A 144179-nucleotide genomic window follows, 5' to 3' on the forward strand; every position below is an offset into this window, starting at 1 on the left:
TCAAACTCTTAAACACCTTCTTCAGCTCAATCTATCTTCGGAAACTACTGCAGAATTAGAAAAAGACATCACTGCAGAGGAAATTAAAGAAGCTTTCTTTAACCAAGGGAATGATAAGGCACCTGGTCCTGATGGATTTACTCATTTATTCTTCAAATTCACCTGGTCATTGGTTGGGGAGGATGTCATTAAAGTTGTTAAATTCTTTTTCAACAATTCCTTTATCCTGCCATCTTTTAACTCTACAATTATTTCATTGGTTCTTAAAATCACTAATCCTAGCAAGGTAAAGGATTATAGACCTATCTCTTGCTGCTCTATCATCTATAAAGCTATTACCAAGATTCTTGTTAAAAGGCTGACCTACCTACTGCCTGAAATCATAACTCTTAATCAATCAGCCTTTGTAAAGGGTAGAAATATAATTGACAATACTCTACTTGCACAAGAACTTGTTAAAGGTTATGGAAGGAAAAATATTTCACCAAGATGTGCTATCAAGATTGATCTTCAGAAAGCTTTTGACTATATTCATTGGGGCTTCATCTCTTCAATTCTCAAGGCCATTAATCTTCCTCCTAAGTTTACTGCTTGGATTGAAACTTGCTTCACTGAAGCCAGATATTCCATCTCTCTTAATGGTTCTTTAGTTGGTTATTTCAAAGGAGAAAGGGGTCTAAGGCAAGGTGATCCTTTATCACCTATCCTGTTTGTTCTAGTTATGAATATCCTTTCAAAAATCCTCAACACTGCTGCTGCCAGAGGTATTTTCGGGTATCATCCAAAATGCAAAAAATTGGTCTCACTCATTTAATATTTGCAGATGATCTTCTTATTTTCTGTAAAGGAAATTTGGAATATGTTATTGGAGTTACCTCTATTCTAAATAAATTTTATGAAATGTCAGGGTTTCAGCTTAATGTAGCCAAATCTGATCTTTTTGTTGATGGTATTTCCCCAAGGAAACTTGAATCTCTCTTTATCTCTTTTGGCTTCAAATATAGTATTCTTCTAGTGAGATACCTTGGGGTTCCTCTTATCACCGGAAAACTAACAGCTAAGGATTGCTCTCCCTTAATTGACAAGATCAGATAAAAAATTCATCAATGGGCTGGGAAGCATCTCAGCTATGCAGGGAGATTATAACTTGTTAAAATTGTCCTCCAAAGTTTTGCTAATTTCTGGTGTAGACAATTTCTTCTCCCTCAAGCTGTATTAATAGGATTAACCAGCTTTGTTCTCGTTTTTTTATGGAAAGGTACTGAAACTGTAGCCACTGGTGCAAGAGTAAGCTGTAGTAACATCTGTTGTCCTAAATCAGAAGGTGGGTTGGGATTAAAAGATTTAAAAACCTGGAATAAGGTGTGCATGATTCAGCTCATTCGTAATCTTATTGCTGGTGAAGGATCTCTATGGATTGCCTGGATTTATAACTATGTGATTAAAACCAAAGACTTTTCCCAGCTGTCAAATAATGTTTCTTATAGCTACTGATTCAATAGGCTTTTGAAATTGAAAACTGAGGCTATCCCAATTCTTAATACAGGAGTATCTAATTCAAAAGGCATTTGGGAAGAGTTACGAACCAAGCATGCAAAGGTTTTTTGGCACAAACTTGTCTGGTTTCCCCTCCATATTCCCAAATTCAGCATCATCACTTGGCTTGCAGTCTTGGATCGGCTTCCTACTAGAGAAAGACTTATTCGTATGGGAATTACCATTGTTGGCTCTTGCATTTTTTGCAATGATGCCCTTGAAACGAGAAATCACTTGTTTGCAGATTGTGCTATGGTTGCTGCTCTTTGGAATAGAATTCTAAATCTTTCTCTCTTGGACAAATCACTTATGCCATGGGATTTCAAACTTGCTTGGGCTTCTTCGACTTGAAAAGGAAAATCTCTCCTTACCATCATCATGAAGATTGCTTGGAGTTCTTTCATTTACTATGTTTGGGAAGAAAGAAATAGACGTTTATTCCAAGGAAGAGTTAGAACCATTGATGATTTGCTTAACTCTATTAAGGAAATTGTTAGTACTCAACTTAGAAATAGAAATATAAATAGACTTGATTTTGTTAATACGCAACTTAGTACCAATTGGGGTATAGGTTAATCATTCTTTTTTTTAAGTAGTTGTCTTTGATCCTTGATTGGGATGTTTTGTACTGTTTTCTTCTTTGGATAATAAAATCTTACTTATCCAAAATAATAATAATAATAATTAAGCCATTGATCAAAAAACTTTGGTCCCATTTTTTATTACCATCCCTCGAAAGTAAATAATAAGGGAGAAAAATGAGTTTCGGTCGAGAATGGGATCTGCATATTTCCATTATTTGTGAGTTATGTCTAATAATAAACATGTATTTAAGTACAAAAGTGTAATTGAAGATTAATAATTTAACCACCATGATTCAGCTCATGTTCTTCTCCAAGGTTCATCCAACAGTTGTAGACATTCATGTGGATTCGAATAAAAATAATCTTCTTCTTTCGGTCTATCTGGCATCACGACCCGTTTCTTTGGGTTTCCCATCCTATTCGAATGAACTTCCTTCACGGTATCGGAGAACTCGTCCAAGCTTAACAATCCATCATGGTACTGATCTATTAACTTGACTAGAAGTTTTCGGTCTAGTAAGATAGTTTTCTTGAACCCCAAGAATCTGGAACGTGTTGAACAGGCAATTGCAGATAAAAATCGGATCGAATTTGAACATGCCTTTGCTATGATATGAGATGAGAAAAGAATGGTAAAGTATAAATATTAGGCTTGATATGTTACCTCCGATGGCCTTCGATCACTTTGGCCATGTTTCCGTCGTATGTCGGAACGAATATATCACTTTCTAAGGCGACTAGATAATCCAATGCTGCCATTTGGGATGAGTGGTTTTGGAAGAATTTCAAGTCCGATCGAAGTAGAGTCTCCTTTCTGACCTGTTGTGCAAGAGAATTCGATTGTTAGGGGATATATATGTGCATTGTAGCTGCAGAAACTACATTTTACTGACCAAATTAGGAAACTCTTTTGCCAACGGAGCCATCCGTCTCTCGCCACCGTAAATTTCTCCGGCAGCAATGTAAATTTGAACATTGCGGTCAATACCGAGTGCTTTTAACACTAGAGCTGTTTCTTCTGGTGTCAAAGGGCACAATCCTTCTTTCCTTTTCATTTCTGAATTTATTATCTTTTCCTTCCACCAGGGATAAGCATACCTAAAAGCACCGGACTCGTCGTAGTTAGATAAGGGATGATAAAATTTATAGTCACGGAGGCGACAAACAAGCTTACGGGTTACCTCATTCTCGTAATTTCTTCCTCTTCCTCGCTGTTGCAGCCATGAGTGCAGCCCAAAAAGGCCAACATGTCCATTTCATATCTGAGATGAAGCACAAGAAAAGGGCCCTTCTCCCTTAAAATCTTGACAAACTTTCTACCCAATTCTTCAATTTGGGAAGTAAATCTCAGCGCATTGAAATTTACACGGCAGCGCAGCTTCTGAATCTCGAGGGGTAGTCCGTTGTTTGCAAGCCGAGTATCGGTTTTATTCAACTGTACAACTTTGTGCTTTAGCACAAGAGGAAGAATCTGCTAGCAATAACTCCAGAAATTAGCTGCAATTCCAAGACACCAAAGCTTATTCCATCTTCAAGCAATAGGTAACTAACCTGACGAGCATAATAAGCGATACTAGACCAACTAATGGGTTGCGTAGAGAAGAACATTCCTTGATCAACCCGTTGCTGAACTCGAGGTGGTAGCTCCTTCAATATCCGGACCTCGTCTCTCAAGGAAGTAATGAAGTGATCAACATCGAAAATGTCCTTGAACTCACTGATATCATGAACACCGATTAGACGACCATCTTGAATTTCAGGGCACAATTCTTATACTTTTTACTTGTTCAAGAACAAAGATTGAATAAATAGCACGTACCTAGGATCATTCCAGAAAGAAGTGTAGACACCCGTTTTTGTCCGGGTCTTTTTTATTATTATTTATATATATTTATTATTTATTATTATTATTATTATTATTATGTTTATTAATTACATATTACAACATTTTGTGCAGGCCATCCACTTAAGCCCAACTACAATCAAAACCCAGACCCGGTCCAACAACCCAGTAGATGACCCGAACCGGCCCACTTGACAACCCAGCTAGGGTTTCATCTCAATGTTCCAGCCGCCTCATTTCTGGCCATTGGATCTGGACCCATCCAACGGTCCAGATCACGCAGAGCTTAGGGTTTGAAACCCTAAAATATCATCAGCTCAGCCGTTTGGCCTTCCAGCTCCAGCCGCCGCTTGACTCTTCAACTTCCCAGCCGAGCCTCACCCCCGACAGCCTCTGACGCCGGCCACCTACCGAACAGTGATAGATGACCATCAAACAGAGATTAGAATCATATCATTCAGTCAGACAATCCAAGAAAAATAATGAAAACTCCTAGAAGCATAGGAAATCATTTCCTATTAGATCTATCAGACACCAAACGCATGCAAAGATAAAAACAGAAGGCAATGGGGATTTGAGGGGGGGGATTTTTTTAGAGAACGGAGACAGAGAGGATTCGAAACCACAAAACAAAAAAAAGAAAAATATAGAGAGAGGTGTCTCACCGTGGTTCAAAGCCGTGGAATCCCGAGGGCCGCCATATGCTCGGTTTCTTTCGAAGGTAACATATTAGATTTAGCGGTTTAGGATTATTTTTAGGCTAAAAGGGTTTGAGTTTTGAAGTGGGGAGGAAGAGAGGAAGCTTTTGAGTGTTTTTCCCTCTCTTCGGCCGAGCGCCGCCGGGTCTCCACCGTGGTTGTTGCCGTCCAGGATTATCCCTTTCGTCCCCGATGAGGGAACTTGAGAGAGTCCTCTGGTTTTGGAGACATGAAACAAATGAGAAGGCTGATGAAAAATAAGCCTTGGATTTGGGTATGAATACCCAAGTCAAAACGCAGTCGTTTTGCCTCCCCAACCCCATCTGTGTTTTTGATTTATTGGAATAACTACACTTTTAATCCCTGTGGCTTTGTAAACTTACGCATGTTTCTTCAAGGTTTGGGGGGTAAATCATAGTTTAGGTCCCTCCTGGTTTGTAACATCTCGTTGTAGCCATTAATGAAATCTCATAATATTTATTTTGGGCATTTATATTTCCTTTTTATATTTTAGTCCTATTTATATTAGTATTTTGTATGTTTAAATATTTAGATTTTAGCTGTTAATCTTGTGTATTATTCATTTTGGTCATCATATTATGTTTCTATTTGTTTCATTTTTGATATAATATTTGCTCACATTTCGTTTTAATCACTATTTGTTCACTAATATGTTTAGGGTAAATAATTTGTTTTGAGCCCTGATTTGTGAATGAGCTCATCCTAGTCCCTATTTGGTTATTGATGTCTTTGATGATTTTTGATTTCGTAAGGTAGTTTTGTTAACTTTCTTTTTAGTCCCTAGTTGTTGGCATATTGCTTTTATTTTATTTTTATTTTAATTTGACCACTAATTTATGATACTTTCATTTTGGTCACTAGATTTATGGTTAATCACGATTTAGATACCTATCTTTACCATGTTGTTCATTATAGTCACCAGGAGGTTCATGTTATTTGTTTATTCTGATATTGACATTCTGTTTATTGTGTTTCAATTTGGTCACTATGTATACTATTTTGCTTATTATGAATTCAACTACTGATTTTATTCTTTTTCATTTTAGCCACTGATTGATCATGTTTTTTATTTATTTTTAATTCTGCTTGTATATTTCGATTTATGCATTTTAGTTACTTGTCTATAAAGTTTATTTATTTATGTTATTTGTATGTCATATTTTCATGTATATATTTTAACCTATGCTATAATATTTATGTACATATCATGTTTCAAATATATTAATTTATTTTATTTTATTTCATACGCATGTTGTATCATATACATTTATATACTTATTAATTTAATTTAATTTTTCCCTTTGTATATTCATGTATGAAAATATATTATTAATGTTTATTCCATTTTATTCAATGTGATTACATATGACTAATTTTTCAAGAACGCGAATTTGTAGAACGGGCGTGGAAAGTACTACTTGATCGAAGTGGTACAATCCAATACGACATTCGAACAAATACGAACTTAAAATAAATCCATTTTCTTTTACTAATTAATTTATTTTAATGATGTTATGTGTGTTTTTAATTTACTCTTTATTTCCTTTTATTCGAATGCAAATGTTAATTTATTTATATTCGATTCGCATATTTATCAATGAGAGAATATTTTTTTATTGACAAGAAATAGTCGAGTTAGTTTTTCCGATGGAGGATTACTAATTTTGATATTTCTTTTCGAGTTAAAGAATTTTCTGTAAATAATTTATTCGAAGTAAATTAATTAAATTTCAATAAATGGATCACATTTTAATTATCGATGCGATTTATAGTTTCCACCATCACGACGATATGTAAGCGACACAGTACCAATTTTTGGGCGTTGTGGGGTGTTAGTCCTTCCCTACACGTAATAGACTCCCGAACCTGTTTAAATAAATCTTTGGTAAACACAGACCAGTTTTTATCTTAAAAACGATTTTTTCTTAAAGTTGTTTTTAAAATACGTTTTTAGGTATTCGACCTATCTAACCCAAAGGTCGATGGCGACTCCCTTTCGATTTAATTCAAATTAATTCCAAATCACCAATTTTTCCAAATTAAAGTCATAATCGTTTTTTAAAATAATATTTAATTGTTTTTTTGAAAAATGGTTATGACAGCTTGGCGACTCCGCTGGGGACTTTTTTTGAGAGTCAGGCTGTATGTCGTTTACATATTGTCATCTTGGTGGAAATTATGATTTCTAGTTTTTAGTTAATTTATGATCCATTTATTGAAGTTTTAATTGCTTCATTTTTAATTATCATACTAACACTTTATCTTTTTGCTTTCAGGCTGTCCAAATTTTTGTCGAGTTTTTTTTTCTTTTCATTTTGAGTCAAAGGTAGGTATGTTACTCCTCACACACATCACTCGCATTGGCATAACATAAGCTCTAGACACGAGCTTCGATCCAAATTAGTTGGGGTGAATGCTTTACTCTCGTAAGAATTTATTCTTCGTATGAGTTTTAGCAAATAACCCATGGGATACATACCTTATACCTTCGTAGGGATTTATTCCTCGTATGGGTATAAGGCAGTGAATCCCCTCGAATTGAACTCGTCCCGTTTGAAACCTGTAATGGGTGAGGATCGAGGGTTTGGCAGCCCAAGGGGGCACCGACATCAAGGACAATTCGAGTTCTCTTTTCCTGTTAGAGCCAAAACCATGCATATAGTAAACCGTAGAACAATCACCCTAGGTATAAATATACCGAACCTCTTTCCGTCAGTAGGTACCCAAATTAGGTGTACACAAAGGAGGAGCGCTTCTGAACCTTTCATTTTGTTTTAAATTTTCCTGTTGAATAAAAGCATGCGAACTAGATACCATGCGGTTAGGACCAATTTCTTTAAAATAGATCATTGTGGGTAGAAAGCATGTCCGGGTAGGATTGCTATCTATTGAAAGCATGTTCGAGTAGATATCATGATAGGGTAGGTGTTATATTCATCTCTGAATAATATTTTTATTTGTATCAATTATTTTACATATACTAACTCGTTTTTATCTTTTGTTTTTGCACACTAACTTATTTATTTTGTTCGTGTCATTTTTCATCATTTGTGCATTGCATTGCATCATCATAATGCAAAAGTGTTGATCCGTAAGGGGATATTCGAGAGAAAATTTTCACAAGAAGAGGTGAAAATTTTCAATCAAGAAGTCGCATACACAGACATGCACCGAAGGCTAAAAAAGTTCAGAATACAAGAATGAGACTTGTTCGAAGATCGTGCAACATTCGAGATTAGAGAGATGATCCATTGAGCCAAAGAGTAATCCAACAGTAGATTCTCATCTACAATCATTTCATCGCTATCCATCAAGGAGCGACGCACTGACTTCAGCACTGTTGGGGGCATTAATGGTTTCAGATTACAGAACGCTTGAGGGGCATCATTTTCAAGGACGAAGATCCGAGACGAAGCATTGATCTACTTCAGACTCAACCATCTAAGCGAAGTCAAGTCTGTAAAGTGGACTGTCTTGTAATGTGAAAACTTTTATCTCTGGTGAAAATTGTTCTAAAATATTCATCGTTGGGATTAATATTTTTGCATCTGCATTTTCATCATTTCATTTTATTCAACATTCATTTAAGCATTGTTACGTGCATTAATCATACCTTGTGGGAAACTTTGAGGAAGCGCTTCTAACTGTACAACTGCATTCACACAGTATTGAAAATGGATGCAAAATTTGAGGAATTGAAGAAAGAGCTGAACGAGAGTTTGCAAAAGTTGCAAGCAGAGTGGGAGGTTAAAATGGAGCAGATGCAAAAGACCACCGTGGATCGTATCTTGCAAAACCAAAAAGACCTAGTTAACCAAATGGTAGCAAAGATGGCTGAGCTCAACCAAGAAAAAGGCAAAGAAAAGATTTCATTGACCCGTGAAACAGTTAAATGTGTGAAAGCACAGGCTAGTTCGCAACCAATTATCTCGCCCAACAGGATTCCTAGTCACCTAGCGACGAGAAGAGCCAAGAACGAGATCCCAGATAATTTGAAAAAGTGGTGCAGAGAGACATTCCATGGAATGAGAGGACAAAACTCTCACAACGGGATGGATGCAACAGAACTAGTACTAGTTCCTAACCTGGTGCTTCCGCCCAAATTCAAGATGCCCGAGTTTGAAAAGTATAGTGGAACCAGTTGCCTTAATTCACATCTCACGATGTTTATCCAAAGGATGACTGGATACACCAACAATGATCCGATGTTGATCCACTGTTTCCAAGATAGTTTGATTGGACCCGCTTCTAGGGGGTATAATCAACTGAGTCATACTCAAGTCCGCTCCTGGAGGGATTTGGCTAGTGCTTTTCTGGGCCAATACAAGCACATGATTGATATGGCCCCCGATAGAACAATGCTTCAGAATATGAAGATGAAGAATTATGAGAGTTTCCGACAATATACTCAACGATGGAGGGATGTCGCATCTCAAGTGCATTCACCAGTGACTGAAAGAGAGTTCATCACTCTATTCATCGATACATTGAAGTCTCCATATATCGACTACATGATAGGGGTTGCCACTAAGAGTTTTTCTGACATTGTCATGTGTGGAGAAATGATCGAAAGAGCAGTCAAGAATGGCCAGATAGGAGGCACTAGTCATTCCGACAATGAGGAAAGAGAGGATATTAACATTGAAGGATCTTATCTAGCTAATCTGGGGACCAAACCTCATAAGGCATTCTGTCGCATCGATCCAATCCCAATGACATATGAGGAATTGCTCCCAATGCTAGTTGAGAGGAACCTTGTGACTCCAGTTCAATCCAAACCAAGAAATACCCCATATCCTGAAGGCCATGATATTAACGCCATATGCAGCTATCATGTTGGGAGCTCGGGGCATACCACTGACAACTGCAAGACACTAAAGCACAAAATCCATAATATGTTTTATTCAGGGGTATCCTAATACTAAGCCAGAGAAGTCATTGCATCAACCACTTGCATACATAGAGATTGTTTTGTTTGAACTCGTTTTTGTTCTTTCTTCAATATTTGCTTAAATATTTTTAATCTTTGATGACTGAAATGATGATACATTCTAAGGTTAAATAATTGAACAAATTTTAATCTTTAGTTCTTTGAATATCGAATGAATTACATATTCTTTTAATTCTTCAAGAATTATAGATTTTTGACATATGGCAAGATTAGACCTATTTTATTCTGTCTAAACCCAAAATAAAATCTCTCAATTTTTACCCGAAATAATTCCTGGTCACTACCAAATAACCAATTTTTGACATTCTATCTCTTTGAGACCTTGAAATATTCTTTCCACCTTGAAACACTGTATTTTTTTTTTTTTTGAGACACAAAAGTCATACCCATACCTTTCTTTGAGCCAATAAAGTCACCATCGTCTTCTTAGACGTAAAACCAACATTTTTCTACCAATAAAACCTACAGACATTGAGTACAAGATGTTCACTTGAACATAAACCTTCCTACAAAGAAGACACAGTGTGGGGCATCTCGCATCAATTTTCTGAAAACGAGCATGAGCAATTGAGACATGTTGAGAGCAAGAAGCGAAGAAAAAAATAGAATTCATTCAAAATAATTCTATCATGCATTAATTACTGTTTTCATTTAAATAAAAATTAATCCTGAAAATCTATCCCCCTGGGGATACCTCTTCTGCAAGGACTTCTATGTATGAGATGATGAACGGCTTTCTTTCTTTATCCCTTCACAAAAGGAGAAAATATATCCCTTGTGTCCCCTTTGAGCCTGAATGATATTTTCTTTTGATTCAACCCTAACCAAGGATCACCCTCCACACTGGGGGGCAATGTGAAGGAAATCTGAGTGAAGAAAATTGATCCAAATGAGATACCGAAAGGTGAACCAAATACATAGTGCAAAGATCATATTAAAGCGAAGAAAAAAGAAGAGCAAAGAGCAAAGAGAAAAATCAAAGCAAAAATCAAAGAAAAAAAGAGAAAGTGGACAAAGAGCACATACAAAGAGTCTCTCGACTCAAATGGCACATCAAGTTTCAAACTATGAGATTGATCCAGAATTAGTTCACCAGAAGATCATAGAACATCAAGAGAAAGATATGCGAGTAGATTCAAATTGAGCAAAACAAGATCGAAGGCATCAGAGTTAATTGATCCTTGGTTCAAATACCCTTAAAACACATGTTTGGGCCTTTTATCCCTTTCTTTCATAACCCTGAACCATGACCTACATTACGTGCCTTACAAGTCCCTTCTAATCATACATGGATTTCTAAGCGGAAGAGACTATCCTCATATTTCATCTCGCCTATCAGGATTAATATTTTACTTATAAAGGTTTTCTAAAATCTTTAATGCATAATAGAGAAAAATAACTAAGGGGGGTTCAAGACGTAAAATTCTGAGTAACGTCTTGAAACCAAAGGAGGATTCGAGTTGAAAACCTGAAAGGGCGGCTCGAATATGAAGATTATTACATAGGAGACGATTGCTCAAATCCCTTGATGAGGCATCACACAACATGAATGAGAACATGAGAGTTGGGAGTCAGAGAACACTTCCAATAACTGAGTACAGAAGCTACTCCATCAGATCAGAGAACATCAAATAAATGAGAACACTATACTTTTGACCAAAAATAACCACTTGAGACTTTTTTATCCTTCCTTACTTAACCATCTCTCAAAGATAGCATTGATCTTGACACTTGTCAAATAGCTATAATTTATTGAAGGATTACAATTGTAATTAATTCTTTGATATCCAATGAACTCTTGTTCTATGATTTGTCAATTGTGAAACCTTAAAAGGGGCAATATTTTCAAAACTTTTGATTAAACATTTTTCAAAACTATGGATATTTTCAGACTTTTGAAAATAAAAGAAGAAGAAAAACATTTTCAAACAAGATAATCTCTCTGGAGGCGTATTTTGGAATTCAAAAAAATATCTATCTGAAGCTCAAGATCGAAGCTGGGGCAAGAGAAGCTAAATTTTAGGGCAAACTTTGATGGAATAAACAAATGGTCTCAGGTCAAGGTTTGTAAGAGTACACATTGGTGGAAATACAAACAAACTGAATCAATGATAGAGTGAAGACTGCTTTTGCAACTATTCTCCTTCCGGATCGAGAAAAACATACATATATACATACGTATATACACATACATACATAATACATAAAATTTGCATCAAACATTTATCATCATATATATTAAAGACATTTTTCTCCTCACTTGAGGACAAATTGGACAAAAAATCAAATAAATTTCATCTTGACATCCATCATAACATCCAATATAGTCAGTCAAAAATGCATCATTTTGATCTCTCAGGAAATCAAAGCTCGGAAATGACCAGATGTCTAACTTGCAGAAACAATGATTTGGGCTTACTGAAGTCAACAATCAAGACATTTCCTCAACGTGCATGAACAAACAGACTTTTTATCGCCTTTGAGGGTGTTTTTCTTGAAACAAAATTTTTGTCTCACTTGAGATATTTTTCCACAAATTTTGAGAATTTTAAAACAAATTGCGTCTCGCTTGAGACATTTTTCCTTTGAGATACAAATTTTGAATTTGATTCACTAAAAACAAAAGTAATCTCACCTTAGATTCTTGTTTCTTTCAAAACAAATTTCGTCTCGCTTGAGACCTTTTCCCTTTGAGATCAAAATTTCGAATTTGTTTCACATTAAACAAAGTTGATCTCACTTGAGATCGTTTTCTCAAAAACAAACTTTGTCTCGCTTGAGACAATTGCTCTAAAAACAAATTTTGTCTCATTTGAGACTATATCTTAAAGCAAATTTCGTCTCGCTTGAGACATCATTTTCTCTCATAATACAAATTTCAAGGTTGTTGTACTTCAAGCAAAATTAATATCACTTGAGATTTTCAAAGCTGATTTGTCTCGCACGAGACATTTCCCCTCTTAAATCCTGAAATTGTTTCATTTGAAACAAAATAAACACTTTTGAAAACACCTTTGAGATTATTTCCATATAAACAAAATCGACAATATTTGAATCTTTTAAAACGATTTTTTTTGTCTCTCTTGAGACAGTTTCTCTTGAAAAAAATCTTTGAGTTTGTTTCTCTTAAAAAAATCTTTGAGTTAGTTTCTCTTGAAAAAAATCTTTGAGTTTGTTTCTCTTGAAAAAATCTTTGAGTTTGTTCCTCTTAAAAAAAAAATCTTGGAGTTTGTTCCTTTTGAAAAAAAATCTTTGAGTTGTTTCGTTTGAAAAAAAATCTTTGTGTCCATTTATTTTGAAACAAAGTTTTGTCTCTCTTGAGACAATTTCGTGAAAAATCTTTGAGTCTGAAACAAAGTTTTGTCTCTCTTGAGACAATTTTGTGAAAAAAAAAATCTTAAGATAATTTCTTTTGAAACAAAAGTCTTTGAGTTTGTTTCTTTGGAAACAAAATTTTGTCTCTCTTAAAGACAATTTCTTTTGAAAAAATCTTTGAGTTTGTTTCCTTTGAAACAAAATTTTGTCTCTCGAGACAACTTCTTTTGAAAAAAAAAACAAAAAAAAAAAACCAAAAAAAACACCTTTGAGATCGTTTCTATTAAAACAAATTCTATCTCACATGAGACAGTTTCCTTTCAATGTCCTATTTGAGTCGTTTCCTTTGAAACGAATTTTGTCTCTTAAAACATTTTCTCTTAAAACAAGATCATCTTTGAGTTTGTTTCTCTGGAAACAAGGTTTTATCCCTTAAAACAGTTTCTTTTGAAGAAAAATCTGAGTCTGTTTCTTTGGAAACAAAATTTTGTCTCACTAAGATACAATTTTATGAAAACCAAAGTTTTGTCTCTTATGACAATGTTTTTTTTAAAAAAAAAAATCATTGAATCTCTTCCTTTGGAAACGAAATTTTGTTTCTCTCGAGACAATTTCTTTTGAGAAAAACCTTTGAGTTTATTTCTTTGGAAACAAAATTTATCATCTTTGAATCTGTTTCCCTTGAAACAAACAAACATCTTTGAGATCGTTTCCCTTGAAATGAATTTTGTCTCATTTGAGACGGTTTCCCATGAAAAACCAATCTTTGAGAATGTTTCCCTTAAAAACAAATTTTGTCTCGCTTGAGACAATTCCCTTTAAACGTAATCTTTTGAGTTGTTTCATTTGAAATGAATTTTGTCTCTTTCGAGACAGTTGCTTTTGAAACACATTATCTTTGAGCTTGTTTTTCTTGAAACAAATCTTTAATTTGGTTTCTCTTGAAACCATAACTCCTAAAGATGGCCATCCGTCCTCATCATGTAGGAACCGTGTCATCCCCAGACCAGATCTCCTCATCACGTAGGAGCCGTGTCAACCATAGATAACCAGCTGTCCTCATCACGTAGGAACCGTGTTATCACCTTTAGATGGCCAGAACTCTTCATCACGTATGAGCCGTGTCATTCCCAGACCAGATCTCCTTATCACGTAGGAGCCGTGTCACCCTTAGATAACCAGCCGTCCTCATCACGTAGGAACTGTGTTATCACCTTTAGATGGCCAAGAACTCTTCATCACGTAGGAGCCGTGTCATCAGCTGACCAGATCTCCTCATCACGTAGGAGCCGTGTCACCCTTAGATAACCAGCCGTCCTCATCACGTAGGAACTGTGTTATCACCTTTAGATGGCCAAGAACTCTTCATCATGTATGAGCAGTGTCATCCCTTGACCAGATTTCCTTATCATGTAGGAACCTTGTCGCCTTTAGACGACCCGAACTCTTCATCACGTATGAGCAGTGTCGTCCCCAACAACCAACATTATCCAATTTATAGGAAAAAGGGAGAGAACCTGACAAAAACGTGATGTCTTGTCGTCTTTGCCCTATTCTTGTTAACACCAGAATGTGCAAAGAGGGGCAGCTGTAGACACCCGTTTTTGTCCGGGTCTTTTTTATTATTATTTATATATATTTATTATTATTTATTATTATTATTATTATTATGTTTATTAATTACATATTACAACATTTTGTGCAGGCCATCCACTTAAGCCCAACTACAATCAAAACCCAGACCCGGTCCAACAACCCAGTAGATGACCGAACCGGCCCACTTGACAACCCAGCTAGGGTTTCATCTCAATGTTCCAGCCGCCTCATTTCTGGCCATTGGATCTGGACCCATCCAACGGTCCAGATCACGTAGAGCTTAGGGTTTGAAACCCTAAAATATCATCAGCTCAGCCGTTTGGCCTTCCAGCTCCAGCCGCCGCTTGACTCTTCAACTTCCCAGCCGAGCCTCACCCCCGACAGCCTCTGACGCCGGCCACCTACCGAACAGTGATAGATGACCATCAAACAGAGATTAGAATCATATCATTCAGTCAGACAATCCAAGAAAAATAATGAAATCTCCTAGAAGCATAGGAAATCATTTCCTATTAGATCTATCAGACACCAAACGCATGCAAAGATAAAAACAGAAGGCAATGGGGATTTGAGGGGGGGATTTTTTTTAGAGAACGGAGACAGAGAGGATTCGAAACCACAAAACAAAAAAAGAAAATAGAGAGAGGTGTCTCACCGTGGTTCAAAGCCGTGGAATCCCGAGGGCCGCCATATGCTCGGTTTCTTTCGAAGGTAACATATTAGATTTAGCGGTTTAGGATTATTTTTAGGCTAAAAGGGTTCGAGTTTTGAAGTGGGGAGGAAGAGAGGAAGCTTTTGAGTGTTTTTCCCTCTCTTCGGCCGAGCGCCGCCGGGTCTCCACCGTGGTTGTTGCCGTCCAGGATTATCCCTTTCGTCCCCGATGAGGGAACTTGAGAGAGTCCTCTGGTTTTGGAGACATGAAACAAATGAGAAGGCTGATGAAAAATAAGCCTTGGATTTGGTATGAATACCCAAGTCAAAACGCAGTCGTTTTGCCTCCCCAACCCCATCTGTGTTTTTGATTTATTGGAATAACTACACTTTTAATCCCTGTGGCTTTGTAAACTTACGCATGTTTCTTCAAGGTTTGGGGGGTAAATCATAGTTTAGGTCCCTCCTGGTTTGTAACATCTCGTTGTAGCCATTAATGAAATCTCATAATATTTTATTTTGGGCATTTATATTTTCCTTTTTATATTTTAGTCCTATTTATATTAGTATTTTGTATGTTTAAATATTTAGATTTTAGCTGTTAATCTTGTGTATTATTCATTTTGGTCATCATATTATGTTTCTATTTGTTTCATTTTTGATATAATATTTGCTCACATTTCGTTTTAATCACTATTTGTTCACTAATATGTTTAGGGTAAATAATTTGTTTTGAGCCCTAATTTGTGAATGAGCTCATCCTAGTCCCTATTTGGTTATTGATGTCTTTGATGATTTTTGATTTCGTAAGGTAGTTTTGTTAACTTTCTTTTTAGTCCCTAGTTGTTGGCATATTGCTTTTATTTTTATTTTATTTTAATTTGACCACTAATTTATGATACTTTCATTTTGGTCACTAGATTTATGGTTAATCACGATTTAGATACCTATCTTTACCATGTTGTTCATTATAGTCACCAGGAGGTTCATGTTATTTGTTTATTCTGATATTGACATTATGTTTTATTGTGTTTCAATTTGGTCACTATGTATACTATTTTGCTTATTATGAATTCAACTACTGATTTTATTCTTTTTCATTTTAGCCACTGATTGATCATGTTTTTTTATTTATTTTTAATTCTGCTTGTATATTTCGATTTATGCATTTTAGTTACTTGTCTATAAAGTTTATTTATTTTATGTTATTTGTATGTCATATTTTCATGTATATATTTTAACCTATTCTATAATATTTATGTACATATATCATGTTTCAAATATATTAATTTATTTTATTTTATTTCATACGCATGTTGTATCATATACATTTATATACTTATTAATTTAATTTAATTTTTCCCTTTGTATATTCATGTATGAAAATATATTATTAATGTTTATTCCATTTTATTCAATGTGATTACATATGACTAATTTTTCAAGAACGCGAATTTGTAGAACGGGCGTGGAAAGTACTACTTGATCGAAGTGGTACAATCCAATACGACATTCGAACAAATACGAACTTAAAATAAATCCATTTTCTTTTACTAATTAATTTATTTTAATGATGCTATGTGTGTGTTTTTAATTTACTCTTTATTTCCTTTTATTCGAATGCAAATGTTAATTTTATTTATATTCGATTCGCATATTTATCAATGAGAGAATATTTTTTTATTGACAAGAAATAGTCGAGTTAGTTTTTCCGATGGAGGATTACTAATTTTGATATTTCTTTTCGAGTTAAAGAATTTTCTGTAAATAATTTATTCGAAGTAAATTAATTAAATTTCAATAAATGGATCACATTTTAATTATCGATGCGATTTATAGTTTCCACCATCACGACGATATGTAAGCGACACAGTACCAATTTTTGGGCGTTGTGGGGTGTTAGTCCTTCCCTACACGTAATAGACTCCCGAACCTGTTTAAATAAATCTTTGGTAAACACAGACCAGTTTTTATCTTAAAAACGATTTTTTCTTAAAGTTGTTTTTAAAATACGTTTTTAGGTATTCGACCTATCTAACCCAAAGGCCGATGGCGACTCCCTTTCGATTTAATTCAAATTAATTCCAAATCACCAATTTTTCCAAATTAAAGTCATAATCGTTTTTTAAAATAATATTTAATTGTTTTTTTGAAAAATGGTTATGACAATAAGTTTTATCTAGTTCTGGGACAATAAGCGTGACATTTAGGTATCTGGCAATGACAACCATGTCGCAAATCTGCAAATTGAACCCGATAACGACATGAAATGGTTAGCATCTGAATTGATGCCGAGATTAAAAAAAGGAGTATCAACTTACTGCAGCTCGCATTTGATTAAGTCCTCCATTGCAGGAAACCATAAGATAACCATTGTTCTTATATAACCCTGCAAAAAAAAACAGTCATCAGATAAGAACAGTAATCATAGACAAGTTGATTGGGAAAAAGATAAAGCCACATAAAAGCAAAAGATTCACAGGTAAATCAACATATGAAAGGGGGGGGGGGGAGATTAAAAAAAGAAAAGTCCTTTTTAAGGACTCAAAAGGCAACTTTTGACGAGAATTGCCTGTGCACAAGAAAAGAAAATCTTACAGAGAAACACCAAATATATACCAATATGAAAATTGTTGAAATCAATGATGGCATACTCAAGAACTTACAAAATAAATGATATCAGATGGGGAAATGGGATTTCTGCATTTACATAGAAATGAACATTGAAACAAAGAAACCTTTGAGAACTTACTTTTTGGAGGAAGAATGAGTTTTGGTGGAATAGAAGACAATTCAGAACCAGGTTGAGTGAAACAAAAAGGCCAACCTTTCAACAATCTTAGACCAAACATTTCTCCCAATGTCATCAACTGAGCAAAGCAAGTCCATAACAAAATTGAAGTTAATGCCCTTAACATCCATAACTTCATTCTAGGCCTTGAAACCATTGAATTCTTCAACTTATGCACTCTCCCAAAAATCTTTATCTTTATTTCCCACTGTTTCTTGTAATCACACTTTCCAGTTGTTTCTTCTACTCTACACATTGTAAATTACCCCTTTTCACCTCAATCTCAAACTCAACAACAATACTTGAGTTCAAAGTTCTCCCCCACTTGATCCAAAATTTCAGGCCTTTAATCAAATAAAATGCAAAAAAAAAAAACCCTCCTTGAACCACTAAACATCCCTTGTAACTACATTACAAAATAAGACTAAGATTCTTTGGAACACCTACACTATTATTTCACCTAGAAACAACAGCTCCACCTAGCTTATCAAAAGCAAAACTTAAGAAAGGAAAAATAACCCAAAATTTAAACACTACACTTTGTTTAGCTAAAACCTTGTAAACTCTCCACATAACTTAAACAAGCAAGACCCAGAATTCATATGATTCGGTTTCAACTAAACCTCCAAAAGAAACAATTAGCTAAAAAAGGAAAACAATTAGCTACAAATATTAAACAACAATGTATTGTAAGATTTTCATTACTTTTATTTTCCTAATTTTATTTTATTTAGAAACTAATATGCTTTATCTGATTGCTCTGTTTTGTTTTATACTTTTTCTTATTGTTTTTAGTTTTTTTCCTTTTACAATTACTAAACAATCAGTCTATTTTATTTTTTTTATAGAAATTTTGTTATTACATTATATTCTTATAAACTTTTAAAATTAAAGTCAAAATCTTTTGATTGAATTGACGAGTTTGACTAATTTCAAACTTTAGAATTAAAACAATAAAGCATAGGTAGATTAATATTATATTTGACTTAAAAATGGCGCACGGTTGTGAAACTCTCTCGGCGCACATTAGCTGGACTAATGGGATATGATGATTTCACTGTTTTCCGGCGTCGTTTTCGTTTTCCCTTCAGTCATCTCTCCCTTATCTTCTGTCCTCCCTTTCTGTTTGTTTGTTGAATGGATTGGCGTAAACTGTTTCAATGTTCTTCAAATCACCAGCTTCAGTACTTTCCCCCTAACGAGAGAAATGTAATCTCGTTAGTTCACCCACTGCCTGAAGTATTCGAGGGCGGAATTTCTGAGTGGAAGTACTCTCTTGTGGGGCAATTTCTGGGATCCGCTCCAAATTTCTCTTCGATTCAAAGGATTATTGATGGCTTATGGAAGAATCCCCTGAAAGGTTCCAATATCCAGGTCAGTTACGCTGGTCCCAACCTCTACTTGTTTTCCTTTGAATCTGATACTGCTCGTGATTGGGTTATGGAGAACGGGCATTGTCACTTTTATAATAAACCTTTAACCTTGAGAAAATGGGAACCTAATATGCAAAAAATTCACTTTGATTTATACAGAATCCCGATTTGGGTTCACTTGTTCAACGTTCCTTTAGAACTGTTTTCTAATGAAGGATTGAGTTACATTGCTAGTGCAATAGGCTATCCTCTGTCTATGGACTCTATCATTGCTTCTAAGACTATATTGGAATATGCTAAGGTCTGTGTTGAAATATGTGTTTCTGAAGTTATTCCTAAATCGATTGATGTTGTGCTTAACAATGGACTGCATTCTACTGTTTCTGTCGAAATCCCTTGGCTTCCACCAATCTGTAAATCTTGCAACACTTTTGGCCATAACACTAAAAGTTGTAAGGTTAACCCTTCTCCCTCTCTTACTGGTCAAGTTTGGAGGAAAAAGGATCCCTTAGCCTCCACGTCGCAGGCCCCAGTTAACACATGTATTGATACCTCAAAGAACACTACAAATGATAGTTCTCAGGTATCATCTCCTAAGGATTCTGGAACTGGAATTGGAAATGTATCTCCTCAGGGTTCCGAAAATGATAGTGCTCAGGTTTCCTCTCTTAAGGACTCTGGAACTGGAACTGGAACTGGAACTGGAACTGAAACTCCTCATGGTTCTGAACCCTCTCATCCTGATAAAGCTAACCTTTCCGAGAGTGCTTATATCTTATCTCCAAATTGCCCTCTTCCAGAACCTGAACTAGAATCTGCTGATCTTAATCCTTCAGAGATAGCAATTTGTGAACAAAAGTCATCATCCCCTTTTAAAAGGGGTCGGGGTAGACCTCCTAAGTCTAAAACCAAAAATTCTTTAGCAGGTTCTTCGAATAGATTTGAGATCTTAAAATCTTTTGAAGAGGCTCAACCCGAGCTTGAGATTCAGGGGAAAAAACCAAGAGCTGCAACTTCAGGGGTTGCAGAACTGATCAAAGATATAAAAGCTAAAAAGAAATCACACCTTGAGAAAGCTAAAAGTGCTCCAGTAGGAAGTAAAAGGGGGGATTTTGTCTCATCTCCTCAATCTACATGATTATTTCATTTCAGAACGTAAGAGGATTAAACAATCCTCTTAAACAATGTAAGGTCCTTAGGAGAGCCTCTCTCAATAACATTGATATTCTGTGCTTATTGGAAACTCGTGTTAAAATGGACAATTCTGTTGTTATTCTTGCTTCCAGATTTGATAGTTGGAATTTCTTAGGCAACTATGATTATGTTGCTAATGGTAGAATTTGGTTACTTTGGAGGAAGGGCCTTGACTTATCTGTTTGTCACATTTCTGACCAAAGTATCACCGTTAAATGCTTCTTCAAGAACGTTCATTTTCTGCTTATTGGGATCTATGGCCACAATGATGACATTACTAGACGTAGCCTTTGGCAGGACCTTAGACTTATTGATTCCAGATTTCCTTACTTCCCTTGGATCTTGGGAGGTGACTATAATGTCACTATGCACCCTAATGAAACTTCTAACTTTGAGCTTCTGGTCCTTTTACTTCCTCTGACATGATCGACCTCCAAGAACTTTCCCAAGATCTTCAACTTCAAGATCATCCGTATTTTGGCCCTACTTTCTCTTGGAGCAACAAACAAAGAGAAAAATTTCTTGCTAAAAAACTCGACAGAGTGCTCATTAACTCCTAGTGGTTTGAATCTTTTTCAAACTCATTTGTGGAATTCCATGCCCCAGGACCTTCTGACCATTGTATGGCTATAGTCTCCCTCAACAAAGAAATCCAAATGAACAAACCTAAGCCTTTCAAATTCTTCAATTGTTGGACCCTTAACCAAAGATTTTTAGACACTGTTAGGCATTATTGGCACCAACCTTGTTTTGGAAATCTTATGAAGAGGCTTTTCCTCAAGCTTAAAAGGCTTAAAGTCTGCCTGAGAAATTTTAACAAGGATTTCTTTAGTGACATCTCTGCTTGAGTAAAAATTAAAAGGGAAGAGATTGAGAAACAACATATTATTTCTCTTAAAGGTATAGAGCCTATAGAAAAAGAACTCGATCTGCAATGGGAGCTTAATTCTCTTGAGGAAGCCGAGTCAATGTTTCTTCAATAAAAAGCTAAATCTCATTGGTTAAAAGAGGGGGACAAGTGTTCCAAATTCTTTTATTCTGTCATAGCTACTAAGAACAAACGTGATACTATAAGAGTCTCAGTGGATGACCAAGGCAGAAGGTTGGAATCTTTTGTTGAAATGTCCTCTGAAGCTATCAATTTCTTCACTAAACTATTGGGTTCCTCTGACCCAGAAGTTAAAGTTTATTTTGTTCCTCTTCTTAAAGGTCTGCTCCATCCTCTTCCTTCCCCTGACCATTTCGAGGGGCTCACTAAGGATGTCTCCACTGAGGAAATTAAAGAAGCTCTTTTCGATCAGGGCAATGATAAAGCTCCCGGTCCTGACGGTTATACTCCTCTATTCTTTAAGAAATCTTGGACTATTATTAAAGAAGATGTGATTGAAGCCATTAATTATTTCTTTCAAGAATCATACATCTTCCCTGGTTTCAATGCTACAACTATAGCTCTTTTTCCTAAAATCTCAAACCCTTGCAAAGTCTCGGATTTCCGCCCTATTTCCTGTTGTTCTGTTATATACAAGACCATTACTAAAATCATTGTGAAGAGGATTTCCCATTTAATGCCTATGCTTATTACTCCTAATCAAACTGCTTTTGTCAAAAAGAGGAGTATTGTTGATAACATTCTCCTAGCTCAAGAAATTGTGAAAGGCTATGGGAGAAAGAATATTTATCCTCAGTGTGCTCTTAAAATTGACCTTCAAAAAGATTTCGATTCTATTCACTGGGCCTTCATTCCTATCATCCTCAATGCCTTAGAGATGCCAAGTATACTCATTGAATGGACTTCTGCCTGCTACGCTAATGCCTCCTACTCCATTGCATTTAATGGAAGTTTGGTTGGTTATTTCAAAGGAGCTAAGGGTCTTAGACAGGGAGACCCTTTATCTCCTCTGTTGTTTGTTTTGGTCATGAATGTGTTATCCAATCTCCTTTTCAGCGTTGCTAATTACTGGTGTAGACAACTTGTTCTACCTCAATCCATTATCAACAAAATTGAGCAAGTGTGTTCTAAATATTTTTGGAAAGGATCGGATATTCCAGCTACTGGTGCTCGGGTTAGTTGGGACACGATCTACACTCCAAAGTCTGAAGGAGGTTTAGGCCTTAAAGACATTAAAACCTGGAATAGAGTGTGCTTGATCCACCTTATCAAAAAAATCCTTGTCGGGGATGGGTCGCATGGATTCAATGTTATATTATAAAGCATTCTAACTTTTGGTTCATGGAAGAATGTTCTTCTTGCAGCTGGAGTCTCAGGAAAATTTTGAAGCTTCGAAGTGTAGCTTATCCTCTTCTAATTTCAGGAGTTACTAGTTCTAAAAATATTTGGAGCAGGTTCGTATGAAAGGAAGTAGAGTTCATTGGCAGAAAATCACCTGGTTTTCCCTCCACATTCCAAAGCACAACCTCATCTCGTGGATGGTTATTATGGATCGTCTCCCCACCAAAGAAAGGCTGCTCAGGTTCGACTTAATCACTAATGATCGGTGCATCTTTTGCTCTGAAGGTAGTGAAACTAGAAACCATCTTTTTGCTGAATGCAAAGTTTCTTCTTTAATCTGGAAATCCATTCTTCTGCTATCAGGCATCAAAAAACATCCATTCTTTTGGTCCAGTCTTATGGTTTGGGCGACAGCGAAATGGAAGGGAAAATCTTTAATTACTGTCATTCTTAAACTATTGTGGTGTGCATTCATTTACACCATTTGGGAAGAAAGGAATCATAGGACTTTCAGAGGCATTAGCATATCAGAGGATGATATAGTTCAATCTATTAAGCAGACTATAGGTCTTTATCTAAGCAATAGAACTATCAATAGATTAGATAACACTAATTTATTTCTTTGTAATTAATGGGGTATAGTTTGATTTTTGTTGTATAGGTTCCCCTTATTTTGTTCCTTTCATTGGATTGTTTTGTGTAGCAGGTTTCTGCTTTCTTAAATAATAAAACTTACTTATCCAAAAAAAAAACATAGGTTGGAACTCACCATCTGAGTTGAGGAGTTTTAAGATGTGTACTAAACTCGGTGTAAAAGTAATAATCTTCCCAAATAATTTTGACTCGATCATAAATAGATAATAAAAAGAAACTTAGACTTATACTTTATATATGAAAAGAATATGTCGTTGAAGTCATAGTTTAAGGGACATACATAAAGTTTTATATTAGGGGACAAACTTCTAAAATTTTAAAACAAGATGAACATCAAAGAGGGGTTAAAGAGGTTAGTGCACACAGATGTTGATTTAAAATTTTAATCTAATTAGATTGAAAAATAAAAGAAAAAAATCAAATAGAAAAAATACAATAGCTACATTTTATTTGTTCACTAAAAGATTCCTTTTTCCTTCATTAAAAAATATAGTTTTTAATATATTTTTTGTTAACATCAATGATTAAAAAATAAACATCAATAGTGACTCAACTAAAGATTTATCATTTTCAGTGTTTTTTTTAAAATTATTTTATTAATGAGTAATACAATAGAATAATCATAAATCATTATTCAAAGTTTTAATTTAGTAGAAAAAGAAGGGTTGGCGGCCCAAACTCCTCTAAAGTAATGAGATAAAATCCACCAGAAACAGAGACAATAACACAAGATATGTATAGTCTTCTCGGTCCCAGGTACAATATACATAAATAATATTTATATTTTAATATTATACTTATTATTTGTGGTGGATTTTGAATAAATACAAATATTTATTTCTGGAGATTTAAAAAAATTTATGCATGTCCTTGTGAAAAACCATCCAAATTTGGGGGAAAATAATTCTAAATTAGAATATTCAATGTATAAAGCATTTTTCTTACTAGTGACCCGACCTCACCTCGCCCTGACGACCAAAACCCCTATGAAATCGTGACTGATCAATCGTCGATCGACGACGAATTGACTTTTTATACCCTGCAAACTTTAGGATGAAAATCGCAATCCCACGTGATTCCGACGACTAATCAGCGACAAATATGACAACATATAACTATGATGATGGCAGAGATTACGTCGACAGCGATGGTCATGGCCGAAAAGGGAGGCGGCGGCGGGTTAGTGCTAGGATTTTAGGATTTTAGGGATTTTGAGGCTTTTTTTTATAATTTAAAAGAAATTAGTTTTTTTAAAATATAATAATTTTTAATTTAAAAAAAATAAATTTCAAAATTACCAGATTGTGAGACATGTTAATTAACGAAAAAAACTAATGGTTGTAACGTCGCGAGCACCTAAAGTAGTCATGTTTGTAACGTCCAGATTGTGACACATATTGTACCTTATTGAGTTATAATTATATATTTTTTACTTTATCAAATAATATTTTGATTACAAAAGTTAATATTTATTGAATCTGAAGCTTAGATATTAATACTGTCATTTATCATTTTCAAAATACAATAGATTCTATACCAACAAATAATTGATAGCTGAAATTATTAAAGATAATGGAATATTTGATTCACTGCCATCCGTATACAAAATTTAAAGATATTACATATTGTCGGTAGATTGTACGTTTAATTACCTACCTAATCATATAATATTGATTAACGATATAAAGAAAAAGGTTTCCTTAAATGAGAACAATGGTAAGTTCATTAGCTTGCAGTTCTCTTTAATGACAATTTACATGTATTCTTTTAGATAAAATACATTACAACGAATATTTATTAATACAAGTGCATACAAAGAAGGTAAAGAAAGGAGTAACCTGTATTCCTTTTCGAGCATAAAAATTATGCACGAATCGTGACCCCGGGTGCTTAATATTTATAATAGGTGAGCTCAATCCCTGAATATAATTCAATGTTTAAATGGTCCTTTTTTGGGTGCAGATTATTGTGCGACCCATGGAATTTTATCTTGTGATATTCGGAGTCCCAGCTGTCATCTTGAATATAGTTGATCAATTATACTCGACGGTTCAACCAAGAGAGATTTTGATCAATGCCGATGGTCCCCCATTATCTACCTAAAACCCAAGATTTAAATGACCAATATCTTGTATTTTGATTTTAATTAATTATTTTAAAATATATATAAATCTATTCTACTTTAAATGATATTCAAATGATTTTAAATCTTAAATATTAAAATTTATAGCAATGAACTCGTTTGTGAAATATTCTTTTCCACCATAGATTATGAGATAATATTTCAGTTTGATTTTTGCATTGAAGATTATAAAGTGGACTACGTAGAGACAGATGGCATAAAAGATTTTTAGATTCAAAAGACCAAGTTTTACAAGGCACTGTCGCATTATTTTACTTCCAAAACGTCAAATAGAAGAGGTAACCAAATACAAACCGACAAAGCGAGCCTCACATTTTTCCTGCAGCAATAGCGGCTTGTACGAAATCCTCACACCGCGTAAATCCGCCTGATAAAACATCTCCCAGGGCCCCGATGATGTCGAACGCCTCCTGCAAATCGCTTGCAGAATTCATGTCATCGAGCCATGAGAGTAACTCTTTGGAGAACCCTAGCATTTCCTTCACATTTAACAACCGCTCTTTCATTACCACCTCCCAGCCTTCCAACCCTTCGCCTTCAGTTCCGGTCGATGTTCCTTCGGCTTTGCCTTTGACGGTTGCCATACTTGATGATTTCTTCACCTTGAATATTTGCTGCAACTGCTCAATCAAGCCCGTATACACCAGCATGGGTCGAACAATCGACAATAGCTCATCACCACTAGATTCTGTGGAGGTGAGACTTTTGCTGATACTTGCTGGTTCAATCTTAGCCGTTGACCGACCGTGAGTATGCTGCATGTAGGCATGATATATTCCGCGTTGCAAAAAGTCACGTCGATGTTGCAGCCATGACTCGTACGGCTCCGAAAGCAGTGAATTTACCATCATGAACTGAACGGTTTCCTCAGTCCCACTGGTGGCGGATTTTGAATCTAATGATGAAGAGGATATATATGTTGCTATTGCCTTGGCCATGTTACGTCTCTGAGAGGGGCCTCCCTGTTCGAGAAGGTGACGAGCCATTTGGATCATGAAAGGCAAAAAACGGGAGTTGCTTTCCCTTCCACCACCCCTACACTCTGCACTGAATGATGCTCCTGTTGCAAATCGAGCTAGCATCTGTAGAGAAAATATGCAGATATATAAGGCCATCTACAAATGTAACATACAATAAAGTCGATAACAAGCTTACATGCAAGAGCATACCAGAACAATATCATAAGTCAACAGCCGGAGCCGACTTCCATCAGCACGACCAAGAGCATTGAGGTTATCCCAGTATTGATCGACACAGCGAACATACAGTGCTAGTGGAACTGATGGGCCTCTCACAGGAAATAAAGAATTGCAAAGCGATTCATTGTTTCTGAGAGTAGCACCCTCCCACTCTTTCTTTGGATTCCTCAAAGCAGCATCTGCTCTTTGGCCTCCTGATGGCACTGAAAATGAATAATATTGAAGTAACTAACAGTAGTGTAAACACACTCTCCACGTGCACTTCCTGACGTGCCAACACCCAGGTTTACTCGCTTGCTATAAGAGTAAACACCCAGCAAGTCAGTGGGTCTCAAACTATAGCCTTCTCGACACACCATACAAGCCAGCCCATCTTCCTCCTCCTCCACATCTTCCAAACCTTCCAGAAGAGGCCGAGAAACAACTATTCGCTCACCACCATCTGAAGCTAATTCTTGTCGCATTCCAAGTCCCTGTATAGTCACCAGGAGAACACGATACAAAGAGTTGGCTCAGCTAGTAAAAAGAAAAGAGAAGAACTGGTATGTGAATGCTTTGTATCTACAAGAATGGAGTAAGATTTATATTTTAAAGAAATACAACCATGCAATTGAAACCATTCCCGAATATAATTTCCAATATAAAAGAGATGGAGGTAAAAGGCTATGTAAAAAGACAACCCAGCTACAAAATTGCAACTCATTTGGAAAATTCCACTTTCCTGCAACATGTATGCAAGCTCATACAGAAGTAGAGGAATTCAAATTCAATGAAGAGTACCTGAAGCAACTCTTCCCTTTTCCTTAGAGCTCGCCGTCTCATTTCATCTCTGGTTGCATGCCGCAACTTTCGCACCTTCTCCTCCAAGAATCCATCTCCTTTGCTTTCCTTATCTGATAGTGTGTCCAACAAATTCTCAGCCTTCGCTCCAATCTCATTTTCTCCGGGCACACCTTCCAAAGCATGGACTAAGGGCAAAATTCCACTTTCATCAATGCATCTTTGAGTGGCAAAGTGCCCCATTGATAAGCCCCTTAGCATTGACAAAACAAGTGGGACAGATGGCAGTTTCAAAGCTAAAGCCCATTCTGAACTAGATTTAAAGCCAGCCTGTCCTGCAATTGCAAAACTCTCACTCAAATGTCTGACAGCTACACCCGTAATGCCCTTCTCTAGGATAATATCCTTCAATCTCTCCCCACAGGAACTTGTCTTTAGAGATTCTGAAACCATAACAAAATTTTCCACTGTGAATCTCTGCTTGGCTGCTTGCAGGGCGATGGTTTCATCTTTCGGATCGTCTTGATGCTGCTTCTGCAATCGGTCGAATTCTCCCCAGTCTTGCAAGTAGGGGTTAAAATGCTGGATAAGAGCTTCCATAGCATCAGGTTCACCATAAGTCAAGTAGGGTAATATTCTTGCGACCATCTCAGTGTTCCTCTGTTGTTTGTTTGATTTCTTATGACCAGGAGGATGAGACAGCCTCTCCAGGAACATAAGAACTATTTTCTTTGCTTGGTCTCCAGTGCCAGTTTCCTCACTGGTGACGGTAAGAACACTCTGTGAAATACTAATAGTGTCACTCTCATTTGCTTCAATTGTCAGACTCTCCACAATCAAAAGAATCCATTCAGCTGGCTCCATGGCATCCACGGTGAACGCACGCCTTGCTGTTTCAAGCAGTAGACCTAAAGCGCCAAGCCTTAATAAGGCCCTCCTGTTCTCTCTAATCTTGCAGCAGTGCATGAGGAGATTGAGAACAGCCACCAACTGCTCCTGATTGGACTTGAAGTCATCTCGCAAACGCTGTACATTCAGAGTACGAATAAGTTTCGACTTAAAGTTGTCCATTTATGAACCTCAAATTTCTATGCATGAGGTAAATAAAAAGTATGTGGAATCATTATCTATAACAAGGAAACGAATCCACACACCTGAATCATGCGCAACAAGGTTTCCAGCCCATCATACTCACGAACTGCACCAGCTATTGCAAATTCAACCTCAGGATCTTGTGATTCTTCTCTATCTTCCTCCAGTTCTTTTATCATAGGCTCAGTAGCTTCACCATCTAAACCCTGTGGAATCATTATGTAAATAAAACATAAATGCTAGATTACTTTTGGTCTCATAATAGCATATAAAGGCCATTTAGCATCAAATGTCATAAGCTCCACTCAAAATGGATTTTAAGTTCAAAACTGCAGAAAACAGAGGATAAGCATGATTTTAAGTTCAAAGAATACAATCCCAAAAAAGGATTAGCATATGCAAAAACCATTGCAAGGGATTGATGGGCGAGCATTCCCAAAAAATACATTCCTGCACAATTGAATCATGAAGTCCTTTATGAAAGACAAGGCATTGACTACAAAAAACAGTATCAAACCTGAAGTCGGTATGTCACAATCATGGGCGAGCATTCTCTACTTGATGTAACAGCACCAGAAGATAAAAGAGAAGAGTTAGACAGAGAATTTGAAGATTGACTGTTTGACTTCTTCCAGACTTGTTCATAAACCTGAGCAATGCTCAAATCAAGAGAAATTATATTCCCGGCTACTAAGAGTTCCATGCCATAGTCATCTTCAAGAAGACCTATGAGATCCAATTGATGGCAAATTTTATTTTTAACATCACGCATTAGCGGACCAATCTCAGCACTTGAATAAGGATTTTTAGTCATTGATCCTCTGATAAACTCTTCCTGTGTGTGAGCTTTGTTGAGAACCAACAAATAAGTGGCCTCCGGTTTTGATGGGCAGATCAAGTTGCAGAGTTGCTCTAAAATAAACTGCCATAAAATTCATACAATTGAAGTTAATTGCAACATTATATCATTAGTAAATTAGAAGTTGGCATTATTGAAACCCAAGAGAACATTACAAAGGAAAAAAGGGATAACCAAGTTCCCCATACCAGACAAGTTCTTCCTTTCTTCTCCTCGCCATGAATCTGCAGACCGCATATACAAGCACGGATAAATTGCCGTTTGTTCTCACTACTCTCGAGCAGCAGACTATCTAGAAGATCTTTTAGAAGTCGGTTGCAATCACTAATTAACTTAGTCTTCTGCACTATCAAACCACGAATTACAATAAGTGCCTCAAGGACTTCAGTCAGCAAATTGTCTTGCATGAACCTGTTGTCAAAACAAATTCAATTAGAAGATGAGGGAGCAATTTCATTATTAGTGAAAATAATTAGTAGTAATACCTGGATCTGATATTGGGAACCTCCAGAAATTTGCCAAGTAGCTCTATGAGCTTATGGAGGATGAATCCTTGCGAAATGTCAATATGCAAGCTCCTCTCAAGTGATTCAATATTCCCCACTTCTTTGGTAATCAACTTACAAATTGTATCTAGACACCCCCTTACTGTCAAGAATAGACGAGCATCTTCTGATTCAATCATCTTGAATAGCAACTCAAAATACTCTGCAGCACTTTCACCAGCAGCAAGAGTTGACGGTAACAGACCCATCAGTAGGTTTAGCAACCGAAATCGCCTTGATGGGCTTTGAGCACAAAGTAAACTAATTAGCATACACATCTCAGACCTAATAGACTGGGAGCAAGCACTCAAAACAAGTTCTGTAACCCATGATCCTAGCTCAAATACTGACAAGTCACCTTTGTTTGCTTTACAAGCAGATCGTTTCCACCTTAGTCCATATTTGAGGGCTAGGAAGTCAGTTCGATGTGGACGAGACCTCGGGCCCATACCTTTGACAGTTTGAGACACTTTATATTGCCTTCGGACAAAATCAAGATAAGATGCCCCCTTCTCCCACTCAGAATAACTTAGCAATTGAATATCTTGGGTCTTATGAGAAGCAACCCAATTTTTTTCCATAGGTTCTGGCATTAGCTTACTGGAACTGATACCACCACCATGAGATCCAAATATAGTTGAATTATTTTCATCCTTCTGTTGCATAACTGGATTAGATTTGCCAACACCTTGCTCCTTTTCTGCAGTATCAGGTTTTGGAGGAGTACAAGCCAAAGATATAATCCTTAGGCAAGGAAGAACTATATGCTCCGATATGGCAGGATGCTTCGCACCCAATTTTATGGAAGAAAATAACAGATGAAAAACAACACGCAATCTTGATTCCCAGAATTCATCAGCAAGGGAGCACACCTCTGAAAGCAATAACAATTCCTCACGAGAGGCAACAGCAATGTCCATGGAGCGATGATGTTCAAGACAGTACATGACTTTCTTCTGTATCAAACTGTTCAACTCAGATACTGCATTAACATCGCCTTCAGAGAAAGCACAAAGGGCTGCCCTAGTTTGTACGCGAGCAGTTTTTGGACCTTGGTGAATATTATTTTCAAACAACTCAGACAAGATGCCAGATGAGACAAGTTGCTTCTTAGAATTTTGATGTTTCGACAGAACCTGGAGGATCTCAAGACACTGTGTGACAAATGTCATTGCACAACCATAGCAATTATTTGGGGATCTGGAAATCACAAACCTTGATGCAACCCCAGAGTTATCTGAATGTTTCTGGTGTAAGTAATTCATTAGAACCCGACGAAGACCCTGCAGTGTCTGTACACTCTTACTGACAGAATCGAAAGCAGCTTTGCACTTCTCACCATAGAGGACACCTAGAAGAGCAATTTTGCGGTTTATCTTACATGAAGGACCAGGCAAGGAGACCATCATTTGCTGGACGGAGTCTTTCTGCTGCGAATCCATCTCATTTTCACCAATGCTTGACACAATCTTCAGAAGGGGCTTCTTAAAGCCCAGAAGTTGCTGATATCTCCTATGAGCATTTTCAGATTCAGCTTCTATAGCTGCCAGCCCTTTCTTCATGTCTTCATCATTCTCCATGTTGTCAAATGTAAAACTTGGCTTTGCCATGAAGTTGAACTCGAACCGACCATACTTGCTGTATCCACACTCATTGCATAGAAAAGAATCCAGATTTTCATAATTGATATTACGGCACTGCCTGCATTGATATGCATTTTCATGGCAGTTACTGCAAATTCCATGCTTATCAGTTACAGGTCGACTGCAACGGGGGCATTGCAATGGTTCAAGGGATAAGGCTTGAAGATTCTCATAGAAAGAATCAAGCTCAATCATGAAGTTACATGCAGTAATTGGAATGGGGAACTCCACTTTGAGCTCGCTCTGGTTGAAAGCAAGATGACAACTCTTTGCACGCTTCCATAATGACCAATTATTTTTCAGTTCTGACAAGTCAGCCACAGGTCGATTGTTGTAATACAGGTTCAGGACATTAACTGACTTGGACTTACGGGCATCATGAACATTCATAGTCACAGTCTGGATTGTATAACTTCCAGTGCACTTCACAATGATGCGGTTGTCAGTGAACTTGGTTTCAGATTTAAGACTTTCCAACTTCATTCTGCTAAATGGGACCTCAGGAGAGCTGCAGGCAACACATGGTTCACTCTCAAGATAATAACCATCAAATTCCACCAGACCACTCAAGGTGTTGTATATCCGAGAATTAGGATGATTAGCTATGAGTTCATTTTGCGAATGAAGTGCCTCAAATATACTCCTAATAACATCAGGGGTCAAGCAGTGGTCCACAATTTCAGTCTGTTGTTTCGAACTTTTATCAGGGAACTCACCGAGTAACCAAGTGATAAGTTCAGTATACTCCACAATATTCTGACCATACATTGGCAGGCATTTAACCTTCTGCAGGAGAGCTGCCAACACAGTTTCCTTGAATGAATGTTTCCCATGATGCCACACTCCATAAAGAACACACTTAGACTCAGCACGGACAGAACTCGAGTTCCATTCCAGCAAAAAACAATCAATAAATTGCCTCAAGACATCACCCCCTTATCAGTAAAGATTTCAACCACCATTTCCATATCCACAAAAGACTTCTCTAAACCAGTTTCAGCTCCATCATCACCCTTCTTCTTTTTTGAATCCAAAGACTGCGTACCTGTTCTGTTCGAAATGGTACCTGAATCCCCAGATTCCGCTTTTTGCAAAGAGTGATTCATATCCTTCCCTAAATAGAATGCCAAATTTAATAATTTAAGAGTCTGAATGACAGACTCCTCACCAAAATAGAAAATCCCATTCATTAGGAAGGGCAAAACATCACTATGTCTCAAGCAATACTTCTGCCAGTTCCGAGGCCGAGCAGCAGCCACTTCAGCAATGGTAGAGAAGCACTTAACTATCTTAACACTTCTTTCATACGGAACAGGATTTTGAAATCCACCAGATTTGTTCACATGTTTGTATAGTTTCTTCACTTCAGTAGAGAATTGCCAAGAATCCCGAACACTATAATAGTGAGTTTTGCTTCCACACAGATGTAGAAAAAGTCTCCTTGCATATCTTCTCACGAATGTTGTATGGGGATTATTTATATAACTGCAGAGGACTTCCTGATATCCATCAAGCTTCAAATCCTTGCCAGAGGATGCCTTATAAACCTTATCTTTCTCCCCATTTTTGTCATGTTTTTCTGGCCTTACCAAGGTGTACACCAGTCGAAATGCATTCTCCAACAACAGCCTGTGGTAGTCCATAAAAGTATCTGCCCGATGAGCTTTGGCATATGAATCCGAAAAGAACGGAGAAAAATTACCAGCAGGTAGATCTCTTCGGATTGTTAATAGAGCCCCACATCCAGAAGCAACATTTGAACCATGGGCATTTTCAAGACCAGCTGCTGGTGACTTAAAAACATGCACTAGCTGTTGCAGAATATCCATTAGATAATTAACAAAAGCTTGGTTCCTAAGAGAGTTGCAAGCTCGAAGAAGTTGGGATGCAAAGTCATTTTTTTCATGATTCACCAAGGAAGACCGAGAGGCAGCGGAACTGGAGACTTGAGGAACACTTTTTCAGGACTGTCTGTATTTCCAGTTCCTTTTGAAGCAGTACCATCACTACCAGGCTGATGCCAGTTTCGGAGCATCAATGTGAAAAACATGAAGACTAGGATTGCCACTTCTCCAAAAGAAGAACGTTTTCTTGCAACAAAAGGTTTTTGAGGTTAATTTCATCCAGAAACCATTTAATTAGTTTCTCCAAATCTAAGGTTTCAGACTTTGAACTGTCAATAAAAGGCCCACCAACAGCAGATGATAATCTGTAGAAAAGTTGCATAACAGGAATAGCTCGAATACCAGAGGTGGTCTCCATCCACCCTTTCAACTGCTCAAGAAGCTCAGACAGAAGCAAGGAATTCACAGCTCGTTTTGAAGCAGAAATTGAGACAGGATCAGTCATTGAAGAAGAGAACTCCATGGATTCACTTGGTTCCAAGACATGAATGGAAGGTGCTGAAGTCTGCATTCCAACATCTGTTACATTTGCCACCAAGTTTGCATCACTCAAATCATCTGTAGAGAAGCGGATTTCACTGCCATCTCCTCCAAGAGATTCCACTTCAATTGGAATTGCAGTCATAGGGTGATCTCTAGAATGGGGCGGAGGAAGCCGATCAGCATCTAGAACTTCATAGCATGCCTCACATAAGTCAAAATCAGGACAAACAGTGCAATGCCATCTCCGCCTCAGAATGGGAACGGTAGAACATCCATCACAAGAATATTGAACAGATGAGGTTATAGAATCTTCTTCGATCATGACTTGTGAATTTCCACCAGATGTATCAGCAGGAACAGAGATCGTTACTGCACTTTCTACCACATCATCAGTTCCTAACATGGTTTGTTTTGGAAATGGAACCTGGAGCAGTCTTGATGATATGGCCAAACTGAAAAGAAAGCAAAAGTGAGCACCCTAAAAGCTTTAAATGGACTGATAAGAAGCGGCAATTTGTAATAAGACATTCCAAACATTGGAAATAACTTGTCAATAAATATTTGATTCATCTGAGCAAATACCTGCTTGATGTTTGAACTGCCTCATTTGGGAAGAAGAGAAGCTTTTTAAATAATATAACTGCAGGTGCCACAGGGCGCCTCCCTGTGTCCTTTCCTTGCAGAGCCAAACATTCAGCATAACTGTAAATGAGCTCTACAGCAGACATCACGATATTGTTCATAGTTTGTGTGTCAGGAAGTTCCAAGTCTAAAATTCCCCACAGAACTTGCATAAGCCCATCCACCACTTCAGAACCTGCGTCAACAAAAATGGGTTTAGAAATATTAAAACAGTTCCCCCTACCCTAATCAGTAATCACACAAATAAAAAAACTTCTACATGCAAAACACAAATCCATTTCCTTTATATGGAAATACTTAGCATATTTACAAAGTGTTAACAAATTAACCCTATATTAACAGTTTGTGAACCAAAATACACAAATAATATACAAGAACACCAAGAGATAAAAAAATCACCAGTCAACAAGCATTCAAGCTTCAGAAAATTGTTTTTTATTTCAGTTACATGCAGTGAGGTATTGAATATGCATAAGGCCTCTAGCCAAATGACATAGCTTGAGGAAGTATCAGTATTAATTAAAAAATACACAATCATATGCCACATTTACAATAGAGAGAAACTATGCATAAAGATTATACCATTTATCTCCAAGAAAGAAGCTAGATTGGAGCGACGGTGAAGTGCAATTTTAGACACAGCCCGCATCTGGGCAGTAAACTCTTCAATAAGCCACCGTCCAGTTGCACCACCAATTCCAAGCATTGAAGAAAGAACAGACGTTGACTTGACCACCCCAAGAAGACGCATGGCGTCCTTTATCTAGAGCAAAGAATCTTGTTAGACACTAATGATGCACTCAAATTAAGTCATGCAGTCCAGTATTAGGTCATAAACATTCCATTTGGTGAGTACCTGGTAGTATATATCTTTCTTAGGAAACACGGCCTGCAGGACACGGCAAGCAGCAGCCAGCATCAAGGGTTCCCTATCACTCTCAAATATTGCTTCCAACAACTGCTTGCTCTTTAGCTTGCTCAGATCAACTTTTAGCTCCTCTTCTTGTCGTCTGCAGAGAGAGTAAATCCTGGAGAGAAGCTTAAGACCACCAGCCACCACCTGTTCCTGAATTGGAGCAGACTGCATTGACCGGCTCTTTTTGCTAGATCCTGCAAGCACAGAATTAGCACCAAGAACACGAGCTTCTATATCTAACACAGCATCCATTTTCTCCTTCCAGCCAAATTCATCTTTAGGTCGACCATAAACTTCAAGTGAGTCTATTCTAGGTAGGGATGTGCCACTGAAGGTTGGACCAACAGAGATGATGAACTCTTCATCGGAAAGGAGTGATTCAGCTACAGTAAATGGAATGTCATACCAGGACCTCATGCCCTCATCAAGCTTAATCACCCTTTGGAAAATGGTGATCTCAGAAGGTATATGGTTTGCTGATTGATTACCCACATAAACACGAAAGCCGACCATGACAATATCAGGGTTTGAATTGGAAACAGATATCTGGGGGAAAAAAAGAAAAAATATCAGTTATAATAGTCAGAGATGAATATATAAGAATTTAACAAATAGAACTCAACCATATGTAACAGCCTAAACAAGCACCAACTCTTCCTGCATGATTGATAGGATGCTTTAGGAAATAATGTTGGATGACCACTAAGCTTAACATTGCCAAAATACCAGTTTAAGTGAAATGTGAACAGTAGAAATATTGTTGTAGAAGAGACAACTCACTAAATGGCAATTTTACATCACAATGATAATATGGCAAATCCAACTAGCAGCTAGTAAAGGACAAAATCGAGTATATCTTGTCCGGGCCCATACATATTTGACTAAGCCTGACCGGGCCCAAATTATGGGCCTCGAATTTTGTCCAAGCCCTTCCATATTTGTAAATTGCTAAACCAAGCCAGTTTAGGTGCACCGTATTTTTTATTTAATAATTAAAAATTTTGTATGTTTTCTTTTGTAAACACAAAAAACTTGACAAATTTTAGTATTAAATTATAATATTATATGTTCAACTTCCAAGCCGAGTAAATTACATAACGTAAATAAAAGAAGCTAAGAAAGATTACGTGTTACAAAATAAAAAAAGGGCCAGGCTGGGTTGGGATCAAGCTTTGGATATTGGAGCCAAGCCTGGCCCATATTTTAATTAAAAGACTAATTTCCCAAGCTTATTTTTTGGGTTAAATATTTTCTCTCAAATCCTCCCAAATATTGGGTGGGCCATTGGGACTGGGCAGGTAGTCCAACTCCTGGACAGGAGTAAATAAGCAAATATTATGTCACTTGCCAAAGCCAAACATAGAAGAACTAATGGCCTTAAAAGCTATAGATAACAAGAAAGAAAAAAAAAGCAATACCTTAAATCCTGCAGGACTTGGACTTTCTAGAAAACCATCCTCTGATGCCAAGCTCTGTTTAGCTCCTTCAAAATCACCATTCCTGATTGCATCACCACCCAGTTTCAAATCTGCTGTAATGCAAACTGTTTTCTCGAAGAAGTCAAGGGGGAATTCTGGCTTTGTGCCAGCATAAGCTTTATTATTAAGGATATTAGAACCCAATTTTTTCACTTTCTCAGCTGTGGCACTAGCAGCAGCATCCACTCCCATAGGAACATGAGAGTATATCTGAAGGCTCCCATCATCATGTAAAACAAGGCAGTGGACTTTGTCTTTGGATAAGGGCTTATATGCAGTTATCCCCACTAAAGGCGAGGAAGAACTCACAGCATGCCTCAAATTCTGTGCAAATAACTCATTTGTGCTGAAGGACACCGCAATTGCAGAATTTGATTTCACACTTGAGAAGCCACAAATAATCCACTACCAATAAGTAACTCTTTCCATCGATGCAATCCAGCTGGTCGCAGCATACCATCTTGTTCCTTCTCATAGACACCAGATATCTCTATCAATGATGTGGCATCGGGACTCAACCGACCTATCAAAGTAGTGCCATCTTGATAGGACAAGAAAAGTAACTTATAAGTACAAGAGAAGTACAAAGATGAGCCTTTTGCATGAATTTCTCTGTCCTGAATATGAATTATTTCCTTCAAAGGTGTAACCCCCACATGACCCTCCAAAGATAATCCCAGCTTAAATAAGCTCCCTCGTTCCGAAAGGACAACAAGAAACATCCTTCCCTGAGAGGCCACAAAAAGTGTTGCATCTACAATTGTGTCATCTGGCAGTGTAAAGTAATGCATTGGACTGATGTTGTCTTGGGAGAGATCATATATTTTCACAAACCTGTTAGTAACCACCATCAACTGAACCTGAGAACCAGGTACCCACTCTATTCGTCTGATATAAGCACCTTGCAGGGCAAGTTCAATGGCTAGACGATCAGTCACTTCTCCACGAGGATTCAAAGTAAGAACCTGGCAATCTTCATAGCCAGCCACAGCAAGATAATTCTCTACGACATGATTAAATGCAAGGAGAACAATTTCAAATCGGACGAGGTTCTTGGATAAAGCCTTGAGATTGGCCTTGTCAGCTGTTACAGGTGCAATAGTTGCTTGTCCTATCAACTGCCCAACATCAAAAATAGTAACTTTGTCACCTTCTCCAACAGCAAGTCTTCCTCGAATACTGACACTAAGCAATGATTTGACGAGAGAACCACTAGCTAAATGCATTTTAAGTTCTTTTCCATTTGAATAATCAGTCTTTATCTTCAGGTCCAAGGACCCACTTTTATATGCCTTCTTCAACTGCAAGAGATCCATACCATATGCAAGCACTTTGTCTTTACCCAGAAAAATTTTCTTATCCTTTGAAATGTTGGATTCCCTCCTGCTTGTTATTGAAGGCAACAATGCAGAGAATAGTTCAAGCACCTGACTCTCAACATCAAGTTCTTCAATCAACATGGAGATCCCATCTTGCAAATCTTTTGGAATTGACAACCTCAGCGAGTTCTCAATATCAGCCCCGACATCCTCATCCACATCTGAATCACTTTCTGGCAGCTGATCTGCATCCTCTGTGAGAGGTAAAAAGGACTGAAAATTGTTGGCACCACAATTAAGGGCACTATCAGTACCAGTGAATTTTCGAGGCTTCAAGCATTGGCAACTACTGCCCCTAACACCTCCTGCTCCACAGTCGCAGAAAAATCGACTAGAGCGAGAATAAACAACACGATGACCACGATGACAAACTTTAGCACAAACAGAGCAGCAGCCTTTTGATACTGTTAGATCACAGGTATAACAAAAATACCAATGTTGCTCCATGAAATTGCTGCCACTTGAAGTGAAAGTACAAACTTTAGAAGCAAGGGCCCTTTCACTGTTAGTATCCTCTTCCTCCTCCTTATCAATGCTAGCTTCCTCACCATCAGATGTTCCATCATCCTCATCTTCATCCACAGAAGTAGCATCACATTCGAGAGCAGCAGATGCCCCATCTCGATTTGCAGAAAGAACCAGAACATCAGAATTCTTCCTGGACCCCAACGGTTTAGAAGCTACAGGGCCCACTGCAACACTACTGACAGATGGAGACTTCCCAGAACACTTTTCTGTTGTATTGCCTGGGGACCCACAATCACTCAAGAAACATCCAAGAAAGCCAAAGATAAACTTCAATCCTGGTAGTAAACGCTCGTCGTCTGCCAGTTTCTGCATCAACATTATTGTCCTCTTCAAAAGCCACTTCATTGAATTCTCCCCTCTTGCAAGTTGGACAACAAAATGGAAATATGACTTTGCAGTATGAATATCAAATTGCAAAAAAGAAGTCTCAAGTGAGATCAATACAGCTTCAAACAAATGATTGTATAGCTTTGATTGTAATTCAGATTGTGACGATACAAGGCACAAAATAAAACTCATAGTTGATTCTCTAAGAGAAACAGAATTTGCTTTGACAGACTTTACCCCATCCATGGCTTCAGCTGTGTAACCTAGTAGCCGCTTCTCCAACCACTTGGACAATAATACTAAATCCATGCTAAGGAATTTAGTCTGTATCTTCAGTTTAAGATTGGGGCATATCTCTCCAGATAAAAGATCGACAAGGAAGCTAAGCACCTTAATGTTAACCGATTCAGTGTGACAGTTGGCCACTGAGTCAATAAGAACCATTATATCACCACGCTTTGACCCATGCAGCTCTTTACACGGTTCAGACATATCTTCAGCTCCAAGATAAAATTTGAAAACTGTAGATTTCTTAGGATCTTTTCTGAGGGCATCCATAGTATCAATTGTCTTGGTAATTACCCATTCAAGGATACTGGTGTCACCCAGTTCTCCAGAATGGATACATCTTAGAAATCCCTCCATGTGCTTCAGTAGAAACAGTTCAGTATAATCAGACAGTTCTAATCCAGCATTCAAGTTGAGACAAACATCATCACATTTTCCATGAAGCCTTTCAAGGATGCGATCCAATTTCACACTTGTCAATGAATCAAGAATTTGGTGTTGTACATCAATCTCCAAGAAAATATTCCCTTTCAACTTGGCTAGTTTCAGTAATCCATCCAAAGTGAAAATAATCCCCCTTATATTGAGAATGCAAGAAAGTAGAATTCCGCTAGAAGTTTGAAGATGAGAAGGAAAACCATGCAACATACATTCCCAAAATACCTTGGCTAAAATGCCAGAAGCTCTCTTCTCAACTGCTCCATCTACCTTCAATAAGATGTCAAGAACAGACTCCAACTGACAAGAATCCACACCACACTTCTTAAGGAGTTTATCCCAGAGGAACTTGTCAAACGTAGATAGCTTGAGAAGCAGCACAGGCGAGAACATACAGTCATCATGCTGACTATCACCAAGGGTAGCAAGAAAAGCTTTTTCATAAGTCTGCAGATATCCTTTTAAGAAGGATGCGAACATTCTCAACAACTCTGAAATGTGACCATCTGAAATCAAGCAGGAAATGAAGCCTTCTGCAGAATTGCTATACACACTATCACCAGGTCTGTTCTCTATCCAAAATTGACCACCCCAAGGAATGTTCTTTACACAATATCTTTCGATGCCAACATTAAAAAAAGAGAGTATCAAAGACATCCACATTTCTTTTCTCAAGAAATCCCATCCTAGACTCTCAAAATTATCCTGCATATTTGCACCATGCAGGCGCCTTAGCAATCCAACCACAAGATTTTGAAAGTCAGCACCATTGCCAATAACATTACACTGGCCCAAAAGTGAATGGCTGAAGCGAAAGAAATGTTCTATGCTAGATATTTCCATGGTCTGCAGGTTGCTCCCTTGTGAAAGCTGATGATCCAACGGAGACTTCATACAGGGCATATCCCAACAAAGCAAGAAAATATACCGTTCAATAATAAGGTCTTCCATAGTTGCAGCTTTTTTACCATTCCACAACCCCATAAGATATGAGAAGCTTGAACACAGATCATCCCAACTCAAACGTAATGATCCAATGGAAACATCATCAATGCAAAGTGGAGACTGAAGGTATGCAGTATCGATCAGTTGGTGAAACAGGCTACTGCTGCTTGGCTCTTCATCAACCAAAGCCCCTGTCAAATCCTTTGCTGCAATTGATGCCAGGGAGGAAAAATCATCAAAAGAATTTGTTGGCACATGAGAATCAAAACATTGGGTGTCCCTCATCTTTGATCGAAAAGCCAGCAGCAATGATGGTGGACAAGCTCTGGGATGTAAAATCATGTGACGAAGCACCAATATCAACCTTGAAACTACCAATGCCCAGCAAGAGAGCTTCATGCCATAAGAACCAGGAGATGGAACATCAGCTGTTCGAAAGGCAGAAAACATGAAGTTTGCCATGGTTGCCTTGTCTTCATCAGGTGATAAATGGAACGCCATGAGAAGAATTTCAATGTGAAATACAGATGGAAGTGTGACCAGAAGTTCCTTCAGATTAGGACAGTCAGAGCAAATAGATCTTGCCTTCTCAACAATAAAAGAAACAAATCCTCTGTATATTTTGGTTCTCAACTGGCTTCCAGCTAAGCCCACTCTAGAGAAAAGTGCATGAGCCAACAAGGTTAAGGTCTGATCATTATAAACAAAGGTACCATCTTCAACATTTAGAATTCGCACAACTAGGTAATCCTCAAGTGAACCAGACAATGCATGTTGGGTAAGAAGATTGTGCAGAAGTTGAAAAGAAAGTTCTTGGATATGCCCACTCTTCCTATCTTCATGAGCAGCTGCAAAGTTATCTTCAAAATGGCACCCCTGACAGCTAAGTATGTAAAGTAAAATATCAATGTGGTCTGCACTAAGCATTTTGCAAGCATCCTCAAAAACAAAAGGAAGCCATTCATGAGAGAAGATGCATCCTTTCAAAAAGCTCAACAGTGCCGTAGCTGCTTGCATTGGCATATTGCAATTGCTGGAGCTAGAACTTACAGCAGATGTTTGATCACATGCATCTCCAGATCCTAACATCCGACTACCCTCTGAGAAAAGATTCCCAAAAAGGGCTTCATCATCATGACAAACAGCATTTTCCAATTCTGAGGAGCAATTAGATCTTCCAGAACTGGTTGAATTCTCCATTTTCGGCTTTAATTTCATTCCTTCAGAATGAAGAAAAGAGAAAAGATGCATCAGATTGTCCATCCACTTACTTGATGACGGAAATATCATTCTCGATAGTTCGTCGACAGCGAACCTCTTAAGCAAGGGAATCTTCTGAACACGTAAACAGCACGAAGGAGAATCATTTGATAAATCAACACAACCACCAAGTTCTGTGCTAAGCTCCTTCAAATCAACTACCTCATTTAATTGGATTCTGAGATCCTGAATGAGCTTCAGGGTATAAATAACAGTTCGAGGGAAGTAGGCTAAAGGGGCCTTTATGTTCAAAGCAGCCTTATTGTATCTCCATATGGAAGGACCAAGATGTTCCAAAATAGATGCTGCTATACAGGCTTGCACATTCTGAAAAATGACACTGTTGCAGAAAATAACTCGAACCAGATGAATAAACTCTTCCACTAGTGACAGTGCAAGACTCTCGAAATTACCCTCAGTAGCAGCAGTATTATTGACAAATTCAAAGCTGTGTCTAAACAAATTAGGCAACAGATCAGCAAATGATGCAACTGCTTCTAACATTGAGGAATTGTATTCTACATATGCCACGTCCTTTACAAGGCATCCAAGTGACTTCAAAATCCTCAAACTGAAGGAAAGTCTCTTGCGCAAATTTGTACCTGCTATCCTTTCATCAAATATATAAGGAAAATCAACAAGCTCTTTGCACAGTAAAATCAAACTCCGAATACATTCTGCATGAGCAACTGCCCAATGTTGGGACAGGAATATTAGGCTATTCAAATCATGATGGAAAGTAGGAGCCTCAAACCCTGAAGCATTTCTTTCAGGTTGCACACACTCAGAAGCTAAGGCTAATAGAAGTCGATCCACTTGCTTCTCTGCCCTTGGGCACTTAATACCTTCTCAAAATTGTTTGAAGAGCAAATAGAATCAGTAAAAAGTCAGGCCAGTAAAATAAGAACAGAGTTTGAAAGAATTGAAGATACCTTGAAGACAACATTTTATGCTCTCATCCAGCTCAATTCCATCCAAATTGCTAGAAACTATTGGCAACAAGTCTACAAGGCTATTTACAGAGGCAGGTTGCGAGAAATCAACTATTTTGTCGGTTCCACCGCCCAATATAATCTCCAAAATTTGTATCATATTACTCTGGAAATCCAAAGAAAAAAAAAGCAAATTTACATCTGTGATTAGATTGGAGGGAAAAATAAATACTGCATCAAATATTTAGATATAGTTGGCTATAGAAAAAGCAGAAAGCATAAGATCAAAAACAGAAAAGGAAAAAAAAGAACAAAACAGCGATCATAAGAAAATGAGACAATAATGTTAGATTCAAATTTGCAGAAACTACTACAATGAGAAGCAAACAGTGCTAAGAAGAATGAACCTCCACTTTATACAACAAACAAATAAATTAGCCTTTTCTTTCTAGAGTTGAAAGTTCCAATGCCTCCTTAGATCTCTCAAGCTAAAAGCCATAGTCTAGTTAATAAAGATAATCAATCTAGACATAAACAACCCAGCAAACACCATAGTTACCCTAGACCACCCACAATCATATTCAACAGCTGCTACTAGAAGATAAGCTCTCAGATGAAATAGTTGGTGCTTGTTACTTTTCTGAATAGGAATTGAGGTCAGGGTATCATCAAAGACCAGAATGAGTATTATGAATTTTTGGTCCTGTCAGTTGGCCTTAACAATGTCCATCTACATTACAGAGTCCCATAAATCGCAATTTTCCACCATATCTAGGGATTTTTTTTATTTGAAGTTGCAGTATATTATTTTAGTTAGTTATCCTACCTGTAGCACTCGCAGATTGTGTTTTAAGTGTTTTTTTCAGACTCAGTTAATTGTTAATTTAACCAATTTTTATTTTGGGCCTTTTAGTTTGAGATGGAGTAGTTGGGTCATGCCATTAGCGGCAATAGAGTGGCCATGTAACCAAGAATGCGAAGGAAAAAAGGGATTTCCTAGGCCTCATTGATGACTAGAGATTATTTTTTAAGGGAATGGAGTTATAACATTCACTGAAATATTCAAAAGGAGTGGAGCTAACTGGACTAAGCAATCACAAGCATTTGATAAGCTCAAGTCAGCTATGACCACAAACCCTACACTGCCAAACTGTAATTCCACTTTTCTAGTAGAATCTCCTCTTTCTCTCTAAAAATCGGGTGTTTTCAAATATTTTCTTTCTTTTCCCCTTTTATATATCTCTTCGATGTCGAGTAAGGTGAGAAGATCTGTTGGGAAAAATTGCTTTGCAGTGATCATTTTCAATATCCCAAAGTATCTTCATCATCATAGTCTTAGGTTATTTTTCGATAAATATGGCGATGTGGTTGATTCTTTCATCCATATTAAAAGAAGCATGGGAGGAAGGAGGTTTGGCTTTGTTCGCTTCGCCAGAGTGGAGGACGCGAGGAAGGCTATCAACTGCGCTGATAGATCTTGGTTTCAAGATTTTAAAATTAGAGTTTTCATGGATAGATTTCAACCTCGTGAAGAATTCTGGAGAAAGAAGTTTTCTGGTCCAAAACTAGCCGAGGTCAAGAGCAAAGTGGAGGTTGATACTCATTCAGAGGCTCCCATAATCGGTGTTGTTGACGAGGATAAGCTCTTAGCTCTCAAAAATAGCTTGGTAGGTTGGTGCAGAAAATTTTTAAAAATGAAAGAGTTGACTACTCTTTTGCATAAGGAAGGCGTGTTTGGTCCCAAAATTATAAGGTTAAGTGCTTTAACAATTTTAATCATTTTTGAAGATGAAGAGAGTAGGGATTTTGCTCTTAATAATCAGATTGGGGCGTTGAGAAACTGCTTCGACAAAGTGGATGTGTGGTCGGAAAAGTTTCAGTGCATCAGCCGTCGGGCATGGCTTTCGTGCAAAGGAATCCTTCGTTTGTATGGAGCCATTCCACCTTCAGAAACATTGTTGGCAAATGGGGAGAACTTATCTCCATTGAGGAAGGAATCTTCAACCCCGGCTCGTTGATAGAGCATTGTTGCAAATAACCACGAACTGTCAAGCTCGAGTGGAAGATTTCTTAGATTTGAAATCGAGGATCAGATCTATACAGTTTATGTTTCTGAGTTTGAACCTTGTTTCAAACCAGAATTTGTCTAGGTAGATTCGTCCATGATGGAAAAGGTAGTTGCCTACCCGTTATCCACGGTGGGGGAACTCGATGGTGATTCGCTAGTGAAGATTTCCGAGGTGAAGGAATGCGCTGAGGAAGCAGGAAGAAGCATGGACTCTTCGGAGGTCAATAATTCCAAGCGGTGTTTTTTTTTAGGAATATTAGGCCTCATTAAAAACCCCCTTCATGATTAATGGAACTCTGAAAAAGTTCCTTAATCAGCGGAAGGAGAAAAAGAGTGCCTTGGATTTTATTAATAATAAACTTAATACAATATATTACAAAAACCTAAAACTCCTTGAAGGAAATCAACAACCTAAATAGTTACAACCTTAAAAACAACATAAATATTAACCAATTCCAGCCTTAGCTAGAGCGTCCACCTCTAGATTAGCTGCCCTATTAACCCATCTAATAACACCTTCACACAGTCTAAGTTTTTCAATAATATCTTTAACAATGTAAGCATAAACAGCAGGACATGAAACGAAATCCCTAACCCAGTCAACTGCCACCCTGCAGTCACTCTCAATTATCAACCGATCCTTTAATCTGTGTCGTATAGTGTGAAAGAAAGATAAGCCCTTTAGGATAGATTTCAATTCCATCAAAGTAGGAGGACCAGGACCTGAGGATTCCTTGTAAGAGTCGATGATTGTCCCGTTATCATCTCTCAAAACACCACCTATCCCACTTCTCTTCCAGTCAGTAATAGTAGCAGCATCGACATTTAATTTGATGAAGCCCTTTGGGGGAGGGGACCAATTAGTCACAGTTGCAACACCTTGTCGGGTGAGGTTGAGGAGGAAAGGAATATAAGGGAAGAATTATTCTCGGGACTGTCGATTATTGTTGTTGGTCAGGGGATGGCTCAATCGAAAATTGAGTAGTGGAACACGAGAATGTGTTGGTTCACGCAGAGAAAGAGGCAGAAAATGACAAGAGGAAAAGTAGTGTCACTGCACGTGGTTTTGAGGGAATGAAGGATTATTTTATTGAATTCCCCATGTTGGATGGTAGGGTAGAGACAAAGGTAGTGGAGGATGAGAATATTGTGGGCCTGACAAATAATTCTGCATTCATTAATTCCAAGGGCGTGGACAGGCAGAACCGGACAGCAAAGGATGGGAATAATAATAATTTAAGCTCTCTCCATTTAGCTCTTGGAAAACATCCGGCTCAACACTGGAAGTCTAGAGAATGTCGTAGGAAAATCTCAATAAGGTGCAGCGTATGGAAGGATTGTCTGAACTTGAAGGTAGAATCCTTTATGATTCTGATTTTCATGCAAGGCGGCAGAGACATAACAAGGATGCGAAAGAATCCCTTCAGATCGGGGAAGATTCGGATTTTTAATCTAAAAGCTCACGAGTGTTCTTGATTTCGAAACATTTTAGCGATGGACGTATTAAAAGATACAATATGTGGTGATTTGTTTTCGGGGAATCGAAGTTGATTTTGGATTTTGGAGCTGGAGTTTCGGTTAGTCACCGATGTCATGTCCAGTAGGCGGACAGCTTTTTTTTCGAAGTTTCTGGTTTCTTCACTTATCGTGTGGAAGCTCATGGCTTTAATGTTCAAATTTGGCTTTTATGGTTTGTGTCAGCTGTTATGTGGCTTTTCTATAGTTGTTCTGTGTTGTGCTGTGTTTCAGCCCAAGTTCTGGTTATCCTCTTGGAGTTGTTGTAGCTGAGGTGATTAGGCAGTTAGTGTTGTTGTGAAGGGTTGTTTTCTGGTTCTTTGTTTTTGGTGGGGTACTATAAGTTTGTATCTTATGTAATTTCTTTTGTTTAATGAAATCTTAAGGCATTCTTTTCCTCCTTCCTTTGATTAAGGAGCTCGTTTACAAGCTTCTTTAATCAAGAAGGGGGTTTTTAACGAGGCCTTCAATTCCTATAAAAAAAAGTAGAATATAATGCCTTAATGTAGGCTTAGGAGCTTCAGAGTCAAAACGGTTGTCAATCTCTTATTTTATCAGGATCTTGTCAACGCAAAACCAGGCTTTCTCCGTATACAAATGGAAATGTTTGCAATCCTAGCTGTTGTAGAAAAAATTGATCACCAGAGTGAAATTTCTGTTGGACCAGAAAACTGCTGCAACTCCGCGAGTTATTGTGAAGGAACATAGTACTTTGTTGGATAAACTAAATTAGAAAGAGAAGCCCTCGGCAAATTATTGTATTACTCTGTGAGTCAAACAATAGTTCTCCTAAAGATGGTAAGTGAGATGCCTACCTAACTTGCTCAAAAGATTTCCAAAATTCCATCCTTGAGGCCTTGAGGGCAAGGATGTTATTAAAGGGAAGGTGTTAATGCAGGATCTTTCTGCAGATGGTACTGAGTTGGATTGTTTTATAAGCGTTATAATAAAACAAGTTCTATTAGTCCATGAGGTGGAGTTAGTAGTTAACATCTGTTGTATAGTTGTAGCAGGTAGATTTCCATTAAAATCCGAATATTGCCAATGTATTGGGCAAAAACAGGAACGAAAATACTCTTCCTCGGTTTTTTTATTCTAATTCTCGCTCTTCGTTATTCTACAACATTCCCTTTATCTAGGTCATTCATAACAGCAACCATCACACAGGACTGGGCAATCAAATTATACAAATTTAAACTAATAATTAATAACAAAGTTTCTTTTTCGTACCTGTAAGCTCAAATCATCTCCACTAAAGTCTGATTTCTCTAAAAAAGAAACAGTAAATTCCACTAGTTTCCTTGCCACAGCAACAATTATCGGCTCCAATTGTTCCACTGCTCCAAAAAAAATCTTTTGATTGATATCCTACATCATTGAAAATAAAACGAAAGCCGAAATTCCTTCCCTTAAAAACAAAAATAAGTTAAAGTCGATCGTATCAAAAACCCAACAACAAAGAAATCTAACTCTTGAAAAAGAAAACCAAGAAAAACAAACAAAAATAAAACCACGACAAAATAATGGCAAAAAAGGCCTATGAATTTCAGAGATCTTACAGTAAAAAGTAACAAAACCAGTTAACGAGCGAAAAAATCTTTAAAAAAAACTACATATGTATTCAAAACATATACAAATATACACCAAGTATTGAAAAAGTAGAAGAAACGAACCTGAGAGAGATTGAAAGACGGTAATACAAGAACCTAGAGAAGCGAGGGAGAGGATCTGATTATCGGACCATAACTTAAAACGGGGATGGGAACCGGGTTCGATCGTGTCGAGTCCAGCTTGAAGAATCAAGTATAACTGTTGGAGCCCTAGCTTGATCGACTCATCGGAACGAATCTTCCGAAGAAGATCAAGCGATGAAGACGATGACGAGAGCTTCTCCTCGGCGAGGAATTGGCAGAGTCGCGTTAAGTGATCCGCCATTTCTTTTAGAGAAAGGAAATGAAATGAGAAACTACTAGATAAAGATATATGTAGTATGGTTTACTATGCGAGACGGTTTTTTTTTTTTTTTTTGATAAATCGAGATGGGTTTATTTTTTTTGATAAATCGAGACGGGTTTATTGAGAGAAGCAAGGACATGGGAAAAATAGAAGGGCCTTATTGAATTAAATAGAAACTATGAGGCGGTGGAGAGATATTTCACACTTTTTTTTCCCGGTTTTGTTATAAAATGAAAGTCCACTTTTGTTTTCTCAATTTTCTTTTTTTCTCCCCCAATTTGTTTCTCTTTGAGGCAACACGTCTTGAGGTTATAAAAACTTGCATGAATTTAACTTTCAACTAATGGAAAAAAGTTAATAAAAGAATAAAAGCCAATTATTTATTCCTATGAAGTGGTTTTGTTTTTCCTTTTATCTTTAATAAAAATACCTTCATGTTAATTTTTTTTAATTTATTAGCAATTAGGGTTGTGAATTTTTAGATATTAAATATTATCTATCTAAAATTTCGGTTCATATACCTAAAAATTCAAATTATTAAAATTGAGAAATGTATATGTATTTGAATGTAAAATTTAAATTTTATATTTTATGCCATGTCTTTTATACCAATTATAAAATTTAATCTAAAGTGACATAAATTTTAACATTTGTTACATCGCTAATTATGATTTAAAGCTATGATAAGAGTGGGATGTGTTGGGAAATAAACGAGAACAAATAATTTCCCTATAACTAGATTAGTGAGAATGCGAAATAAAAGCGGAAAAATAATACCCGAAATTGATAACGGAGTTCAGCCAATTTGCTTACGTCTCCGTATTGCTGCAGATCTTTTACTAAGAGAGAAAATTTACAGGTTTTACAAAACACTCACTACTCACAAGAAAACTCTCTAGTATTGGGATAAAAAAATGATTTTGGGATGATATTGAAGCTAAATGGGTTAGGGTATTTATAGTTGAAACTGAAGGACTAATCTTGTAAATACCTTAAAGTGCAATGACTATTTGTAATTATCTCATTATCATTTTTTAACAAACATCTACCAAACTTTGAAAAACTATTTTTCAAATAAATATTTATCAAACTTTGTAAACCATTTTTTTCAAAGTTGGTTGCCAAACTTTGAACTAATACTTTCAACAATCTCTCACTTGAAGACTGATTTTAATCTGTCTTCACACCTCGATCGATGCAACAGCATTTCTAGTCTTGTTATTCTAGCATGTCAACTGAAGCTGAACACAACTTCAGTTTGTTCGTGGTCACCGTCTTTGTCAACAAGTCTGCCGGATTTTGAGCTCCACTAATCTTTTCAAGTTTCAAAATCCCTTCTTCCAGAAGAGACTGGATAAAATGATATCGCAATTGTATGTGCTTCATCCTGGAATAAAAAGATGGATTCGTTGCTAGATGGATAGCGCTTTGACTGACGCAATACAAGACATTGTTTTCTTGTTTCTTGCCTAACTCTCCCAAGAAACTTTGGAGCCAAACCATCTCCTTGCTGGCTTCCGTAACAACGACATATTCTGCTTCAGTTGTGGAGAGAGAAACTATCTTTTGTAGTTGAGAAATCCAACTCATTGCAATACCTCCTAGAGTATAGACATACCATGTAGTGCTCCTTCTGATATCAACATTTTCGGCTAAGTCAGCATCTACATAGCCTGTCAATATCGTATCTCCACCTTTGAAACAAAGTGCTTTGTTTGTAGTACCCCGTAGGTACTGAGGATCCATTTGACAGCTTCCCAGTGTACTTTGCCTGGATTATTCATGTACCTACTAACAGCTCCCACTGCATGAGCAATATCTGATCTAGTACAAACTATGGCATACATCAGACTTCTAATTGTTGAGGCATACGACACATTCACCATGTGTGCACGTTCTCCCTCCGTCTTTGGTGACTGTTCTTTGGAGAGACTAAAATGAACACCTAAAGGTTTACTTACTGGTTTAGCATCTTGCATACCTAGAGAGTACTTTCTTTATGTACTCAGCCTGTGATAACATCAAAGTCCTCGACTGTGTGTCTCTCTTGATCCTCATCCCAAGAATCTACTTTGCAGCGCCCAGATCTTTCATTGCAAACTGATTCGACAATTTTTGCTTCAAGTCTATAATCTCTTGCATGTTTGAACATGCAACAAGCATGTCATCAACATACAACAATAAAATAATGAAGTTGTTTTCGAACTTCTTGATATAGCAACAATGATCTGCTTGGCATCTGGTGAAATCGTTGCTACTCATGAAACTATCAAACTTCTGACCACTGTCTAGGAGCTTGTTTTAAACCATACAAGCTCTTTTTCAACCTGCATACCAGGTTTTTCTTGTATGTCTCTATGAAGCCTTCTGGCTACCTCATATAGATTTATTCCTCCAAATCACCATGAAAGAAAGCTGTCTTTACATCTAACTGCTCAAGATGTAGATTCTCTGCAACTACAATTTTCAACACCAGTCTGATTGTAGACAGTTTCACGACTGGAGAGAAAATTTCATTGTAGTCAATACCTTCTTTTTGCTGAAAACCTTTGACAACCAATCTTGCTTTGTAGCGTTTTCTCCCATCGTGCTCTTCTTTGATCCTGTAAATCCACTTGTTATGGAGCACTTTCTTGCCTAGTGGTAATTCAACTAATTCACACATCTGATTTGACATAAGCGAGTCCATTTCATCTTTAATGGAAGACTCCCACTTGACTGAATCCTCCACCTGCATTGCTTCATCATAGCACTCTGGTTCACCATTGTCAGTCAGTAACAAGTAGTGCAAAGAAGGCGAATAACGCTGGGTTGGTTTAGGAATTCTGGAGGAGTGTCTCAGTTCTGATGTGTCTGGTTCTTATTGAACAGCAAATCGGACTGTTGACGTTTAGAATCATGGCATCACTTGTCTCCTCTATTATGTTGGCAGATTCCTGTGCGCCGATATCTTTCTTCAGTGCTCGACAATCTCTTTTAAAGTGACCCTTCTTGCCACAATTATAACAAGTAAAATATTTCTTTACCGTTCTTGATTTTCCCCTTCTGGATTTTGATCTGCCACGATTTGAATTTCTTTCTGAAGTTCTCCCTCTAGACTCCGTGAGCAAGGCTGAGGAGCTTGATGCTTCACTTGATTCTCTCTGTCGAATTTCTTCACTCAATACCAGATCTCGAACATCGTCGAATTTTAATTTGTTGTTTCCCGATGAGGCTGACCGTTGTAACAGTAGCATTCCAACAGTCTGGTAGAGATGATAAGAGAATTAAAGCTCAAACTTCATCATCGAATTCAATTTCCACGGAACTCAACTGGGTTGTGATTGTGTTGAGTTCATTTAGGTGTTGAGCCACTGATGCACCTTTCGTCATCAGCAAATTGAATAATCGCCTCATCAAGTGAACTTTGTTTGAGGCCGATGGCTTCTCATACATACTGGATATAACCTCCATAAGACCCGCCGTGGTCTTTTTCTTTGCTATGTTAAAAGCAACATTTCGGGACAACGTCAGTCGAATAACTCTGAGGGCTTGTCTGTCGAGAAGAACTCAATCTTCATTCTTCATGCCCTCTGGTTGCTTTCCTGATAGAGGTTGATATAGATTTTTCTGGTATATAAAATCTTTAATATGCATATTTCAAAAGCCAAAGTCCGCACCATCGAACTTTTTAATTTTCACATTCCCTTCGTCTGCAGCCATCGCTCTCACTCGAATCTAGTTTTGTTTGGATCGTTTCTGACAATTCTTGCGAACCACCGTGTATTAGAACACCTCCGTCGACAAATTCGTATCGCCGACCAAATTTTACTATTCATATAAATAGTAACCTCAAAAAAAATGACAAAATTCCAAATCTCGTAGAAAACTAAAGGAAAGTACTGCTCACTTTTAATCCCTCTAAATTTCCTGAAATTTATTTCTTTTCGGACACAGTAAATGCAAGAGTTCCATGCGAATCTCGACATCAAAGACATGAGAAGATCTTCATCACTGGTATCTCGTAGACTTGAACCGGTCGAATCTTATTTGTAAAACTCATTTTTAAATTAAATTAGCTTGTAAAACACGTGTTAAAAGTGCCTGAGTCTTGGATTCCCACGAAATCGAATTTATCGGATCCCGTCAGAAAGCTTTACATGGATTACTTGTCATAACACGCTTTACTGCTCTATTGGCGAGTGAGTAAACTACTGGTGAGTAAACTACTGGTGAGTCTCAGAGTATCAGGGGCCGTACGAATGCGTAAATATAGAGTTAAAATTTTAAAAACCACTGTGAGACACGTGGCATTCTTGACAACAGGCAAAAGTGGCTTTCAGAGCTTAGCTATGCTTTTCAAGAGTAATATTAAAATTTTAGAATGTATAAAATGTTTTCTCCTCTATGAATATTGTAAAAGAGTAGGTTTTTTTATTATTATTAGAGAAAAATAGTTCTATAACATTTTCTAGGGATTTTTTTATTTATTAAAATTTAATTCTTATAATACAATACTAAATATAATGTACATGAAATTACCGAAACACTGCAACAAAATGAGAGAATATATGAAGGGAATGAAAGTGGAGAAAGGACATGTCAATGACACAATGCTAAGTTTAGTATTCTGATCAGTTCCACCTTTTATCCTGTTGGTTCATCTTCACTTTTGCACACCATGTCAATCACAATCTCATTGCTCTTTCAGAATGTGGGATCTGAAAAAATAAAGTTGTCATTGATGATCAAAATGATGGCAATTTGGAGAGGTTAGATTCAATGCACTCTACAAAAGCTAGTAAAAGAAGTCACATCATTTCACGACTCAATAAATGAAAAATTGGGCATACAGGCCATGTTACACATGTTTAAATAGGAGAAGGATAATTAGTAAATACAAATATTTTAAAGAAAACAATAAACGAGAAAACAAAAGTACATTAACTTAGTGGTAGAGTTGCCTATCCACCCAACGACATGATCATCATCTTGTGAGAAATCAGTAAAAAAGAATGCTTGAAATTGATAAGCTTCTAAAATACAGATGAATGTGAGCTGTCGATTCAACAACCTAAGAAAGAAGATAAGTTTGTGATGTAAAATATGTTGCAAGTGGGTAATAATCATGTCATAATCATATATGCATCTTTATTAGTCGAGGAGATGTTACAATAAAGACGACTAAAACAAACATGATCCAAAACAATCAGATGTACAAGTGGGATTACCAAATTCTTTCCATTCAATCATTTTCCCTAAATCATTCATGTCCAAACGCCGGTGTCTATGACATACCCGAATAAAAGCGATCGGATTCATCAGACATCATCATCATAACATTAGGATTGATGAATAAAACCAGTATAAATAGGTGTCATTGTCACAAATCACCTTCCACAAGTGGATTTACAGAACCCGGTGTACATACAATGGCTTTAGGAAGACAGCTAATGATCATATATTAAACACGAGCACGAGTAAAAACGAATTCCATGGCACGATCGAGAATCAACCAGCAGTTGTATTAGAGCAATCGGGACAGCTGAAGTGACCTCTAGCTTGACATTTTGTACATCCAACAGATTTTACCTTAAATTCCTCGGACTGATACAAATTATCAATGAGGTTAAAACTTAATGGTCCATTTGCTTTGATTAATCCAGTTCCCCTGCATCTCGAGCATGCTATCACCCGTAGATCACCACATCTCTTGCACAAGCCCAATGAACTGCAAGTTAACAGGTTGCATATCAGCTCGTGCATTGTATTAACAACGATCCTAACCGTGCAGATTACAGCAGCCAATTAAACATATACCAGAACTTCTCTTTTTTCTATCAAAGTTGAATAAAAGTGGGGAGCCTCATAATATAGATAAGACATATAACCTACCTTAATATGATAATGTGCAACTCAGTTTAGAAAGAAATCGATTTAGTTCATTCACTCGACAATGATGCTGGAGCTTTATCCATTACCCCCCTAAAGCAGTCCTTGCATAATCCTTATGTTTATCATCAGAAAAACCAAAAAGGCAACCTTTATATGCATTCCACTATTGGCATCCAAGCTTTTCCTAAATAAATGAACCACAATTACTATAGCAGGATAACAACATCACCAAGACGAAAGTGAAGCTGATGATTCTGAAAGGGTTTTTATATTCAGTCTACTACTTCAGGGCCACCTTTTTTTAGATGTAAAGGATGTCATAACTTGGAGATAGGGGAAGGGATTACCGGTTTCAAAATTCGAACTCTAACCTGCAAGATATCGCCTCTTAAAAGTTACTGGGCGAACTGAGTAGGCTAAATCCTAGGTTCCTTCCGGGTCACTTTTGATTTGCACTACCATAACATGACAATAAAAGTCATTTTTTGTTGTTGAATAATTCTATGTAGGGCAGTGCATTGGTTTGAGATACAATCATCACAAAGAACATATATGAAACATGAAGATATAGTAATCATTTCATAAAAATTCAAACAACCCCACAATTAAATCTATTCTAGGAATACAAAAGACATTGAAATTATGAACTGAGTTAAAGTACAGTGGTCAGTGGTAGCATTTCCAAAGGACATCCAATTGTAAACCAACAAGAGAAGAACAAAAACTAAACCAAAATAACAAAAGGTGTCAAACTCACAAATCATGAACCAAACTAATAATCAAAGCACCCAACTTTTACCCATACCCCCATACCCAGTAAAAAAATGTTTTACTTTTTCCAATGTTTAATACTACTACTAAAATCTGGGTTTTACTTCCAAACTAAAATATAGGTGATAATCTTTAAAACAGAAACAAAAATGGATCTAGAACAGTTACATTCTTTGTGAAGCAGAGATGAAAGCATCAACTTTGGGGGCAGCAATCGTGGCACACAGTAACAAAGTGCCAACTCCAAAGCCTGCAACTTCGCTTGCTGTTATGTGTTCCATTTTTTGCTCTGTTGCTGATAAGACATCTAAAACCTTATCGATTCAGTAATTCACTTTAGCTTTATGGGGTGCCATGAAATGTACTTTTTTTATATAATAATTAAATATTTTAAATTGAACTCAAACAACAGTGGCCTATTAGCTCAGTTGGTTAGAGCGTCGTGCTAATAACGCGAAGGTCGCAGGTTCGAAACCTGCATGGGCCAAATTTAGTTTTTTGTCTTTTGCTATAGTGTTAGGCCGATTTGGTCACACTTTGGGCCAAAATCTGACCTTTCGGTTGTTAATTGCTAACTGAAAGTCCATCTAATTATTTAAAACTTGACAAATTGCATTGGTGAGTTATTTTATCATCAAATAAAACCTACTCAATTTGAGTATAAATTTTATTTATAATTAAATTATAAATTAAATACCAACAATTAGTTGGTTTAGTAGGATGAGACATTAAATTTTTTTTATGTAAGATCATAGATTCGAATTTTGGTGTGTGCGAATAAAGCAAATTAAGTTGAAAGAGTCGTCATCGCATCTGTAATACTCGATTAGGATTAGTAATAAATTTAAAAAATATATAAATTAAATAATTTATTTTATTACTCATTCATAAAACTTAAAATTTCAAAATAATTTAATTATCATATCTCAAGATATGTTTTCACTTACATATTGAGTTTGTGAATTCTAATTTGTAAGATTTCCCGTTGAACATTGTTGGGTACATTCATGATGAAGGGACCCATTCAAATAACATAATCAAAATGGATTTAAACTTTGCGAAGATATTCGAAGTCCAAGAACTAAAGGATAAATTATGTGAGAAAAAAAGGAACAATTTTAAAAGTCATTTCAAAAGAAAGTTTGTTTATTTTAAGATTAATTTAATTAATTTCAGAATCATATTATTTAACTGCTTATGCAAACAATGTCACACATATCACAATTCGTAAAACAAGTACTAATTAATTAATCTTTTCAACTACGACTTAGTGAAGCAGATGCAGAAGTTCCTGGAGAATAAATCAACAAGGTTCCAAAATTATATAATTAGAAAATGTACCCTCCATCCCCTCCAAAACAATTATAATAAGCTGTATTTGCTTGGTTTTGCATGGCAGTCTTGTTGCAGCAATTACCAGGTTGATGATGATGATGATCATCATCTAGGTTCCACAATCCCCCCCCCCCCTAATAACCCTTCCTCTACCAGAAACTGATCTATCCAAGAAGCAGCATTTGCAGTATAAGAATTCTTCGAAGCTGGCTCTTGAAACAAGCACTGATCCTCTGAAATAGGGTACAAGGAAACCATCTCATGCTTCCCTCGCGATTGATCAGTGATCTCTACTGCTTCACTATGTACTTTTCCATGATCTCCAGCTTCTTCTGGTTTTTCCTGTTGCTGTTGTTTTAGCTTTAGAATCTGAGCTTTTCTTTTTTGTTGCTTCAGAGAAGACTTCTCTTTCTTCTTAAAATGTGTTCTCCAATAGTTCTTTATCTCATTATCTGTTCTCCCTGGAAGGTATCTTGCAATTGTAGACCATCTGTTTGATTTTTCACATACAAATCAAACACCGTAATCATACATACATACATACATATATATTAAAGGAAAAGTAGAAGAAATAATAATAAATCAAGAAGAAGAAGCATTATTACTTGTTACCCCAAAGTGCATGCAATTCAATAATGATCCCTTCCTCCTGTGGTGTTATATGACCTCTTTTAAGACCAGGCCTTAGATAATTCACCCACCTAAGCCTGCAACTCTTCCCACTTCTATTCAAACCAGAAAAAAGAAAAATAAAAAACCATAATTCACTTAATATTCTTCATTTAATTTATCCAAGGTAATTACATATATGTACCTGCAGACCTAGCTACTGAACTCCATCGTCCTTTTCCATGAAAGTTAACATATTCAGTAAGCAGCTTATCTTCTTGAGGAGTCCAAGGACCTTTCCTCAACCCTAGTTTTGGAGCTTCCCAACCCATCATTCTAACCATTCTTTCAACTTCTTTTTCCCAATAACTTTCACTAAAAATTGTTGTCTCCAGATTGCCTGACACGAGTTCTCACCTTAACTCTCTTATATATCTCTTCAATCTTGTCAGTTCCATGCTTTCCCTTTTAAAAAATCCATTTTGATGATCTCATCAGGAAGACAAGATTATTGAAATCAAATTTCAGCTTGAATTCCTCTCAGTTTAGCACAAGTGTTAAATGTCTAGGTGTTCACCAGCTCAGTCCATTTTTTAACCAGATAGAGACCGACAAGTGTTGGTTATTACATGATCGTGATTCCATAACACAATGTCGAACTACATTGTCTTGTCATAGTAACAATATAGACATAATCTGACTCTTTTAGGCCAAAAACACAAGTTGATGTCTCCTTGAAAATGGCTCATGGTCCAATCTTTATGGAACACTTGTTGGCATAAACAATTCTTAAATGAATGCATCAGGAATTGTTTATTACCAAAGAAGGTTCTAGGATGCAATTTATGGTAATGGAAGAATTAAATATATGGTGAAAAGGGGAGATTTTTGATGAGTCATTCATGATCTTTTCACACCTTTACGTCGTATCTGTATATATAGCATATTTGGAATGTTAGGGCATTGCTTAATTGGACCAAAGTTAATATTCTAATGAACAATGGCTATATATAGGTGTTGATGTGTAAGATATTGAAACTGTTCATTAATATTATAAAATGAAAAATGGTACATCTAAAGATTTTGTTCATTGTCGAGATCTTGTTTTATAAAGTAATAAGCTTTGTAAGCAGTGAGGGATGCTTGATTTGATAGTAGTGAAGAATATGTTGGTTTTTGGTAAAGTCCCATGTGTATAAGGAAGAGGGGAAATTCTTTTGTTATAAATAAAGCCATCATCCTCCTTAGTTAATCATCCCACAAATATAAGCATTCTTCTATATTAAAGGCTATTTGTATTCTTTCTCTTTTTGTAATATTTCCATCATCCTCTTTAGTTAATCATCCCACAAATATAAGCCTTCTTCTATATTAAAGGCTATTTATATTCTTTCTCTCTTTATAATATTTCCTCTATTAGTGAGATATTTTAGTGTTATCTTTTATGTCTATTTAATAGCTATTGTCGGGTATAGTTGTTGTTAATTATTGTCCTATTAAAATTACTTGTATTGGTAGTTCTGTCTAAGGAAAGTGGGTTTTAAGATGGACCATTGTGACCCCTCCTCTTTCCTGGGAATATACATTGGGGTGATTTTTAGTACAATCGTTTTCACACTAGTCACCTAGATAATAGTTTCGAAGGTTAATCTGTTATTGGTGGAAATTAACCCGAATTCCACAATAATTGGTATCAACGCTCTTGGTTTATTTTAGTATGCTCTGTGGTTGCGGCTTAGGCTGATCTTCCACATCAGAAAAAATTTCCTTGGGATAATTGTCATTCCGCATTGGCAGCTATTAAATAGAATTTGTAGCAGAAATGGCTGACGCTTCTTCATCTTCAATTTTGGCAAGAAATGCTGTGACAAATGTTAGATTTGAAGAGGAGATTTTTGATGGCACCGATCATTTCGGCATGTGGCAAAGTGAGGTTCTAGATGCCCTATTTCAGCATGGTCTAAACATTGCTATTGAAGGAGAGAAACCAGATGATGTTGAGGAGAAAGAATGGAAGAGGATCAATAGAATGGCATGTGGTACTATTCGATCGTGTCTTTCTAGAGAGCAGAAGTATGCATTTTCTAAGGAAACTTCTGCAAGTAAATTGTGGAAGGCACTGGAGGAGAAATTTTTGAAGAAAAGCGGTTAGAACAAACTCTACATGAAAAAGAGATTGTTCTGCTTCAACTATGTACCAGGTACCACTATGAATGATCACATTACTAGCTTTAATCAGCTGGTGACTGATCTGATGAATATGGACGTGACTTTTGAAGACAAAGATCTGGCTCTGATGTTGATGGGATCACTTCCTGATGAGTTTGAGTATCTTGAAACTACTCTACTTCATTTGAAGGTTGATGTGTCTCTCAGTGAAGTAACTGCTGCCTTGTATAGTTATGAATTGAGAAAGAAAGGCAAACAAGAAAACACAAGTGTCGAAGCAGAAGCAACCAGGTTATGGCATATGCGCTTGGGGCATGTTGGTGAAAAATCCTTGAAATTACTGATAGATCAAGGATTATTGAAGGGTGCTCGGGCTTGCAAATTAGTTTTTTGTGAGCATTGCATCAAAGGGAAGAAGACGAGTGTGAAATTTGGAACAACAATCCATGATACTAAAGGTATTTTGGATTATGTTCATTCAGATGTATGGGGGCCTTCCAAGACAACTTTATTGGGAGGAACACACTATTATGTCACTTTTGTTGATGATTTTTCCCGGAGAGTTTGGGTGTATCCAATGAAGACAAAGGATGAGGTGCTAGGATTTTTCCTTAAATGGAAAAAGATGATAGAAACTCAAACAGGCAGAAAAATCAAACGTCTCCGTACATACAATAATGAAGAGTACAAAAATGATCCATTTCTGAAAGTCTGTGAAGAGGAAGGTATTGTCAGGCACTTCACTGTCAGAGGTACACCACAACAGAATGGGGTGGCAGAGCGTATGAACCGGACATTAGTGGAGAAGGTTCGGTATATGTTGTCTAATGCTGGGTTAGGCAAAGAATTTTGGGCTGAGGCTTTGGTCTATGCTTGTCACCTTGTCAACCGCTTACCATCGACTGCTATTGGTGGTAAAACACCATTAGAGAAATGGTTTGGAGTATCTGCTACAGATTATGATTCCTTACATGTGTTTGGTTCCACTGCATACTACCATGTTAAGGAGTCAAAGCTGGATCCAAGAGCAAAGAATGCGATCTTTATGGGGATCACCTCTGGTGTGAAAGGCTATCGTCTTTGGTGTCCAGAAACAAAGAAAATAATCTTCAGCAGGGATGTTACCTTTGATGAATCTACCATGTTGAGAAAGGTGACTTCAGAAAAATTGGACCAGACAGATGAAACTCCCAAACAGGTGGAGTTTGAAGGAAGCAAGATTATCCCAACCAGTAAAGAAACTGATGTTGACTCTCCTATGATAGAAGAAGAGTCAGATGAAGAAGAGGTTCAAACCCATGAACCTCCACAGCAACATGAATCAATTGCACTCAGAAAGGGAAAAAGGACCATTAGACAACCTGCTCGTTATGTTGATATGGTCTCTTTTGCATCACCAATTGCAATTGATGACGTTTCTGCCACTTTTAATGAAGTAGTTCAAAGTTCAGAACATAAAAAGGGGAGGATCGCCATGGATGAAGAAATGCAATCCCTTCAAAAGAATCAGACGTGGAAACTAGCTAGTCTTCCGAAGGGAAAGAAGGCAATTGAGTGCAAGTGGGTATATGCAAAGAAAGATGGATTTCCTGACAAGAATAACATCCGCTACAAAGCAAGATTGGTGGCTAAAGGCTACGCTCAAACGGAGGGAGTTGATTATAATGAAGTATTTTCTCCAGTTGTAAAACATTCCTCCATCAGAATTTTGTTGGCTTTGGTAGCGCAGTTGTATTTGGAACTAGTTCAGACGGATGTAAAAACTGCATTTTTACATGGAGACTTGGATGAGTAAATCTACATGACTCAGCCAAATGGATTCAAAGTTGCTGAAAAAGAAGAGATGGTGTGCAAATTAGAAAAATCGTTGTACGGATTGAAGCAATCTCCAAGGCAGTGGTACAAGCGATTTGACAAGTTTATGATAGGGCAGAAGTACACAAGAAGCAAATATGATCATTGTGTGTATTTACGCAAGCTAGAAGACGGATCCTATATATATCTTCTTCTTTATGTTGATTATATGTTGATAGCTTCCAGGAGTCAGACAGAAATTGCGAAACTAAAGACTCAATTGAACATGGAGTTTGAGATGAAGGATCTTGGTGAAGCGAAGAAGATTCTAGGCATGGAGATATCAAGGGATAAGAAATTGGGGAGGCTTTGTTTGTCTCAGAAAGAATATCTTAGGAAGGTACTAAAACGTTTTGGCATAAATGAGATGTCAAAACCAGTTAGTACACCCCTTGCTCCTCATTTCAAGCTCGGTGCATCAATGTCACCTAAGGATGATGCAGAACGAGAATACATGTCAAAGGTTCCGTATGCAAGTGCTGTTGGTAGCTTGATGTATGCAATGGTGTGTACGAGACCCGATATTTCACATGTAGTTGGGGTTGTGAGCAGGTATATGCATGATCCTGGAAAGGAGCATTGGCAAGCTGTGAAATGGATTCTGCGGTATATTCTGAACACCGTAGATGTTGGTTTGGTCTTTCAGCAGGACAAACAAGACGGTCAGTGTATAGTTGGCTATTGTGATTCAGACTATGCAGGTGATTTGGACAAGCGTTGATCAACTACTGGTTATGTGTTTACATTTCTAAAGGCACCAGTCAGTTGGAAGTCCACCTTACAGTCAACAGTGGCTTTGTCTACTACAGAGGCAGAGTATATGGCAGTTACAGAGGCTGTGAAGGAGGCAATTTGGCTTCAAGGGTTGCTTGGTGAATTGGGAATGGAACAAAAGCACATCAAAGTGCACTGTGACAGTCAGAGTGCTATTCATTTAGCAAAGAACCAGGTTTACCATGCAAGGACGAAGCACATCGATGTTCGATATCACTTTGTACGAGAGATTCTAGAAGAAGGTAGATTCATAATCCAGAAGATTCGGACCACTGAGAATCCTGCTGATATGTTGACAAAAGTGGTAACTGCGGTCAAGTTTAAACATTGTTTAGACTTGGTCAATATTGTTACAAATTAAAAGATTGTTTTTTTAGAGATGTGTGTGGAATTTGCCAAGGTGGAGATTTGTTGGTTTTTGGCAAAGTCCCACATTGGTTGTGTATAAGGAGGAGGGGAAATTCTTTTGTTATAAATAAAGCCAATCATCCCACAAATATAAGCATTCTTCTATATTAAAGGCTATTTGTATTCTTTCTCTCTTTGTAATATTTCCTCTATTAGTGAGATATTTTGGTGTTCTCTTTTATGTCTATTTAATAGCTATTGTCGGGTATAGTTGTTGTTAATTATTGTCCTATTAAAATTACTTGTCTTGGTAGTTATGTCTAAGGAAAGTGGGTTTTAAGAGGGACCATTGTGACCCCTCCTCTTTCCTGGGAATATACCTTGGGGTGATTTTTAGTACAATCGTTTTCACACTAGCCACCTAGATAATAATTTCGAAGGTGAATCTGTTATTGGTGAAAATTAACCCGAATTCCACAACAGAATATTTAATAAAAGTTGTGGTATTGGTGTTACCTTTCAAATAAAAGTCACTGGTTAGGCGCTTTTGAGGTTGCTTAGGCGTATGATTTATTGTTTTCTTCACTCTTCTTATTCTCTTTTAAGCTATTCAAATCTATGGTTGCAAAACGATACTAATTCATTGAATCTATGGTTACATCTTCAAGGCTAGCAATAGTCTCCTGGAGAACGTCCGTCACTTTATTCCTTTCTCGGATCACATGCCGTAAACATACTTTCCATTCATACCTTAACATCATTAGTATTGAATTCACTAACACATAAGCTCTGCAGGAGCTGGTCTGTCCATTCAATATGATTGTAAACTCTCAATTATCCGTCTCGAATTCAATTCTTCTGAAGTTATCTGATTAGTGTTTTGTATTGATTGTTTCTGTTTATAGTGACACGCATAATATATACCTTTGTAATCAATAATCCAAAGAGAAAAATGGATTTTGTACTGCAAGCATCTATAAAAGATGGGATATAGCATCCTCAAAGCTTCTTGGTTTGTAGCTTCAATCTCTGGATTATCTGGCGTTGACAAAATTTAGTTGGTTTTCACTCTTAAGCTTTGGCCTCTAATGCATGGCTTTACTTCCTTTCCACTCTCGTCTTTCAACTTAGCTCTATGCAAAGATACAATGAGAACTGCTGAGCTAAGCGGCTTGCTCGTCCACACGTCCTTTACATTTCATATTTTAGGCAGGTTGAATTAAATTAGGCCATTACCATATATATTTTGATGAGTTATTATTTCAATTGAAATTTTATTGAAAAAATATTATTAAATATTCCTAAAAAATTATTATTAAATAATTTTTTTATATCTTATTTATTGACCAACTAATTTAGATTAGATATTGTATAGATTCATTATTAGAACGATCATCCTTTGCTATATTCCTAACGTCATAATTCAAAATTTTAATCTTATTTAAGGAATCTAACATCGCATCCCGTTAAACTAATTGATTGCCGGTTTACCATCAAATAAACCTTTAAAACTTGATTATAAAATTTTCTAAAAATGGTTCAACTATGACCCTTTTTTATTTGTTTTAGTTTCAAGAGTTTGTTAGATCATAAATTTTTGTATAAGAGTTCAATCGAGATAATATTTCCCTTAAAAATTCATTTAATTTGAAAGAAATTAATTTATATAAGTCTAATTTGTATAAAACTTTTCAACTATATTCGATCTCAGAAGAATAAAAACAATTTTTGAGTCTATATCGATTAATTTATACATAAATTTAATTATGATGTTAACAAGAATGATATTAAACTTATCCAAATTTACAAAATTTTAAAAATAATAATTTGGTTTGAAGTTTTCAACCCCTGTTAAAACCAACAGTTGAAGCAGTAAAAGTTAATAATTTGTCTTTAATCCTTTGTTTTGAAGTCCCATAGGCATACGTGGTTAATTTTTATTTATGAAAAGACTTAATCAATGGTGGGTGAAATTCATCTTACACTATTTGCGTTAGTTTAATTTAAATTTGATTACGGACAAATCAATGAAGAATCTGGGACCTCATCAGTGTCGCAACCTTAAAGCCAAAAGCTAACAAACAATTCAATTTATGCACCACAAAATGGTGGTTTAGATTAAAATTTATGATAAGAGTATATTATTTTATTCTAATTTTCTATTTAATTAATAGGATATTTTAAAATAACATATCTCTCATAAATGATCTGAATCGGAATAATATTGTTTGTAAAATATATATAAGTTTATCGGAAACTAAATACATAATAAATATTATCATAAAAGCACATAAAAATACTTTAAAATTTTAGATGAAAGTTGATTATATTTATTCTATTTAAATTTACATGAATTATATTTTAGAAACGGACCCTAATCCAATCCTACTCTAGTATAAGTCAACTTATTTGAATCCTATAATTTCTTGTAATTTACAAATAACAAAATATATTTCATGGAAGTCAATTGTGACAAACATTTCCTATATTTGTATTCTTTTTTATGGAACGATTAACATGATTCCAAGAGCCACCCCTCCCATTTCATTCTCACCTGCTCCGCCTCAAACCATGATTCTCCAATAAGTCATCTCCTGCAATCTTCAACAACTTCTAACAAAACTGCACAAGTTCTTTCCATGGCCGAAACGAGTAGCAATCCGAAGCCTGATCAGATGACCTTGTCACTTACACTGTCGCAGGGTTTAACCCCACGCGAGGCCAAGCCCGAAGAAAGAGGCATCCGCCTTATTCAATTGCTCTTAAAATGTGCCAAGCATGCTTCCTCTGGCAACTTACACCGTGCCGATGAGTGTCTCCGGCAGATAACGCTGCTTGCCTCCGTGTCCGGTGACTCCATGCAACGTCTCTCAGCATGGTTCGCCTCTGCTCTTGCCGTGCGCCTTGTTAAGCGTTGGCCTGGCCTACATAAGTCCTTGAACTACTCTCAATTGCAGAAACAAGAACAGTTCGATCAAGCTCGACTGCATGTTGGGCGAGCGTTTCCCTACCTCGCGTTATCTTATGCCATCATATCTCGGACACTCGTCAAGGCCATGACGAGTGAGCGAGTCATCCATCTTGTCGACCTAGGTTCCGGTGATCTGAACTTGTGGATTCCGCTGATTCGGAGCTTTTCGTGTTTGCACACCGAACCGCCTCTTTTGAAGATCACTTGCATGAATGCTAACAGGGTAAGATTGGAGAATTTAGGCACAAGGCTAGTGAAAGAGGCTGAAACACTCAACATTCCATTCCAATTTAGCTCTCTAAATGTTAGTTTAAGAGAGCTAACATTAGACAAACTTAAGGTAACGTCAGGGGAAGCCTTAGCTTTCATTTCAATCTTAAATCTCCATACTTTATTAGCCGAAGATGATAGTGTAGATGCACATTTCAGCCACAACAACAAGACTAATGGCATCAAAGATTCGAAGCAAATGTCTCAATTTTTATCGACGATCCGATCATCGTCGCCTAAACTTTTGTTCTTAGTCGAAAAAGAAGCTGACCATAATCTAAACAAATTAATTGATCGGTTCGTTGAGGGATTGCATTATTACAGTGCGGTGTTCGATTCGGTCGATGCTACACTCAGGGCCAATGCCTCGAGTGGGGAAAGACTTGTTTTGGAGGAAATGTTTGGGAAAGAAATTGAAAACATTGTGGCATGTGAAGGGGTTGAACGAGTAGAGAGACATGAGAGGTATGGGAGATGGATGGTTCGGTTTGGGCAAGCCGGGTTCAAGCCGGTCCGGATGTGGCATGACTCGATGGAAGATGCCAAGGAAATGATGGAAGCATGTGGTAGAAATGGTTACAATATTGTTAATGAAAAGGCAAGTTTGATGATTTGTTGGCATGATAGACCATTATATGCAGTGTCTGCATGGACTTGTTAGAGGGGTACATAATTTTTTTGTTATTAAATAGTTTGATGTGATTATAATATAATATTTTAATCTATGAAGCGTTTTTAGTAGTTAAAAGGAATATAATTAATAGAAAATAAAATACTTTAACATCTGTCCAAGAGAAAGTTGCTTGGCTTCAAAATTTTGTAATTTACAAACTTTCATATGCTAAATTGCAAAAATCAAAGATTCCAAAAAGTTAGGCAGTAACGTTATTATAAACATTTGTTATTCGTAAATATTTATTATGACTAGAACTTTATTTATTATATACATTTTTATACATTCTATAATATAATTTTTATATCTATTAAGATTAAAATTTTATATGATATATATATTTTTAATCTATAAGCATAAAGTTTTTTTTTGAAATAAAATAAATTTTCGTTAAAAATGTCTCTTAACTCAATTAAATTAAGACTCAATCGTAAGGAAAAAAAAAAGAGTATCCATAACTTTTATTAACGTACCAACAAATCGCAGCAAAAAATACTATTATTCGATACATAATTAGCATCATAAAACAACCCAAACACACGCCAAAAACAGTGCTTACAGAGCACTAACCGATCTTATAACACAACCAAAGTCAACACCTGCAAAACACACACAATACATCTAGGACTTATCCAATTTTAGTCACAGTAGAATCACTGATTCTGAAAGGCACTATAAATGCTCTTGAGCTGAATTATCCAGCTGCTACTTGTCATCTTCAACCAATGAAGCTCTTGTTGCCAAGAAGCTTAGTGCCATTCTTTTCACCATCTTCGGCGGCATTAACTGAGCAAATCTCCAACCCCTCGTAATCACAGTGGAGAGCCCATGTTTGAGCAAGAGCAACCATCATTTATAAAGGATACAGAAACTCATTATCAAGAAACGGGGATCTTCCTTTCACTAAAACCGTCACCTGCAAGCAAAATCATAACTACCAGACCACCAAATCCAATCAGTAAAATAATTATCTCACATTCGGTCATTATTTTTAAGCACCCCTTCTTTCGCTAATTAGTGATTACAAATTATAGGGAAATAACGAATAATCCATTTATTCAAATGAATGGCCTGCGAGATTTCAGAAATTTTATCAGCGTAAATTACCAGAGTTTTAGAGGGATCGACGATCCAGTTTGTTGCAACTTGACTGTCACTCTCAATTATTAATCTGAAACACGTCTTCCATTGGGATGACAAAAAAGCTGTGGTAGCTTGCTTAATTGCACAGATTTCGGCTAGAATAGGTAGACCTGGGCCGATCGACTTAGAGGGAAAACAAAAGCAAGGTCGAACCATTTCCATCCTTTAACACCCACCCCTTTGATTCCACCAGCACTGCCATCGCTTTTCATAGCCTCATCAACATCAAATTTCAAAAAGCCAGTATGAGGAGCCAACCACTAGGTAGAAAGTGGCCTCTTCACCTTGATATTAGATAACATCCAGGCATAAAAAGGGTCTCGAACCAAATCCTCGAAAGGAGTAGTAGCATAGGGGACCTTGGCCTTGAACCACCAAGTCAATCTAGTCTTAATAAAAAAATTCAATTCCAAGGGGTCATATTCCCCCCCCCCCCCAATAAAGATCACATCATTTCGACAAAGTCAAATCGATCATAATACTACAAACGAAATCACGTTCTCAACAAAGCTTCATGCCATGAGCTCATGAATAACTTGGGATCAGTTGGAACCACGAGAGAAATGCTCCATAAAGATGGACCATTGTTTCTGGATTAGAATTACAAAGAGGGCATGAAATGTTTTCATCTAACCCAAAACATCTTTTCGCTAATTCAGTATATATTTATTTTCTCTACTTTCCTAATTATATAATTTTTCATTATACAAATAACAATTATTTATTAATTTCACTCATGTATACGTAAAACTAGCTTATTTTTAGTATTGTTTTTGAAAAAAACTATTAGTTATTTTAAATCATTTAAAATAAATGATAATATTGTCAATCAACTATAATGATGTATAATATATAAATAAATTTAAAATTAAAATTAAAAAATTTTTAATTAAAAAAATGTGTTTTTTCCTATTTGTATTAATCATCTATTTTAATTCATCTGATTTTACAATAATATAATACTGCCTCTATATATAAATTATAAGAAAATTCTTTGAAAAAATAATGAGTTTGGTTTGCCTTGGGCCTATGGCCCTTGGGGATTGAGGTGAGGAGGAGTCTTCCCTTCGGCTTGTACATCAAACCTCCCGTTATTTTACGGAAACGCTGCCGTTTTATTTATTTATTTTTATGGAATTCTTAAATTCCAAACACATCTTCAATCTTCACTCTTCAGCGGAATAAGGACGACGCAGAGCCAACGCCTCTGCTGTGAATGGGTCTTTAGCATTTCTTAAGGTCAGAGCAAAGATAATTATTTGTTTTGAAAACTATTTAATGTTTAATTTTAAAATTAATTTCATTTTTTTATTAAGTGCATTGCTATTAATTTCGTTTCACAGATCTTCTCTTCTTTGATTTCTTGTTCGTTCTCCGCAACTGTATCAAGGCTGAACACCCTGTAAGTCCGTAACTCTCCACGGTGTAATATTTTTCTTCTCATTTCCCTGTGTGTTATTTTATTATTTTTAATGAAAAAGCTTGGATTTCTTGAGCAACTCACGGAAAATTAGCATTTTTTATTAGTTTCTTAAAGATTTGTTTGTCTATGCAAGACGAAAATTTTAGGTTATCGATAATGATCTTAAAAGGGTTGTTTTTTTATTAATATATGAGCAAACAGGAAATGGGTTTTGCCGTTTTTGTCTTATTTATGATAATTAGGGAATAGAAGAGAAATCGGTTGTTAGAGAATCATTTCCGTGGATCTCTTGCAAAATAACAAATCTTATAACGATTCAGTTCTTAGTATACAGTTCTTCGCTAGCTGCAATTAAAAGGAAGAAAATTAAAAATAATTTTTTTCATTGGAAAAGCTTGGGTATGAAGCACATGTATATGTATAGAACTTGAGTATCTTAATGAAGATGTTCGTATCTACAGATTGAATAAGGTGTTATGCCATGAACTTATATGAAACTGTGATTAGTGGCATTAATTTGTAGAAACAGTTTGTATAATACTTGGGGAAAACTATTTAGATATCATCAAACTTTAAGCGATAGTTCGTTTATATCATCAAACTTTCAATTTTGTCAATTTTAGCACCCGTGTTTAGTTTTACTTTCAATTATGTCATTCAACAGTTAATGACTTAACAGGACGATGACATGCCAGCTGTGTGCCATGGTTGCCTCACTAAAACGATGTCGCTTTGATTCCCAAAATGTCCAAAACGATGTCGTTTTGCTTAAGAAAAATTGTTAAAACAATGTGTTTGAAGGGATTCAAACTTCATACCTTTAGAAACAAAGGTTATCCTAGGGACTAAACTCAAATTTTCCAATTATATTTTTCTCTCTTCTTCCTCCTCATCTTCATCTGCATGCCCATATGTGATTCATTCACGAACCCTAATTCCATCAATTCAGTTTGGGCCTCAAAATACACTTCCCCCTTTTTATCTCTTCACGTCTGTAATATACCTTTTTGTAATTAAATAAAACGCTGCTGTTTTATGGGGTTAGGGGCAAGGATTTTATGATCTTTTTGTATTGAGGGTAAAACCCAAATGGGTGAGGATGTGGACAGATCAGAATTATAGAATGAAAATGTTTTCTCTCTTCAGTCGTTTCTTATATTTCTTCTAAGCTTTTCCTACTGCTTAGCTTAATTTCTGCTGCCTTTCTTACCTTGATCTATTCTTCTTCCATTTCTTTTAGTTTTCTGTTTGTACCTGTTACAGCATCCAACTCTCTCATCCTTCGATCCTTCGACCTCCATTATTCAATCCATCTTCCCCTCCTAATTAACTGAGGTATCTCCATTCTTCTCATTCCCCTCTTTCATTTCTGCCTTTTCCTTCATTCTTTTTTTAATTTTTTTTTTTGATTTCAGTAATTCCTTTTAGGAATTTTTTGTGATTGATCACGTCAGTGGATCCTTCTCTATGTATATTCAAAATTTCTATCGAATCTACATTGTTCGGTCGAAAGAGTTGTGATTTTCTTCCGCTTTTAGGGTTGTTTTGGTGATTTTGTGATTGAATTGGTGTCTTCAAATGCTTGTTCTTTGATTAAGGAAAATAGACTCTGTTGAAATATGCTGTTTAGATGTATGCGTTATTATTCAGGGAAATAGAATACAAAATTTTCCATCTTTTCTTTTAACCTGAAATTCAGGCTTTTCATAAATATTTTTGAAAAGTTGGAGGCGTTTGTCATAGTATATTTTCTTCCGCTTTTAGTTTTGTTTTGGTGATTTTGCGATTGAATTGGCTTCTTCGAATGCTTGTTCTATGATTAAGGAAAATAGACTCTGTTGAAATATGCTGTCTAGATGTATGCGTTATTATTCAGGGAAATAGAATGCAAAATTTTCCTTCTTTTCTTTTAACCTGAAAATCAGGCTTTTCGTAAATATTTTTCAAAAGCTGGAGGCGTTTGTCATAGTATATTTTCTTGTAAATTTGGTTGCAGCAAAGAATTGGTTTCTCTGTGATTAAAATCCAAAAACACGGGGTGTTAGTCTGCAACTTATCTATGTGAAGTAGTTTTCCCTAATACTTTTTAGCTTTTTGCCGCATAAGAGTCTAAGAGAATACATGTGATTGAAAATAGCACTACATATTATGGGTGATAAAGTTAAATTCAATCCAATTTCTAGGTTTAAGAGGAGTTGACATTCAAATATTTTTTGTGTTATAAATTCCTATGTTGCCAGAAAGGGAGATTATTTTCCCCCTTCAAAATTTATATTATATGTTGTTATTTATGCCTCCTCCTAGCTTGAGCCAGATGTCACTAGTCATCCGGGATTGCAATTCAATGATAGAAATGGTTACTCTCAAATGCATCCCTTTCATCTGTAATATATATTTCCTTCTTCACGGTTTGTCACTTTTCTGAGATTTTATTTTTTGCTCTAGTTTTCTCTGATCTCTTGCAAGATAGCTCTGCTGTTTACCATAAAAAGTACACTGTTTTGGATTCTATAATAATAAAAAGAAGGGAAGAAAAACCAATGGAAGAGCCCCATTCAATGAACAGTCCAAGGACAATCCTTAGTTTTTCAAAAAGAGGAAGAACAACGACAGCCTCTGTCTCATTCGTTGATCCAAATGATGAAAAATCAAATTCCGTGGAACATGGTCCAAAACCTTCTGAAGTTTATGGATTTGTTGGTTCCATTACGACTGTTGTTGCTACAGGTCCTAATCTCTTACTTCCCGCTTTTTTTATTTATAATTTTATGTTTTTTTTGCATGTTATTACTTTGTTGTTTCAGATTTTATGTTTATTTCAGGTTCTGTTTAGTTGTGGTTTTTTAAACTGGTATTTGTTTCTGGCAATATAAATCAAGTGCCGTACGGGTTTTATTACTTTATTTTTTGCTCAAATCAACCAAACTGGAAGTATATTGTCAAGTTTCAACGAAATTGAAGTCCAATGGCTAAGTTTCACTTTCACCATTGCAGAATTTCCAATTTCACCTTCATGCCAGTACTAAAATATGAATATTGAGTGTTAATATTTGTGTCAGAACTGATAGGTCTGGTTTTCTCCTGTTGTGATGATTCAGTTTTGTTTTTCCAGTTGATACTTTGAGTTTGCTTGGATGTTCTTGTATGCCTGTGATATTTTAGGAATTATTCAAATTTTGTATGTTCACGTTCATGCACTTTTTGTGATATTTCTGTGTTGTTTTTCCATTGCTCTTTGTACACCTTGGTCCACATTATCATTTAAAACTAGATATTTTGAAGCAATGTACTGAGGGATTTGTTTAAAGACCTAAACTGTCTCTGAAATTTATCTAACTTGTTTTTGCGCAGCTATTTATTTAGCATGGGCATATATTCCTGAACCTTGGTTACATTCAATCGGGATCTTCTATTATCCTAGCAGGTCAGCAATATTTTCGGTGCTTGCTAAATTTAGGTCTCACACACTTCTCTGTCTCTGAAAAATGGATAAAATAATGTGGGACAAAGTGGCTTGCTTGAATGGTAGTGTTTGAGGGATGATCGGAGGTCTAATATTACATTGATAGTATGTTGAAGCTTAGATCTTAGAATTTTATGACAAGGAAAACAGAAAGGTAGGTTGTAGGAAGCAATAGCAAATCTTTGCTCGATTGACATAAGCAACAAAAAAAAAAAAAAGGAGAGAGAGAGAGAGAGAAAATGCATTTTTGGAAAGCAGGCAGTCACACACATAGGGTGTGCTTCCTTGAGTGGAAAGTGATAGGACAAATGAGGAGAATGAAAAAGCAGAAAGAACATGAATTGGAAGTGTCCTTGGTAGAAAAGGAAAGTGAGATGAAAAACAATACGAAAGAAAGTTACTTCTTTCAATTTTTCAGGTATTGGGCTTTGGCAGTTCCAACTTATGCTATGGTGATAATAGTTCTAGCTGTCACATTTTATATCGGCCTCAACTTCATGTCAACCCCTCCACCAACTTCATTAACCACAATGTTTGGTAAGTTCTAGCTTGCTTTTCTATTGATGTGTTCATGGATTTTGCATCCCTACTAAAAGTGTGTATAAAGATACCATAATATTCTGTAGTCAAAATGGTTTATCACACAAATCTGTTTCGATCTGTTATATAGAAAGAGAGAGAGAAAGTTAAGATCCATTTACACAGTTAAAAGTTCTACACTTTTTTGGATAGATTAACTGATTTTAGTGACTGAGATTAAAGCTTTAAATTTTGATGATAATTCACTTTTTTTTTTGTTTTGTAAAAAACTCCTCGTTTGCTACTATTAATCTCAGTCTTTCATTTTCACCATCCAACAATTCAGAAAACTTATTGTCAATGGATCCTACCTCGTATATATTGCAATTGCATGATTGGAATTTATACCCTATTTTACATTTCTTTGTAGATGAGTTTAGCAGAGAACCTTCGAGCTTTTTGTCTCATATGGAGGGAGATGAGCAGCCAATTGAACCCATATCCGATCTTGGGATCGACAAGATTAATGTTCTCATGTTCGATGATACTAAATGACACGTCCACTCTAGTCGTTCATCGATACTGCCTCTCCATTATTGGGTCTGGAAAGCATCCACGCTTCTCTTTAAACCGGATTAGCTGGCAAGTTTTGAAGAATTTGTCATGCAATTTCTTATTGTTTGAGGCAAAAAAGGTTTGTATTAGGGTTTAGGAGATGTATTTATGAGATGAATCAATTTACCTTCACTCTGTGACATAAGATTGAGGAGTTTTTAGATTAATTCGAAGATGCATTATTCATTGTAATCGTATGATTTCGTAAATGGTCGCATTTCAAATAACGTATTGGATGATGGTTTCATTCCATGCAATGCAATGACTAACTGCGATAAAAGTAGCATAATATTTTGACATTTAAGTGATCCAGGGAAGATATTTTGATGTTTCAGTCATTGAAGGGATTCTGATGAAGCTTTAATTAAAGTTTTCATTTTTCAGAAGATTTTCAATATAAAGAAATCGTTTCATCTCTACTAATTTTAATTCAATTGATAATATTTGCGAAAATAAATAGAAACATAAAATTAAAAGTTTAAATAAGAATAATGATTACTTAAAAAAATTACGTAATGCACTTTAAAAACATTTTTTTCTTCATTGACAAAATAAAATAATTAAAAAAAGGAAACTAGAAATAGGGTTTCCGCATTCAAAGCACACATGTCGAGAGGGATTTTTTTCTCCATGAAGTTGCCGCTTTCACGACCTCTTAACAACAAAAAACAATTTTAAAGTTCAAACTTCAAACCCCCAACGGATGTTACCAAAACCAAAGTGGGAAAAATAAGAAGAAAAGCTGAAAGCTTTTATCTGTTACCTCAAAAACTACTTGAAGATTGGCCAAAAAACAAGAAGGGAAGGGAACCCAGAATTTGTTATTGCATGTAAAAGGAGAAACAATGTCAATGGATCTCAATGATTACACTATCATCAAAGAGGGAGAAGCTGAGATTCTTATGCATGCTAAAAATGAAGTTTTTTACAACAAAACCCAGGTACCAATTTTGCTTTTTTTTTTTTTTAATATTGAATTAATCTGTTAGAATTTTAATTGTTTTTTTTTTATTTTAGTGGGTGGGTAGCTTTCGGTTGAACTGTTGGGAAATTAAAATTTGATTGAATTCATAGTTAATTTTTACTTAGTTGAAGGCTTTTGGTTTGATTACAAGGTTTTACATTGAGTAGCTTTCGTTTTAGTGAGTTAAGCTATATCTCTACGGACTCACTCTTTCGTGAATATTGTAAAGTAATGTCACAGTGATTGGCTACTCAGAAATGGCAGGAAAGGAGAGCAAGTAAAAATTTCTCTTTTCAATGCGTACTACATTTCTGAATGCTTTGAGCGGGATATTGTTTCCTCTGCAGTATATTGTAGTGTTAGTTGTTTGTTTGGTTCTTCTTCACTATTATGGATCCTAATTATTTACTATGATAATAATAATTAGGTTAACAACAGAGACATGTCCACTGCTGTCCTGAGGACATTCATATTGAGACGGAAGCAGGAACATGAGGCATTGTTATCTAAAAGAAACAAATCAGCAGCAAATGTGCCAGAGAAGAATGCTTTGATATCTGACATAGACAATAAAACTAATGGTTCTGATATGAATACCAAAAAATCAAATGAAGAATGTGAAGAGCCTGGAGAAAAACCTGAAGAAGAACCTTGTACCACATCAGAAGAACCAGTTAAGAAAGAGGGAAAAGTTCAAGGGGAGGTCAAACCACCAAGAGTTCTAGAGGTTTTTTCCAAAATCCTCTTTTTTCTCTGTTGTAAATTTCTATGCTTTTCCCTCCCAATGCTAGCCATGTCATTTTCTGAGTTACTTTTAAGGTGATTTTATAGGCCTTGTCAGCTTCCGGGTTAAGGGCTCTGAGATATGCTCGGGAAGTAGAAGGGATTGGTCAAGCCTTAGAAAATGATGAAGGTATTATAGATGTATTGATGTTCTGGATGGTATATTTATATTATTTGAAGGATTGAGGGAGGACCTATAGTTTCTCCATTTCTGGTTCCGATGCATGTCCATGCCATTACTGTGTCTCTTCTTGCAGGGGCAGTTGAAGCTTGCCAGAGAAATATAAAGTTCAGTGGTTCTGTAGCATGTTCAAAAGTGGAGTCGCATCTCGCTGATGCTCGTGTGTACATGCTTACCAACCCAAAAGAATTTGATGTGGTTTGACATCTGATATTTTATCTTTCAAAGTAACAACTTTATATGAAAATTTTGGCTCGCTGCAAAAGCATTTCATCTGATATGAATATGCAGTTGAAGCTTTAGGTTGAACTCTGTGGAAAATCTTCAATGTAAATCGTTCATATCATGCATTCATTTTATGTCAAAACCACTTTATATGTCTGATATTTTATCTTTTAAATTAACAGCTTTACATGAAAATTTTTACTCGCTGCAAAAGAATTTCATCTGATATGAATATGCAGTTGAAGCTTTAGATTGAACTCTGTGGAAAATCTTCAATATAAATGGTTCATATAATCATATTATGCAATCATTTTATGTCAAAACCACTTTATACATAGCAAAAGAAAGTTTATTAATCAGTTTAGGTTGTTTTTGTTATTCACAATTCATGATTTTTTTTTATAACAATTCACAATTCATGATTAATAGGTAACTTTTGTTGTTTTAGGGTGGAACTATTCAAAGGCAAGACATGCTTATATTCTTTATTCCCAAATTTTGTGTTTCAGGTTGATCTTGACCCTTATGGTTCTCCTTCTGTGTTCCTGGACTCTGCAGTTCAATCTGTTGCCGATGGTGGCATGTTGATGTGCACTGCAACTGATATGGCAGTTCTATGTGGGGCTAACGGGGAGGTCTGTTATTCCAAGTAAGATTTACTACTTCTACCTTATTTTGACTGATTTTGAATACTTAAGCTCATCTTATAACTGCACATTGGAACAGATATGGATCTTATCCATTGACAGGGAAATACTGCCACGGCTTTGAGGATACTGCTAGCCAGCATTGAGGTAGTTTCACGTCCTTCAGAAAACATGTTCTTTAAGCAATTAAGACACATTATTTAGTAAAGGACTCCTTTATTCTTTCACTTGCAGAACTTCTAATTGGTAAAGGACATTAGAAAACATAAATGTAATCATCGCCTTGTCTTAGAACTGCATTCTTTTAGAATTGAATTCCAATAAATTCTTTTTATTTGTCATAATTGGTACATCTTTCTTGAATACAGAGTCATGCAAACCGCTACAAACGATATATTGTTCCTGTACTCTGTCCAGATGGACTTTTATGTCCGTGTCTTTGTTCGCATATACACGTACGTGGCCTGTTTTATTTTAGTTTATTAAAGTAGAAGCTACTCTAACATAATGATGATGGAACGTCAATTAACTTGGTGCAGTTCAGCAAGTGCGATGAAGAATACTCCCCTGAAGCTATCATATGTCTATCAGTGCATCGGTTGTGATTCTTTTCATCTGCAGCCTATCGGGAGAACTGTTTCTAAGGTGTGCTTTCTTATTTATAATGCCATTGGTGCTTCTTATTTGTTATCATGATGCACATCTGAACTCCTTAAAAGAACTTTCCTTTGTCTGCCCATTCAATTGCTTAGTGTTGACATCGGAGACACGTTCATGCAACTAGTAGGTTCTATAGAGTTCTGATGATTGTAGAACTTTCCGTATGTTATCTGACAACATACTTCTCGCTGTTTTATGTGTGCTATGTTTCATCAAAGATTATTTTTCTTGGTGTAGCATAATTTTGAATTTCATGATATTTTGATATTACGTCGACCTTTGTATTTCTAGAATACCAGTGTGAGGTATCTCCCAGGTTTTGCACCTGTTGTCCCTCAAGAGTGTAGCCACTGTGAGAAGAAATTTAACATGGGTGGGCATATATGGTCTGCTCCAATCCATGATCAAGAGTGGGTAATGAACATACTAGCAGATGTAAAATAAATGAAGGATCGTTATCCTGCCTATGATCGCATCTCTGCTGTTTTGACTACCATTTCAGAGGTATGAATTTTTTTACCGTCAGCTGTTATTTCAATAACTTGTAGCCATCCCATTTTCTACTGGGATAATAAATTGTTGAATCAAATTTCAATATAACTGTTTTCACTCAAATATTTCGAACATGGAAATGTCAGCTTCAATCTTTCAGATGAACATCCAGTACACGGTTTTAGATATCTATTTATGTATGTTACCTGATTTGAATTTCTTTGCAGGAATTGCCCGATGTGCCTCTCTTTTTGAGTCTGCACAACCTTTGTGCTACACTAAAATGCACTTCCCCATACGCAGTAATTTTCCTCTCAGCTGTGATCAATGCAGGATATCAAATTTCTGGAACCCATGTGAATCCATTAGGACTAAAATCGGATGCTCCTATGGATGTCATTTGAGACATAATGCGCTGCTGGGTAAGGGGAATCTTTCTTTTGTTTCTATACTTCATTTTGTGTTAACGTGCACACGGAATAAAGTTAAAACAAGTAACCTTGATTACTCATTGGGATTTCAAACCCAACTCCAGTGCATTAATTTGGTCGAGACGTGTAATGGAATGGTGTTTCATAAGTTTTTGTTTTTTCTTTAGGTTAAAAACCATCCGGTTAAAGCCCAACCAGCTGATCAGTCCAGAAGTGTAATACTTGCCAAAGAACCAGTTCTTCAAGTATGTTTCCTATGTTGCATTCTTTAATTGCTTACTAATACCCCCGCCATCCCTGGTCTTCCGATCCTTGTTTCATGTAACGCATGTGAACAGATGCATTCTCAGACATAAGTTCAGATTGAAGGTGGCAAAAGTTCTTTTTAACACCCGCAACCCTTTTCCTTTTGACAGGCAAATTTCGCTCGAGCTGTTGCATCCCTGAGCAAGGCACAAGCGAAGAAGGTTGCTCGATTCCTTCCAAATCCTGAAAGGCACTGGGGACCGAAGCTTAGGGCGGCCGCCAAATCACAGAACAGATGGAGGATGCTACCACAGAATCATAGACCAGGCTGGCATTAATCTTATATTCCTTCCATCTAAATATTATCATGATTGAATGCAGGTTAGAATGATCGTGGCAGCATAATCAATTTTGCAAAATGTGATTTCTATACTTGATTAAATAATCGAACACATGAGTAAGTTATCATTTCAACGCCATTGAAGCTAAAAGAAGCAAAAGATTCTCCAAGATTTGCTAATGAAGCCACAAAATGAACTAGTACTGTAATTGGATCATTCAATGCCTCGCGTCTTAAGAATTCTATTGCATGTATGCATTTGCCTTAACGTTTGCTTTTTTGGTTTTTGGTTTATCTTATGGTAATTATTTATCTATAATTTCGAAGGTAGTACTACACTTTTTTTTAGAATTTCAGATCTTATAGTCTAATATACATTTTTATTACCAAAAAGTAAAAATAACAAACAAAATAATCAAATGTATATTTTTATTACAAAGACTGTCACAAAGAGGAATAATATTTCAACAGAATTTTTCAAGTTCCAGTGTTGAATAGGTTAAGGCCATTTGATTGTGCTCCGAATGAAGAAACATGCATATATTTGGATAGAGAAAAACAAGTTAGTGGTTGGCGTAGACATTGATAATACTTTGATAACACTCATCTTAGAACAACATTTAGCTTTTTCTGCACCTCTTCGCGCACGTTCCACTGCATTCATAATAAAAAACCACATTTTACAATGTCGATTTACCTCAAACGAACACTTAAAAACTGAAATAACAACAAAGCTAAAGTGTAGTAGTGTGCCTGCAGGTTGTTAATCTCCTCATCCGTGAGTGAACGCTCCATGGATCGATATGCAATCCGATAAGAATGACTCGTCATTCCTTTCTTGTTCGTACAGTTATCTATCAAGCTCACCTGGTATCGACGAAACAAAAAGTTATCTATTAAACTCCTACCAGAAAAGATGGTCAAATGCTTGTATCACTGTTGTTGAAAGGCTTTAGGTGATTGTTATTGTTTAAATTGCTTACCTCTTTCAACAAGATCCCCGGCTATTCCTCTTATAACTTCACATAAGTTGTTCTCCGTAAACGATTCATTGATCCAAAAACTCATGTCTTTGTAACAGGGAGGATACTGCAAAAACAATTGAGTTGTCAACCCATGCTTCTGTAGTAGGCATTAAGCGATTAAAAGAAAAAAAATACCGTGGAAAAATGCAAAATTTATACCTTCGAAAAGGGTTTAAACTTCACTCCCATTTGACCTTCAGAAAACTGTAATCAAATAGCTTAATCAAACTTTGGAGGAGACACTACATTAGGATTCCAAGAATTCAACATTCAAATCATGGAGCTACATTAAGTAGCTACCTGTGAGGTAAATCGCTCATCGGTTGTCCAAAATAGACGAATATCTGGAATGTCGAATAAAACCATTGCTAGCCTCTCCAATCCAAGTCCAAAGGCCCAATCAACACTGTTCGGTCTGCCGTTACTTTTCAATATTTCTTGCTCCATCACCCCACAACCCAAAACCTCCATCCATTTCTCCTGAAATTTGTTGTAGGTTGCTGGTAAGTTATACCCGGTGCTAAAGTTTACCACATGTACTAGTAATTAACTTAAAATGATTCAGATAGAACAACAATCAATGTAGAAATGAGGACTAAAAGCCAGATTACAAACATGTAGTCACCACCCTCTAATGCTGTTAAACAACCATACAAGAATTTTTTTGACAAAAGGACTATGAACATTGTAATAAATCAAACAAAGGAAAAGGCTAAATAATTTAAACTTAAAGAAAACACTAAGACCATCTTACAGAAATAAAACAAAGAGAATACCTTAAAATAGATTTCAAGTTCATATGAAGGATTGGTAAATGGGAAATAGGCATCAATCCAACGCATCTCCACAGCACCTGGAATGTTAACAGATGAGGCTAATTGACGTATTGTAGTCTTTACAATGCAAACCTTTGATGAGTAACTTCATAAAAGTGATCAGAATTTATAGTAGCCAGCTAGATAATTCTTTCCATAAAATCTTTTTTAGATTTCACGGCACTAATATATACATCTCTATGGTATCTCTAATAAAATTGCAAATCAGCAATTAATTCTTGTAAAAAAAGCTCCAACTCCTTGCCAAATCCAATAGTATATTCATGATGTGAACAAAGATATTGGTTCAATATGGAATACGAGTTTTTGCCAACGCCGATAGTATACTCATTGTGGCAGGCATTCATCATTCTGCAAACATGTAATCCCTCAATACAGCTTTGAATCTAAAATTTACCAAATAAGTGACGAGCTAGGCCTTCTAGACTTTTCTTTAAGTCATCAGCTGCATACGAGGTTGGATCCAAACCTGATGCCTCCCAAATATCTGGAGTAAAAGCACGAACCCCTTCCATCTGTAATGTAAAGGGGAATATACTTTAGAGGGGAACAAAAAAATGAACCTGAATTATGAACATTAGCATCTTATAACAAATTTTACTTGTCAAATCAAAACTCTTCACCATGTGGCCCACAAAGGATCCCATGGTAGTGCCCAACAAATGGTTGAGCTGCACTTGTAGACTGAGCAGAAAATTACCAAAGATGAGAAAGATATAAAGCTAGTAAAAATTGAAGATATTTTCAACAAAGTGAAACCTGATGAAACACAGAGTAATGGGTAGAATCTATAGAATCTCTACGGTAAACATCGACAGTTACAAGGAAATGAGTGTGTCCCCTTCTCAACAGCTCTGCTTGATGAGCACTTGTATGACACCTCAGTACAGTTTGAGAATCAACATAATATGTATCATTATAGCTCCTGCTTACATGATCGGCAGGCACCAGTACATCATCAAAATTCTGGAAAAATAATTAATAAAGATTTACTGCAATAACCAAATAAATACTCTCAAAAACTTGTCCAATGATCCAACATATATTGTAACATAATTAAGACAATTAAATTTGTTCATCATACAGAAGACAAAAAGTCTCTTAAGGAGCACATAAAATTGGATAAAAATAGAGGCCTAGAATCCAATAACGTAGATTTTTGAATATATAAGAATGAATTAATTCATTTAATCATTCCATCGCTTCAAAATTGAATGACCTTAAAACCAAAATAAAGACATTTTTAGAAGTTGGTCGTACTGCTTGCAGAGCTCCAAAAACAACTATGCAGAGAAGTAAAACCCTTGTGCACTGAAGGACTTGGTGAACATTTATCAAGCCATATGTAAGGAGAAAAATGTCTATCATCTCTCCCTCGGTCACTAATCCACAGACAAACACATACAGAGAGGTTCAAACTTACATAGTAATCTATGAAATCCATAAGGTAATACACAAGCAGACAAGCTTCTGTTATCTACAAAAGTTCATAGAGATAATAGGAATGAAATTACAGAAATATCTAACCTCAAATTATATTCCCTTTCCATCCATTATTATTTACGAGAGAAAATGAAAATTCAGGGAGCAGTGGATTACGTTGTACCTGTTTCACTGAAACAATTGGGCAGAGATCATCAAACTTATCAAACATAGTAGGGTAATTAGTATCAAAATATTCATATATCCCATTCTTCAGAATCCCAAGTGGGTGGTTATTCCTTCTGTGGAGCTGCATTCCCAGTTTCGAGAAAATCGTGTCCGGGACATTGTTTGTCGGGTCATCCCTCACCACATCTACAAATCCCAACATCCAATAAATACTAAGCCAATTGTAAACTAAGAATACACATAAATCCATGAATCAAAATCCCTCACCTTAAAAATATTTAAACCAAAAAAAATCAACAATTGATTCCCATTGCAGAGAATTTCCAATCATTTAACATTTCAAAAAGAAGGGTGTAATCGGCTTCGATTAACCACCTTATAAAAATCTTCCATTACGAAGCATATCAAACAAATACCCCATAAATTTAATTTCCTTTATCAAATAAAACTTGCACACAAAAAGGCATATTCTCTTTGTTCCAAATTAGATTAATCTAAGGGGACAATGCCCATTCCCCAAAGAAAGAAAGTGCAATAATAGATGGGCTCATCTAGTTAAAATGCAAAATCAGAAAACACTGAAATGACCCAGTTCAAGAACAGTCAAGAAGAAACCAAGTTAACAAAAAAAATAGCATTTTTGTACCATCTTTAGATATTTTGATTCCACCAAGCTCTAACACAGAGGAAGCCACTGGTTGCCTCCATTTTTTCTTAAAAGAAAGAGAAGCAGCAGAAGAGGAAGAAAAGCGTTTGAAACCATTTATGTGGTGAAAAAGGGAAAAAGGGAGGTTTTGGAAAAGATAGCTGAATGAGCACTTCAAACTACCGCCATAAAAAAGCCTTGGTCTTTATTCAGTGTCGAGAAACTTCAACCATCTGCCGCCGAATTGGTTTGTTTATCTAACATATTTCTCAAGGTAAATTCAATCTTAGATCATTCTATTATGAGTACATTTACAAATGAGTCACTTTATTTTAAACAATTGTAATCGAGTCATTTAATTGCAAGTGAGTCTTGATGGGTAAACTACAACATACGTCATAGTATTGTAAGTAAATTTATAATTGGATTAATTTATTTATAAATTTTAACAATTATGTCACGCCAATAAAAATAATTTGACTTTTTGTAACATATGATGGTTAAATTTAATTTAAAAAAGATTAATTTAATTAAAAATTAAACTTTAGGACTAAATTTACCTTTATACATTTTATTATTGTAACTTCTTAATAGAATTACATTACATCCCTAGTAAATCTCCTGAAATAAGATAATATTAATACATAAATAAAGGTACAAAAGAAGAAAAAAACTGTTTGTCACTGAGCCTAGGAGCTTCAGCTGTTAAGCACAACCTGAACTTCCAAAATACGTTGACAATGGCTTTTGCATATGCTGCAAATTTTCTAACCTGTTTTGCCATTCGACAAAGCAGCAGTAGCAGCAGTGGGGTTGAGCTCATCCCAAACTTGAATCCACGTGACCATGGCCTCGGCGAGCTTGTGGAAGTAAGGGTCAATTTTGCCAAGCTTTTCCTTGATTTGCTTAGACAGTTCGACGTAGCATTTCTGAACAGTGGTGTAGTCTTTTGGAAGAACAACTTGCTGGAAAAATGGGATTATCTCAAATTGCCAGTATATTCCTTTGTATTCTTTAGGTTCACGACTGTGATAGATGTAAGGCAGACCCGTTTTCACTCCCAACCCCGTATGATCACATATCAACTATACATTTAATCATTGAACCAGGCTGGAGATTAATATCTGTAAACTTTATGTTATTTTTTTATGCAAACGGAGAACATGAAAATACCTTGATGCACCAGCCAGCCCACATATGTCATCGTATCGTCCTATTGGCTGATGATCCTCGCCCATGAGTCCGAAGTACATGGCGGGACCAATGAGGTGACGGTAGAATGCCAAATTCATGCCACACATGGGGAACAAGGTGCTCTTTGGAATTGAGAGGACCGCGTCCACGTGTTCCTCTCTAGAGGCTTCACAAGTTGGGTTGGGGCATTCGTAATCTGGGATGTTTAGCCACAAACCATGAGAAACAGCAGTCGGAAGACCCTCTCGGAGACTGAACGGGTAGCCTGTAGCCACGGACGAAATCTACGCCGTCTGCGAATGGATCATACAACGTTTTCAAAAAGAAGGGAACTGATGGTGATAGCAGGTTCTTGATATGTTGCTCCAGTGCATTGATGGCTTTACCGGATGGGTCCTTAGCGACCTAATCATGAAAAAAAAATAAGGATCCAGAGAAGATCATAAAATGAACTTTTAACTTACGAAGCAGTCATCGTCGATGGTGAAAATGTATTTCTTCCTGGACACCATGTAACCGAAGCAACGACAAGCGGAGTCCTTGAACGAAATGCAGGAAGCCTTAGGGCCCGGAATCCTGTTAATCTCATTCCTGTTGTAAAGCTCATAATCAAAGTCATTGGGGACCTTGATGGTCCTCGAAGGATCACCGTCTTGAACGATGATGAGGTGTTAAGGCTGAAAAAAGCCCTCCACATCTCAAGAAAGTCCAAGTTTCTTATAGTTGGTATAACGATGTAGAGCTCATCTTTCAGCTGATGCTCTGGTGTTGCTGCAACTGCTACTTCTATTGGAGAGGCTGGCTCATCTGTCATAATCGCAATTGTTAATAGAGAAGAGATTTTTGTTGGGGACTGATTGAAAGAGAAGGAGACTGTTAAGGCACATGGAGAAATGAGTGAGGCGTCACGAGTTTACGGATAAAGAGAGCCGAAAGACCTCTTAAAGAGTTTTGCATGGAACGAGGATTTCTTCAAAAGCTCAAAATCCCTATGTTTTAGGCTCAAGACTTGAGTTTTTGTCGACGAAAAATGTATTATTTAAAATCATTAAACTACAAAAAGTGTTGTTCTCCTTAGAAATTCTCGATTCGAGAAGATCTCGAATTCGAATAATTGCGTCTTCAAGATATGTGTGCATTTATTGTCAATTGACTAAGTAATCATGTATAATTTATACATAATTCAAGAGTAAAGTTTGTTAATACAATTATACCATTCAGATGACAAAAGTTACATTTCTTGTTAGTACATAACATCACTTAAACATCGGTTATAAGAACAAAACTACAACCGTTTTCCCTTAAAAAAAACCATAAAATTAGACAAGAAACAAAACCCAGAATCAATCTTTTGACAAAGAAGTAGCAAACCATAGAGAATTTATATTTTCAATAACCATTAGAGAATATGAAAGGTGGAACTCTTTGCAGTCTGCAAGCTTTAGGTTGTGATGAATGAGTTGGTGAAGGTACAATGCCGCAAAGTAATATCCCTTGAATCCTTTGAATCTGTTGGTTTGCTTAAGATGGAGAAAGGTGCTGTTTCATAACCCTGCTCGTCAACAGCAAGACAAGTTATTCTAGCAACAGCTCCTGCACTCAAACTTAGACATGTGAATAATCAGAAGGTTTGATGAACTATTCATGAACCTTAGAGATGTAAATGAACATAAGGTTCGATGAACTATTCATGAACCGTTCTTATAGCATTTCATTATGTTTGTTTATTGATTTACACTCCTACTCGGATTATCAAGGATATATAAAAAAAATGATGCTTCATGAGGAATAGGGTTATTAGTTAGGGAATGTACTTTTAACTGGGGTTGTTTTGGTGCCTGATTTACATAGAATGATGCCTTCAACACCAATGGAGAGTGGTTTATCATTCACATCAAGCATGGGTTTGTAAAATGGTTGTGGTTTTGAAGCATAGCCATAATCACTAGCAGAAGCAAAAACAACCATGAATGATTATAGAATCAAAGATATGAAGAGAGTGGTGAGAGCCATTGACTTGTAATGAAGAATAAACAAAAACACTAATTCAAGGATTAAAGGGATGAAGAGCTATTGCAATATGCCCACACATATATAATTACATAATATCATTAGATAATCAATGAAAAATATCTGATTAAAAACCAAATAATAAAATATATGCATAAAGATAGTGAGCTGTTCTTGCACGATGAATTTTTTTTATATTTTATGTTAAGCGTATGGTATTAATTCATTGAACTAAAACCATAACAATCTTAAAGAAAAATAATAACAAATTGGAACCACTTCTTAGAGCTATATAATTTAGGTTGATAATTGTGGGTTTGGGAACGACAATTTGGCTTAATTAGGAGAGATAGGTGCTGAACAAAAGCTATGGATTTGGAGATGGTATTGGAATTATTATGAAAATAAAGATGTTTTACGATGCCGGTGAAGTTGTCGGTTACAAAAATCGACTTTGAAAAAATTATCAGCAAGTTATGGACAACTTTGCTTCATTTTTTTTTAAATTAAGTTAAAAGAAAATTAATAAAAATAGAATGATGAATTTAAAGAAGATGCCCAAATTTCATTTAATATTAATTTATGGAAAATCATTATTTTAATCCTTTACTTTTATTTCTTTACAATTTGGTATAAAATTATGGGGGGGGGGAATGAAGCAAAGTCGATGACAGATGAGTACGACTTTATCAATAATTGTAGAAACATCTCTATTTTCTTAATTAATCTGATACTATACCAAATCCCTATTTTCCCTATTTTTAAATTGATTAATTTTATTTATATTGTGTCCGAAAAGATAAGAGATATACTTAAGGGCCTAGGATTTGTTAAGTGAAATCAGCCTTTTCTTAAGTGGCTAGCCCATCCTCCCACGGGCATTTCATAATTCGAAGGTCTCTTACGAAAGTTGCTCTCAACCTGGTGTTGGGGGTAGTCTACTATCTTACCTTCCCCTTACCCCATATATATGGGAAAAAGGGATAGCCATTAGATCCTGGAAACAGGAAAAATTTCCTACTCTTGTTAGAACATATTTTAACTGTACAAAGTTGATCACACTATATTTTACTTATATACATACATCTGTTAGTCGATTAGATGGAACTCTAATGTGCAGTCCATTTGGTGCTTCCACTCTTGGAAATTTCATCAATTTTTGTTCCCCAACTTCTTCCCATCTGCACACAAAAAAGAAAAATCAATTTCCCTTTTTTTCCTTCTTAAATGTTGTTTTTCAAGATTAATCAAATTAATTTTTTTAGACAATTAAATTACCTGTATCTAGCTACAAAATAGTGAAGGAAAGTAGAAACTTCTGCAATTCCAAGTTCCTTCCCTGGACATTGCCTGGTGCCCCCTCCAAATATCAAGAAATAACTTTGAGATTCCAAGCCCTTGTCCTGTTTCCATCAATCCTGAGAAAATAAATAAATAAGATTAGTCATTGGTGAACATTCAATCATTTGACAAAGAGTTGTAAAAGTTCTCTTTTTAAAATAAAAAAAAAATCCTTTCTATTCAAAAAATCATTGAAAAAATTAAGACAGATTCATCCAGGGAACAGTCTAGCTGGATTGGTAGGCATACCATTGTAAATAATGATATGGTAAGGTCCACCAAAACAAGATGATCTGATTTTCTTTTACATTTTTTTATTAGAAAATGTGTAAAAAAGTGTTCTAAAATGTGCAGTAAACTGCAAAGTCAGCTTCTTGATTCCATGAAGTTGAAATTTGTAAAGGTAAAGAATGAAAAGGAATTCATTAATGGCTCACCATTTAGTTCCATTTATTGAGTAGTTTTCCTCAAAACTCCATTAATAATTGTTGCTAATCTTGAAGTCTCAAAAATCACCTGCATAAAAAATGAACCTTTTACTATTAATTATTAAAAAAGAACAAAGGGCTCTTCAGAAAAGTTACAAATTACTTACTGCTCTTGTAAATCTCATTGACTTCAGGTCATTCCAATCAATTGGTTCATCTGCTTTTTTTCTTGCTCTAATCCCCATATGCTCTTTCTGGGGAAAAATATATAACAGTAAAATCAAAACCAGAGGAAACAAGTGAAACAACGATAGAAAACAGTTATAAGTTGAACTTACTCTTAGCTCTTCAAGAACTGTTGGATGATCATGGAGAAACTTGACAGCCATCATTGATGTTGTGGAAACAGTTTCATAACCAGAGTACAAGATTGTAATGATTTGATCAATGATCTCATCATCACTTGGTTTATATCGATTACTGTCATCATTTCTCATCAAGTAACCTAGCATGTCCTTGTGGGATTCTTCACTCTCTCGTGTCTGTTCTATCAGCTGTCCCAGTATCTTCAAAATGTTTTTTCTTGCCTGCAAAATCATAGTGAGACCGTAAGAACATGAACTGAAGTGAAAGACAAAAGATATAGGAGCTGGAGAATGGAGAATGGAGATAGCTTGTGAAATTACCTGAAATCCTCCACGATAATTCGTACCAGGAAGATCGATAGGAAGTGATAAGGTGCCTAAAACGAGTTTGAAGAACTCAGGCATGAATTCTTTAGCTACTGAACTGGATTCAGCACTGGCGATTTGTTTAAGTGATGATAAAAAAGCCATCTGTAGAAGAAGAACAAAACAAAAAAAACATATTAGAAGCAGAGGAAAAACTTTGATTGTGATATATACAACAAAGATACAAATGAAAAACCTCTTTGGTCTTGTCTTGGATGTTAATAACTTTGTTGTCCCAATTACAGAGGAAAGCTCTCATGAATTCATCGATTTTGGGGAGGAGTTGTTCTCTGATCATAGTGGGGCTAATGAGAGCAAGGAGGGCTCCTCTCATTTGCTTATGAGTGGAACCATGGACAGCTGCGATGTTGCATTTGCCCAAGATATCGAGCATGGACTGTGGATAACCGGGAACAAGGCCCTTGGCTTCATTCATTAGTATATACCTGTTGAGCTCTGGATCCATGGAAATAACAGTAGGACACCCTAGGATATGGGATTTGAAGAAAGTGCCATACCTGTTTGTAAATAACCAAAAAAAAAAAGCTCTATTAAAAAACCATGAATTTTACTGTTTCTTTAAGCTAAATTTACAAGAAAACCCTCTCAGAATTGTTTTTGAGTGACCAAAAAAGAAAACATCATTGCTTCCATAAAAGGGAAAAAAAGAAGCAGCTATTTCATCAAACAGGTGTTGTGTTAATGTTAAGATTTGAGGGTTAAAATCACCTTGCTCTTTGTTTTTTCATGAAGTTAGGGCCTTGCTTGAGAAACTCAGTGGTTTCCCCAAAGACAGGCCAACCCATTGTACCAGGGGGCAGACCTTTCTTCCTGTATCTCATCTCATTCCATCTCAGAACAGCAGTGCATATACAAAGCACCATTAAAAACAACCCAATAATCACCATGAAAACACTCATTGTTTCTCTCAAGAAGCTCTCTTCAAAGGAAAAGAAACAGCTTCTCTAAATGGTTAAGAGGGAGTCTCCTAACTCTCAATTAGCCAGAAGGTCGAAGGGTGTATATATATAAATACGTGTGTATATAAATTAACCCCACCTCTATAGGCAAAACCATGCAGCACACTAGGAAGGGGACCCTACTCTTAGGTGTTTTTTGTTTCACAAAATATAAGATTACTTTAGTAAATAAAACTATTGGAATGTAACATGAATGTTATATTATATTGTTTGGTTTATTTAACTGTAATATAAGATTAATTGGATACATATTTTACTAAATTATCCTAATAATATATATTATTTTTAACGAGTTAAACTTTAATATTAAATTAAAATATTTGAATGAAATTAATAGAAATATTTTAATTATTACACTAACTTTTGAGAAAAAAATACATTTAACATATAATTAGTATATTAAATTTACATTTTTAAATAATTTTCATAAATATCATGTTTATTTATATAAAACATAATATAATATGAAAAAAAATAATATTGTGATCTCGAATGGATAAAAATATTATTTTTCAATATATAAGATTCTTTTTTTAATAACTCAAAGTTAGATATAATTTCAAATAATTATAATTTTATAATAATATCATTTTTCACCACATAAAATAATACTAAATGAATATTATATTAAAAATTAAAAATATAATAATTTTTATCTACTCAAATTTATTAATATTTTATTAAATCAAACTCTTTGTATATTATTATTATTATTATTATGTTTATAATTTTATGTAAATCACAAATAATAAGAATTGAGAACGATACATATGAAAATAATTAATTTATTATTTCATGGATGTTTTTATCCAAAGTGAGGGAAACTATAGTGATATTCTCAACATTTTAACCAAAAAGATTATTTATCTTAAAAATGATTTTTTCTGCGAACCAAACGTCCCCTTAAAGATCTCAAAATAATATAAGCAGGTCCAATAAAAATTAATGTAGGAATCCATGGTTGATTAAAACATTTTTTAATAAGCTAATTATCAAGCCCTCTTAATTAACTAGATATAGATTTAAATCCTACACATTTTCCCACTTAACTATGACTTAAAAAATTAATATGTAGATCAAGACACAACTCATTCTTCAAGATTTTCAGCATGGATGTTTGTTTGATAGTGTCAGAGACACCTTTAAGAGTTTCTGTTTGATATATTATCGACGTAATTTGATAAATATTTTTAGTTTCATGTGAACTACAAGTATTCTTATTTATCCTCTAAGCAGAAACAAATCATGCAAGCCGTGTTCATAAGAATATAAATTTTCTCTTATAAAACATTGAAAGTTATTGTATTTATATCAAATATTTTTACAATGTTTATTGGGTGTATCCCTTTTCTTTTCTAATATCTAATTTTGTAATTCTAAAAATTATGAATCAATTATCCAAATTAAACGTTTGAAAGTAATTTTGTAATAATTTTTCATGATGAAGAAATGTTCTTTTTACAGGGAAATGATTCGGATATAATTGGTATGAAAACTAGAAGAAAAATGAACAAGAAAAAGAGTTAGGAAGTGTGTGAAGAGGCACATGCTCACCATCCTATTGGACCTAAACTTAAATTAAAATTATTATTATCCTTCACATGTTTGTCAACGAGAACTGTTCGTGGAATTACACAGAATACCAAGAGGAGTCATATGAAATGAGAACAATATAAATAAATAATATGCCAAAAATTATATATAAAATAAATTATTAATATATCAAAATTTATTTAATTAAATATTGTTTTAAATACAACACGAATGCATGAGTTGTTAATTATGGATCATCACGTGAATAATAGAACATTGGTTTCATTCTAACTACAAGTTACTTCGTAGAAAACTATGATGTTTATCTAATAGACATTTAATTTGATTTACATTTCCAACTCTTTCTTCTTTTATTTTCAAGGTAATTTTCGACAGAGATAAGACGTGAAAGCAATACGATTTTCGAGGAAATCACATCAACAATTAGAAACTCCCAAGAGTCTAGGAATCATTTATTTTCTGAGTGTTCAATGGTTGTCTGCTTATGGAATTCAGTTCTGATTCAGTGTGGATTAAACTCTTCAAATCTGTCTTGGGATATTATGGTTAACAGAGCAAGCTCATTATGGAAAGAAAAATCTCTTATCACCTTCATTTTAAAGATGGCATGGTCTGCTCTCATTTATTTCTTATGGCATGAAAGAAATCATAGAATTTTTCAAGCTCGATCTAGATCAGTAGAACAATTGTTTACTTAAATTTCTGATGCTGTTCTATTCTGCCTTAGGGGGAAAAGCTTCAATTGGCTTGATAGCACTAACCTTTTCCTTTGTAATGCTTGGGGCTTATAGTTTTACCATGATTTGTCTAGGTTATGCACTGATTGTATTGGCTGTGCAGATATTGTTTGATTGATTGATTTGTAGCAAAACTTTGCTATTTTAGGTAATAATATCTTAATTATCCAAAAAAAATTAGAAACTATTTATTATTATAATAATTCTGAAATAAGATAAATTACTTCAAAATTGTTTGAATTTAAAAATGTAATCTTTTAAGATCGAGTGTTTCGTATATGGTTTAAGTTCTGATTGACGAGGAAAAAATGTTTTATTTTCTTTACCAATTTAATTAACTTTTTATTTTTTCATGCTTTGAAATTTCATATGAAGATTAAATAGTTTATTTATGTTTAATACATATATAAATTTATATGTCGTCAATTAATCATAACATATTGTCTTTAAAAATAATTATTATATTTATTTTGAAAGATTTCTGCAATTATTTGTTAAAATATTGATGGTGCATATTAATATTCCAAAAGAAGGGTCAAAAATGAGAATTTTTTATTTACATTAAAAGAGAACAACTTTTGATATTATAAATCAATCACATTGAGTGAATAAAAAAAGATTGGGGATTTGGAGTTTTGTTAATCGATGTTATACGTCTAAAGCCTTTTTGCTTTACTAATTGATGGAAGGAACATGGGCATAAGCAATCAAACCCTTACCCTAAATTTGCATTACGTGCCGAAATTTTCGGATTTTCTTAATATACCAGTTAAATCATCATTGGTGTCCTTATATATATACATGATTTAATTAAAAAAAAATTAAAATTATATCTTTTTATTAATTTCCTAACTTTTTTTATCAAAGTAAATGTTTATCATTTTTAAAATTATAATTCTAAGGTCAAATTTAGCATGGACTTTAAAAATATCCGTCAACAACTCAAAATATAATACGTGTCACATTTATAGTTTTAAAATAATTTAATTTTAAATATATATTTTTATATAAAAAACTCAAATTTCTTTAAAACTCAGAAAAAACCCCACAAAATCCATAATCCAAAAGCTTATTACCATCACTGATTGCCACCACTTAACGCTCACCCAGCCGTCGTGAGATTACCACTGCTGACCATTCCCTTATCGTCGCCCTAATCCCCTAAATCCCTAAACTTAAAACCATAGATCTTTATGAACCCTAAACTTAAATCCATAAATTTACTAGAACCTTAAATTCCTAATTTTTCAATACCCAAATTCCTAATCCCTAATCCCGAAGCATATTATTGTCATTGGACATCATCAGTGTTGTTGAATATCCGATCACTCGTCGTCAAACCCCATTATTGGTCAACCTCATCACCGTAGCGTCAATCCCCTAAATCTTCATAAACCTTAAATCTCTAAATTTTCAATACTCCAATCTCTAATCTCAAAGTTTATTATTATTGTTGCTACCATCATCCAATATGCACTTTTTTTTTGAACTCTCATTGTCAGTTATCCCCTTATCGTCACTCAAATCTCCTAAATTTAAATAGGGCATTTAAGTTTTGTATATTTTAGAATCATGATTTTATGAATTTTGGGGTGTCTTATGAAAAATATAAAATTTTAGGTTTTTTTTTTGAAAATTTAAGAAATTTATTTTTAAAATTAATTACATTAAAAAGTAGACCACATATTTACTTGACAATTAATAAACATCAGTGTGTATATGACAATTAACAAATTTTTAACGATTGTATTAATAAACATATATCGATAGTTTGAGGATAAAATTGGAATATTCAAAAGTTTAGAGATCAATTTTGAATTAGAATTATATTTTATAGTTAAAATTAAAACATTCAAAAGTTTAAGGACCAATTAAAAATGAAAGTCCTAGTTTGAAAACGAATTTCAAATTTTTAAAAGTTTAGAAACTAATCTATAATAAGAGTCATAATTTAAGAACATACGGTATAATTAACCCTTTCAAGTTAGAAACAATTGTTGGTATGTGTGGCAAAGATAGTCCTTTTATCATGGAGAAGTGCCAAGTATGAAAGTCCTTTTGCCATTAATTAGCAGGGTCGGTCCAATGAGTTTTAATGCCCTGGGCGAGATAACAATTTTATGCCCCTATACTTGTACCGTATAATAGACAAAACATAAATAATTTTTTTTAAAACAAAAATGTAATATAAATTATAGTCAAACAATATCAATACTAATACAAACCAAAACCTACAAGGCTACAAATATCACCTAAAACGATGTCTTCGTACATTTTTTGAAGCAAAAACCTTTATTATTTTACGATAGGGGGACCTAGAACATTGTCTAGAGAAAAGGGATATGGCCTCTTCATGCCAACCACCTACAAGTTGTAACCAAATTTACATCACATCAAAGGTTTAGAAGAGAAAGAACGATGCATTCCTGAACTCAAAACTTAGCTCAATCCGCTCATGTAGATACTTTTTAAATGTGGTAGTTGGCAAATTCAAAATTCGAATCTTAACATAAGTCCTTCTCTACCAGAAAAGTTTAACGAGGTAGTCGAAGAATAGCAAAATAGATTCCAGATGCTAAATACAAATCCCGGGCCGATTCGTTACTACACTTCGAGTATGGGTTTATCATAGGATTAGTTCATGCCAACCACCAAATTCACACACTATAGAGAAAGAATAAGCATTCCTAAGTGAACTTGAAACTCAAATGGTTCATGCAGTCATCTTCAAAAACTGGCATCTAATAAATTCAAAGTTCGAATCCAAGCATAAATCCTTCCCCTGTTAGATAAGTTTAACCGAGTAATCTAAGAATAAGAGATGCTAAATGCGAATCTCGGGCCTATTTGATTCCACATTTGGATTCATTTGGCATAAAATTCAGAATATAAACATCAAGAATTTCACAACTAACAGCATAGTAATAAATGGAAAGAATTGAAGGGAAATTGTGCACAGGTAATAAGTTTCCGACAAGTTTTCGGTAGAAAAAACCTAGATCAAAGGTAAATATGGTTATGTAGTGTTTAATGTTAGATTTATGATTTAAACAGATAACTACTTTGTTCAATCAAGTTCTTAAAGCAAGATCAGTCGTTGGAATCTCAAGATCAAAGTGCAAGTCAAGGTGCTAGTCGAGAACAAGGTACTGATTTTATATCAAACACATCATGTGTTTCTGTGTTAGATTTTGACCTGAGAAACATAAGTTTACTCACTGTGTTAGATTTGGAAAGTTTCTCAGGGCCTTTAATGTCCATTCCATGGCTTCCAGCGTAATATAGCTCAGCAAACTTGACAAAGTTATATACCTTGCAGTTTTCAAAACAACAAAAGATTTACCAATTGTGTGAACATTAAATAAAGGATCAAATTTTAATGCCTGAAAATGTACCTTGTCCCTGCATCTACGGATCTACCACTCACTATAGCTGTAGGGAAACATTTGGCTACCTTTCTCACAGTCTTTCTCATCTGGTGTACACAAAGCATGTGAAATTAATGTCAAATTTATAGATGAGATGTACCCAGAAATTTTATGCAAAGAATAGCCGTGGTGTCATGTGAACAAATAACTAACCTTCTTGGACATAAAAGCTCAATCTGGATCTGTAACAATCGGAGAAAGAGTGCCATCGTAATCTAAAAACATTACTATTTCTTTCCCTTTCGAAGCATCTATTATCTGCTCGAACATATCCAGTGCCGATGGATGGTGCAACTAAACAATTTCATCAACCACAGAAAGTCAGAATCTTTATTGCCTTTGAAAAAAATGAAAACCCATTTTGGTTCAAGGCTTGAAACAGGTAAGAACTCACATTCAAGGAACCTTCATCATCGGCAATGAAAGGTGTAGACTTAATATGAGTTGGGGAAGAAGCTCTCATGGAATCGACCCATGCGCTAACCCTTGCTCCTGCACTGATTTCAAGGTTCTGAAGCAATTTCTTGCGTGAAATGGAGAGAAAACCGGGTGGTGCAGGCGGTTTTTGTGCTGATTTTGCATCAGAGACCACATTTTGACAAGCGGCCATGTTCTTTGGTATTTCTTTAAGGAAATTCACTGCAACAGACAACGACAACCCATATTCAGGACCGTGTAACATAGAAATTAAGCCCTAGAAAACTCCCCCCAACATGCTACCCTGGGCCGTCGCCCATGTGTTGGGCCGGCCCTGTTAATTAGTACTTAATTTCTGCCAAAGATCCACCCGAGGTTGGTATCAGCCACATCTTCTGCCTTAATTTTACGCCTAAAGCATATGATCCATGCGTTAGGTGTAAAATATGGAAAATCATCATAAAGATCTAAAAAGATAAGTGGTATTTTATGTAAAGAAAAAATGGTCCCCAAAAAAAAAAGCTTGTGGTTCTTGCTTCTTGGTATCGAATGAATTATGATAGGTGTCGCAACCGTCTTTCGGTTGGACCCGGAATTGGGCTTCGACTTGGATTAAACGAATTGGAGTCGCCACCGACCATTTTAAAATGAATTTAGGTGGGTCGGACACCATCTTACCTTATCTGCGTTGTACCATAAACGTGTCGGGTTCGGGAGTCGATTACGGTCAAGGAAGGGTTAGCACCCTTGAACCGCCCTTTCGGTACCAATTAATTTGTCGATTGTCCTAGTTGCGAAAATTTAAAATTTAAATTTAAATTTAAAAACTCGATGCAAATCACTTACCTTTGATCAATTGGAACTTCTGAAAACAATGAGTCGAAGATGTTAGGAAAAAAAATAACAAATAAGTAATGAATTAGGAAGAATAAAATAATAAATAAATAAATGAATATAAATCAAATGGCAAGAATTTTTTAAAAAATACTAAAGTCAAAATAAATAAAAGAATAAAAAAGATAAAAGGTGAAGAAAACGAGATAGGGAAAATAAAAATAATATTAAAATAATAATTAGAACGAATATTAAAAACGTTAACGTTTAAAAGTAAATAAAATAAGAGGAAAAAGTGAAAAGTGTAATATGGGAAAGAAATAACAATAATAAAATAAAATAATAAAAATAGATAAAAAAGGTTAAAGTTTGGAATTAGAAAATGTTAGAAAAACAAAATAAGGTAAATAAATAAAAGGATCAGAATGAATTAAATTGGACCTTGTGCACTGTAAGTGATACTAAAACCAAACTGTAAAAAAAACAAAATTAGAGGGTTAATTCACAAAATATAAAAAAGTGTAAAAGGTGACCAATTTGAATGAATTGAGAATCCAGAGACGAAATTACAAGTGATGGCCAGATTGAAATGCGATTTAAACTACCAGGGACTGCGGAGAGAATTAAAGAACCTTCTATTTGCATAATGGTCCATGATATATATATATACAAACCAGCTTAATTTCGTTTCATATTCTTCATTTACTCTCAAATTCTTTCTCCCTCAGCCGAGAGAAAGCTCTCAACTCTCCCAGAACTCTCCCTAGGCGATTTCCGGTCGCCGCCTTGTGTCTCCTCCGCCACTCAGGCCACCGCGCCGGCCGCCACTGCCGGCGGCCTATGAAAACCCGAACCCCACCAAAATAAACCTCACGTCCCCGTGAACCCAAAATCAACACTCAAATACCCAAACAACCCCCTTGTCGGAGTAAATCTAAAGAAAAACCCTTCGGTTTTTTACCTTTTCCGGAGACCGTTCGCTTTTCCGATGGTTTCTTCGGTTGATGCTTCAGTTTTTATGCTTCTTGTGTGTGTGGCTTTTGTTTTGGTACTGTTGATAGCTGTTGTGGCTCTAGATGATGTGTATTGTGGTGTGGGTATTTTTTTGCTGTTGTCTCTGTCGATTTTGGGTACCGTTGTGTAGTGTGATGGTTGTAGTTCTTCGTGTACTCGGTTGTGGTCTGTTGTTTCTCGATGTACTCTCTGTGGGTTCTGTTTGGTTCCCGATAACCCTCCCTGACGATGGTGTTCTGGTTGGTATTTATAGGCCTCCACCGGCCGTTGTGGTCCCGAAATAGGGGCGCTCGTGACCGGTCACCTCGGGATGGGTCAGTCCCGGGGATCTCGGCCGTCGTTGGCACTGTTGCCCGTCTGTTTCGCGTGGCCTTTGGTTGCCCGGGTCGTGCGGCGCCTTGGTTGAAACTGGATATGAAACCTAACATGCTGCTGGGCTGGTTCAGGCCCAGTCTTTGTTTTTGGACCCCGTTTGGACCCTGACAAAAAAATAAATAATAATAATAATAAATTAAATTAAATTAAGTTAATAAATGAAATGAAACGAAATAAAATGAAATAAAATAAATATTAATAATAATATAGGTTATATAATATATATGTTTCAAAAAAATATTTTTTTAAATTATATATTATATATAAAAACATTTTCAAAACTATATATTATATAGTTTTCAAAAATGATTTTAAAAATATTATATAAGTTTTCCAAAATGTTTTGTTAAAACAATATATTATATAAATTTTCCCAAAATGTTTTTTTTAAAAAAAAAATATATATTATATTTTCAAAATGATTTCAAAGCTATATATTACATAATTTCCAAAATGTTTTAAAACTTATATATTGTATATAAGTTTTCAAAAACGTTTTAAAAAAAAACTATATAATACATATTTCAAAAATATTTTTCAAAACATTTTCAAAAATTATACTATATTACTATAACAAAAATAAATAAATAAAACGCCCAAATTCAGACGAAAATAAGTGTCTACAGCTGCCCCTCTTTGTCCTTTTTCGTGGAACGAAAAATAGGACAAAGACAAAAAGACACAAATTTTCGTCTGGTGGAGTTGAAGATTGAATAGAATAACTCCCTGTCGAGTGGGGTTGCGGATGGCTCATTCGTCGCGAAGTCGAGTCCATCCTAAAGTGATATAAGATTAAAGTCGTAGTATGAACTTTGAATCAGAATGCGGCTTTTTATTGTCCAATTGTAGTCAACTTCGGTCTTCTTAAAGACCTTGGTTAAAAAAAAATTTGGCTGTAAAGTAGTTCTCTGACTCCACCATGTGTTTGATAGGCCTTCGAGCTGAATGAAACCAAACTCGAAAGGTCTTCGTTGACATATAGCTTTTCTCGACTTAAGCTATAGTGCCGGAAAACAGTTTCTTGTCACTGAGGCACGGTTAACCCAGGTCTTCTTCTCGACTTGAAAACCTCGATTGCAGCCGAACAGTAGTGTGATTGAGGTGTTATCGAGCTGGTTAGAATCGAACTCGACAGTTTTATTGACAGATAGCCCTTCTTGCCTTGAGCTATTCTGTAAGCTTGATTTGCCTCTAAGTTGAATATAATCGAACTCGAAGGTCTTTAGCAGATAGCCCTTCTCGACTTAAACTATGCTGCAAATGATGTGCCTTGGAGCTGAGCGGAGTCGAACTCGAAGGTCTTTTGGTGGCAGATAGCCCTTCTCGACTTAAGCTATGCTGCAAATGATGTGCCTTGGAGCTGAGCGGAGTCGAACTCGATGGTCTTTTGTTGGCAGATAACCCTTCTCGACTTAAGTTATGCTGCAAATGATGTGCCTTGGAGCTGAGCGTAGTCGAACTCGAAGGTCTTTGGTGACAGATAACCCTTCTAGCCTTGAGTTATGTTGTAAATGTTATGCCCTTGAAGCTGAGTGTAATCGAACTCGAAGGTCTTTAGCAGATAGCCCTTCTCGACTTAAACTATGCTGCAAATGATGTGCCTAGGAGCTGAGCGTAGTCGAACTCAAAGGTCTTGGTGGCAGGTAGCCCTTCTGGCCTTGAGCTAAGCTGCAAATAGTTTGTTTAAAAATGGCTTCCCTTTACAGGTCGAAAACGGTCATGATTCTTCCGGTGGTTCCCCTAAGCTGGTCTGGGAAAACCTACTGATAAATTCTGACAGCCGGATATCTTCCGTCGTGGAATTGAAATCTGGCTTGAAAGTGTTAACTGAAAACATGTTGCTCCTGGTGGGTTTGAACCGAACTAGATTTGGTCTGAACTGGTTCTCGAACCCATCTGAAATTGGTTCTGAGATCTGTAGTTATGTAAAGTCGGTTGAGGTGTAGCTTCTTGCTGCTGAGTTACACCATCATTCTTTAAAGGTGCTTGCAAGTCGAGTAACCTTCATCCTGAAGTCGAAGCTTGCCTCTGAAAGCTGCAAAATTATGTATGCTAAAATGATGAATGTGATGCACCTAAGTATGTCTAAGATGCATGCAACATGAATAAATTATGTGTTATTTCTTGGACTGAGTCTCGTGCTTTGCCTGCCAATCTGGTCCATGGAATCGATCGTGCCCCATTTGCTTCTCGAGCTTGGGCTTTACAGACATTTCATATCTGAGATTGTTCTGTTTGAAAACGTTTTTTTTCTTGTTTCAGGAGAGAGAAATGATAAAAATGTTGTAAAGTATTGTTCGCAATTGAATCAAATTGTAAATGTGATTTCAAAAAATATCAAAGGAATCAAGAGCTCTTTTAATGCTTTCAGAGTTACAAATTTTTGACAAATGTTCAAAGGGACGAGTCGGCTTTAGGTTGGCCTCCTTTCTAAGGTTTTTTGGTAAAAATGTCATTTTTTAAATATCGCAACATGCTTTGGCACTTTAATTGGGTGCGGACAAAATGACGCAACTAGCATGATCAATTACTAGACCTTTTATCTCAGTCCTCTGAAATCTTTCATTTGTTCAAGCTTTGTAGGCTCTTCCAACAAAGGCAGTGCAAAAAATGAAATTCTTGAGTGCTCGTGTGTAGTTGACTATAACAGGTGTTCCTTAACTCCCTTAGTCCATTTTACCGAAAATTTCTTAGATAAATTTGATTTAATTTGTTATTATCTGGCTAGCTGAATCCATAAAGCCGGGGTATTTAACCAATTGCCTTAGAGGGACAACTTAACATTATAATCACTCTTATCAAGTCAACTGAAGGGTTCATCTCACCACATAGTCTTCAACCTGACAAGAGCAGTGGAGCAAACACCGAATTGCCAAGTGTCCGAGCAATGTCATGGTTTGAACGTAATCTACTCATAAGGCCAGGGCTTTCAAGTTTCCTCTATAACCAATTGCCTTAGCGGAATAGCTCAGTTTTTACGGATTTAATTTCCTAAGATTGTCAAGAAGAACCTGTTATAGCCTAGGTGTTTTTGAAAGTCAAGGAATCTCATCTTTAGAGTTCAATTTTCAAGCAACTGACCTAAACTGGATTCACCTACTCGACTCTTTCATTTGTAAAGATCATCATCGTCATTGAACGTCTTAAATAACAAACATAGTAATTGTCATATGCAAATGATGCCCCATGTTGTCCGCACCTTATGAAAGGAAAAGGGTATATTGGTTAATTACAAGAGCGGGGTATGGTGTTTGAGGGTATATTCTGGATAAGGTCAAAGTCATTGTTATTAAATCATGTTACTTCGTCAAAGATTCATAACTTTGAATCGTTTACAGAGTTTCTTAATTCAAATGATATGCAAAGAATTACAAATTTGCAAATATGATTCATTGATTAACATCTTTTAAAGTAACATAAATTTGATTAAAATGTTCTTACAAAAACTTTGAGGAAAAAAAAATGGAAGAAAAACAAAGTCAAACAGAATGCCTCAAATGATGAAATGACATTCCTCACTTGGATGCCCCCAAGTTGTTGAAGTCGATCCAGTTCTGGTTACGCATCTTTTGTACGACCCTCTTAAATGCGTAACAGTTCTCAATTGTGTGCCCTGGGACTCCGCCGTGATATTCACAATACGCATTCTCGTCATACCATTTGGGGTATGGGGGCTTCATGGGTTCTACTGGATATGGTGACACCACATGGGTGTCAAGAAGTTGCTGGTAAAGCTCTTTGTAGGTCATGGGAATAGGGTCGAAATGTTCCCTTTCCCTTCTGGACTCTTGTTTAGAAGTACCTAACGGTACAGCTGCAGTTGGTTTTGGGCTGGAGATTGTAACACCTTTGCTGGAGTGTTTGATGTTGTTAACCTCTCCGTCCCTCTCCCTCATAGGAGGCTTCTTACTGGCTTCCCCATCCTTAATCTTGCCTTGCTTTATGGCCGACTCAATCATTTCTCCGGCCATAACCAAGTCTGAAAAACTTCCTGATGTGATCGCCACCAGATGCCCGAAGTATGGAGCCTTCAGAGTCTGCACGAAAAGTTTCCGAGTTTCCTTTTCATCTAACGGTGGATGAACTTGCACAGCCAAGTCCCTCCATTTTTGTGCGTACTGCCTGAAACTCTCGTTATGCTCCTTTTCCATGTTTTGTAGCATAACTCGATCTGGCCTTATATCATTGTTATGCTTGTATTGTTCTAGAAATGACTTGGCCAGGTCCTTCCAGGTCTTGATATTTGATCGGCTGAGCTGGTTGTACCACCGAATGGCTGAGCCCGACAGACTATCCTGAAAGCAGTGGATCAGGAGTTGGTCGTTTCCTCCATATCCTGTCATCTTTCGGCAGAACATGGTGATGTGAGCGGATGGGAAACTATTCCCGTCAAACTTCTCGAACTTCGGGGACTTAAATTTCGGGGGAAGAACCAAGTCCGGGACTAGACTAAGTTCCGTTGCATCGATTTCATGGTAGTCACGGTCTCCTTTGACTATATTCATTTGGTCCTCCAATTGTTTGATTTTTTCCTCCATCTTCCTCGCTTTTTCCTCTTCGTCCAAATCCGGTATATGATAATAACCCGGATTGTTCTTAGGGTTAAATACAGAGGACGAGGGCTTCGTTTTTGCAGCAGATGAGTCCCCTCGAAGTTCTGGTAAGATTTCAGGTGAGATAACCACTTGTGGGGTAGGTTGTATAGTTACCCCTTCCGATGAACCTGCCCCAGGCGCACTGGTCTGTTGTAGGCCAATTAACTTGGCAACGATCTGATCAACCAAGGACTCTTGGTTCTTTGTGATTGTTTCTAGAGTATTTCGACTGTTCTGGTTTATTTTGTCTTCTAGCTCCTTTTGTAGTTTTAACATATTCTCCTCGATTTGTGTAATTCTGGCTTCCATCCTCTTCTTCTTCAAACGAGTGTTATGTGGATGGGGTGTGTCCAATACTTGAGGCGGTGTATCCAGTATTTACTCCCTTTTGATGAGACATGTATATATTAGTTAATGTGAATGCAAAGAAAATAACAAAATGCAAAGAAAATAAGAAATGCAAAATGTCTAAATATGTGATGCATGAAATGTCCGAGGCATTGATCCAAAAAATGTGCCTGTTATTCTGAATAACCCTTATTGGTGACAAAAATGTTACATCTGAAGAGACAAAAAACCTTTTTGATGGTACAAATCTTGTACAGCTTCTGACAAGTTAATTCGTCTTTTTCACTAGTTGAATATCCTGTCGCACCATTCCGGCTCCTTTGGCTAAAATGTGCAAATAATGAGATGCTTGCCCCCAAAAAAAAGATCTCGAAGGACTGCATCTTCGACTTTCACTTTCTACCGAGCTTGTTTCTAACGAAAGTGTCATTGGAGCCTTCCATCGAGAGAAACTATCCGAAGCTTGCTTCTTGAATTCGTCAGTAATGGCATCCAGCTCAGCTAGTGTTTTACCATCTTGTTCTTGTAGTTTTCGAAAGGATCGACCGGGTCAGTGACCTTTTCCTCGTATTGCCCCTGTAACTTTGCCTTTGAGTATTCTTTGACCATGGTTGGACTTCTGAGTTTTTTTTGTTTTTTTATCTCTTTGTATTATAACCCATTCGTCCATTAATGCAGATTATTCATGTTTAACAAACACATTTTTGGTGGATCAACACCCCGTTTTAAATGATGCGAATGATGAAAACAGAATAAAAGAAAACAAAAAATAAAAGAGTTAGTGAGGTAAATCAAAACAATAATAAAAATGAAAAAATCCTACCCCACATGATATCTACCCCACATGCTTTAATTCCTACCCGGACATGATCTCTATCCCGCATGCTAATTTCAAACAAATCCTAACCGCATATTTGTCTAGTTCGCATGCTTTTGAGCAGAAAATAAAGTAGGAAATAAAATAGCTTAAGGTTTGGAATGAGGTTTTGGGGTGGGCTCTAATTCCCTGCACTCTCCCGGTTTAGGTTCTAAAAAACGGTACTCGAGTTCTCCTTGCCGGTGCCCCCTTGGGCTTGCCAGACCCTTAGTCCTAAGCCCATTACAAGCTTATGTAGACTAAGTTAAACTCGAGAGGAAACATTCCCTTATGCCCATACAGAGAATAAATTCACACGAAGGCATAAGGTATATGAATCCCGAAGGTTACTTGCTAGGCCCATACGGTGAATAAATTCACACGAAGGCGTCGCTTTCGCCCCCACTTAAAAGGGTTCAGAGCTCAGGTATAGAGCCTGAGATGAAAACTTTGAAAAATCTGAAATCATTAAAAAAAATATTAATACAACTATTTATTTGAAAAATAATCAAAGGTAAATAACTAGAATCGAATAAATAAATTTAAATTTAAATTTACCATTTTCGCATAAAAAGACAACCGAAAATTAATTTCGGCCTGACTCACTTACCTGTCCCCAGCGGAGTCGCCAAGCTGTCGCAACCGTCTTTCGGTTGGACCCGGAATTGGGCTTCGACTTGGATTAAACGAATTGGAGTCGCCACCGACCATTTTAAAATGAATTTAGGTGGGTCGGACAACATCTTACCTTATCTGCGTTGTACCAGAAACGTGTCGGGTTCGGGAGTCGATTACGGTCAAGGAAGGGTTAGCACCCTTGAACCGCCCTTTCGGTACCAATTAATTTGTCGATTGTCCTAGTTGCGAAAATTTAAAATTTAAATTTAAAAACTCGATGCAAATCACTTACCTTTGATCAATTGGAACTTCTGAAAACAATGAGTCGAAGATGTTAGGAAAAAAAAATAACAAATAAGTAATGAATTAGGAAGAATAAAATAATAAATAAATAAATGAATATAAATCAAATGGCAAGAATTTTTTAAAAAATACTAAAGTCAAAATAAATAAAAGAATAAAAAAGATAAAAGGTGAAGAAAACGAGATAGGGAAAATAAAAAATAATATTAAAATAATAATTAGAACGAATATTAAAAACGTTAACGTTTAAAAGTAAATAAAATAAGAGGAAAAAGTGAAAAGTGTAATATGGGAAAGAAATAACAATAATAAAATAAAATAATAAAAATAGATAAAAAAGGTTAAAGTTTGGAATTAGAAAATGTTAGAAAAACAAAATAAGGTAAATAAATAAAAGGATCAGAATGAATTAAATTGGACCTTGTGCACTGTAAGTGATACTAAAACCAAACTGTAAAAAAAACAAAATTAGAGGGTTAATTCACAAAATATAAAAAAGTGTAAAAGGTGACCAATTTGAATGAATTGAGAATCCAGAGACGAAATTACAAGTGATGGCCAGATTGAAATGCGATTTAAACTACCAGGGACTGCGGAGAGAATTAAAGAACCTTCTATTTGCATAATGGTCCCTGATATATATATATATATACAAACCAGCTTAATTTCGTTTCATATTCTTCATTTACTCTCAAATTCTTTCTCCCTCAGCCGAGAGAAAGCTCTCAACTCTCCCAGAACTCTCCCTAGGCGATTTCCGGTCGCCGCCTTGTGTCTCCTCCGCCACTCAGGCCACCGCGCCGGCCGCCACTGCCGGCGGCCTATGAAAACCCGAACCCCACCAAAATAAACCTCACGTCCCCGTGAACCCAAAATCAACACTCAAATACCCAAACAACCCCCTTGTCGGAGTAGATCTAAAGAAAAACCCTTCGGTTTTTTACCTTTTCCGGAGACCGTTCGCTTTTCCGATGGTTTCTTCGGTTGATGCTTCAGTTTTTATGCTTCTTGTGTGTGTGGCTTTTGTTTTGGTACTGTTGATAGCTGTTGTGGCTCTAGATGATGTGTATTGTGGTGTGGGTATTTTTTTGCTGTTGTCTCTGTCGATTTTGGGTACCGTTGTGTAGTGTGATGGTTGTAGTTCTTCGTGTACTCGGTTGTGGTCTGTTGTTTCTCGATGTACTCTCTGTGGGTTCTGTTTGGTTCCCGATAACCCTCCCTGACGATGGTGTTCTGGTTGGTATTTATAGGCCTCCACCGGCCGTTGTGGTCCCGAAATAGGGGCGCTCGTGACCGGTCACCTCGGGATGGGTCAGTCCCGGGGATCTCGGCCGTCGTTGGCACTGTTGCCCGTCTGTTTCGCGTGGCCTTTGGTTGCCCGGGTCGTGCGGTGCCTTGGTTGAAACTGGATATGAAACCTAACATGCTGCTGGGCTGGTTCAGGCCCAGTCTTTGTTTTTGGACCCCGTTTGGACCCTGACAAAATAATAATAATAATAATAATTAAATTAAATTAAATTAAGTTAATAAAATGAAATGAAACGAAATAAAATGAAATAAAATAAATATTAATAATAATATAGGTTATATAATATATATGTTTCAAAAAAATATTTTTTTAAATTATATATTATATATAAAAACATTTTCAAAACTATATATTATATAGTTTTCAAAAATGATTTTAAAAATATTATATAAGTTTTCCAAAATGTTTTGTTAAAACAATATATTATATAAATTTTCCCAAAATGTTTTTTTTTAAAAAATATATATTATATTTTCAAAATGATTTCAAAACTATATATTACATAATTTCCAAAATGTTTTAAAACTTATATATTGTATATAAGTTTTCAAAAACGTTTTAAAAAAAACTATATAATACATATTTCAAAAATATTTTTCAAAACATTTTCAAAAATTATACTATATTACTATAATAAAAATAAATAAATAAAACGTCCAAATTCAGACGAAAATAAGTGTCTACAATAGGCAAAAGCCAATTGCAAATTGCACACGGCTCCGTACTGTAGGTGTACAAGATGATCAGTCTAATCAAGCATGTTATAATGATTTAATTCATAAAGGATACGAATAGCAGCCTTTTGTCTTTGGAATTTCTCTATGGGTAAAGTGCATTCTAGATCATTTAATTATGAGTTATATGTCATTTTTTAAGTTATTCATTCATAAAAATTGAAAGAGATCCATTTGATGTGTCATGGTACAGTAACATCTTTACTTTCTAAAATTTATACATTCCATTAATTTTGTATTAATTTAAAATAATTCAATAAATTTAATTCTTAATACTTAAATATTCCATCAATTTAATATTTTTTGTGATATTATGAAATCGAGTGAGTCCATCGTATTAGAGCAATAATTAGATAATTGCATTATGTAATAAACAACAACAAATTAATACCAGAAAAGTAATATAATATCTTTAGGATAACAACAAAGACTTCAAATGATGAAAATTTCAAATATTAAGGGTTATATTTATTGAATTATTTTGAGTTATGATCGAACTTATAAATTGTATAAGCTTTAAGAACTCAAACTATTATCATATCAGATCATATTATTATTTGTCTAATATTTAACGATAAAGTAACTTATTTGTAATAATATTTAATTGAGTGACTTGTTAGTAACTTTTAGAATAAAAGATAACTTATTTGTTATCAAACCATAATTAAGTGACCTTGAATGTAGTAGTTTATCCTTATCTATTGAGTTCTTATAGTTGTTCTTCTTCTACATCCAAATTGTTCCGACTTTTGCTGAAGTTGATGGCTTGTCTTGATGTGGAACTAAAGCTGGAATAGATGGCGACCTAATAGAATTCGTAGGATCCATGGCCAGATCCTTAGAAAAGGACTTGGCAAAAGTGGTTGAATAATGCAATGAAAAAAAATTAGTCACATAGTGCAGTCGAACAATTATTTGCTTAAGTACGGTGATTGCTACAGTGACCACCATAGGTCTCCAGGAGCATACGACGACATCCATAGGTCTCCAGGAGCACAAGGCGACCTATGGAGCACTTGGCGACCTGTGGAGCTGCAACAGCGAGGGAAGAGAGAAGAACTGCTGCAACAGATGAGGCTTTGTAGCAAGGAGCACTTGTCGACCAATGTGATGGGTCGTGGTTCCGTAGTCTTGTGAAACGATTAAACGATGTATCTGAAATAACATTTTCGGAACGATATTGATGTGGATATAATAAACTTATATTTAAATTCATCAAGTTATTTTGATTTTGAATTAGTATTTTTTTAATTGACGTATAAATCAATCATTCTATTCAAATTTCAATAAATAAATTATTGGTTTAATGCTAAAAATTTACATTACTTTCATAAATTTATTTGATACCAAATTTAGGGTTTAAAATTAAACGTCCCCATTTAAAAAATCATCTTAATATGTTATTATATCATGTCATGAAGTGAGGTGATTAGAACCCTAAACTAAAAGTTCAAGGGTGCGTTTGGTTCACGGAATGTAAGATTACCAGTGGGAATAAAAGATTACCAGGGAATAGAATTACTAGGAATGTTGTATTTTGTGTTTGGTTGGTTTAGCAGAAATGTAAGATTACCGTGTTTGGTTAAAGAAATAAAAGATTATTGTAATGTATATTTGACCAAATTGTCCTTATTATATATTTGTATAATATTACAAATTGTAAAATATTTATATATTTTTTTAAAAAATTGAATTCATAATATTTATAATTTTTTTTACAAAATTAAAATATAAAAAGGGTTTAATGAAAGGATAAAAAAAATTTAACCCCTGAACTTCATATAAAATTTTAATTATAGATTTTTTTTTGTAAATCTAAAATAATTTAAGGATAAATTTGTAATTTATCCTTCGTAGAATTTTTATTATTCAATGACATAAGAAGGATATTTTTGAAAAAAATAAAAATTTAAGGGCATTTTAGTCTAAAACGTCGGTAATGTTACAATACCTAAGGGAAGGGAGGTAATGACATTCCCAGTAATATACCCAAAAAAATCTACTATTGGTAATAAAACATTACCGAGAATGAGATTCCCGGCCAACCAAACATGGGAATTTGGGATTCCCATCTCATAAGAATCCCACAATCCTTGAACCAAACACCCCCTAAGGGGTTAAGATTGTAATTGATTGAAATGATTGAAAATTGGCTTGGCTCGTAACATTAGTCGTCACTCGGCAATGTGTTGGAAACTAAGACGCGTTCCTTGTTAGACTAGTACAACTTACCTGAAATACTATTACTAACGCATCTGTTTGTCAAGTACCTGTAGGGTCCCGTAGGATTGAAATTGAATGTTGCCTAACTTGTTTGCACGAGCAATCTTAATCGATCAACTTAAGCTGATGAATTGTTTTTTCATTTGCAGAGGGGATGACGGCAAGGTGTTCGATAAATTGCCAAAACGAGGGTTTTGTTTGTATCTTAGATTGGCAAAAGATTTTGAGGGTCGTGGATCCGAATAACTTCAAGGCCAAGTTTGTCTTCTTCGTCGCGACCAAAACTTTATGGTGGGCAATGTTCCCTTGTTGGTGAGAGCATTAGTAAATGAACCATCTCAATCTGTGACTCGGACCCAATATTTATGTCTATTGTTGAGATAAATTAAACATAATTTTTTGCGCAAACATTTTGCCTTTAATGAGATTTCTTCCATGAAATGTAGAGGTGGGATGTTTTATCCCAATGAAACGATGGGGGTAGTTAGCATATGAACAAAATTGAATTATCTATATTATTGTACGTGATGGATGGTACATGTTTAGTCCTTTCTTTGTTTGCTAACTCAACTGTTGAAATTCATTTTCTTTCAAATTTATCTTTCAATAAAATAAGTGATCTGATCAACTTAAAAATAATTTAAAATAAATTATAATTATTTGACACATTAATATTATATTATAAATTATTTTGGAATAAAAAACTGAAGCAAAAAGAAGAGATATAAAAATAACGAGAAAATTTTGTATTATTATCTCAATCTAAATTATATACGATACTTCCTTTAAACTCCATATATATAGATATTATGAGTAGATATCATATAAAACTATAATCTTAATGTATATTAAAGTCCTAATAATAAAATATATCAAAGTCATATTTAATACATAATGTTTTAATTATAATAAATATCTACATAAATAAATATTCATAAAATAAATATTATTTTTATTTGTTAAATATAATTTAAAAACAAATTATAATTTTACGTTGTCAATGTTAATAATAATAATAATATGAATTTATAATCGTCAATAAAATAAAACAAGAGAAAATGATTGTATATAAGGTTCATTAAATTGGCGTCTCGAGAGTTTCAATCTCTCTTCTCAACTACTAAAGGGGAAAAGGAAATGGAAATCTGGAAGAAAAAAACACACAGAGAAAAGTGAGGACCCAATAAACAATTTTCTATGCATTGGTATTCTATTTTTATTTTCTTTCTTTCTCTTTCAATTTATTAATTTAATAATATTAATTTACAGTCATATTTGAAATATAATATTATTCTATATTGGAAATTAATATATTTATCAGATTCACCCCAATTTGATCATAGAAGAAAGAGAAAAAATTGAAAGAAGTGGTTTTGTGGGGGTTGAAGAGATATGTTGATTGAGTGAGTGCACGTGTGGTTACTTGTGTCCACAGTCCACGTGCATCTGTTTTTATTCACTCAAAAATTGATTGATTTTTGTCTTCTTATTTTGAGTAAACTACCCTCGAGGTCACTTAATTATGAATTTGTTAACAAATCAGATCTCCTTTTTCTCTAAAAGTTATAACTAATCACTCAATTAAAATATAACTACAAACATATCATTCTATCTTTAAATATTAGATGAAATAATTGAAACTTATATAATTTATCATTTTTGTCTTAATTTAGAACAATTCAATAAGTTTTACCCTTTATATTTAAAGATTCATCATTTTAGTCTTTATTCTTCTCTTAAATTGCTTATTTTTCTCTTAAAAACATTATATTGCTTCCATGTTTTCCTAGTGTAATAATAATTTATTTTTGTTTATGACAGAATGTAATTATCCAAATACTGCTTTGATTCGATTGACTTGTTCGATTTCATAATATTATAAAAAAGAATAAAGTGATAAAAATTTAAATATGAATGATTAAATTTATTAAATTACTCCAAATTATAACAAAACTGATAGAACATTTAAGTTGAGGACTAAAATTTCTATTATACCAGATTACATAAAACATCTATTTCGGTTTTAATGATAGAGTGACTTGTTTGTAATAATAATTTAATATAATGTTATACTATTAATTTTTTAAAAATGACTTATTTATTATAAAACATATAATTAAATGATCTTGGATGTAGTTTACCCTTTTGTTTTTTTATATCTCTCAGCTATTTCTCTTTGTCATTTTGCTAACAGAATAGTCACCTTCTACTTGGTCTCATCTTCTTGTCTTTTTACTTCTATTTCAGTCGTATTTTTTAACTTTAATAATTTATGTATTCATGTTATATTATTATATTTTGATATATTAAAATTATATTTATATTATTAAATATTAATTTATAAATTTCAATTTCATTGATACCATTATTATAGTATAAAAATGGATGTGAATTCTAACATAGTTAAACATGTATTATTTTTTTATTTTTAGGTATCAAATTGAATAGCTTAACTACGATATAAAATTATAATTTATATTATATTATTATATATATATATATATTTTAAAAATTAAGAGTCTATTAATAATTTTCTCGAGTATTGGAGGGTCATAGCCCGCCCTGTTTCGCCCCTACTTAACTGTTTCGATTTTTTTATGATAATAATAAAGAATAATGTCATTATCTATAATTTTGTTCAACTTATTATAATTTGGATTACAATTTTAAATATGAAATAACATTTTATTATTTCAAGATTTTTGGATAAACTACATATTTAGTCATCTAACTATCACTTTAGTTTCGTTTTGGTCACCTAAGTATTTTTTCAAAAAAAGCATGCATAACGTTATATTTTGGTTCAAGGTTTAGGGTTTTGATTTTATTTTGGTCATCCACTGTTTAAAAATAAACAGAACTACTTAAGCGGTATTTTTTTTATTTTTACAATGACGATGAGACATTACCTTATGATGACACATTAGCATCAACGTTAAATTTTAACTGCGAGTAACCAAAGCGGGACATTAAGTATAATTTTAAATAAATAATTAGATAACCAAAGCAGAACTAAAGTGATATTTGTTTTAACAATTCTACCAAGGGGAGGGGAAGTAGAATTTTGCTCCTAATGAATATTGAATCTACAACCTATAGGAGAGGGGATATGTCAACTGAGAAATTTTAGTCGCTTACTCTAGAGATTGTTGACCACTAAAATAATAGTTTGGCAATTAAATATGTAGATATCCCATCTTTTCAATAATAAAACAAACTTTATGCTTGGAATTCCCCTCTTACAATTTAATAGGAATCTAACCTTAATCAGCACTATTATTGATATGAAGAAACTTTCCTAGAGAGTATAAGATGCCTTTCAGCACAGTTGTGTTAAATGGACCAGTGCTGACTCTGTACATAAAACAAAAATGATTTGATAAAATAGCAGAGAGAGAATATAGCAAAATTTCCTCCAATTAGGAATGCATGCTCTGAGCAACATTATTGATTTAATAATTCCATATTGGAGGAACATCAATCTTTCATTTAATATCGATCAGTCATATCATGTTCTTTTTCATAAATAAAAAAACAAAACAAAACAATTATTATATTTTAATTGTAATGTTATAGTCACTTCAAATCATTCCTTAATCCTAATTAGCTTATTTCCTTGTCAACCCATTTTCATTCATATTCTATAACACGATACTTAACCCATGGCTATCCAAATTTTTTAGTATATATTTAAAAATAGGGTAAAGTATAGTAATGGTCACTGAACATTTCTGAAGCTTGCATTTAGGTCCTCCAACTTTTAAAACTTGCAATACAGTCCCCCAACATTTATTCCGTGTGCAATATGGTCCCCCAACTTAAATCACTATTAGAAAATTAGGGTAAATTATATAAACGGTCATTGAACTTTTCAGGCACTTGAATTTAGGTCCCCAACTTTTAAAACTTGCAAAATAGTCCCCCAATAATTTTATTTTCTTATTAAATATAGATGTATAGAAAATATAAATGATTCAATTTATATTTAAATGTATGAATCATTTATATTTTTGATATATTTTATTTTTCTTGTATAAACTAGTATTTAAAATATGTTTTTATTTTAATCAAAATATTTCAATATACGAATACAAATATATTTATATAAATGTATATTTATATTTAGATGTATAAATAAAAAAATATATTCATATATTAATGTATGAATCATTTATATTTTTTGAATATTTTATTTTTAATAAGAAATTAAAATTATTAATTATATTAGAAATACTCAACTTAAGATTATATATATAATCATGAATTATAAATATGAAAAATATAATTATTAAATTTAGTTTAAAAATATATAAATCTTAAATTTATTCTTTTAAAATATTGTATCAACTAATATTTAAAAAATATATTAAATCTATCAAACAATTTATCAAATATAATATTTTTATTGTAAAAAAATATAATATTTTCCCATCATTTATTGCTTTCAAATTTTTTGCCGAAGTTCAAATCTCATTATTTCCATTTTCCATTATATTCTTTTTTTTTCTGGCATTGGTCATACTATTAGTATATGTATTATTGTATATCTCTTAACACAAACGATGATGTTAGCTTAGTGGCTCCACCCTGTATCTTTCATTTGCGTGACTCAGGTTTGAGTTTGCCCAAGACCCAAATTTTACTTCTTTGTAACTTAATTTTCTTCTAATTAGGTGGTGACATGTGTCACCAATAACATATATCATGATCATGTGTAACACATGTCAGATCCTGGTTAAATGATTAATTTATTAAATTTATTTAATTTAGGACCAAATTGATAGCATATATAATAATTAGGTGGTGACATGTGTCACCAATGACACGTGTCATGATCATGTGCTAACACATGTCAGATCCTAATTAAATGATTAATTTATTAAATTCTATTTAATTTAGGACCAAATTGATCATATAAATAATAAAGACTGAATGTATAATAAAGTCAATTCCTTTTAACTGCCACTTCATCATTTGTATCAATTGGTAACGACTAGTGGCTTAGTTGAAACAGTTAAATAATTATGTTGTATGATTGATAAATTTAAAAGATCGATGACAAAAGTAAAAATGGCTAGATAGTTAAGTTGTCAACCTAGTAGTTTACACTTTTATTTATACGTCAAAATAACATTTTATAAATTTAAAATTCGAATTATTTTAAACCTCTTCTATATCCTAACTACTTTTTTTAATTAAAAAATTTCTTCAACAGATAAGAATTATACTATTATATTTATATAAAAAATACGTATCACATGAAATAAGATGAAATTAAATAATAATAAATCTGACATAATTGAATTTAATTGAATTATTTTGGAATTTAGGGTTTAGAATGAAATTGAATTACTTTGGAAATTGGGGTTTAGAATGAAATTGAGGACTGTTTTGCAAGTTTTAAAAGTTGGCGGACCTAAATTCAAGTGTCTGAAAAGTTCAATAACCTTTTATATAATTTACCCTAATTTCTAACGGTGGTTTAAGTTGGGGGACCATATTGCAAATGGAATAAATGTTGGGGGACTGTATTGCAAGTTTTAAAAGTTGGGGGACCTAAATGCAAGCTTCAGAAATGTTCAGTGACCATTACTATACTTTACCCTTAAAAATATTTGTACTTATAAACTCGACGTAGAATACGAGTTTATGTTTTCTTTATATAATATCTATTAATCATTATTTTTAAATAGCATGGATGATTGTAAGGTAATATTTGTTCATAATATTTCTTAATCATTGATAACACACCCTACAGGTCTAGCTGCTCGAACGTATAACCTCTAAGAATAATTTAGAGCATTTGGTGGGTCAAATATCTATTAATTATTTAAATATTACGAATCTTAAAATTAAAGGATAATGCACGTTTAAACCTACGTTCTCTTGAATGATACAATAACAATAATACTAATTGAACTAAGATTCAATCTATAAATATAATATCTTTAAGGGCATAAAAGTTAAGTAACGTGCTATGATGAAGAGAAGTGAACCTGCAAACCGGAAGAAAAGCATTGTCTAAACAAGAAACCCGAGAGATGAGAAACGAACCATTGATGACATATAGTAATTCTTTTTGAGCTAAGAGATGATGAGGTGAAGATAAAGAAAAGGGTAATAGGGTTTTAGCCCCGAAAGGTGTGTGCTTCCAACCAACATTATATAAAAGATTCTGAAGCATTTGGTAGGCTCCCTCCCATGTGTTTAAAGGGGTCCTCCATTTCAAATCTGTTGTTTTGATGCTAAGGTGTTTGTCTTTGCTGTTGTTTCTATCACTAATCCCTCCCTCTCTCTTATTTTTATATTTTAGTCCAAATTAGGTAACCTTATGTTGAAAAGCATGTGATGTGGTGGCCACAATGAGGGACCAAAGCGTAGCTCTGGTGGGGCTAACCCTTTCGTCTACAATACAGTGCCCCAACTGCACGTTGTCCCCTCGTGGGTTTTTCGTATCGGACTCGTCCTTGCAGCCTGTTGCAGACAAGTACCTGACGGTTTAACTCACCCCTTAATTTCTTTTCTTCTTCTTTTTATGAGAAGCAGATATATATGAAAAATGCTTTGTCATTTATGCTCATCATCTTTATAATCATAATAATAATTATTGCCCAATGCCCTTGTGTATAATTTGTCATTTATGCTCATCATCTATTTTCCCATTCCTTTTTCTGCTTCATTGCAGCTTTAAAAGATTGAAAATTGATTATTCTTGCGTTGACTTCACATATAATCCAATTATTAACTTCAAAATTAGACTTGTACCGTGCACTCCATTTCTTTCTTTTCCTGAAAATTTTGAGATGGAAATTTCAAATTGGATGGTCAAATTGCCTATTCTACAATCTCGATCACTATTGCAGGGATGGAAACAGAATAAAACGATTGGAGGCCCTCCAGTTTCTTAATAAACTAAAATAATTCGAACGCAATGCTTAATTTCATTAATTTTGAAACTAAAGGCACCTTAAAAAGTAATTAAATCAAAATATTGAAGAAACCAAAGTTTACTTTTATTAATTTTAAAATTATTAGGAGCTTAAGGTGTAATTAAACCAAATATTATTATTTGTTATTATTCTTGTTATTAGATTATCCTTTCTAAGCATCATCTACAGAATAATCTCCATTGCACCAAACTGATAGTATCATTTTTAATACTTTAGGGTTTAGCTTTTGGGAGGCTAGCTTAAGCATTACTTAATCAAAATGATTAGTGTTATACTGTCAACAAATCAAAATCCATAGCCAATCTACAAAGAATAATGATAATCATAGAACATAATTAATAAAATCGCCAATCTACAAGCTAGTTATAAAACCACGAGGGTTAATGATGAATCATATCTAAGATGTATGATTTTTGGTATAGGTGACATGGCAAAGCATGTAAACCAAGTCCTTCACGTGAACTGAAAGAAGATACTGTCGAATAGTTTCACTGTTAAAAAAAACGTTATTTTTCCTAAAAATTTTGTGAACGAATAGTTGCGTCTGTAGGGTGTGTACACTGTCAACTGATTAAAAAAGTTCAAAATAAATACTATATTGTAATCAACTTATATTATTAAAGAAAAAGAAAGTTAAAGAAAGAATAGATGATATATATATCCATATATACTACTTTGGAAAAGCAATGAATTCTATTATTGAAATGGACAAAGGAAAGATGTATAATTATGATGCCCTACTAGTTTCGGTCGAAATGCCGGGCCATGGTTGCTCATTGCCATCATGCCTGCAAAGAGTTGAAGGTATAATTATCAAATCATTCTTTGTATTTCTTATTTCCTTAATTTAAACCCCCCCTAATCACTACCTTAGCTAATCTTTGTAGCCCATTTCTCCTACGATGCATCATGTCAGTTGTATTATATATCTAGAGTTTAGGATTTACGATTTAGGGTTTAGAGTTTTATATCTTAAGATTTAAGATTAAATTTAGGATTTAATAATAAAAGAGAGTGTTGATCTTTCTAGAGGTCATAGTTTCAAGCAATGGCGCCTACAGAGTGTTTATGTTGTCAATAGATTAAGAAAGTTCTGAACATATACTATCTTATAATTTCTTCATATTATTAAAAAAATAACTTTTCTAGAATGAGTGACACTCTTAGATTAATTTATTCCATTGAAATTGGAGACCATAAGTGTCTAAATTACTTCTAAGATGATGACAACAAAGTTTTATATCTTATTGGATATGATAGTAAATAATAATCCTTAAAAAATATTTTAAAAACCAGAGAATTATTAATCTCATTTGATTCATGAAAAGACATATCATCACCTTAATATTTGCTACTAATTACTTTGTCTCGTTTAATTAGAAAAAGTTTGTCTTTTTTGTTGTATTATTGCACATGGGAGCTGGCTAACCCCATGTGTGTTTTATTAATTTAATGTCCATTGATTATACACTTAGGGATACAATAAAATTGTTTTTTTATTAAGCTAAGGTGATTACAATATATAACATCTTATCTAAATACTCTCAACTATTTGATAATAAACATCAAATCATCATTGTAGTCACTGGTGCTCGAACCTATGACTTCTAGGAACGACTCAATTCCTTTAACCACTAAAGTAAATTGGTTCGTGCATCAAAATTGTTAGACGCAAGGGAAATTAAAGGGGGAAATGATTATGTATGAAGGATCCAATGGTAGGCCTTCAATCTGTTCATCAAAGGTTTTATTTTTATGGGCCATCTATCTCTTGATATTCCGATATGTGTTTACTACTTTTAATTTCACACCCTTAAATTTTTATTATAACTTCTTAAATTCATACCTTAAATATAAAATCGACATCTAATACAAAATGGATCTGGGTTGGGTGAGTTAAAGAGTACATCAAGAAATGTAGCAAAAAAGAAGGTATTACACGGATAATTGGGAAATTGATGGCTTAATAATGACTCATGTTTGTGTAATAAATAAAATATCGTCAAAATCCTACAATCAAGATGGGTTACTGGTTTAAGTACAGAAATGCTCATGCATACAACAGCACAAGTGATCAAATCACACACCATATATTACAAAGAAACAACTCCATATTGACTTGCTTGAACTGCAACACAACCAGGAACTTCTAACCCTGCATTCTAGACTTAGAACCGATTTTGTCAAAAAATTTGCAGCAAAAAAAAAAACGGTTGGACGTCATGCATATTCGAATAAAAATGCAATTGCAGCCACGAGAGTCGTCAACAGTCCAAGTGCCGAGACAAGCTGGTGGGAACTGGCGTTAGGCAACCAGGGATAGGAGTCAGGAGGTGGCATAACACAATTATCTCCATTGAAGTAGATTCTTCTTGGGAAAGCCCAACCCTTCTCGAAAGTAAAAGTTTCTTTATCCTTTCGGAAAAGTAGCTCTGACTGCACGTTACCAAGTGGACCGGCTTGTGATAGCAAATCGTTGTAAAATTTAACACCCCATAGCATGGCAGTATCATCTGTAGATTAAACAGAACTTACTCTTTAATCACCTTTCAAAATTAGTATGTTTCCTATTTACATGTAACATTTGCAGCTATGTATTACCACGAAAAAACATCGAGCAGAGATGAGTTCTATGTAAACGATCATTTCACTCATGACGAGATAAGATGCAAAAAGCACAAAACATAAGAAAAAGTGACCAATATCAAATGAACTTGCTTATCGCTGCATATGGAGTTAAAGACTTGTAGTTAAAGCTGAAAATCTGAGTGAGATTGTTGAAGTTGGGGTGCTGCACAACTAAGTTCCACTGTGTATAATTCATATTGTAATTGAAATTAGGAATCGTGACTTTAACTCGCCAGTACTCCTTGTAGTTAAGCTTAACATGCCAATGAATTCGGACCGGACACATATGGCTTGTACATTGGACCAAAGGAGCCAAGTTATTCTTCCCTGTACCCGGAACAAGCGACGCTATATGCGGAGCTTTTGGACTGCACATTAAAAACAAATAAGCTCAAGGAAGCAATAAAGAATCGAGATAACAATCAACTCCAACAAACATACTCCAAGCAATAATTATCATCTTTTTGGCGGAATGAACTTACTCTACACAGCTCCCCGGCTGAGAAGCATTTTGGCAGCCACAAGCACATTGAGGGCAAGGTACTATGGTTTCATTATAGAAGGATGAGAGAGAGACGCAACAACTAGGTGTTTTCTTAGCCAGAAATTGCGAATACGTGCACGTAACATTCCATGTCACTGTCATGAAGAAGAAGTGTCAATTTCTAGCATTCTAGATGAAAGAAAATGAATAACCATATAGCATTCTAGATCTTAATCGAATAACTTACTCAAAGCTTGTGTGACTCGTCTTTTGTCTGCAGTAACGAATCTACTAGGTTTAACAATTTTTGCCGGTCCACATGTATAACCAGGCCCTGGTGCCTTCAAAGTGAAGTTCCTAGGAACTCTAACTGTCTTATTTGTGGTTCCGGCTTGACCAACACTCACCTGGAATGAGCTTGCTGCAGTGGTTGGATCTTGCACCCACGAGTTTAGCACTCCACCTTTACAGCAATTTGCAATCTGCTGATTATAAGGCGTTCCCGGCAATAGATCCACAACAGTTGGATCCTTCTTACAGCAATGTGGAATGTTCCCTTTGAATTTAGAACAATCCCCTTGTTCGGTTGTTTGCCCTCCCATCATGCTCCAAATCACCTCCTTCTTAGCCCATTTCCAACCTAATGTCCACCCTGGTGCTTGGATATGCCGGTATTGCTGGAAGTTATAGATTGTGACAACTGCCTGCTCGAATTTAATCACATTTTCAGCTAATGGGGACAAAAGATGAAACATACTCATGCCAAAATGATACCCTATTCTCCAAACCATTGTTTCTTCATTCGTTGAATCTTAAACAAAGCCTAGATTTTAGTTCTCCCTATTGAATGATTTTCGGTATTACAGAGTTAGCAAGTCATTACTTATTCACACCAAGCAATCGGGTTCGAACTTCGTACGACCCCACACTAGATAGCTAAAGCATCAAATTCTAACTTCTTGCATACACAAACCTATGCATGCGTCGTAAGTAATAAGAGATGAAAGGACATTTACAACATAGCCATCAGCGGTCCAACTCATGATATCCCATTTGATTGTGATATTTCCATTTGGGTCCAGCGGATCGTAGGCTTCTGAAAATGAGTTAGAAGAGAGAATTATAACACATACATATACATTTCCAATACCTAATCATCCATTACATGAAGATATGCACTAAGAAACGAAGCAAAGAAACCAGTATCAGATCATCACTAGACAGAAATAGCAAAACCAAGTCCAAAAGTTAATATTTAGACTATCAACTACTCAATCTCATCATTAACTGCTGATCTTTTCCTAAACCCTCCCATCTAAAGACTAACATTATCACGAGCTAACAAACAAACCTCTCTGAACAATAGGAAAAGGCAAGATTTTGATAGAAATTTCATAGCTTAATATGGAAATTTGCTTTACAGAGCTAAATACCAGGCAAAACCCATTACCATAAAAATGCAAAATAGACTCGAAAATCATAAAAGAAGGTGCTTTCACATAATTAAAGAAACCCCATTTACCAAATTCATTAAAGAATCAAAACACCATAAAGGAAAAAAATATTCCAACTTCCCAAACATTATAAACAAAGAAAGAGATTCTACAAACCTGTTGAGGTGAAACTTGAGAAAGAGAACAACAACAGAAGCAAGACGCTGAAAGAGCTTAGCTTGAAGAAAGATCTAGCAATGAACAATAAAAGATTAGCCATTGCTTTAGGATTTCGAGAGGCTTTTTTTGGGTTATTGACTTTGGTTCAAGGTTTGTGACAGACGGAGAAGACCCACATAAAGAGTGAGAAAACAAAGGAGACGAGTAGCTTTTTTGTCCAACGGGACATGACAAGAAAGTCTAAATAAATCGAGTTCAAGTGGTGGGACACTTTAATCCCACTGCAAAACGCTTACTTTCTTTAATTATTATAAATTTGATATGTTTAACCATTGATTTAACATTAACAAAAATAGAATAACAATTAAAGGGAAAAAATGGCGTATGAAACACGATCTGTTTAGAAAAAGGAAGTGGAAGGAAAATGCGGTACATAGATTATAATTGTCAATAAATGGATGTTTGCTTGATTAAGACAAAAGTAGGTAGATGCATTACAGTTGTTTGTGACCGTGAGATAATAGAAACCCACAGCTTATATACTATGAACAGCTTGTGGTATGTTCTAGAGAAACATCTATGCCAATGGAGTTTGACTTCCCGGTGCTGGCTTTTGATAAATGGCGTTGGTGCCACGCAATATGCTTGGTCAGATGAGATTGAGTCATTTTTTTTATTACAAATTGATAAATAAATTGATCAAATTATAACTTTTTTGAAATGTTCTAGAAAATAAAAGGTGCATCTTAGGTTTGCAGCTTATTCATCCACTCTTGTTCCTTGTTTCTTACATAAAATGTCATGTTATAATGAATCCAACATCTGATTTACCTGGTTTTATTCTGCACCTATTATAAGATACAGAAGGCTAAGATTTGCAGATTATCAGAAAAGAAAGAAGCTAAAATTCAATCTGTGTATTCAACTGAATTTAGCTTCCAAGTGGTTTTTCCAATACAGCAGAGAAGTAAAGCTCGTCCTCCAATCTATCAGTCTTTGGAACAATTCTCCACAGTAACTTTTTGTAGTGCAGCCTGGAAAATTCATCCAAATAGATCTTCAAATCATCTCTTTTGCAGAAGAACCTATCCACCCAAAGAAGTCCTCGGGGTCGAAGAACACGATCCCAATCGAAAAGGACAAACTGAAGAAGATCCAATCCGATCCATCCATCCAAAAAGAGGGTAGAGTGTATAATATCGAGTGTGTTATCGAAGAAAGGTAGTCTTGAACCAATTGATAAGTAGAGGGGTAAGAGGCCTCTGAGCGCAATCACTTCATTAAAAGGAGCCCCTAAGTTCAAGGTAGCAGATGCAATTGTTACGTTTCTTTCCTTCATTAGTGCAGCAAAAGTGCCGGTTGTGGGGCTAAAATCGAGTCCTATCCTGATCTCTACTGGCTTCAATCTTAGAACTTTATCTATGGTGAATTCAGCTGAAGTTGATTCATTCGTCAAGATCTCCCATCCTCTTTTCGAAAGATCGAAGCAGTTTGAACATTTGAAGAAGCCTCTTTTGCCTAATGTTTCATTAGAAACAAGACAGGAGTAATCTTTGCACTTATAACGGCTCCATAAAATGTTGGTGTCGGTTGGTTGAGACCAAAGGGATGAGTTTATAGGGAGTGGTTTACTGAAACGTGGAGGTGTTTTCGAGAAGCATCTTCTTCTCGGCAATGGATCGCAGCCACTGATCATGACCTTCTGAGCAATGTCCCAGTCATCAGAGCACATCCTATAGATCTTATAATCCATAAAGCGATCTACATTCGAGGCCATGCTGGCACAAGTGAGTCCTACAGATGGACTAATTGCTTCCACCCCAAGGAAGTTTTTCTTCCCAATCAGCCTATTCAGTTTCAATGCAGTGTATTTATGAAGCTCACCTGAGTTAAAACGATGAGTATCGGATCCTTGTTCGATTTTGCTTTCTTCATGGTCACTGAAGTTTTCATCTACAGCGCTGACTTCGTTCATACCAGAACTGTTATCATAGGAACCTGATAAGGATTCTGCAAACTTGTCCAAAGATAAGGCAATATGTAGAAGTTGATCAGAAAATGATGCTACTGCTTTAGATTCTGCACTTGAACCACGAAGCTGCTCCAGAAGAATTCCGACTTTGGTCTGCAAATCAGAGACTTGATTTCGAAGCGAATGAGGCAAAACGAATCGGCCTTGGGAGATACCAGCCTTGGAAGTGGTGGTTCTGAACATAAACTGGGTATAGAAGATGTTGGAGCTTAGGATTGTAACTGTTGGGATGCTTGCAAGCAGACACAGACACAGCATCAGAGGAAGGCCAGCAGGCAGCCATTTCGAGATTTAGACACATTCGGTTTCTGCATTTCTCGGTTGGGTTTGTGCAATGTATGGGGAGCTACCAAACCATTTAATTTTTCATCAGATCCTAAGAGCTGTTGAGTATATACTTGATTGGGCACTTTGGATTTTCAGGTTGAGTTTCCCTAGATGTTTGACTTAAGAATTCCACTTTTTTCCTCTCTCCCGTAAATGGGGACAACTTGGAATTTTCTTCTTTGATAATCTCAAAGTAGTGAACATTGTTTTTGTTAATGGCTTAAGAGGTCTAATTGCAGTTGAAGCAATGATCTGTGTACTTGAGAGCACTTTAAACGCCTCATCAATAAAAATAAACTGACGTAGCTTGTTTGGAAGAAAAGAAAAAGGACGTGAAACACCTCACATGAATGACATTACTTGGAATGGGAGTCTTAATGGATAAAGGGGAGAATATACAAAGCAATATCATCATAATCAATTACAGTCTAAGAAGTTTCCATATCTTATGAAAATATTGTAAGAACTTGTTGAGCCAAAAGGGCATCTTAACACAGGCTGAGTAAGTGCATGTGCTCCAATCAAAACTTGACCACAAAAAAGCGACAAGAATACAACTATCCCAAAATTTTAATTATTAGTATGGTGATGACTGAGCAGAAAACGGTTTGGAGCAAAGGTAATGTTAAAGATTCTGCTGTATGCACAGAATCCTTTTCCCCAGTTATTCATAGGCTTCTCAGTTATGCACTCGGTTCTCTGTCATTTTCATCATCATCATAGTCATGACCATCGTTTTTTTTGTCATCTTGATCATCATTTTCATCATCACAGCCATCGTTTTTGTTGTGTAACCCCCACAGGCCGATAAGGGTAACCAGATCCAATCCGAGATGTCACATTTGGGCCACCGGAGCGACCCATTGTAAAAATAGCGGAAAATTTAAATTTTTTATTGAAACGTGTAACTTATAAAATCAGTTGTCACTATTTAAAAATAAAACAGACGTCCAGACTCGTATATAAATCAAAATACAATTACATGCCTCCTAATCACATGTATCATACTCTGCAACAACGCCGAAAGAACTCCCTTACTGATGTCGATAGCTGCACTGATACAATTCTTTTAACCTGAAAATGTGAGTAATAGAGTGAGCTTCGAAAAGCTCAGTAATACAGAACTGCCAGAAGATGTTGATGAACGTGTAGATACAAATAAATATATATTTCCTTATTGTTTCCGAACATTTACAGATTTTTATGCTGAGCAGAGATCCTACTGATATTTCAGGTGGTAACAGACAATGAACTTTCAGTTCAGATGGAAATATTTCGGATGACTGAATTCAGGAGATCAGAATATGTTATCTAGTGTGTTCCCATAAAACCAGTAAAAAGATACAGATTTTTATTTTAAAACATATATATATATACACCCTCATCCTTTCACAATCTGTTTGTGTAGGTTCCCCGGAACCATACACCCCGCACAACCAGTAAGGCCATGAGCACACAACCGAGAAGCTTGCAGATAATCTTCCTCCAACAATAAACCCCCCAAATAAAACATTTCTCCGTCGGTAAATGGAGATATCAGAAATCAAAACAGAATTCAGATCAGATATCAGAACAGAATCCATATCAGAAATCATAACAGAATTCAGGTAATGTATCAAAACAGAATTCAAGTCGGAAATCAGATAAAATATTTATATAATTAGGGAACACACCAGAGTTTACAGATATTATTCAGAGGTATTGGATAATCTTATCAAACAGAAAAACACAGATCTTCAGTATACTGATAGAATATCGGAATTCAGAATCACTATTGGAAGAGTTCAATAACTGACAAAATCATCAATTATTCAGAATATGACTTGAGTTGGTAAGGAAGAAATGAAGGTTCATGACATTTACAATCTATGTCGATTAATCAATTTATCGAATAACTCCAAATGAATAGCTCCCAGAAACAATACTTATCAACTTGTCAATTCATTAACCTTCCATGATATTTACTCTTTAATACCAAATATTATTATCCATAGATCATTTTCTGAGTCATCACTGAACAGATCTTAAGGAGACTAAAAAAAAATATTCCAATGCTCTTAATTTCATTTGCACGCTTCCACAATATCATATAATACTGACTTACTTGATTAATTTGTTCATAACCCATTGTAATTATACATTATGTAAACTCATCAGAGTTTCCAGACTTATCCAAATCACTTACTAAATCCTCAATCATTGAAGTTACCTAGTTCATTTAGCAGTCATGTCCATTCCAGTTACTTCGGGATTTTCCAGAGTAATTCAAACGTTCCTGAATTTCAGATACATGTTGTATTTTCGTTATATTCAATTTGGTCTTCGTGGTCGATTTGTCGAACAAATATCCAATTCTTAGTACTGAATACGATCTAGAGTTGAGCTGAGCTGAATACTTCCAAAATTATCATTGAGCTAAACTTGAGTAGAAGAACATGCATTCAAGTAATATCTATGTCGTTCAGGTACTGACATATTATTAAGGTTGATCGGCTCACTTAAGTTATGTTCCATAACTTTTAAAGGTAGTCCAATACCTATGCTTATTTGGATTCCTTAATTAATCTAAGGTATTTACTTAGTTTAGGCCATAAGGTTATTTTGATAATTTTGGTGTTCAGTTTTATTCCATTTATTTCAGAGTTCGAGGATATCCAATCATTCCTGAGCTTGGTGATATTCTTTGGGTCATTTACATTACAGGGGTATTTTGGTTATTGTAAAGATTCAATGTACTTTAATCATTTCCTTCCGTCTGATCTTACTATTAAATTCAATCTTATCATTTATTTCAGTCCTTTCGAACAATTCTGACAACAGAACACCCCTGACAAATTGTTCTTCAGGTATTTACTCATAACTCGGATATTTTCGGGTCAAGTGCCTTCTCAGATTTTACAAACGGAACATCAGGAATTTTTCCTGCACTAAGTCAGGATTTTAACAATCAAATCCGTACTTAATCGAGTTAAGTACGAACCTCTAAGTATTTTCTCATTCAGGGTTAACTCTGACTATTCTACCTCTTAAGGGCATTTCCGTAATTTCTTAACCAGATAATTTCGATATTATCTCTTAACGAAAATAATATAATTTAGAGATCCTATGATAAATTGCTTTCTTGAACACTCTCTGATCTTGAAATAATTCCCTTAACAGACTTCTAGTATCTTGCATAAGCCATCTTGGGGTTAAAAACCGGTTATCCATAATTTCCAAGTACAACTAACATTTCTTATGCACATCAATATATTTATCAGATCAATATGTCTTTTCAGATTTATTAATCCACTTCCAGGGATAATTCTTATTATTTTCCAATATAAGGGTAATTTCGTATTTTTACCCTACCGAAGTTCTCATAATTTCCCATCCAAGTACCTTTAACATTTAACCTTTGATGATATAAAATATAATTTACAAATCCATGTCTGATTTCTTTATCACTAATCACAAACTTGTAATTTAATTCTAACAATCTTTCAATCTCTTATATTAATAATTTGATCCGTATTCAGATACCGAATTTCTACCACATTCATATCGAGTGTAGAAACTAATTAACTACACAAATGAGACCAACATTATCTTAATCATGCATTTACCAATATTCACATGTTCCAAAAAGCATAAAGAGGTAGTAAAGTATTACCTCGATTTCCGTGCAATACGGATCGACCATAAAAATTCCATTCGAACGCCTTTGATCTTCAATTCAACTTCCAATAATTCCTCAGATACATATCAACATAAATTATATCAGAAACGGAGCTTAATTGTGATAAACGGATCGAATTAGGTGATAAATCAGTGAAAGACAGCTTACCGGGTTCGAATTTGGCGAAACAGACTTTAGATTCGGATTCAGGACGTCAAAAGTATAAAATGTGACTTTTCGGAAATTTGAAATTTTTGGTCAAAATCAAAGTCAACGGGTTTAACCGGTAATTTTGAGGCCTTCGGGTTCGAATTTCGAAAAATGGACAACGGAATCGGATTTGGAAGTCGAAAAATATCAGGATAGGTATACTCGGTCGAAGTCAAAGATTGTTTAATGCCCGGTCAAAGCCGGTCAAAATTTTGGTCAACAGTGGTCAACGCCGGTCAACGGGCAACGAGTCAACGGGTCGGGTCAACGGGTCGGGTCGGGTCAGCATGTCGGGTAAACGGGTAGGTCGGGTTATGACCGGTCAAATCGGTCAACTATGCACCAAAACCGGTCAAACCGGTCATTTGGACCATCCCCACGCGCAATGGCGGAGCGTGGGGCCCCTTCCGGTTACCTAAAAATCACGGAAAAATTCTTAAAAATTATTTTGAGCGATTTCAAGATACTTACAAAGCTCGGTTCACAATTTTGAACGGCGGAGAGCTCGATTTCAACAAATCGGAAACTTTGACCGCTTCACCTCCTCATGCGCCGCCGTCGACGGAGACCAAGGATGACACCGGCAAACTCGGAACGATGCAACAAACACGATGGTGTGGGAGGTGTCGTAAACGGATGACCCGATCGTCGTGAATCGATGAAAACCAACTAAAATTGAGTTATTACCGACGATACTTCCGACTGAAATTAACGACGAACGGCGACGATTCACGACGAAAAGTTTGAGGGGTTTTGTTCCTTGGTTGACAATGAACACGATGGTGGTTTCGGCTCGTCGATCGGACGTCAGACGGTGAGTAAATTGGAGTTGAAAGAAGGGTTGTTAGAGAGGAAAAAACTGGAAAAATAATTCTGGAAACTGAAGGGGGAAAGATTTATAATTCACATAAAAAATGGTTAAATCATGGGTTTAGCAACTAAACTTTCTTCACTTCTTAAAACGGTCTGCCAACTTTGAAATTATTCAATTTAATCCTCAATTTCTTCTAAAATTCCAATTAAATTCACCAATTTATAATTTCTTAAATTTAGTCCCTAAATTGGGATGTTACAATTCTCCCCTCCTTAAAAAGAATTTCGTCCTCGAAATACATTCATGTCATATAATTGCAGAAATAAAACTTTCATCAGTTCTCTCATATCTTTAAGTAGCTTTTACAAAAGTACAGATTCTCCACTAATCCTTAACCAGCTGAGTATACATTCTTATCAGAATTCTCTCTCAGTCCAAGTAAATAATCAAAACAACTTTATCCGTGTGAAATCAATTCAACCTTGGTTATGTGAATAGGCTCATAGGCTCATAGAGCAGCAACATATCCCAATTTCATTTATGGAGTCGAGTCAGAATTCCTCAGATGAATAACTCTCACATGGCTCATGAGATAGTTACAGCGTTTAGACAGATGTTACTGGTATTCCTTTTTGTACAAGTATAGCCTTAACGGATAGAAATTTGGGTTCGCTCGTTACAGATAGAGACTCAACCTTAGAGTTCCAGCTCAGAGAAGTACGATTGTAGTCTAGGGACATGTACTGATCAGGCATCTTTTGAAATTCGACCGGTCGGTCTATCTTGAAAAATTTTGACTCAAACCAAAGCTCTGATACCACTAAATGTAACCCCCACAGACCGATAAGGTTAATCAGATCCGATCCAAGGTGTCACATTTGGGCCACCGGAGCGACCCACTGTAAAAATAGCGGAAAATTTAAAACTTTTATTGAAACGTGTAACTTATAAAATCAGTTGTCACTATTTAAAAATAAAACAGACGTCCAGACTCGTATATAAATCAAAATAAAATTACATGCCCCCTAATCACATGTACCATACTCTGCAACAACGCCGGAAGAACTCCCTTACTGATGTCGATAGCTGCACTGGTACAATTCTTTTAACCTGAAAATGTGAGTAATAGAGTGAGCTTTGAAAAGCTCAGTAATACAGAACTACCAGATGATGCTGATGAACATGCAGATACAGATAAAATATATATTTCCTTATTGTTTCCGAACATTTACAGATTTTTATGCTGAGCAGAGATCCTACTGATATTTCAGGTGGTAACAGACAATGAACTTTTAGTTCAGATGGAAATATTTCGGATGACTGAATTCAGGAGATCAGAATATGTTATCTAGTGTGTTCCCATAAAACCAGTAAAAAGATACAGATTTTTATTTTAAAACATATATATATATATATACACCTCATCCTTTCACAATCTGTTTGTGTAGGTTCCCTGGAACCATACACCCCGCACAACCAGTAAGGCCCTGAGCACACAGCCGAGAAGCCTGCAGATAATCTTCCTCCAACAATAAACCCCCCAGATAAAACATTTCTCCGTCGGTAAACGGAGATATCAGAAATCAAAACAAAATTCAGAACAGAATCCAGATCAGAAATCATAACAGAATTCAGGTAATGTATCAGAACAGAATTCAAGTCGGAAATCAGATAAAATATTTATATATAATTAGGGAACACACCAGAGTTTACAGATATTATTCAGAGGTATTGGATAATCTTATCAAACAGAAAAACACAGATCTTCAGTATACTGATAGAATATCGGAATTCAGAATCACTATTGGAAGAGTTCAATAACTGACAAAATCATCAATTATTCAGAATATGACTTGTGCTGGTAAGGAAGAAATGAAGGTTTAGGACATTTACAATCTATGTTGATTAATCAATTTATCGAATAACTCCAAATGAATAGCTCCCAGAAACAATACTTATCAACTTGTCAATTCATTAACCTTCCATGGTATTTACTCTTTAATACCAAATATTATTATCCATAGATCATCTTCTGAGTCATCACTGAACAGATCTTAAGGAGACTAAAAAAAATATTCCAATGCTCTTAATTTCATTTCCACGCTTCCACAATATCATATAATACTGACTTACTTGATTAATTTGTTCATAACCCATTGTAATTATACACTATGTAAACTCATTAGAGTTTCCAGACTTATCCAAATCACTTACTAAATCCTCAATCATTGAAGTTACCTAGTTCATTTAGCAGTCGTGTCCATTCCAGTTACTTCAGGATTTTCCAAAGTAATTCAAACGTTCCTGAATTTCAGATACATGTTGTATTTCCGTTCCATTCAATTTGGTCTTCGTGGTTGATTTGTCGAACAAATGTTCAATTCTTAGTATTGAATGCGATCTAGAGTTGAGCTGAGCTGAATACTTCCAAAATTATCATTGAGCTAAACTTGAGAAGACGAACATGCATTCAAGTAATATCTATGTCGTTCAGGTACTGACATATTATTAAGGTTGATCGACTCACTTATGTTATGTTCCATAACTTTTAAAGGTAGTCCAACACCTATGCTTATTTGGATTCCTTAATTAATCCAAGGTATTTACTTAGTTTAGGCCATAAGGTTATTTTGGTAACTTTGGTGTTCAGTTTTATTCCATTTATTTCAGAGCTCGAGGATATCCAATCATTCCTGAGCTTGGTGATATTCTTGGGTCATTTACATTACAGGGGTATTTTGGTTATTGTACAGATTCAGTGTACTTTAATCATTTCCTTCCGTCTGATCTTACTATTAAATTCGATCTTATCATTTATTTCAGTCCTTTCGAACAATTCTGACAACAGAACACCCCCGACAAATTGTTCTTCAGGTATTTACTCATAACTCGGATATTTCCGGGTCAAGTGCCTTCTCAGATTTTACAAACGGAACATCAGGAATTTTCCTTCACTAAGTTAGGATTTTAACAGTCAAATCTGTACTTAATCGAGTTAAGTATGGATCCTCTAAGTATTTTCTCATTCAGGGTTAACTCTGACTATTCTAACTCTTAAGGGCATTTTCATAATTCCTTAACCAGATAATTTCGATATTATCTCTTAACGAAAATAATATAATTTAGAGATCCTATGGTTAATTGCTTTCTTGAACACTCTCTGATCTTGAAATAATTCCCTTAACAGACTTCTAGTATCTTGCATAAGCCCTCTTGGGGTTAAAAACCGGTTTTCCATAATTTTCAAGTACAACTAACATTTCTTATGCACATCAATATATTTATCAGATCAATATGTCTTTTCAGATTTATTAATCCACTTCCAGGGACAATTCTTATCATTTTCCAATATAAGAGTAATTTCATATTTTTACCCTACCGAAGTATTCTCATAATTTCCCATCCAGTACCTTTAACATTTAACCTTTGATGATATAAAATATAATTTATAAATCCATGTTTGATTTCTTTATCACTAATCACAAACTTGTAATTTAATTCTAACAATCTTTCAATCTCTTATATTAATCATTCGATCCGTATTCAGATACCGAATTTCTACCACATTCATATCGATTGTAGAAACTAATTAACTACACAAATGAGACCAACATTATCTTAATCATGCATTTACCAATATTCACATGTTCTAAAAAGCATAAAGAGATAGTAAAGTATTACCTCGATTTCCGTGTAATACTGATCGACCATAAAAATTCCATTTGAACACCTTTGATCTTCAATTCAACTTCCAATAATTCCTCAGATACATATCAACATAAATTATATCAGAAACGGAGCTTAATTGCGATAAACAGATCGAATCAGGTGATAAATCAGTGAAAGACAGCTTACCGAGTTCGAATTTGGCGAAACGAACTTCGGATTCGGATTCAGGACGTCGAAAGTATAAAATATGACTTTTCGGAAATTTGAAATTTTCGGTCAAAATCAAAGTCAACGGGTTTGACTGGTAATTTCGAGGCATTCGGGTTCGAATTTTGAAAAATAGGCAGTGGAATCGGATTTGGAACGTCGAAAAATGTAAGGATAAATATACTCGGTCGAAGTCAAAGGTCGTTTAATGCCCGGTCAAAGCCGATCAAAGTTTTGGTCAACGGTGGTCAACGGGCAACGAGTCAACGGTCAACGGGTCGGGTCTAGTCAGCAGGTCGGGTAAACAGGTCGGGTCGGGTTATGACCGGCCAAACCGGTCAACTATGCACCAAAACTGGTCAAACCGGTCATTTGGACTATCTCCACGCACAGTGGCAACGCGTGGGGGCACGTGGGGCCCCTTCCGGCTACCTAAAAATCACGGAAAATTCTTAAAAAATTATTTTGAGCGATTTCAAGATACTTACAAAGTTCGGTTCACAATTTTGAACGGCGGAGAGCTCGATTTCAACAAATCGAAAACTTTGACCGCTTCACCTCCTCACGCGCCGTTGTCGACGGAGACCAAGGATGACACCAGCAAACTCGTAACGATACAACGAACACGATGGTGTAGGAGGTGTCGTAAACGGATGACCCGATCGTCGTGAATCGATGAAAAACCAACTAAAATCGAGTTATTATCGACAATACTTCCGACTGAAATTAACGACGAACGACGACAATTCACGACGAAATGTTTGAGGGGTTTTGTTCCTTGGTTGACAATGAACACGATGGTAGTTTCGACTCGTCGATCGGACGTCGGACGATGAGTAAATCGGAGTTGAAAGAAGGGTTGAGGGAAAAACTGGAAAAATAATTCTGGAAACTGACGGGGAGAGATTTATAATTCAACATATATAAAAAATGATTTAATCATAGGTTTAGCCACTGAATTTTCTTCACTTCTTAAAACGGTCTGCCAACTTTGAAATTATTCAATTTAATCTACAATTTCTTCCAAAATTCCAATTAAATTCACCACTTTATAATTTCTTTAATTTAGCCCCTAAATTGGGGTGTTACATGTTGTCTTCTTGATCATCATTTTCATCATCATCACAAACATGGTTTTTGTTATCTTGATCATCATTTTCATCATCATCATGGTCACTAATGCAATCCTTCTCAGAGTTGTATTGATCATCATGATTTCCATCATCTTTTCTTCCTAGCTTGGCATATTCCTCAGGTGATGTAGAAGGAAAAATTTCACCCACCCTACCATTTTCTTTGTTGGCCGTGTTTTTTGATGAACGTTTGGAGCTACTTTGATTCATCTGTTACATGTAAAGGAGGTCAGCATCAAGGCATTTGACAGAGTAAAGTACCATAAAACAACAAAACGTGAGAAATGGATTGCTTAGGTAATTCACTCTCCCAAAGAGAAAGTATGCATTTTAGCACCTATCAACTACCAAGTTCATTGACAATGATGACATATGAAGAAAACAAGTATATATGTCCTGCTCAGTTAAGAAGCACTTTAGACAATACGAGTACAAAAACAATGTTTAAATTTTTAAGGTCTAGCATAATTCACAGATTATAGCATGTGAAACCTGCCAATGCAGAGTTATAATGATATATCTAAGAAAGTTTGCATGCCTTGTCAAACTAAAAAAGATTGAATTGTTTATCCAAGAATGATATATCTTTTTTATGTGGTAGGTCACAGTCAATAGCAGGTTTTGGTCTAAGTTCTAATACCCTCGCGCCACTGGGTCTTGCCAAAAAGATCTATATCGTCTCAACCAAGGGAAATTCAAATCAATAAAACCTTTTATAACTTCTAAGCATTTATTTAGTCTTTCCTTCACGAGTTACATCAAGGTAAATCCCTTCTATGCTTCTGCTATATTAGAAGTTTGGATCCACTAAAATTTTACTATAAATCATAAAAGTTATAATTAATTGGATAGAACTCCTAATTATTAGCATAATCATGAACCAACTCAATTACTATCATCAAACAGTTGTGAATTATTTCCAATAGCAGAAGACTGACAGCAATATCAGAATCGTAATTGGAGACTTACAGCACGTAACAATGTTCTTCTATCCCTCTCTCGAGCATTTTTAATTGCCCGAAACAATATTCACACAAATTAATCAACGAAAACTAACATAAGAAAAACACATCGAAAAGATTGCTCCAAACCAACCTCTTCAAGCATCTTTTGCTCTTCTTCAACCTCTGCAGAATCCCTGTGAGAGCAACACAGTCAGAAGTTCAATGTTAAATCTTTTACCCAAATATATGTATCGGAAACTAGAAACAAAAAAATTCTCAAATGATTCAAGGACAAACCTCCCAACTATTTGATCAACACGACATCGACACTTAGTACACACTTTTTGTTCCTTTGCACATCCTATAACAAGATATCCAAACCCAGTTGATTAATTTTCACAAAATAACTACATTTGACATACATTTCGCTCAATTTGACGAGAAACTGTTGAATCAAAACAATCAAAGAACTAATAGCAGAGGAAACGAACCAGAACAAAGATTATGATAGGCTTGACGCACATTACGTTTGGAGCAAAGCTGACTGCCAAAATAAAAAAATAATATAAATAAAATGCACATAAACCATTATTTTTCTTTTAAAAAACTTACCATTTTGCAGGCTCCGTTAAGGGTTTATATTTGCCATAACGACGCTTCCAATCGATTTGTTCTTTGCATCGAGGGCAAACTCCAGTTATATCAGAGTAAGGCCTTAGCTTCCCTCCAACTTCCTATTGAAAATAAAATTTTCAAATTTAAATAAAAATATATATGAATAAAATGAAAAAGAAAAATAGCAGTAATTGATTACCTTCTCGTTGATTTTAACACCGGCGTTTGGTTTCCAGGCGTAGCGATTTTGGTGCTTCGGTGGCCCTCGCCGACTGCTCATCTTTTGCTTGTTGGCTGCCGACTCAATCACTCTTCTCTGGCTAAAGTTTGGGATTTGTTGATTAAACCTAGACCATTTTTGCTAATTAAAACAAGCAAAAAAAAAACTCAATTTTAATATACGATTAAAAAAAATTATCAATTTTATTATTTAAATAATAACAAATCCCGCAATACCTCTTATTAATCATATATTAAACCTGTTGCACCGTAGAACTTGTCATTAAAACTGGGTAAACTACATATTAAATCTACCTACATATTTTTGTGATTTTATTTTGATCAATTAATTATTTGTTTATTCAAAATCATTAATAATTTTATGTTATTATTATATTTTAATGACTCATGATTAAAAAATTACGTAAAAAAATTATTTTTTTCAATGATGATAGATATTAACTTATGATGATACGTTGATATCATCATTAATTTTTTAACGATTGGTGATCAAAATAAAATTAAAATATATCATTAGATATAATTTAAAAATGATTAATTAGGTAATCGAAATAGAACTACAAAATTTTGTAGATAATTAAATAGATAATTTATTCTAAAAATTATATATTTTTTTCTGATTTACTCTCAATAGATAAATTTTTGAGCTTTTAAATAAAGAAAGGATTAGTGTATAAAAAAATAAATTATAAGATAGTACTAAACTTCGTTTATAATATTAAACTTTTAATTTTATCAATTATAATATTAAACTTTGATTTTCATTTCAATTATATTACTATATCGTTAAGTTAGTAATAAAATGATAACATGACTAATAGTTACTGATATAAATGTCAAATTAAAATGGTGTCATTTTAGTACTCCTGTTTTGGCATTCAAAAGATTCAAAACAACGTCGTTTTATTTAATAAAAAATTGAAATTGTTTACTTAGAATCTACCAATTTGAATTTTTGTTATATTTTTATAAAAATTATAAAATTATAATTAAATTATTTCTAGATTTCTAAATAACGTAGAGGCTAAACCTAAATTTTCCTAATATTATACTTTTCTCTTCTTCCTTCTAATCTTAATCTGCATAGCCATCTCTGATTCATTCACAAAATTAAGACATTTAAATAATAAAAAATGGTAGATCCAGGGTTCAATTTGTCACTTTTTGAAACTACCAGTACCTAAGAAATATTTATATCCAAAAAAGTTGGAGGGGACAGGCGCCGCGCCGCCCTCCGTGATCCACGTGGTACCGTCCCTGAATCACATATTCAACGTTCCGACTAGAATTCTTAAAAGGAAGACGTTCCAGCTAAAAAAAAGGATGAAATCGAAGCTAACAATAACTCTCAAGGTCTGGATTTCAAATGAGAAATCCTTTGTTTTCAATCTTATGTTTCTGTCGAGCATCTGAAAGCAAATTAAAGAAGATCAAACACCCAACGACCAAGGGAAATGGTAAATCGTCACTTCCACAACACCTATACCGTCGATTTTCACTCGACGAGATCAGAGCTGCTACCGATAACTTCGATTCCAACTTGGTTCTTGGTAAAGGTGGCAGTGGCGTTGTATACAAAGGCTTTTTCGACGACGGGGCCTCGGTTCTAGCGGTGAAACGCTTGATGGGATCGTCGATACTTGAAGACTTTCGAAATGAAGTGCAGCTACTTCGCCAGCTGCGACACCAACATCTTGTTTCTCTCATCGGATTCTGCGATGCCGGAGACGAGAAGATTGTAGTGGTGGATTACATGACCCAAGGATCTTTGTTCTATCATCTCCACGGAATTCGCCAAGATCCCCTCACTTGGAAACAGAGGTTAGAGATCTGCATTGGGGCAGCTCGTGGATTGCATTATCTTCATGCAGGAGCAAAGCGAGCAGTGATCCACCGTGACATAAAGTCCAGCAACATTCTGTTAGACGACCGAATGCTTTCCAAGATTGCTGATTTCGCGTTGTCTAAGATAGGCCCATTTAGTTTATCGAAGGATATTTGGTACTCTGGGTTATTTGGCTCCTGAGTTCTTGCATGAAGCTAGACGTTTTCTCCTTTGGGGTTGTTTTGTTGGAAGTAATTTCTGGTAGAAAAGTAATAAAGTTTGACGTGATGGACGCTGCTACTCGATATATAATTCCTTGGGTTAAAGAACACATGAATGGAAGTGTTTATCAGATCATCGACCCATTTTTGAAAGGGAAAATAGCTCCGAGTTGCTTAGAGAAATTCCTGGAGATTGCTTTCAGTTGCATCCATGTTCGGGAGCATAAACGGCTTGCTCTGGGTGAACTTGAGGCGACATTAGAGCTTGCTTTGGAGCTCCAAAACAGGGCAAACTCCGAAATGGAGTGGCTCAATCCCCATGGAGAAGTTGTGTATCAAGAAGTAGATGTCTCGGCATCTGCCTTCAATTACGTGGCCGATGTATTCTTACCCCATGGAAGTTCTGGCCTTCATAACTTGAACGTTGAGGATTCATTCAGCTGGAAAACTGAGGATATGGTGTCAGAAAATTGAAGATATTGAATCTGGATGTTTGGACGAGTCAAATTAGGTGTCGTTAAGCAAATTGAATTATTTCAATCCCTTTCTTCTGGTAGCTTCCTTCATTATTATTTTATTTTTATGTCGTGAATTATGTGTGCGTCTGCTATGGTTAGGAAGGTGCAGTTGACACTACACATTGATCAATTAAATAATTCTGATGACTAATATCATCTTAGGCATTGTTAATTCTACACGCTTGAGATGCTAAGTTTTTTTAACCTACACATAGGGTCATTACATTTATAAAAAATCATTTTAGTCATCTATTTATTTTCAAAAAGTCACCAACGTTTACTTTCATTTTTATTTTGATCTCTTTCCCATAATTTTGTTATTGACATGTGTCTTTAAATTGTAATGATACATGTCGTCAGATTAATTATTATATGTTCATTTGCCATGCTCATTCTTGTCAGGGTATTCATTTGGATAGAAGTACAGACGAAGGAACTTGGGGAATTCATATGTGAACTCGCCACGAAAGATACGAGCTGTCATGTAAGGAACTTCAGTGACAGGATTCTTTATACGAAGCAAGGGATGCAAAAGAAGACGCATTAGAACGATCTTCATCAGCGTCGGCAACCCAGTTTCTGCCATCCTAGTAGAATGTAGTGTTGGACGAAGCACCACAGTACAAAAGTATGTAATCGGTAGGAGTACAAGGAGCTGAAATTGTTGTGGAAGCTGAAGAGAAAAGGGCGAGGAAGACGACGGTAATTAAGAATAGCATTGTTATTTTAGTGTCATGTCTTGGAGCCCTGCAACTTCGAAAAGTTATATAGCAGAGTATGACTTGAAGGTCAATTGAGTATCAAACTGCGAACTACCAGTTCCAGCTAAGGCTTAATGGATTGAAAATGCAAACCAGCTAAGTTGTGAACGACTGGAAACAGGGACTCCACAGACTTGTTGCATGTAAGAAGTTTCAAGAGTAATGACATTTCAGTTGACCAGTGTTGAATGAGCCAACGATTTTAGTGGTCGGCTCATGTAGAGAGTGGTTATGAGTAGTTAGTTTGTTGTAAATATTAGTTAGTTTTTACTTTAGCTACTGTGTATATAAACATTGTATTATTCATTTTGCAATATAAGAGGAATTATTTATACTGTGTATTTACAAACTTTACAGCTCATGAGTGTTTTTTTGTTGTTAAGAAGCATTTATTGATCCTCTAGTTCTTTTAATAAAATGATGAGTTTATAAGCAGTAATGTTTGAGTTTGAAGGTGAGAAAATACGTAACTTTTGAGTTAAGTGAGGAAGAAGAAATGAAGGTCAGCTGGAATAAATAAATATGCGGACGTAACTCGCAATGCTGGCCGAGACAAGAACTTTTTTACTGTAAATCAAAATTTTAAAGCATAAATTACATGTTTAGTTCTTAAACTATAAATTTTATTCTGTTTTGGTGTCAAAGTTTTATTTTTTTTAAAACTATTCTTATCGTTCAATTTAAGTTTCATTTTCGTATTCTTCTATTAAAAATTTAACGGAACTACCATACGTGGTACGTTTTTCATTTGGTAATGATGTATACAGGTATATCGATGTTTATTATCTCCTTAAAACAAGAAACCTCCTTAATTCTCACCCTCGTATCTTAGTCCGGTTCGTTCGACGGGAGGTAAATGGAGCGGCTCACGCACTTGCTAACTATATTTCAACATCGTCTTTGCCTTTATATTTTTAATCTATAATTTCGGATTGTATTGCTGCAATTGTTACGTCTTATGCTATGTTCAACCAATGAATATTGTTTACTTTTTTAAAAAATTGACATTTAATAATAATATAAATATAATTTGATCTAAACATTAAAAAAAAAAGAGGTACACGAAATTACCTAGAAATATCTTATATTACAAAACCTTCTTTTTCCTTGAATTCCAAGGAAAAATTCTATTGGATCTTTATCAAATGAACTTGGAATTATTGTGAAGATTCCTAATCAACAGGCTGCAAGTTTCGTTCATCGTCCTTGGGGATCTCTAATCTCTGAGAACACTGCCTTTGACGACTGTTTATCAGAATACTTAGTAATAAAACTTTGTTCATCACTTCTTGTCAAACTGAAAGTACAAATGCTCCTGGAATTCATGACATGATCGCCAATGCTACTGAACACTTCCCCACTGTCATCTTCCATTGCATAGGCTGTAAAAGGGGTCTCCTCGTCGACTTCTTCTTCGATGCTGGCACCAGCATTAGGCGTGATCCCCCTCCTCCACAAGTTCTTGCAATTGAAGTGCGTACTGTAGTCCCCATACCACGGCATCCATCGATGGCCTCTCGGTTCCTTCTTCATTCAAGCAACTCGTTACCACTTCAACGAATTTTTTTCAAACACTCGGGCACAATCTTACCTTTCAAAAATGGATCGACGATTTTGTGAAGTGTTCCATTTTGATGGCATTGTTGAAACCATGGTGCTAAGCTTACCTGAGCCTTCTCAGAAGAGCGGCTAAGGGGGGGCCTAGCACATAATATTTCACAGAGGACCACTCCTGTTAGGTATGGCTCATAAATATACTAGTAAAGAGGACAGGAGATGGAGCGGAGTGAGCGAAGCGAACATCAACTGTTCTTACAAAGAAAGTCTCGTTGTGGGGTTACGAATTATGTGGGTTGGGGGTGCGGGGGCGTAGCCCCGCGGTACGGTACAGGGTTAATTTTGTAATTATGTACCAGGGTTTTCTATTATAAATAGAGATGTAACCTAGACCTAAAATATCATTGAATAAAAACTTCTAGCGCCGCCTAGGCACCGAGGACGTAAGCACATTGTCGAACCTCGTAAAATTCTCGTGTTCTTTTGTTTTCTTTACCCGTTTTCGTCAACAATTGGTATCAGATGTCAGGAGCAAAATTCGAAGTCGCGAAATTCGATGGTCAGGGTAACTTCGGATTATGGCAAACGAGGGTGAAGGATCTATTGGCGCAGCAAGGGATCTTGAAGGCTTTGCGATCTACAAAGCCGGCGTCGATGGATGAGGAAGATTGGGAAGAATTGCAGCAGCGAGCGGCAGGAACCATACGATTATGCTTGGCGGACGAGGTCATGTATCACGTCATGCATCTATCGTCTCCAGACGAAATTTGGAGGAAGTTGGAAAGTCAGTTTATGTCCAAATCCTTAACGACAAAACTGTATCTGAAGCAACGGCTGTATGGGCTGAAGATGCAGGACGATCACGATTTGGCGCAACACGTGAATGTCTTCAATCAAATCGTTTCTGATCTGGCTCGGCTTGATGTGAAAATTGAGGATGAAGACAGAGCGATGATTCTGTTGTGTTCGTTGCCTCCCTCTTACGAACACATGGTGACTACTCTTACATATGGGAAAGAGACTATCAATGTTGAGGAGATTACTGCAGCCTTGTTGGCTCACAACCAGCGGAAGCAGAATGCAGGGGAAAGCTCTCAAGCCGATAGCTTATATGTCAAGGGTAATCGAGATCGTGGACGGAAGCCAGAGAAGGCAGGGTCCGGGAAGCGGAATTCCAGATCCAAATCCAGGGATAAGAAGACGATTCACTGTTACAAGTGCAAGGAGGCGGGACATATGAAGCGAGACTGTCCGAAGTTGAAAAAGCAGACTGATGAGAAGCGTGATGGCTCATCCAAGTCTGTGAACGTGGTCGAGGATGATAATTCTGATTGCAGTGAGGGTGATATGCTTTCTATTTCAACGACACAATTGACGGATGCTTGAATTCTTGATTCTGGATGTTCTTATCATATCACGCCAAATAGGGAATGGTTTTCGACATACAGGCCGGTTAATTCTGGTTCAGTTTATTTGGGTGATGATTGATGTTGCAATATTGTTGGTATTGGTGATGTCAGAATTAAGATGCACGATGGCTCCGTTCGGACGTTGAGTGATGTTCGACATATCCCAGACTTGAAGAAGAATTTGATTTCCTTGGGCACTTTGCACAAGAATGGTTTTATCCCTAAGGCTGACGAGGATAGGGAAACCATTCGGATTGTTAAAGGAGCATTGACTGTGATGAAAGGCAAGATGACTGCAGGGAATATCTACAGATTGTTAGGGAGTACCGTTGCAGGTGGAGTTCACTCTGTTGAGTCCTGTGATGATACGACAAAATTGTGGCATATGCGCCTTGCTCATCTTAGTGAACGTGGTATGGCAGAATTACACAAGAGAAACTTGTTGCATGGTGTCAAAAGCTGTAAGCTCGACTTTTGCAAGTATTGTGTTCTTGGTAAACAGACTAAAGTCCGTTTCAAGACTGCGAAGCACACAACTCAAGGGATTCTTGATTATGTGCATTCTGATGTATGGGGGCCTTCCACGACATCGTCTTTGGGTGGATCTAGGTACTATGTTACTTTATTGATGATTTTTCATGGAAAGTTTGGGTGTATTTTTTGAAACAGAAATCTGAAGTTTTTGAGAAGTTCAAGCTGTGGAAAGCTGAGGTAGAAAACCAAACAGGACAAAAAATCAAGTGTTTGCGGTCTGACAATGGTACGGAGTACACAGATTCACAGTTCCTACAATTCTGTAAGGAGCATGGGATTCAGAGGCATTTTACAGTGCGCAAGACACCACAACAGAATGGTGTTGCGGAACGAATGAACAGGTCGTTGAATGAAAGAGCCAGATGTTTGCGGTTGAATGCGGGGCTTCCCAAACACTTCTGGGCTGAGGCTGTTAACATGGCGTGTTACCTTATCAACAGATCGCCAAGGGCATCGCTGGCTGGGAAAGTTGCAGAAGAGGTATGGACTGGTCATGATGTTAGTTTTGATAACTTACGGATTTTTGGTTGTCCTGCTTATGTGCATGTACCTGCTGATGAGAGATCCAAACTTGATGCAAAATCGAAGGAGTGCATTTTTCTGGGTTACAAGAAAGGTGTCAAAGGATTCAAGTTCTGGGATCCAGTTGCGAAGAAAGTTGTGATTAGTAGAGATGTCGTTTTTGATGAACAATCCATGTTGCAGCAGAAGCAAGACACGACAGTGGTGGATTTCGAGCAGTTTCCAGTTGAGAAACCAGAAACTTCTCAACCGACTTCTGGTGGTTCCACTACGGATGATTTGCAGGATTATAGTCTCGCCAGAGACAGGGTGAGACGGACGAATATAAAGCCTCCGAACAGATTGGGTTTTGAAGACTTGGTATCTTTTGCACTTATTGTTAGCAGTGATGATCCGGTTACTTTTCATGATGCCGTTACTAGTCAGGAAAACGACAAGTGGATGGCAGCCATGGTTGAGGAGATGGAGTCTTTGAATCACAATCGCACATGGGAGTTAGTTCCCCTTCCTGAGGGTAAGAAGCCGATTGGTTGCAAATGGGTGTATAAGAAGAAACCATTAGTAACAGAAAAAGATGGGGAGAAGTTCAAGGCTCGTTTGGTAGCGAAGGGTTTTTCACAGCAGAAAGGAGTTGATTATGATGAAATCTTTTCTCCTGTGGTCAGGCACACTTCAATCCGAGCAGTACTTGCATTGGTGGCTAGTTGGGACTTGCATTTAGAGCAGATGGATGTTAAAACTGCTTTTTTGCATGGTGATTTAGAGGAACAGATCTACATGCGGCAACCTGAAGGTTTCACTCAACCTGGAAACGAGCATTTAGTTTGCAGATTGAAGAAATCTTTGTACGGGTTGAAACAGTCTCCGAGACAGTGGTATAAACGGTTTGACTCCTATATGATCAAGATTGGCTACAACCGATGTGAGTATGATTGTTGTGTCTATGTTAAGAGCCTTGATGATGGTTCTTTTATTTTTCTATTACTGTATGTTGATGATATGTTGATTGCTGCGAAGAACATGGATGATGTTATCGGTTTGAAAACTTTATTGAGTCAGGAATTTGATATGAAAGATTTAGGTGCTGCAAAGAAAATTCTTGGAATGGAAATTTGCAGGGACAGAGACTCAAGGAAATTGCGGCTATCTCAACGGGGTTATGTTGAGAAAATGCTAGAAAGGTTTGCGATGAGCAGCGCAAAACCAGTTAGCACTCCATTGGCGAATCACTTTAAGCTCTCATCAGAACAGTGCCCCAAGACAGATAAGGAAGCTGAAGATATGGCAAAGGTTCCGTATTCTAATGCTGTTGGCTGCTTGATGTATGCGATGGTATGTACTCGTCCTGATTTAGCTCATGCTGTTAGTCAAGTTTGTAAGTACATGTCTAAACCTGGTAAGCAACATTGGGAAGCAGTCAAGTGGATCTTTCGGTACTTAAAGGGTACTGTGGGACATGGAATTGTTTTTGGGAGTTAGCGGGATAATCCTTTGGTTGTAGGATATGTGGATTCAGACTATGCAGGTGACTTGGATAATAGAAGATCTACGACATGGTATGTCTTTACTCTTGGTGGAGGGCCTATTTGTTGGAAGTCTACTGTTCAATCTATTGTGGCTCTATCTACAACTGAAGCTGAGTACATGGCAGCAGCTGAAGCTGCAAAAGAAGCTTTATGGCTTACTAGTTTAGTGAAGGAGTTGGGTGTTCAACAAGGTGGAGTTCAGTTGCTTTGTGATAATCAAAGTGCTATTCACTTGGCTAAGAATCAGGTGTATCGTGCTAGAACTAAACATATTGATGTAAGGTTCCACAAGATTAGAGAGTTGGTTGCATCTGGAGAGGTTTTGTTTCAGAAGGTACATACTGATGAAAATGCCGCTGATATGTTCACTAAGCCAGTTACGACAGACAAGTTCAAGCATTGCTTGGACTTGTTGAATGTTTCGAGTTGTTAAAGAATCAAGGTAACCCAACCCACATTGAATTTTCAAGAGGCAGGATATTCGCCAAGGTGGAGATTTGTTAGGTATGGCTCATAAATATACCAGTAAAGAGGACAGGAGATGGAGTGAGCAAAGCGAACATCAACTGTTTTTACAAAGAAAGTCTCGTTGTGGGGTTACGAATTATGTGGGTTGGGGGTGCGGGGGCGTAGCCCCCGCGGTACGGTACAGGGTTAATTTTGTAATTATGTACCAGGGTTTTCTATTATAAATAGAGATGTAACCTAGACCTAAAATATCATTGAATAAAAACTTCTAGCGCCGCCTAGGCACCGAGGACGTAAGCACATTGTCGAACCTCGTAAAATTCTCATGTTCTTTTGTTTTCTTTACCCGTTTTCGTCAACAACTCCGAATGAATATACATCGGATTTTTCTGTCAGTTGTACACGACGGGAATACTCGGGATCCAAGTATCCGAAACTACCTTTTACTACTGTACTAACATGGGTTTGCGACATATTGGTCGGGCCAACACTAGACAAGCCAAAATCCGAAACCTTAGCCACCCATTTCTCATCCAACAAGATATTTGTCGTCTTGAAGTCTTGATGTATGATTGTGTGTTTAGCACCCGAGTGAAGATACTGCAATCCAATTGTGGCACCAAGACAAAT

The 144179-nt window shown here is 35.7% G+C and overlaps 11 protein-coding genes, 1 non-coding gene and 6 pseudogenes across 13 annotated transcripts; 5 read left to right on the top strand and 13 right to left on the bottom strand.

Annotated features, from left to right (window-relative positions):
* Positions 1–2316: 2316 nt before the first annotated feature.
* On the bottom strand, positions 2317–3952 carry LOC120152132 (rhamnogalacturonan I rhamnosyltransferase 1-like). Its single transcript, XM_039164413.1, has 6 exons — positions 3940–3952; positions 3672–3837; positions 3302–3591; positions 3014–3218; positions 2785–2939; positions 2317–2665 (listed from the first exon to the last, which is right to left on the bottom strand). Exons 2-6 carry the CDS (start codon positions 3726–3728, stop codon positions 2419–2421), a joined length of 954 nt encoding a protein of 317 aa, XP_039020344.1. The 5' UTR covers positions 3729–3837; positions 3940–3952; the 3' UTR covers positions 2317–2418.
* Positions 3953–15294: 11342 nt separating this feature from the next.
* Positions 15295–18532, bottom strand: LOC120152117 (rhamnogalacturonan I rhamnosyltransferase 1-like). The gene is made up of 3 exons (XM_039164403.1): positions 17948–18532; positions 17517–17584; positions 15295–15447 (listed from the first exon to the last, which is right to left on the bottom strand). Exons 1-3 carry the CDS (start codon positions 18240–18242, stop codon positions 15295–15297), a joined length of 516 nt encoding a protein of 171 aa, XP_039020334.1. The 5' UTR covers positions 18243–18532.
* Positions 18533–25772: 7240 nt separating this feature from the next.
* On the bottom strand, positions 25773–48758 carry LOC120152096 (auxin transport protein BIG-like). The gene is given in 19 exon segments (XM_039164389.1): positions 25773–26662; positions 26750–26967; positions 26970–27252; positions 27560–28585; positions 28714–28857; positions 29169–29573; positions 29699–29921; positions 29996–32633; positions 32636–33655; positions 33658–33807; positions 33810–34537; positions 34668–34902; positions 35310–35490; positions 35584–36189; positions 37062–37513; positions 37516–43131; positions 43219–43384; positions 48032–48138; positions 48475–48758. Coding segments are annotated over 19 exon segments (15234 nt in total). The 5' UTR covers positions 48737–48758; the 3' UTR covers positions 25773–25888.
* Positions 48759–54067: 5309 nt separating this feature from the next.
* Positions 54068–55736, bottom strand: LOC120152133. Its single transcript, XM_039164414.1, has 2 exons — positions 55571–55736; positions 54068–54467 (listed from the first exon to the last, which is right to left on the bottom strand). The coding sequence occupies exons 1-2, from the start codon at positions 55681–55683 to the stop codon at positions 54248–54250; spliced, it is 333 nt and encodes a 110-aa protein (XP_039020345.1). The 5' UTR covers positions 55684–55736; the 3' UTR covers positions 54068–54247.
* Positions 55737–55815: 79 nt separating this feature from the next.
* Positions 55816–55889, top strand: TRNAI-AAU. Its single transcript has one exon. It is a non-coding gene; the product is annotated as a tRNA-Ile (tRNA).
* An 841-nt stretch (positions 55890–56730) lies between these two features.
* LOC120152118 lies at positions 56731–57692 on the bottom strand (annotated as a pseudogene).
* Positions 57693–65130: 7438 nt separating this feature from the next.
* LOC120152119 (scarecrow-like protein 3) lies at positions 65131–66393 on the top strand. The gene has a single exon (XM_039164404.1). The coding sequence runs from the start codon at positions 65131–65133 to the stop codon at positions 66391–66393; it is 1263 nt and encodes a 420-aa protein (XP_039020335.1).
* Positions 66394–68741: 2348 nt separating this feature from the next.
* LOC120152143 (phosphatidylinositol N-acetylglucosaminyltransferase subunit P-like) lies at positions 68742–73727 on the top strand. Of its 2 annotated transcripts, none has more exons than XM_039164420.1 (5): positions 68742–68787; positions 71417–71698; positions 72323–72395; positions 72853–72971; positions 73397–73727. In XM_039164420.1, the coding sequence occupies exons 2-5, from the start codon at positions 71512–71514 to the stop codon at positions 73663–73665; spliced, it is 648 nt and encodes a 215-aa protein (XP_039020351.1). In that variant the 5' UTR covers positions 68742–68787; positions 71417–71511; the 3' UTR covers positions 73666–73727. The 2 variants fall into 2 exon arrangements, with proteins under 2 accessions (XP_039020351.1, XP_039020352.1); XM_039164421.1 differs by having other exon boundaries at positions 73384–73594.
* A 465-nt stretch (positions 73728–74192) lies between these two features.
* On the top strand, positions 74193–78716 carry LOC120152140 (annotated as a pseudogene).
* A 613-nt stretch (positions 78717–79329) lies between these two features.
* LOC120152121 (phenylalanine--tRNA ligase, chloroplastic/mitochondrial-like) lies at positions 79330–83055 on the bottom strand. Its single transcript, XM_039164405.1, has 10 exons — positions 83051–83055; positions 82656–82858; positions 82005–82195; positions 81158–81364; positions 80796–80913; positions 80339–80415; positions 79863–80042; positions 79722–79766; positions 79521–79626; positions 79330–79404 (listed from the first exon to the last, which is right to left on the bottom strand). The coding sequence occupies exons 1-10, from the start codon at positions 83053–83055 to the stop codon at positions 79388–79390; spliced, it is 1149 nt and encodes a 382-aa protein (XP_039020336.1). The 3' UTR covers positions 79330–79387.
* Positions 83056–83787: 732 nt separating this feature from the next.
* On the bottom strand, positions 83788–84678 carry LOC120152141 (annotated as a pseudogene).
* A 2167-nt stretch (positions 84679–86845) lies between these two features.
* Positions 86846–89340, bottom strand: LOC120152144 (annotated as a pseudogene).
* A 5889-nt stretch (positions 89341–95229) lies between these two features.
* LOC120152122 (probable trehalose-phosphate phosphatase J) lies at positions 95230–95693 on the bottom strand. Its single transcript, XM_039164406.1, has 2 exons — positions 95453–95693; positions 95230–95352 (listed from the first exon to the last, which is right to left on the bottom strand). Exons 1-2 carry the CDS (start codon positions 95666–95668, stop codon positions 95230–95232), a joined length of 339 nt encoding a protein of 112 aa, XP_039020337.1. The 5' UTR covers positions 95669–95693.
* Positions 95694–117581: 21888 nt separating this feature from the next.
* Positions 117582–120603, bottom strand: LOC120152145 (COBRA-like protein 2). The gene is made up of 6 exons (XM_039164423.1): positions 120357–120603; positions 119763–119842; positions 118994–119450; positions 118745–118901; positions 118353–118630; positions 117582–118147 (listed from the first exon to the last, which is right to left on the bottom strand). The coding sequence occupies exons 1-6, from the start codon at positions 120457–120459 to the stop codon at positions 117855–117857; spliced, it is 1368 nt and encodes a 455-aa protein (XP_039020354.1). The 5' UTR covers positions 120460–120603; the 3' UTR covers positions 117582–117854.
* A 687-nt stretch (positions 120604–121290) lies between these two features.
* On the bottom strand, positions 121291–122674 carry LOC120152123. The gene is made up of 2 exons (XM_039164407.1): positions 122579–122674; positions 121291–122484 (listed from the first exon to the last, which is right to left on the bottom strand). Exons 1-2 carry the CDS (start codon positions 122672–122674, stop codon positions 121291–121293), a joined length of 1290 nt encoding a protein of 429 aa, XP_039020338.1.
* A 9650-nt stretch (positions 122675–132324) lies between these two features.
* LOC120152097 (uncharacterized protein C9orf85 homolog) lies at positions 132325–134312 on the bottom strand. Its single transcript, XM_039164390.1, has 7 exons — positions 134168–134312; positions 133966–134087; positions 133845–133897; positions 133651–133714; positions 133505–133547; positions 133379–133426; positions 132325–132619 (listed from the first exon to the last, which is right to left on the bottom strand). The coding sequence occupies exons 1-7, from the start codon at positions 134246–134248 to the stop codon at positions 132362–132364; spliced, it is 669 nt and encodes a 222-aa protein (XP_039020321.1). The 5' UTR covers positions 134249–134312; the 3' UTR covers positions 132325–132361.
* A 1262-nt stretch (positions 134313–135574) lies between these two features.
* LOC120152124 lies at positions 135575–136728 on the top strand (annotated as a pseudogene).
* Positions 136729–138639: 1911 nt separating this feature from the next.
* LOC120152115 overlaps positions 138640–144179 on the bottom strand; it is a 12678-nt pseudogene continuing 7138 nt past the window's right edge.

Source organism: Hibiscus syriacus, unplaced genomic scaffold (genome assembly GCF_006381635.1).
Source record: "Hibiscus syriacus cultivar Baekdansim isolate YM2019G1 unplaced genomic scaffold, ASM638163v2 tig00111085_pilon, whole genome shotgun sequence".
NCBI lineage: Eukaryota > Viridiplantae > Streptophyta > Magnoliopsida > Malvales > Malvaceae > Hibiscus > Hibiscus syriacus.

Excerpts from the sequence above, each read along its gene's own strand:
- LOC120152132 (XM_039164413.1), bottom strand. The coding sequence starts at position 3,728 with ATGTTCTTCTCTACGCAACCCATTAGTTGGTCTAGTATCGCTTATTAT. Across the intron at positions 3,592-3,671 it reads TCGCTTATTATGCTCGTCAG|ATTCTTCCTCTTGTGCTAAA; the intron begins GTTAGTTACCTA and ends TATTGCTAGCAG. Across the intron at positions 2,666-2,784 it reads GTGATCGAAGGCCATCGGAG|ATTCTTGGGGTTCAAGAAAA; the intron begins GTAACATATCAA and ends AACACGTTCCAG.
- LOC120152117 (XM_039164403.1), bottom strand. The coding sequence starts at position 18,242 with ATGTGTAGAGTAGAAGAAACAACTGGAAAGTGTGATTACAAGAAACAG. Across the intron at positions 17,585-17,947 it reads ACTCATTCTTCCTCCAAAAA|GGTTATATAAGAACAATGGT; the intron begins GTAAGTTCTCAA and ends TTTTTTTTGCAG. Across the intron at positions 15,448-17,516 it reads TTAATCAAATGCGAGCTGCA|AGGACTCTCTCAAGTTCCCT; the intron begins GTAAGTTGATAC and ends CTCCAAAACCAG.
- LOC120152133 (XM_039164414.1), bottom strand. The coding sequence starts at position 55,683 with ATGGAACACATAACAGCAAGCGAAGTTGCAGGCTTTGGAGTTGGCACT. Across the intron at positions 54,468-55,570 it reads ATCTCTGCTTCACAAAGAAT|TTCATTGGGCTTGTGCAAGA; the intron begins GTAACTGTTCTA and ends GTTAACTTGCAG.
- LOC120152119 (XM_039164404.1), top strand. The coding sequence starts at position 65,131 with ATGGCCGAAACGAGTAGCAATCCGAAGCCTGATCAGATGACCTTGTCA.
- LOC120152143 (XM_039164420.1), top strand. The coding sequence starts at position 71,512 with ATGGAAGAGCCCCATTCAATGAACAGTCCAAGGACAATCCTTAGTTTT. Across the intron at positions 71,699-72,322 it reads TACGACTGTTGTTGCTACAG|CTATTTATTTAGCATGGGCA; the intron begins GTCCTAATCTCT and ends GTTTTTGCGCAG. Across the intron at positions 72,972-73,396 it reads TTCATTAACCACAATGTTTG|AGAACCTTCGAGCTTTTTGT; the intron begins GTAAGTTCTAGC and ends TGAGTTTAGCAG.
- LOC120152121 (XM_039164405.1), bottom strand. Across the intron at positions 82,196-82,655 it reads AATCAAAATATCTAAAGATG|ATGTGGTGAGGGATGACCCG; the intron begins GTACAAAAATGC and ends TGGGATTTGTAG. Across the intron at positions 81,365-82,004 it reads CAATTGTTTCAGTGAAACAG|AATTTTGATGATGTACTGGT; the intron begins GTACAACGTAAT and ends TTATTTTTCCAG.
- LOC120152122 (XM_039164406.1), bottom strand. The coding sequence starts at position 95,668 with ATGGCCGCTTGTCAAAATGTGGTCTCTGATGCAAAATCAGCACAAAAA. Across the intron at positions 95,353-95,452 it reads ATGATGAAGGTTCCTTGAAT|TTGCACCATCCATCGGCACT; the intron begins GTGAGTTCTTAC and ends GAAATTGTTTAG.
- LOC120152145 (XM_039164423.1), bottom strand. The coding sequence starts at position 120,459 with ATGGCTAATCTTTTATTGTTCATTGCTAGATCTTTCTTCAAGCTAAGC. Across the intron at positions 119,843-120,356 it reads CTCAAGTTTCACCTCAACAG|AAGCCTACGATCCGCTGGAC; the intron begins GTTTGTAGAATC and ends ACTCATTTTCAG. Across the intron at positions 118,148-118,352 it reads AACTCCATATGCAGCGATAA|ATGATACTGCCATGCTATGG; the intron begins GCAAGTTCATTT and ends TTTAATCTACAG.
- LOC120152123 (XM_039164407.1), bottom strand. The coding sequence starts at position 122,674 with ATGGCTGCCTGCTGGCCTTCCTCTGATGCTGTGTCTGTGTCTGCTTGC. Across the intron at positions 122,485-122,578 it reads TCCAACATCTTCTATACCCA|ACCAAAGTCGGAATTCTTCT; the intron begins GTTTATGTTCAG and ends TCTGATTTGCAG.
- LOC120152097 (XM_039164390.1), bottom strand. The coding sequence starts at position 134,248 with ATGAGCAGTCGGCGAGGGCCACCGAAGCACCAAAATCGCTACGCCTGG. Across the intron at positions 134,088-134,167 it reads GTGTTAAAATCAACGAGAAG|GAAGTTGGAGGGAAGCTAAG; the intron begins GTAATCAATTAC and ends TATTTTCAATAG. Across the intron at positions 133,548-133,650 it reads GTTGATCAAATAGTTGGGAG|GGATTCTGCAGAGGTTGAAG; the intron begins GTTTGTCCTTGA and ends TTGCTCTCACAG.